The 144,179-nt window shown below is 37.4% G+C and overlaps 4 protein-coding genes across 15 annotated transcripts; 1 reads left to right on the top strand and 3 right to left on the bottom strand.

Annotated features, from left to right (window-relative positions):
* Positions 1-47,516: 47,516 nt before the first annotated feature.
* On the bottom strand, positions 47,517-56,455 carry LOC122005813 (general negative regulator of transcription subunit 3-like). Of its 2 annotated transcripts, none has more exons than XM_042561027.1 (15): positions 56,189-56,455; positions 55,976-56,107; positions 55,236-55,373; positions 54,425-54,475; positions 54,145-54,234; positions 53,921-54,067; positions 53,700-53,810; positions 52,096-52,848; positions 50,538-50,702; positions 49,590-49,752; positions 49,390-49,523; positions 48,685-48,963; positions 48,452-48,586; positions 48,179-48,360; positions 47,517-47,755 (listed from the first exon to the last, which is right to left on the bottom strand). In XM_042561027.1, the coding sequence occupies exons 1-15, from the start codon at positions 56,279-56,281 to the stop codon at positions 47,689-47,691; spliced, it is 2,640 nt and encodes an 879-aa protein (XP_042416961.1). In that variant the 5' UTR covers positions 56,282-56,455; the 3' UTR covers positions 47,517-47,688. The 2 variants fall into 2 exon arrangements, with proteins under 2 accessions (XP_042416961.1, XP_042416962.1); XM_042561028.1 differs by having other exon boundaries at positions 55,236-55,352; positions 56,189-56,454.
* Positions 56,456-56,588: 133 nt separating this feature from the next.
* Positions 56,589-61,580, bottom strand: LOC122005814 (probable inactive leucine-rich repeat receptor-like protein kinase At3g03770). Of its 2 annotated transcripts, none has more exons than XM_042561029.1 (9): positions 61,116-61,580; positions 59,588-61,024; positions 59,196-59,329; positions 58,620-58,860; positions 58,320-58,522; positions 58,184-58,230; positions 57,543-57,654; positions 57,071-57,367; positions 56,589-56,892 (listed from the first exon to the last, which is right to left on the bottom strand). In XM_042561029.1, exons 2-8 carry the CDS (start codon positions 60,954-60,956, stop codon positions 57,107-57,109), a joined length of 2,367 nt encoding a protein of 788 aa, XP_042416963.1. In that variant the 5' UTR covers positions 60,957-61,024; positions 61,116-61,580; the 3' UTR covers positions 56,589-56,892; positions 57,071-57,106. The 2 variants fall into 2 exon arrangements, with proteins under 2 accessions (XP_042416963.1, XP_042416964.1); XM_042561030.1 differs by having other exon boundaries at positions 59,621-61,024.
* A 35,633-nt stretch (positions 61,581-97,213) lies between these two features.
* Positions 97,214-114,533, top strand: LOC122005812 (ubiquitin C-terminal hydrolase 12-like). Of its 10 annotated transcripts, none has more exons than XM_042561025.1 (32): positions 97,214-97,367; positions 97,658-97,721; positions 97,894-98,041; positions 98,151-98,308; positions 99,610-99,875; positions 99,945-100,163; positions 100,240-100,348; positions 100,428-100,543; positions 101,315-101,413; positions 102,830-102,939; positions 104,419-104,493; positions 105,804-105,882; positions 105,970-106,116; positions 106,188-106,268; positions 106,351-106,470; positions 106,997-107,119; positions 108,813-108,890; positions 109,060-109,148; positions 109,408-109,516; positions 109,783-109,851; positions 109,929-110,039; positions 110,652-110,707; positions 110,796-110,973; positions 111,061-111,162; positions 111,242-111,313; positions 111,454-111,519; positions 111,618-111,683; positions 111,829-111,915; positions 112,713-112,829; positions 113,311-113,385; positions 113,451-113,537; positions 114,059-114,533. In XM_042561025.1, exons 1-32 carry the CDS (start codon positions 97,338-97,340, stop codon positions 114,098-114,100), a joined length of 3,348 nt encoding a protein of 1,115 aa, XP_042416959.1. In that variant the 5' UTR covers positions 97,214-97,337; the 3' UTR covers positions 114,101-114,533. The 10 variants fall into 10 exon arrangements, with proteins under 10 accessions (XP_042416959.1, XP_042416958.1, XP_042416957.1 ...); XM_042561024.1 differs by having other exon boundaries at positions 97,655-97,721; XM_042561023.1 differs by having other exon boundaries at positions 97,655-97,721; positions 106,997-107,128.
* Positions 114,534-115,146: 613 nt separating this feature from the next.
* Positions 115,147-117,735, bottom strand: LOC122005811 (glutamyl-tRNA(Gln) amidotransferase subunit C, chloroplastic/mitochondrial-like). Its single transcript, XM_042561016.1, has 5 exons — positions 117,524-117,735; positions 117,400-117,440; positions 116,667-116,722; positions 115,527-115,581; positions 115,147-115,447 (listed from the first exon to the last, which is right to left on the bottom strand). The coding sequence occupies exons 1-5, from the start codon at positions 117,710-117,712 to the stop codon at positions 115,372-115,374; spliced, it is 417 nt and encodes a 138-aa protein (XP_042416950.1). The 5' UTR covers positions 117,713-117,735; the 3' UTR covers positions 115,147-115,371.
* Positions 117,736-144,179: the final 26,444 nt, after the last annotated feature.

Below are 144,179 nucleotides of genomic sequence, written 5' to 3'. Positions count from 1 at the left end.
GCTAGTTGAGAATTTCTCAAGCATTTTCTTGAGTTTCTCAACCTCACCCTTTAACGCCTTGTTCTCATCCTCAAGGACTTCTAGATGTAGGTCATCGACCTCATCTTCCCTAAGGGTCCTTAAGGTTTTTACTTCTTCTTTTAACAATTTATTTTCTATTTTTGACTTTTTAAGCAATGTAGATAAGTGAGTGATAGTCTTATAACACTTTTCTAAATAAGAAGAGGTTACCTCTTCATCATCCAACGATGATGAAGCCGCGGTTGAAGCGTCGCTCGAATCTCCCTCACTTCCGGAGTCCGAAACTTCCCTTGCCATAAGTGCTAATTGTCGTGTGCTCTTTTCCATCTTCTCTTCTTCCTCCGATGAGCTTGATGAGGACTCATCCCAAGTGGCCTTGAGAGCCTTCTTCTTCTTGGCTCTTTCCTCCTTCTTTTTGGCTCGTTCCTCCTTCTTCTTAAGTTTTGGACACTCACTTCGATAGTGTCCCTTTTTGCTGCACTCATAACACGTAACATTAGTTTTGTCAATATTTTGTTCACTAGGTTTACCTTTTCCTTTGTATCTCCTGCTCCTTCTCATGATTCTTCTTACGAAATTCGCCATCTCACTTGATGATGATCCACTTTCATCATCGGATTCTGAGGAAGAGGTGGATGAGGAAATCTCCTTTTCTTTCTTCTTTTCCTTCTTCCTTCTTCCATCCTTGCTCTTTGGTCCTGCAAACAAAGCAATACCCTTCTCTTTTTGACCTTTGTTAGCAAGCTCATGAAGTTCCATCTCACAGAAAAATTCATCTAATTTAACAATAGAAAGATCCTTGGATACCTTGTAGGCATCTACCATAGATGACCACAAGGCATTCCTAGGAAAAGCTTTTAGAGCATACCTTACAAGATCGCAATTCTCCACTCGTTCGTCCACAGAGTGTAGACCGTTGATGATCTCCTTGAATCTCCCATGAAGCTCACTTACCGTTTCATTGTCCTTCATAGTTAGATTTTGGAGTTGATTCAAGAATAGGTCCCTCTTGGCAATCCGAGAATCTCGAGTTCCCTCTTGGAGCTCGATGAGTTTGTTCCATAGGTCTCTTGCACTCGAGAACGGACCTACCTTGACGAGTTGGTCCTTGGCGATTCCACATTGCAAGGTGACCATAGCCTTGGCATCGGCTTGTGCTTTGCGGAGTTGTTCGGTAGACCATCTTGACGAATCGAGTTCCTTACCTTCTTCATCCTATGGTGGTGTGAAACCTTCCTTGACTGAGAACCACATGGCAATGTCGGTCTTGAGGTAATACTCCATGCGGCCCTTCCAATATTGAAAATCTGCTCCTTCGAAGTAGGGTGGTCGATTTGTGCTAAAGCCTTCCTTCATAGCCATCCTTGTTTAGCTCTTTGGGTTGTTAAGCCGAAATGAAGAGCACCAGGCTCTGATACCACTTGTTGGGATCTTAGATGGCTAGAGGGGGGTGAATAGCCTCTTTAAAAACTTAAGCAGAGAGTTCTACACAGAAACTAGTTAGCGCAGCGGAATAAGCAAACTAAAACAAAACGAAAACCAACACACAAACACTGATACACAGATTTACGAGGTTCGGGGATAACTTGCCCCTACTCCTCGGCGTGTCCGTAAGGTGGACGACTCCTTGATCTTCGGTAGATCGTACCCCGGAAGAATTCCGGCTAAAGATCCTCCTTCTAGGTGGAGTAACCTTCCCACAAAGTCTCAAGAAATATCTAAGTTAAAGCACGAGACTTACAGAAACTCGGTGGCAAAGGAGAATAGAAATGCTTACAACCACGCGAGGATCAGAAGCAGAAAACAGAGATCGCAGTTCACCCGAGAGCTCAAGAACTTCGCACAACAGCACAGACTTTTCTTTCAAGCTTTCTTGTTCTGTTCTTGTTCCCCTCTCGCTGTTTTTACTGCTTCTCAAAACCTGATCTCTGCTGTCACAGATCTGGTCCAACTGTGCAAATCAGCGCCCTTTTCCTCCTTCTCTGATTCTCTGAACTCACACCAATGATATCACAGTCAACACTGGCGTCTTCTAAGCTCGAACCAATCCCCAAGAGTCAAGCAGATCGCAGCCAGATCACAGCAGTATCCGTTGATGCCTGAAATGCACCATGCGCCGCTGAAACCAACAGAAAGATCATTTGTCCGCATTCCTCTTACGAACTTAATTTGAAATTAGGCTTGGAATGATACCTGTTAACCTGCAAACTCAAAAGCTAACAGCACAGAGGATTACATCACATAAATGAATGAGATATATCAAAAGCAGTGAAGGAATCGTTGATAAGGCGAACAAATCAGAATGTGTGGATCGGTCACCAGACCGATCACAGTGCCTTGGACCGATCAGGCAACAGCCTGATCGGTCTGAGGCCATTCTGATCGGTCGTAGTGACCGATCAGATTGAGTGTGGATCGGTCCACAGACCGATCCCTCTCTGCGGGCTTTTCTCGATCAGTGTGCTACTGAGTGTTTTCTGATCGGTCTGCAGACCGATCAGATTTCACTCAGTGTGCTACTGAGTGTCATCTGATCGGTCATCAGACCGATCCGTGGAACTTAGTTTCACTGGATCGGTCTGCCGACCAATCCACTAATTCTTGTGTCACTGGATCGGTCTACCGACCGATCCAATGTGCCATTGAAAGTCCACTTAAGTCTCTCTCTGACTTAATCCGGAGAACGAGCTACCGAGCCCTCTCCGACTTCATCCGGTCCAGAGAACGAGCTACCGAGCCCTCTCTGACCTAGTCCGGAGAACGAGCTACCGAGCCCTCTCCGACTTCGTCCGGTCCAGAGAACGAGCTACCGAGCCCTCTCTGACCATTCCGTGCCAAGTTGTCATACTTGGACTTTTCCCGTGCCAAGCTCCCTGCTTGGACTTTTCACCAGATGTCTTGACCCATCTGGATTTCTCTTGCCTGGTTTCACTCACCAGGACTTTCCCTCCCAACTGATCAACCTCGATCAGTAGTCATTCTGAGTTTAAACACTATCTTATACAAACTCAAATCAGTGTCAACATCAAAACAATAGCCAGGTCAGACTGTATCAACACACTTGTCATATATTGTGAGGGGTCACAATTAGTAGTCACAAGGTGATGTTGGATCTCAACATTCTTGTAACTTGGGTAGTAATGATGTGTTGCTAGATACCGCTCATTACTTATGCTTCTAAATAGGTTTAGGAGCATTGCCAATGTTACAAGAACCTATAGGGTCACACACAAAGGGCAATTAGATGGAGATTAGGTTCATTTGATGTACCTAGAGGATTAGGTTCATATGATGAACCAAATTGAATTAGGAGTAATCCAAAGTAAACTAATTGAGTTGGACTCAATTTGGTTCATGTGTTAAATGAGTCTAATTTGGACTTAGACTCATTGAACCAATTTAATTAAATGAATAGAGATTCATTAAATTAAAATTTACTTGAACCAATGGTTAGATTTGACAACCATGGGAGAGAAGTAGTCAAGTTTGACTTGACTTGAGAGGAAGATGAAGGGGCAAGATTGACTTGACCATTTGCCACCTCATTGGTAAGTTGGCATTAAGTGGACTAATGATAATGCTCCACATCATCATTTTTGCTTAAGTGGGATGCCACCTCATGGGAGTTACCAAGAGTTGTGACTCTTCATATCCCATGGAGTTAAAACTCCTCCATGAAGTGGCCGGCCACATTCATTCTTGTGTGGGAGTTTTCATTTTGTGGAGTAACTCTCATCTTCTTCCTCCTCTCATCTTCTTCTCCCTCTCTTCCTCCTTGCCATGACCATCAAAGGTGCTAGCACACCTTTTTGTTTGGTTTCTCCACTCTTGCTTGTGTGGATACACATAGAGAAGTATCTACTTTGATACTTTCGAGATCCGGGGAACCTTGGACGAGTGGGATTACGCAAAGGGCTTCACATCAAGGGTAACATCTTAATCTTGTAGATCTAAAGTAGATCTAGGCATAGAAAACTCGTACGTGAAAGTTTTACGTAATTTTATTTCTTCGCATGGATCCGTGGCATGGGGGTTTCGGGGTTTCCGCAACGCAAAAAGTGATTTTTGCGGCCCGAAAAACCCAACAATGCACACTTTAAAAGAATTTAACTTAAACCTTACAAATGTAAAAGTATTAATTGACAATATTAGCTCAATTAATTTAACAAAAAATCCTGTGCATCATTCCAAAACCAAATACATTAAAATTAGGCACCACTTTATCAGGGATCATGTCACTAAAGGAGACATTGAACTCAAGTATATTGAGTCCAAATCTAATTTAGCCGACATATTTACCAAACCCCTCCCTGAAAGTGAATTTAGCAATCTACGTCGAAAATTAGAGATGTGTTTAATAGACTAGGATACTAAAATTGCAAAAACTGTTTTCAAAAATAATATTTTCAAATTCTAGGATAAAATCTTTATTTTTTTTAAATCTTCCATTTCTAGAATTTTAAATCAATTTTAGCCTTAGACTAGAATAATTCCTTAGAAAGCATGTTCCCCTAGGGCTAGTACTTGAGCATCTCACCAACACCCTAGGATTCTCTTGTTTGTGATTGTCGAACATAGAAAGGGGTGAGATGCATAGGCAAATTATCTAGACTTAAGATGCTTATTTCAATGCATCGACATAAGTCTGGGCGTTAAATACCAAACAGACATTAATCAGGTTAAGTCATTCAGTTTAGTCAAACACTCACTGATTACAATTAGACTTAACTTGACTAACCAAGTGAAAGCTGCTAACCTCTAATAGTCAGTAAGTAGCTAATTGGTTAGACAGATTTTGTGATGTCAGGTTCAGGGGGAGGATTAATTGTCTTTATATCTATTTTAAAATTAATTTTGAAAAATATCTCTTTTTAAATTAGTTTAACACTAACTAAGTGTTTTAAATTTCTTTTGGATTTTTCAAACTTAGTTTTGAAAGTTAAACTTACTTAATTTACTTGTTTAAAATTAGGTTTGAAAATTAGTTTTATTTTTCAAACTTTAAACTTAGTTTTGAAATTTAAGCCCTTCCAAACTTAGTTTTAAAAAGTTGGTTTTGAAAAATAAACTTTATTCAGGTTTGTAAATCGAACTCCTCATTTTGAAAATTATATTCTACTTGGATTTAAAAACATATCTTTGGAGATTTATTTTAAAATTGGAAGTTACAAATTTAGGTTTGAAAAAAAAAATCACTTAATTAGAATTACTTTTGATTTGAAAATTGGACTTAGCTCTATTATCTCTTTATAAAAATACTGTATTTGAAAAAAAATTTCAATTTTTTTGAAAAATTAAAATAACAAATTTTAAAGTTAACTATTTTCAAGTCCTATTTTAAAGTTAACTATTTTTGAAAAACACATCTTTCTATAAACTCCCCCGAAATAATCCGACTTACATTTCTAGTCTTTTTTAAATTTTCGTGCATTTTTAATTATAATTTATTCTATGTTAATTTTTTGATGAATGTCAAAGGGGGAGGGTTAGGTGGTTTAAGTTAGTTAAACAATCAGCAAAAATAACAAAATTTAAAATCTAACTTAACAACCTTATGCTTGTTTTTACTTGCATATTTTTTACTAACTTAACCAGGTTGTCATTGCATCAAAAAGGAGAAGATTGTTGGTGCGGTTAGCACTAACGGTCTAACTCAAGTTTTGATGAATGCCAAAATAGGTTAAGTTATTTTGTTATTATCTAACACTTTGACCGAGTGTGCAGGAGAAGCCCAGCTAGGTCGACGGGCCGACCGGATAGCTGGCACGAAGTCCAAATGGGTCGATGGGCTGACCAGACGTTTGGCACAAAGTCCAGCTAGGTCGACAGGCTGACCGGATAGCTGGCACAAAGTCTAGACGGGTCAAAGAGCTGACCAGATGTCTAGCAGGTAAGTGAAGGTAACTCACTGGAGGGGACTGACTATGAGGACGCGTTCCCGGGAAGGGAACATTAGGCGTCGATCCGACAGATCCATTTCGGATATCTAAGTTGAGATCGTGACTAGATTCCGGTCTCGAGAAAATGGAATCTAATTAATATTTTATTTGATGATAAACTGGTCTAACACTCTATTTTATAGGATATATATTTGCCTCGGACTAACGTTTTCTTGCAGGAAGGAAACCGTTGGAAAACACCCTTGCGTGCGGGCCTTGGAGTAGGAGTCGACACAGGCTCCGAACCAAGTAAAAACTACTTGTATCATTCTTTCTGTTTTCAATTTTTTCGCTGCGTACTCTAGATGATAATTTTTTTTAATCACTATTCACCCCCCCCCCTCTAGTGAAACTCTTCGATCCAACATATTCTTTATTGATATAGCATGGTACTTGTGTTTAGCCTTGTGGTTGTTTCATTGTGTTTAGTGTTGTATTTGTGTTTTAAGCCATGCTGACACGCGTTGTATTTATTTGATTTGTGTGGGCTTTCCTTTCATATTTCTTTGTATTTTTAGTATAGTCGTGTGGGCTATTTAATATATATATAACTGTGTGGTTATGATTATTTTGTTTCAGCCGAGTGGGTTGTGTATATAACTGCGTGGTTGTGTATATTCCAGTCGTGTGAGCTGATGTATTTTGTTTGTGGATATATATATGATTCAGATTGTCATCAGTATAGGAGAAATGCTGCCAAATTTTCCTCTGGCAGGGACTCCTCTAGGGTGTGACACCGGGCGCCCGGATCCCTTCCGGACACCCATACTCCCTTTTTTAAGCAGTTTCTTCCCTGCAAAAAAAGGTTAGTCCAAGCAACAAAAAAATATGTTTATCCTGGAAAATAAAGTTAGCACAATACAACAGGATAGTAGTAGTAATAAGATCCTATCTCCCCGAGACCAGGATCTAGTCAAGGTCTCAGTTTATGTTTCCCAAATGGACCTAAGCTGGGCTGACACTTATATTTCCCTCAACTGGGAACACGTCCTCGCCGAATCTCTCCTCTAGTTGCTTATCTTTTACTTACCAACTGCAGTCGCTTGACTTACCTTTGACACACCATATTTTCCTGCTAGTTATCAGGTCCGCAGACCCAACTGAATTTCGACCGATTATCAGGTCTCGCAGACCCAATCGGACTTCCCACTCGATATCGGGTCCAGTAGACATATCTAGACTTTGCACCAGCTATCGGATTCCGCGGACCTAGTTGGATTTCAGTCTGGTGTCAGATCCTTCAGATTCGTCAACTCCCACACACTTGGTAAAGCAGTTAGACCATAAACATTCTAACTTTAATTCACTTGTCATTCATCAAAACTTGAGTTAGATCATTAGTGTAAATTGTACCAATAATCTCTCTATTTTTGATGCAATGATAACCTGCGTTAAAGTTAGAAAAAAATATTGAAAGACAATATCAAAAATGCAAACAAATGATCTAAGTTGGTTTTGAATTTGATTTACATGATCAAATTTGTTTGTTCTTTTTCTAATTAACCCTTACCCTCCCCTAGGGTTGTAATCGAGTCGAGCCGAGCTGAACTTTTGAATATTTGAGTTTGACTCGTTTATAATCGAGCCGAGCTCTAACTTTATTTAATGAATATATTCATGGCTCATAAGTTTATTCGAGCTTTTATCGAGCCTAAATGAGCTTAATAAATATAAATTATAAATTTAAATATTCATTAAAAACTAAATTATATATTTAGAGAAAATTATAATATTCTTATTAAAATTTATAATTCTATTCTAATAAATAAATTTAATATATTTGTCTATATATTTCATAAGTAGAGTGTAAAATATATAAATTCAATATCAAAACTATTATTTTTCATTTAAAATTTGATTCATGAGCTTAACGAACATGTTCATGAGCTAACAAGCTGAATATTGTGAAGCTTGAGCTTGGTTTGTTTATATTAACGAGCCTCATTAAACGAGCTCAAACAAACTTTTATCGAATCGAGATTCGAATAGCTTATGAGCGGCTTGGTTCATTTACACCCCCTTTGGCATTCATCACAGAAATACTAGGGTAAAAGAAAGTTAGGCATAAAGTATGATCAAGTAAAATCAGTCATTCATGCAGAAATATAACTAAAAGTAAACACTTTATATATCTTAGATTGAGGGAGAGGTTTGAAAATTTTGCAAATATTTTTAAAGGCATTTTCTAAGTCAAAATTATATTCCAAGTAAGGCTTTGTAAAAATCTTTTTAAGTAAACTTTTTCAAAAAAATTTAAGTAAACTTTTCCAAAACATTTTAAGTAAACTTTTTCAAAAAGTTCTATGTGAACTTTTTAAAAAATTTCTAAGTAATTTTTAAAAAAAAATTCTTAAGTAAATATTTACAAAGTAATTTCAAAGAAAATTTTTCTAATCAAAATTTTTAAACTAATTTTAAAGAAATAATTTTCTAAGAAAACATTTCAAAGTAAGAAAATTTTCAAAAGTAATTTTAAAGAAATAATTTTCTAAAAAATATTTTCAATAAATGCGTCAAAAAAATTTAGTTAATATTTTCAAGTAAGAAACATTTTCTAAGTTAAGATTTTAAAAAAAAATCCTCAAGAAAGATACTTTCAAAAAATAATTTAGGGAAACTTTTCAAAAAAAATTTAGTATATGTTTTCAACAATTTTCAGGTAAGAAATATTTTCCAAGTTTTACAAAGGATTTGATTTTTCAAAAACTTTCAAAATTATGTATTTGTCAAAGAAATTTTTGAAATATTTTTAAGTTGTCCAAGAAAATCCTCCCCCTTAGCCTGATATCTTTATTAAAAAATAATCATTCAATTACCAATATCCTTAATACATGTTTAACCATTAGTTACTAACTATCTACCAGAAGATAGTAGCGTTCACTTAGTTAGTCAAGTAAAATTTGATCCAGCTTATTATTTATTAAGAAGGATTGTTTAACTTGATCACTATATTTTGATATTTTTCATCCAGACTTTGTTGATGCATAAGCATTTGAAGTCCAGGCAATATGTCTATGCATCTCACGCTATTCTATATTTTTGAATACACAATCAAGATAGACCTAGTATGTTTGTGAGATGCTCGTTCCCTAGATTTATAGGATAATACTTTTTATGGGTTCGATCTAGACTAAGGCCAAAATAATTTTGCAACACCATAGGAATGGAATTTTTTTTGAAAACATAAGTAAATAATTTTCCTAGAATTTACAAATCACTTAAAAATTTATTTGATAACAAGAGTCCTAGTCTATTATGCAAATTCTCAGTCATCTTCATAAATTACTAAATTCAGATTTTGGTAGTGATTTAATGAAAATATATCTAAATTTAACTTCGACTCAACATAGTTAAGTTCAATATCTCCTTTGGCGACGTGATCTCTAATAAAGTGATGTTTGATTTCAATATGTTTGGTTCTTGAATGATGCACTAGATTTGTAGTTAAGTTGATTAAACTGATATTATCAATATGAATTTTTATATATTTGTATTCTAAATTAAAGTCTTTTAATATGTGCATCATATACACTCACCCATTGCTATGTATTTGGCTTCAGTAGTAGATAAAGTAATATAGTGTTATTTTATACTAAATTAGCTTGCAAGTGATGGTTCAAGTAATTGACATCCACCACTTATACTTATATGATCTAATTTACAATCGACATAATCTGAATCAGAGTAACCTATTAGTTCAAAATTAGGTGCTCTAGGGTACAAAATTCCTACATTTGATGTGCCTTTCAAATATCTGAAAATTATTTTTACATTAGTTAAGTGAGATTCCTTAGCACAGGTTTGGTATCTAGCACATATACTAACTGCAAATAAAATATCATGTCGACTTATAGTTAAGTATAAAAGGCTATCTATGACACTCCTATAATATTTTAGATCTACAGGGTTTCCATTTGGATTACTATCTAAGGTTGTGTTTATCGTCATTGGTATTTTTATTTCTTTGGTATTTTTCATTCCAAATTTTTTAAGTAATTCTTTTATATATTTTTATTGGTAAACATAATTTCTTTCATTTGTTTGTTTAATTTGTAATCCTAAAAAAATAGATTAGTTTACCTACTAGGCCCATTTCAAATTTTTGTTCCATTAAGGTTATAAATTTTTATAAAAATTCTGAGTTAGTTGAACAAAAAATTATGTCATCTGCATATACTTAGGCTATGAAGATATCTTGTTTGAGTGATTTTACAAATAGAGTTGGATCAATTTAACCTTGGTTGAACCCTTTGGAAATTAGATAGGAGGTCAACCTTTCATACCAGGCCCTAGGTGTTTGTTAAGACCATACAAGACTTTCTTTAGTTTAAAGACATGATCAGGATGATCTTGTAACGACCCAATTTTCCCTATTTTGAGTTCTAAATATCCTTAAAAATATTTGGAAATACTTTTAAAATATTCTAGAGATTTTTAGAAATTTTTAGAGTATTTTTATGCAATTTTTGGAGTCCATTTAGTATTTTTACCGAGAGGAGAAAGTAAAAAAAAAGTTGTAGAAGCTAAGTTTCGAACCCAGCTCCTCGGACCCAAGCAAAACCGGTCCAACCAGCTGAGCTACACAGTTTTGTTAACCTTATATGGTGAGAATTAAGTTTATAGTATAGTTAATGATTAGGGAATAAATTGGGAAAAAGTGCGCGGCTGAGGGATTGAAGCCGAGACCCCTTGCGTCGGTTAAAAGCCGATTGACCAGCTGTGCCGGCGAGTTTTTGTTAATTAAGAAAAGAACGGATTATATTTAAGGTATAGCTCGGTTTAAACCCTAGTATAAGAAAAGGAATTTAGGTTTCTTTTCGGAAAATCAAAAACTTCTCTCAAAAATCTCCTTCTCTTCTCACGCGGCGACGCCGTTCTTCTCTCGGGCGAAAACATGAAGGAGCTAGGGTTTTCACCCTCCGGCGCCGGCGAAGCTGTCTTCCAGCCAACCTCATCCGTGGTGGTCATCTCGACAGAGAGGAGCACGTGTGAGCACAAGAGGAAGCCGAGAACTTCATCTTTCCGAAGCCCTAGAGTTCGTCCCGATCGGTTGTAAGTCAAGGAAAGCCTAAGGTGAGTTGCTTCTCACCTGCAGTAGGAGTTGCTCCGAGCTTCGATTTGCTTTCCTTGCTTTCGAATTTTACTGTGCCGAATAAGAGTTTATGCTGGAGCCTTTCTTTCTTGCTTTCTCTGCTTTCGGGTCATTGTGTGCAGCCGGTTGGTTGTGCTTGCTGCCGTGAATCAAAGAAGGAAGAGGGGGGTTTTGATCGGATAGGGTTTCATTGGGTTTGGCAAATAGTTAGGTTTCAATTCGGCAAGCTTGGATTACTAGGTTTCAACTCAGCAGCTTAGTTTATTATGCTTCAGTTTAGCAAACTTGATTTCTTATGATTTCTCCTTGCTAATTACCATACATGAACATCCCCTTATTCTGAATAGATAGTTTAAGAAGTTTGCTAGTTTAACAAGCGTGAATATATTCTTATTATGTTAGTATGATTAGCATTGTAGTTAGATGTTCCTTCGCAATTAACTAGCAGTAACAACCCTCTAATTCAGGTATGTAGTGTTAGTTTCCTTGCCATTCAATTAGCATGAGTAGCTGTGTATTTAACATTGCTACTCAATTCCTCTCTTTGCTGTTCAATTAGCATGAATAGCTTTTCAGATTGGACAGGTTTATTTTTTCGGACAGGAATAACCTATATAAGTAGAAGAAGTATGGCAGGTTTAGTTTAGCTTATGTGGCTTGCATTAGCTAGGATTAATGTAGCTGGAAGTTGCATTTTTTTCCCTTATTTTACAGCATGTATAGGAAACTCAAAGTTAGCTTTCTTTTGCTCTATTTTACAGCATGTTTAGAAAGTCCAAGTTAGCTTTCTTTTGCTCTATTTTACAGCATGTTTAGAAAGTCTAAGTTGCTTTCTTTTGCTCTATTTTATAGCATGATTAGTAAGTTCAAAGTTGCTTTCTTTTGCTCTATTTTATAGCATGATTAGTAAGCTCAAAGTTGTTTTCATTTGCTATTTTAATAAGCATGAACAGCCATGTATTCTAGTGGAAAAATAAGAATCCTAGTAAATACTTTTAGAAGTATTAACAAGTAAAAGAAAGGAAAAGAAAAGGAAAGAGAAAGGCCAAGGCCTTAAGTAAATTCCAAAGTCAAGACTTTAGGGATTTTGGCACACAAGGTGTCTATTAAAATGCCAAGGTATTTAAATAAGAAGTAATTAAGATAAAAAGTATTTTACTTTTAAAGGGCATGTACCGGACACAAGGTCCAAGGGATGGGCTCCAAGTTGCCCCTAGGCACAAGGCCTAGAAGTATCTTAGTAGTTTCGGGATTAACTACCTCGATTCTTATTAAGAATGCGCGCAAAGTGGTACAATGCCGGGCCCAAGAAGAAGTTGATTATTATTTTGAAGTATTAAAGTATAAATTTTAAACAAGTGAAATAAAAGAATAAATTTAGAGTAAATGAAGTAAGTTTCACTTTGTTTTAAAGATCAACAAGTTTAGCTTTCTTTTATACTAGCAGCTTTTACATGTTTAGTTTCTTACATGTTATTTATTTGCTAGTTGATGAGCATGTTTAGCTTTATATGTTAGCATTTCAGTTAGTTTGCTTTCTTTATTAGTTTATGAGCATGATTAGCTATACATGTTTAGTAGATCAGTTAGTATGATTTCTTTGCTATTTATGAGCATGAGTAGCTTTACATGTTAGCATTCAGTTTTAGCATGTTTTTATTTGTATACATGCATATCGAGTTTTTGTGAGTAGATAGCGCTCACTAAGCTTTATGCTTATAGACTGCATTTCCTCCTACTGCAGATAAAGGAAAAGCTAAGGTATGAAAGGAAGGCGACAAGGTGGTGGTGATGAAGGTGTGTGATGGCTGGACTATGGAGAGATCAAGAGTTTGCTATGGAGTTGTTAAAACTTACCTGATTAGAGTTTCTTTTTCTTTTCTCCTTAATGCTATGATGAAGTTGAGATTGTAATTGAGTCTATTCCGCACTTTGTTATGTTTTATTGTTGGAGTATTATCTGTTTACTATTGCTAGAGTAGTTTCATTCTTCTTATTGAGTTATTATACTGCGTGGTTGAGTGATTATATGTTCCAGCCCCCTGTGGCTGAGTATACACTGTTTGTATTGTTGATTTGGTCACCGGTACAGGGGAGATTCTGTCGAAATTTTTCGGTAGGGTTTTCCTAGAGATTTTTAATAAACCGGTTAAGTAGAGTTAGTAGACAAGTAACGGTCACTCTTAGAGAGTAGTAGTAGTAGTAAGAAGGGTGGTCGTTACAGATCTAGACTTTCAAACCTAGGTGGTTGACCTATATCATCTTCTTCTTTTATTAGCCCATTTAAGAAGACGGATTTTACATCCATTTGATAAAGCTTAAATCCTTTATGGGATGCATAGCTTAGTAGCATTCTAATAGATTCAAGTCTGGCTATTGGAGCATATGTTTCATCATAGTTAAGTTCCTCTACTTGACTAAACCCTTCAGCAACTAGTCTAGTTTTATTTCTAACAATTTCCTCATTTTCACTTAATTTATTTCGAAACACTCATTTTGTTCCTATTACCTTTTTATTATTAAGTAATGGTACTAAATCCTAGACTTTATTTCTTTCAAATTGGGCCAGTTCTTCCTATATGACTATTATCCAATCTAGGTCAAGTAGAGATTCTTCTACTATTTTTGATTTGATTTTAGAAATTAAAGATATTTGACTTAGGTTTATGAATGATGATCTAGTTTGGACTCATAGGTTTGAGTCACCTATAATTTATTCAATTGGGTGGCTTGTGCTAACTCTTATTGTTCTAGACTCAGTTTGTGTTTGTTCATTTTCTTGTGATTGATTTTATTCATCTTCGTGTTCGTTTATTGGGTTTTCATTTTCTCCCCTAGATCAGTATTAGCTCTAATGAAATCAATTGGTTGGTATTGAGGTTGAGTTGAGTTAGATTCTTTAGTAATTTTGTCAAATTTTATATTGGTTGTTTCCTCAATTCTTAGAGTGGTTTTATTATAAACTCTATATTCTCTACTATTTAGGGAATGCCCTATAAAGATTCTATTTTCTATTTTTGAAGTAAATTTTCCTAAGTATTCTCTTGGATTTAATATGTAAATATAACACCTAAATACCTTAAAGTATTTAATACTAGGTAATTTATTATAGTAAATTTCAAATGGGATTTTATTATATTTTTTATTTATTATTATTGTTCAATTTTGTTAATATTATGACACCCAAATACCTTAAAGTATTTAATACTAGGTAATTTATTATAATAAATTTCAAATGGGGTTTTATTATATTTTTTATTTATTATTGTTTAATTTTGTGCATAGCGGACTGTACTAACAGCTTCTGCCCAGAAATTTTTTGATAATTGGTATTCATTAAGCATTGTTCTAACGGCTTCTTGGAGAGTTCTATTTTTTATTTTCACTATTTTATTTTGTTGAGGTGTATTAGGGCACGAGAATACTTGATAGTACCCATTTTCACTCCTAATTCTTTTAATTTTTGAGTCTTTTTTATTTTCAATTTGTTTACAAAAATTACTAAATATTTCAAATGTTTCCTCTTTATTTTTTAAGAATTGTACCCAAGTGAATCTTGAGTAATCATCAATTATTACTAGACAGTATAAGTTTCTATTGATAGATTTAATCCCATGTGAGTCAAATAAATCTAAGTGTAATAATTCAAGTGTTGCATTGGTTTGAATTTGATTAGTTGGTTTGTGGGTTGATTTGGTCTGTTTTCCTTGTTGACAAACATTACAAATTGTTGAGTCTAAGTTAGGTAGTTTTTGGTAGTCCTCTAATTAAGGCATTTAGTTTGGTGAGGTTTCTAAAGTGAGTGTGGAACATTCTCCTATGCCACAACTAGGTTTTCTCTTTTTGTGTCAAGTGACACTTAAGTGAGGAGCTGTCTAGGTTAATTGTATAAATATTATTATTTCTAAGTCTTTTTAATTTTATTGTAGGGTCTTCCATATGTTTAATTAAGCATTTAGTGGATGTAAACTTAACCTTATATTCTGAATCACACAATTGACTAATACTAAGTAAGTTAAATTTGAAATTTTCAATAAGGAGTACTTTATTAATAATGAAATTAGATTCTAGTTCAATGTTACCTATTCCAATTACCTTAATTTTATCGTTGTTTCCAAAGGCAACTATTCCTAGTCTTTTGAAGGTTAATTTTGTGAACATTATTTACAAAATTAGGAGAAACCACTATCTAATATCCCCGGTTATGTGTCGGGAGCAACCACTATCTAATATCCATTTAGATTCCTAAAAAATTAGGAGAAACAAACTTTTAGCTAAGTGTGAGCATGATTTTAATACAATTTAATTTAATTTTTTCATTTAATTTAATTTGATTTATTTTGAATTAATTTAACAAAGGGATCCTATGATTTTGTGAGATGAGTTACGTTGTATTTCAAGGTTTTGGTTTAACTTGTGTTAGATTCAAATTTAGCTTTGGGTTTAATAAACAAACATTCTTTGGATAAACTTCTAAGTTGTGGTAAGTCACCTGGACATCATTAGAGTAACCACGCATTTGAAATTTTCCAAATAGTCCTATCCACTAAACTTAATATAAAACTTTGGTCTAATCAGTTAGGATTAGTAAGGGGTAGCTTTAGTTAGTTCCACTAAGCTAAATGCACCAAGTCAAAGCCATATGTTCCTAGACATGCATAAATAGAGTTTTTTTTTAACCTACTATCATCTAAAACTTCTCTAGTGCTATTTGTCAGGTTAACCTTTTATCCTTATTTAAGTTAGTACTAATTGTTAGAGCAATCCCAATGGTCCATGCACCATGTGTTTTGGTGTTTGGGCAAAGGGTTTATGTTAGGTTCACCCTTGTATTTAATATGTGTATTTGAGTTGTACAGGTTTGCAGGATACACATGTGACTCAGGTGTTGGAATGTATACTAAAAGCTTAGCTTTTTATATAAATATTTATTTAGAAATAAGAATCACATTGGTCAAATGTCTACATTTATGCTAAGTGTAGTTGCTCAATTAATTTATATTGTAGATAATATGGTGTGTGGTGTCACACACAGAAGATCATATTATCAATTCCTTATAAATTATAAACAGTAGCTCACGACTAAGATGGATAGGAACAAACTATTGGAATAATAGTAGTGTAATTTGATATTAGTTTATCTTGACTATAAAATTACACTAGTACACTCTTAGTGTATTGAGTAGGACCATTTAAGGTAAGTTCTTTTTATACTGACTACATAAAAGAACAAGACCTTTGTTATTATGGAAGTGTGTGCTCTTAATCCTGATATAATAACAAGCACATATATTTAGTATTTATTTCTTTAATTTATCAAATGATGCGATTTAGCTCGTTAAATCAATAGGCCCAATAAGTTGGGAAATAATATTATTTATAGTGTGTGTTGTTGATTATAGAAGGAAACTATGTCCTAGAAATCTAGGTTGATGATTCCCCCAAGAGGAGCTCATAAGGATTGTCATGTAAACACTGCAGGTGGACTTAGTCCGACATGATGATGAAGTTGAGTGGTACTACTCTTGGAGCTAGATATTAATTAAGTGAGTTGTCAGTAACTTATCTAATTAGTGGGCATTCTATATCTTAAATACAGGGAGACTAACACACTCATGATAAGAAGGAGCTCATATAGTAATATGGGATTGGTGCCGTAGTTCAATAATAACTCTTTAGTGGAATGAGATATTATTGATGAACTCGAGTTGGGTATTCGGGAGACCAAAACCAATTCCTCCTCTCGGTCCCTGTCATAGCCTCTTATTTATAAAGTCTTATACCCACCTATACCCAACTTCTTACCCACTTTAAGGTGGCCGGCCAAGCCTAGCTTGGAGCCCAAGCTAGGGTCGGCCAAACAAAGGAATGATGGGTCAAGTTGTGGCCGGCCCTAGCTTGAACCCAAGCTTAGGTGTTCGGCCAAAATAAAATAAAAAGGCAGTTTAAAATTTAAATATTTCCTTATGTGGAAGCCATGGTTTTAAAAGAGAGCTTAAAATTTAAATATTTCCTTTTATAGCTTTCTACAAAAGATTAAGAGAAAGGTTTGATATCTTTCCTTATTTGTAGTTAAAAGGAAGATTTTAATTTTTGATAAAACTTTCCTTTTTTTTGTAACCATCCTCATAGTTTTAAAAGAGAGTTTAAAATTTAAATATTTCCTTTAATAGTTTTCTACAAAATATTAAGAGAAAGGTTTGATATCTTTCCTTATTTGTAGTTAAAAGAAATATTTTAATTTTTGATAAAATTTTCCTTTTTTGTAACCATCCTCATGATTTTAAAAGAGAGTTTTAAAATTAAATCTTTCCTTTTATAGTTTTCTACAAAAGATTAAGAGAAAGATTTGATATCTTTCCTTATTTGTAGTTAAAAGGAATATTTTAATTTTAGAGAAAACTTTCCTTTTTGTAAATCATCCACATGTTTTAATAGAGAGATTTTAATTTATAAAAGTTTCCTTTTATAACCAACCATGAAGGGATTTTTAAAAGAGAAATTTTTATTTTAAAATTTTCTGGAAACAAATTAGGAAATTTTAATTTTTGTTTAAAACTTTCCTTGTTTGGAGGACAATGAGGTGGCCGACCACATTGATAGAGAAAAGGAAAAAAATTTTAATCAATTAAATTTTCCTTTCTATGGAAAAGAAAATAAGGAAGTTTTTATTAAAACTTTCCTTATTTTCCAAGACCAAGGAATATAAAAGAAATGGTAGAGGTGCCTCACCTCATAAGAACATGCATCTAGTATTCATCTCTTCTCTTCCTTGTGGTGGCCGACCCTCCCTCTCTTCTTCCTCTTCCCCTTTTCTTCTTCCTTGGCCGGCGGCATCAATTCTCTAGGAGATCCTTGGTGGCCGGATTTTGCTTGGAGAAGAAGTAGAGAAAGGAGGCTTTGTTTCTTTGCATCCCTTGGAGCTTAGTTGGTGGCCGAAGTTCTTCAACTCAAGGAGTTTGTTGTTGGTCGAAACTTGCTTGGAGAAGAAGGAGGCTTGGGTGGATTCTCGTCTCGGTAGATCGTCGCCCACACGACGTCCGAGATAAGAAGAGGAATACGATAGAAGATCGTGAGGTCTATAAGCTATAAAAGGTATAACTAGTTATTAGTTTCCGCATCATAACTAGTTCATCCTTTTATTTAGATCTTGAAATACTAAATACAAGAGTCTAATGAATCTAGGTAATCGAATTTATGATTTTCGATTTTGTGTTTCTTTTGTTTTTCAAACTTGTGATTCGATTGTTCTTTTTGGTTAAACCTAGGGTTACTATAAGGAAATTAAATATTAAATTTCATTGAAAGGATTTGTCTAGGAAGTGGTGGATGCTCCCATACCCAAGAAGGCCTAGTGCCTCGTCATGTTTAACCTGGAAGTCAATCTCTTAAATAATATTTAATTGAATTTGTAACATAGGTGGATTTGGATTAATAATGTTAAGCATCGTTTGCGATCCAAGTCTAAACCACTAAGAACAGATAAGTTAAATTTGGAATCAATAATGTTAAGTTCTGTTTGTGATTCCAAATTTAATTTCTAAAGAACACAATAGGTTGTTAGGAATAGTTCAGGACTTGTACAAAATTTTTATACGGGGGAACCGGTACGATATTCCCAGTAGCAACCAACATCAGGTTGATGGCTTCAGGTCCAGTGAAGGATGGAACATCCAAGGGACCGTGGACAAGGCAGCGAGGACAAGGGTCGAGGGAAGCGACTTCAAGGCATACGCGAAGGATGACATTGGGGATGAGCCGTGGGGTTGAATGTATCCGAGGGACGAGAGACAAAGGAAGTAGGCTTGAAGGCAAGAGGTCAAGGCTGCAAAGAAACGTCAAGTAAGTCATAAGGGTGAGGGTTCGAGTGCTGAGAGATTGTATTCGGGTACCAGTCGACTGGTGGTTTCATCAATCAACTGGTGTAGTCAATTGGGAGCGAACTGTAACAACCCAAAATTCCTAATTTCGAGTCCTGATAGTACGTAAAAATATTTAGAAATGCTTTAGAAAAATTCTAGAGATTTTAGAAATTTTTAGAGTATTTTTATGCAATTTTTGGAGTTCGTTTGATATTTTTACTAAACGAAAGAAGTTTCAACAAAAAAATGTCCAAGCCGAGATTCGAACCCGAGACCTTCGGCCGAACCAAGCTTTAAGCGAGTCCGGCTGACCAAGTGTGCAAGCAGTCGTTGCAGCCGAGATTTGAACCCACGAGCCAAACCTTAAGCAAGGCGCGGCTGACCAAGTGTCCCAGCGAAGGTTGCTAATTAAAAAGGGTAATGAAATTTATTTAAGTAATAGTTAATAGGAAACAGAAAATAAATGGGAATAAAAGGGGCAGTTGAGGAATTGAACCCGCAACCTCTGATTTAGCAAAAGCACAGCTGACCAAGTGTTCCAGCAAGCGATGCTGATTAAAAAAAGGAACGAAATTTATTTAAGCAGTAATTAATAAATAGGAAATAAATAGGAGAAAAAGGGTTCGGCTAAGGAATCGAACCCGTGACCTCTGACCCGGTCAAAGATTTGGCTAACCAAGAATCCAAGCAGCGGTTCTGTTTAGAAAAAAAATAAAAATTTATTTAAGGAGTTAACAAAAATACTAGGTTATAAAAGGGATAAGTTAGGAGAGGGTTTTATTCCCATGACCTAAACCATTCTCTCCTTCTCTTCTGCGTGCGACGGCGGAGCTCGGGCAGAAAACAAAAGGGAGTTAGGGCATCGTCTCCGGCGGCCGGCCAAGGTCCTAGAAGCCCTTCTTGTTCGGTTGTGAGTCCAAGAAGCAAGGTAAGTGCTTCTCACCTGCAATAAGAGTAGTTTCAGACATTTATTCTTCTTGAATTCGAAGCATGAGAAGCGCTTATATTACAGATTTTAATTAAGTTTATAGTGCAGATTTTAATTAAGCTTATAGTGCAGACTTTTAATTAAGTTTATAATGGAGATTTTTATGTAAGCTTATAGTGCAGATTTAAATTAAGCTTATAGTGCAGATTTTAATTAAGCTTATAGTGCAGACTTTTAATTAAACTTATAGTGCAGATTTTAATTAAGCTTATAATACAGATTTTTATGTAAGCTTATAGTGCGTATTTTAATTAAGCTTGTAGTGCATATTTTAATTAAGCTTATTGTGCAGATTTTTTGTGGAATTTATAGTGCAGATTTTAATTAAGCCTATAGTGCAGATTTTAATTAAGCTTATAGTGCAGATTTTTATGTAAGCTTATAGTGCATATTTTAATTAAGCCTATAGTGCAGATTTTAATTAAGCTTATAGTGCAGATTTTTATGTAAGCTTATAGTGCAGATTTTAATTAAGCTTGTAGTGCAGATTTCTTAGAGCTTAAAATACAGATTTCATTAGAGCAAATTTCTTTAGAGCTTGTAGTGCAGATTTCTTAAGAGCTTATGGTGCAGATTTCTTTAAAGTTTATAATGCAGATTTTTTGTGGAACTTGTAGTGCAGATTTTTGGTGGAATTTATAGTGCAGATCTTTTATGGAACTTGTAGTGTAGAATTTTGGTGGAACTTATAGTGTAGTTTTTAAAGAAAAAAATTATAGTGCAGTTTGGTTATGTATTATAGTGCAGAATTTATGTTTGCATAGTATGCAGAAATAGTGTAGCAAAGAATGCAGAATCTTGATTAGTATAGTATGCAGAATTTTGATTAGCATAGTATGCAGATTTTTGTTTATGCATTTCAAAGTTAAAATTTGTTTAAACATTTTAGTTTTTAAAGAAGCATTCTTTTATTAGAGGTATTAACAAGTATAAGAAAGATAAAGAAAAGAAAGAAAAAGGCCAAGGCCTTAAGTAGATCCCAAAGTCAAGACTTTAGGGATTTTGGCACACAAGGTGCTCGTTAAAATGTCAAGGCATTTAAAGGAGAAGTAATTAAGATAAATCGGCTTATAAATCAGTATTTTACTTTTATCAGTGGCACTGTGCTAGACTCTCAGTTGTCCTTGGGTTGGGCTCTCAAAGTCATCCCTAGGTTTAGATAACCTAGTATGCTGGACTCTCAGTTGTCCTTGGGTTGGGCTCCCATAGTCGTCCCTAGGTTTAGATAACCTAGTATGCTGGACTCTCAGTTGTCCTTGGGTTGGGCTCCCATAGTCGTCCTTAGGTTTAGATAACCTAGTAAACCCTACTAGATTCGGGACCAGCTATCTCGGGTATAGTTAGGGATGCGCGCATAGCAAGTACAGTTGGCGAGCCCATCAGCAATTTGATTATTATTTTTATCTATTATGAAAATAGTTTTCAAAACTTCACAAATCAGTTACATGAATACTGTTCAGTTAAACTTATTATTCTGAAGAATTAAAGTATAAGTTTTTAAACCAAAGAAACAAGCTTCACAGAAGTTTAAAATCCAGCAAGTTCAGTTTTCATTTATGCTAGCGTGTTTGTTTAGATTTGCTTTACATGTTTAGCATTCCAGTATGCTTTGTTTCCTTTGTTGTTAGATGAGTATGAGTAGTATTTCTTTCTGAGCATTCAGTTTTAGATTTCTTCCAGTTACATGCATATTCGAATTTTGTGAGTTAGATAGCGCTTACTAAGCAATTTTTCTTATAGTTGCATTTCCTCTTACTGCAGATAAAGGAAAGGAAAAGTTATAACAAAGGAAGGCGACAAGGAGGTGCGGATGGATGTGTGATGCCTGGACTATAGAAGCCTTAGGACCTAGCATAAGAATTTATTAAGATTGTCATTTATTAAGAATGTATTAGATGAGTCATTTAGTCTTTCGCTGCTAGTTAATTATATGTTTTGAGTTCTCCGAGAGTTTCAGGAATTACTATTAACATGTGAACAAGGTTAGTTAAGATAAGTTAGTAGTCCAGTAGCGCTCCGCCCTCACAGACCAGTAGTGAGGAGGGTGGGGTGTTACAAGTTGATATCAGAGCAGTTCCTATTCTCCAGCATCACACATCAGCACCAACCTTGCCGTCTTCAAGTAAAAAAGTATTTAATTTTTTTAGTATGCTTTTCTTCATTTCTTTACAGTAAAGAGAAATCCTTAGAAGTATTAGATTATATGTACAGAATAGGGAGATGTTTAGAAGTGCTTATAAAGTTAAGAATTCTGCTTAGTTTCTTTCTACATAACTAGATGTCAAGAAGAGAACATCCTCGTACCGCTTGTACTGAGGACCGAGTACAAGAGAACAAAAAGGACAAAGAAGTTATGGGTGATAGTGGATAGGAAAGTTAAGAGACTAAGGAACAAAGAAGTACCACTAGTGAAGGTCATCTGGCAGAACCAGAAGCGCGAGGAAGTTACTTGGGAGCTTGAGGACAGTATGAGACGGAAATATCCGGAATTATTCTAAGTTCGAGGATGAACTTTTTATAAGATATGGGGAATTGTAACGACCCAAAATTCCTCATTTCGAGTCCTGATAGTACGTAAAAATATTTAGAAATGCTTTAGAAAAATTCTAGAGATTTTTAGAAATTTTTAGAGTATTTTTATGTAATTTTTGGAGTTCGTTTGATATTTTTACTAAACGAAAGAAGTTTCGACAAAAAAATGTCCAAGCCGAGATTCGAACCCGAGACCTCCGGCCAAACCAAGCTTTAAGCGAGTCCGGCTGACCAAGTGTGCAAGCAGTCGTTGCTAATTAAAAGAAGCATGAAATGTATTTAAGTAGTAGAAGTTGATAACAGGAAATAATAGGAAGAAAAAGGTTGCAGCCGAGATTTGAAAACACGAGCCAAACCTTAATCAACGCGCGGCTGACCAAGTGTCCCAGCGAAGGTTGCTAATTAAAAAGGGTAATGAAATTTATTTAAGTAATAGTTAATAGGAAACGGAAAATAGATGAGAATAAAAGGGGCGGCTGAGGAATAGAACCCGCAACCTCTGATTTAGCAAAAGCACAGCTGACCAAGTGTTCCAGCAAGCAATGCTGACTAAAAGAAGGAACGAAATTTATTTAAGTAGTAATTAATAAATAGGAAATAAATAGGAGAAAAAGGGTTCAACTGAGGAATCGAACCCGTGACCTCTGACCCGGTCAAAGATTTGGCTAACCAAGAATCCAAGCAGCGGTTCTGTTTAGAAAAAAAAATAAAAATTTATTTAAGGAGTTAACAGAAATACTAGGTTATAAAAGGGTTAAGTTAAGAGAGAGTTTTATTCCCGTGACCTAAACCATTCTCTCCTTCTCTTCTGCGTGCGACGGCGGAGCTCGGGCAGAAAACAAAAGGGAGTTAGGGCATCGTCTCTGGCGGCCGGCCAAGGTCCTAGAAGCCCTTCTTGTTCGGTTGTGAGTCCAAGAAGCAAGGTAAGTGCTTCTCACCTAAAGTAGGAGTAGTTTCGGACCTTTGTTCTTCTTGAATTCGAAGCATGAGAAGCGCTTATATTGCAGATTTTAATTAAGTTTATAGTGCAGATTTTAATTAAGCTTATAGTGCAGACTTTTAATTAAGCTTATAATGCAGATTTTTATGTAAGCTTATAGTGCAGATTTTAATTAAGCTTATAGTGCAGATTTTAATTAAGCTTATAGTGCAGACTTTTAATTAAACTTATAGTGCAGATTTTAATTAAGCTTATAATACAGATTTTAATTAAGCTTGTAGTGCGGATTTTAATTAAGCTTGTAGTACAGATTTTAATTAAGCTTATAGTGCAGATTTTTGGCGGAATTTATAGTGCAGATTTTAATTAAGCCTATAGTGCAGATTTTAATTAAGCTTATAGTGCAGATTTTTATGTAAGCTTATAGTGCAGATTTTAATTAAGCCTATAGTGCAGATTTTAATTAAGCTTATAGTGCAGATTTTTATGTAAGCTTATAGTGCAAATTTTAACTAAGCTTATAGTGCAGATTTCTTAGAGCTTAAAATGCAGATTTCATTAGAGCATATTTCTTTAGAGCTTGTAGTGCATATTTCTTAAGAGCTTAGGTGCAGATTTCTTTAAAGTTTATAGTACAGATTTTTGGTGGAACTTGTAGTGCAGATTTTTTGTGGAACTTATAGTGCAGATTTTTTGTGGAACTTATAGTGCAGTTTTTAAAGAAAAAGATTATAGTGCAGTTTGGTTAAGTATTATAGTGCAGAATTTATGTTTGCATAGTATGCAGAAATAGTGTAGCATAGAATGCAGAATCTTGATTAGTATAGTATGCAGAATTTTGATTAGCATAGTATGTAGATTTTTGTTTATGCATTTCAAAGTTAGAATTTGTTTAAACATTTCAGTTTTTAAAGAAGCATTCTTTTATTAGAGGTATTAACAAGTATAAGAAAGATAAAGAAAAGAAAGAAAAAGGCTAAGGCCTTAAGTAGATCCCAAAGTCAAGACTTTAGGGATTTTGACACACAAGGTGCTCGTTAAAATGTCAAGGCATTTAAAGAAGAAGTAATTAAGATAAATCAGCTTATAAATCAGTATTTTACTTTTATCAGTGGCACTGTGCTGGACTTTTAGTTGTCCTTGGGTTGGGCTCCCATAGTCGTCCCTAGGTTTAGATAACCTAGTATGCTGGACTCTCAGTTGTCCTTGGGTTGGGCTCCCATAGTCGTCCCTAGGTTTAGATAACCTAGTAAACCCTACTAGATTCGGGACCAGCTATCTCGGGTCTAGTTAGGGATGCGCGCATAGCAAGTACAGTTGTCGGGCCCATCAGTAGTTTGATTATTATTTTTATATATTATGAAAATAGTTTTCAAAACTTCACAAATCAGTTACGTGAATACTGTTCAGTTAAACTTATTATTCTGAAGAATTAAAGTATAAGTTTTTAAACAAAAGAAATAAGCTTCACATAAATTTAAAATCCAGTAAGTTCAGTTTTCATTTATGCTAGCGCGTTTGTTTAGATTTTCTTTATATGTTTAGCATTCCAGTATGCTTTGTTTCCTTTGTTGTTAGATGAGTATGAGTAGTATTTCTTTCTGAGTATTCAGTTTTCGATTTCTTCCAGTTACATGCATATTCGAGTTTTGTGAGTTAGATAGCGCTTACTAAGCAATTTTTCTTATAGTTGCATTTCCTCTTACTGCAGATAAAGGAAAGGAAAAGTTATAACAAAGGAAGGTGACAAGGAGGTGCAGATGGATGTGTAATGCCTGGACTATAGAAGCCTTGGGACCTAGCATAAGAATTTATTAAGATTGACATTTATTAAGAATGTATTAGATGAGTCATTTAGTCTTCCGCTGCTACTTAATTGTATGTTTTGAGTTCTCCGAGAGTTTTAGGAATTACTATCAACATGTGAACAAGGTTAGTTAAGATAAGTTAGTAGTCCAGTATCGCTCCGCCCTCACAGACCAGTAGTGAGGAGGGTGGGGTGTTACAAGTAAGAAATCCTTGTCGTCTTCAAGGATGCTTCTGTTCGCTCGACTAGTGTGGAGTAGTCGACTGGTACTTTTACGAGTCGACTGGTATCGAACCATTGGGATATAACGGTCGAATCTCCACAGAGGGCAGTCGACTGATGGATTTGGTAGTCGACTGGCAGACGAGTTTTTCCAACCCATGGCCTATATAACCATGGCTTCGAAGCTTGGTTAAGGCTGATGCAATTGGACTTGGTTAAAGTCTAATTAGTAGTCTACCAGTGCTCAAGGTTTCCCTTGTGTCCAAGAGGTCTTGGCGAGTTTGTGGTGAGGTTTCTCCACCCATAAGGAGGTTTGAGTTAGTCAGAGTTTTCGGGGAGTAATACACCGACGGATAGGGATCGTCCACCTTACGAATAGCCGTGGAGTATGAGCTTTATCTTCGAACCACGTAAATCTGCATGTATTGATTTGCATTTCCTTATTGTCTTTAGATTAGCTTTCTATTTGTGTTTGTTTGTATTCTGTTGTGCTAACATCATAGGAAGCAATCAATTTAGGGGCGTCGTCTATCCAACCCCCTTCTAGCCGACCACCGATCCCCTACACTAATTACCCAGTTGGGTAAATTATTATTTTAGAGGTGTCAAATAATTTGGAGCCTCCCCCTGAATTATTGAATTTTAGATTTAGGTTTTAGGTTTTTGTGGATATGCTTTATAGTTATAGTTGTAACACCCCACCCTCCTCACTACTAGTCTGTGAGGGTGGAGCGCTACTGGACTACTAATTTTACTTAACTAATGTTGCTCACATGAAATTATCTATGTTTAAAACTCTCAAAACTCAAGGCATACAATATGTAACAGCGGAAAACATACTACTCAAGTATATGTTCACAACTAAAACTATACATAAATCTGAACATGCTAGAAACTATATATATGAATCTACACAAGCATGCAACAATGATACAACTCAGATAATAAGCCAATGTGCATAGCAATTAAAAGAAAGAGTTCTAACATAAAATATCCAATGCAAATCTATCAACATGAAAGAATGGTTCCAATATTCTGAATACAAAGTCTTAATGAATTATTAAACTAAATCCCAAGGCTTCCATAGTCCAAACATCACACATCCATCCGCACCTCCTTGTCGCCTATTAGCTAGAGCCCTAGAGTCAATCATTTGATGATTGTATATTTGGACTTATTGTATCATATTCTATATAAATAAAGGCATTTGGATTTTGGTTATTATACTTACTTGTTTTGGTGCCAAATAAACTAAGTATAATAATGTCCTTGAGTAGATGGTTCTCACCTATATCAATCGGTTAGTTGAACCGATAGTGAGATGATATAGGGAACACTACTCTTAATCATTCCTAGTCGAGTATTAACATTCAGGGACAATGTTAATGCAATAAGACTAGCATGTAGGTCAACTCGATGACTTGATCTCACAAGTCATGGATATAGAGATATCAAGTTGACACATGGGTATACATTAGAGAATGTATACTGAATGACCCGCCATGAGAAAGTATCATGGATCGTTATATGAGTGTCATATACTTTCTCATGTGGCTATTAGTATGACTACTAGTCCTTAGACCTGAAGTCACCATAGATCCCTACATAAGGAGTTATGTACTTTGGTTTCGTCAAACGTCACCCGTAACTGGGTGGACTATAAAGGCGATTACTGGGTATATATCAAATTATGCAGAGGGATGTGAGTGATGTAGATGGGATCTATCCCTCCTATATGACGGGAGAGACATCGGTATTCTTGATAGAGTGAGACCACGAAGTACATGGCCATGCCCAAATGAGTCAATATAGGATATTGAGCTCATTTGATTTAGTGAGTCTACTTGTAGTTCAAGATTTAGATTGGTCAGAGGATGACACGGTCTATGCCTCACATTGATCAATCTAGATGTCGAGGATAGAAGGACACTTGTCATATTTTGTGAGGAGTCACAATTAGTAGTCACAAGGTGATGTCGGATCTCGACATTCTTGTAACTTGGGTAGTAATGATGTGCTGCTAGATACCGCTCATTACTTATGCTCCTAAATGGGTTTAGGGCATTGCCAACGTTACAAGAACCTATAGGGTCACACACTAAGGACAATTAGATGGAGATTAGGTTCATATGATGAACCAAGAGGATTAGATTCATTTGATGAATCAAATTGGATTAAGAGTAATCCTAATTGGGCTAACTTGAGTTGGACTCAAGTTGATTCATGTGTTCAATGAGTCTAATTTAGATTATGACTCATTGAATCAATTTAATTTAATGAATTAGATTCATTATATATATTAAATTGGCTTGAATCAAATGGTTAGATTAGATCAACCATGGAAGAGATTTGGTCAAGTTTGACTTGACTTGAGAGGAAGATTAAAAGTCTAGTTTGACTTGACTTTATGTCACCTCATCGGTGAGTTGGCATTGATGTGGACTAATGATGTTACTCCACATCATCATGGTTGCCACCTCATGGGAGTTACTAGTGAGTGTCACCTCATGGAGGTTACATTCTCTCCTTGATGACAACTTAATGCATTAATGAGGGGAGTTACACATGAGAAAGGTGGCCGGCGACATTTTGAATGGGGTGTGAATTGATTTTCATTATTCATTCAAGTGTGGAATTTTGCATCTTCTTCCTCTCAAGCTCTCCCTCTCCTCCTTCCTTGGCCGAACCACATAGGTGCTAGCATACCTTGGTTTTTAGTCACCTCCACCTAGTGTGTTCGTGTGGATACGTGTAGAGAGTTGTCTACATTGACAACTCCGAGATCCGGCGTACCGAGGACGAGCGGGATACGCAAAAGGGCACGCAACAAGGGTAAAGATCTTCATCATGTAGATCTAGAAGTTTTGTAACTCGTACTCGTATATTTTCAAATTTTTCTTCGCACGAGATCCGTTGGCTAGGGTGATTCGGGGTTTCTGCGACGCGAAAAAGCGGTTTTCGCGGCCCGAAAAACCCAACATCGCCTTCCTTCGCTATAGCTTTTCCTTTCCTTTATCTGCAGTACGAGGAAATGCAACTATAAGTAAAATTGCTTAGTAAGCGCTATCTAACTCACAAAACTCGAATATGCATGCACATATACTGAAATGCTAAACATGTAGAGTTGCTCATCTAATAGCAAATAACAGCAAGAAAATTCTAAATAACATGCTAGAATAAAAGAAACTAAACTTGCTGAATTTTAAACTTATGTGAAGTTTATTTCACTTGTTTAAAATTTATACTTTTATACTTTAAAATAATAATCAATTCTCTCTTGGGCCCAATCGTAGTACCATTGCGCGCTCCCTAGTAAAACTGAGGTAGTGAGCCACCAGTTCTACAAGGGTAAAGACCTTGGTCTTACCAGGGCCAAGACCTCAGAATTGGTCACCTGGATTTGTTTAACGACAACCTCGGAAGTCGGGTACTAGCCTCTTAAAAATAAACTACTTATTATCAGTTTAGAACTCTTAGAACAAATGCCTCGACATTTCTTCGAGCACTTGGCGTGTTGCTGATCCAAATTCTGAAATTTAGGGATCCTATTAAGACCTTGGTCTTGCTTTACATACAACTACTCATAAGCCTAAAAGAAAACTAATATGCACAATACCACTCCACTGTCTACTCATTTACATGCTTGATTTTATTCATTGCAGCAAGGAAAAAAAATCCAACTGAGATGCTACACAATGAAATTAAACTACATGCTCCAAATCTAAATCATTTCTTGCTCATTACCTAGCAACCAAAACTAAATCTGCAGGGATAAACATAAGTCGATCATGCCCATTAAGGTAACAAGGAAAAACCTAAATCTGTGCTGCTAATCATAAAGTTGTAGAATGAAATGCTATTTATAAGAATTATAGAATGAAATGCTAACTATGAGGACTATTCTTTATGTTCAGTAACAAAACATAACCATTCTGCAGTAAGCTACAAAAACAACCCACATGCTTTAGAAGAAAACTAAACTCTTTCTTATTCCTTGTGCCAGCAACAGGAATCCGAAATCTGTAACCCTTCAATTAACTGATCATGCCTATAAAAAAAAATTCATGAACAGAAAGATTTAATCAACATCTGAATTCCTAGTTTCAAGGCCTAAAAACACAACCTCCTGTTAAGTGCCACGGCAAGAAACCAAAAGGAACCGAAAACTACATATAGTGAACCCAAAACCGCATGTTTAAGGAAACTAATAACAATAGATAACCACATGTCAAACCTTAACAATTCCCCTTTCGTTTCCTTTATGAAACTCACAGCAGCAAACACAAAATCTCCAATCTTTACAGCATGCTTTGGATTCAAGAAGAAAACAAGGTTTGAAAACTACTCCTACTGCAGGTGAGAAGCACTTACCTTGTGTTCATGGACTTACTACCGAGCAAAATGGCTTCTAGGGTTTCGGAGAACTCGAGATTTCAGCCTCTTCTTTGTGCCTATGGACTCCCCTCGATGAGAGGACCGCGAGGATGTGAAGAACTCTCGGATTAGACCCTTGGCCGGCCACCGGAGACGAGCCCTAACTTCCCTTTTGTTTTCCGCCCGAGCTCCGCCGTCGCACGCAGAAGAGGAGAAGGGATTAGGTCACGAGCAAACAACTCAAACTCTCCTCTTAATACCCCATTATTTCTGTTAACCATTTCTACATAAATATATTTCTGACCTCTATTTGATCAGCACGGCCCTGCTGGGTTCTTGGTCATCACGCTTTTCTTAAGACTCGGGTTGGGTCAGAGTTCGAGAGTTCGAACCTCGGCCGAACCTCTTTATTTTTTTTTTAACTTCTTTCTTTTGTTAAAAATACCAAACAAACTCCAAAAATTTTATAAAAATACTCTAAAAATTCCTAAAAATCTTTAGAATATTTCTACAACATTTCTAAATATTTTTAAGCACTATTAAGACTTGTAATGAGAAAATTTGGATTGTTACAATTCCCCATACCTTATAAAAAGTTCGTTCTCGAACTTAGAATAACTCTGGATATTTCTGTCTCATGTTGTCCTCACGCTCCCAAGTAACCTCCTCGTGCTTCTGATTCTGCCAGATGACCTTCACTAGTGGTACTTCTTTGTTCCTTAGTCTCTTAACTTCTCTGTCCACTATCTTTGTAGGTCTGCTCTCATAGCTCAGATCCTCCTGGATCTGCACTGACTGAGGCTGAATCACTTGACTAGGGTCGTGAAGACACTTCTTTAACATGGAGACATTAAATACATTGTGTATTGCTGACATATCCTATGGTAAGTCCAGCTTGTAAGCTACTTTCCCAATCCTCTCTGTGATCGGATAGGGTCCTACTAGCGGGGACTTAACTTGCCCTTTTTGCCAAATCTCATCACTCCCTTCATCGGAGCAACTTTGAGAAAGACTGAATCTCCTACTTGGAATTCAAGTGGCCTACGACGTGTGTCAGCATAACTTTTCTGTCTACTCTGGGCAGTCTCAATTCTCTATCTGATTTTCTGAATAGCCTGTGTGGTTTCTTCTATCATCTCGGTCTGCCTGCCCAATTCTGATTCCATCTCTTTAATTTCTCCAGCCTCTAACCAGCATATAGGTGATCTACACTTTTGGCCATACAGTGCTTCGTACGGTGCCATCTTGATGGTGGCCTGGTAGCTATTGTTGTAGGCGAATTCAGCTAAATACAGATACTTGCACCAACTGCCTTTAAAACCTAATGGACAAGCCCTGAGCATGTCTTCTAAAATCTGATTTACTCATTCTGTCTGTCCATCAGTTTGGGGATGGAAGGCTGTGTTGAACTTGAGTTTGGTGCCTAATGCATTCTGAATGCACTCCCAAAAATAAGAGGTGAAGCGCCCATCCCTATCGGAAACAATCGACTTCGGGACTCCATGAAGTCTGATCACTTCCTTAACATATAGCTGTGTCAATTGCTCTATAGAGTGGGACACCTTGATGGCTAGAAAGTGGCCAGACTTGGTCAATCTGTCCACTATCACCCATATCGCATCATATCCATTAGTTGTTCTTGGAAGACCTGTTATAAAGTCCATGGATATTTCTTCCTACTTCCACTCTGGTATTGGAAGAGGCTGTAGAACTCCTCCTGGTCTCTGGTGCTCCGCTTTGACTCTCTGGCATGTCAGGCAGGTACTGACATATTTAGCAACATCTCTCTTGAGTCCAGACCACCAGAATCTCTGTTTCACATCTTGATACATCTTGGTGGAACCAGGATGCATGGAGTATGGTGTACTATGAGGTTCTTATAAAATCTTCCTTCTCAATTCCTCATCATTGGGAACACAAAGGAGGCTCCCCTGATAAAGAATTCCACTGTCTGATACCCGAAACTCTGAATTTTCTTCTTTTGTATCCCTTGCTTGATCTTCTGGATATCTGGATCTTCACTTTGCTTTCTCTATATATCCTCAAGCAAGGTTGACTCTAAGGTCAATGCAAAGAGTTGCCCATAAACAATTTCAACTCCAAAGTCTGACAATTCCTTCTGCAGTGGCGGTGCTAATGATGACAAGTGCATCAGAGTTGCATTGGACTTTCGACTTAGTGCATCTGCAACTTTGTTAGCTTTACCTGGGTGGTAGAGGATTTCACAGTCATAATCTTTAACCAACTCTAGCCACCTGCGCTGTCTCATGTTTAAATCTTTCTCGGTAAAGAAATACTTCAAGCTCTGATGATCTATGAAGATTCTGCACTGAACTCCATACAAATAATGTCGCCAGAGTTTTAGTGCAAAGACTACAGCTGCCAGCTCAAGATCATGAGTGGGGTAGTTCTTCTCATAATCTTTGAGTTGTCTGGAAGCATAAGCTATAACTTTCCCTTCCTGCATGAGAACAGCTCCGAGGCCCAACTTGGAAGCATCACTGTAGATGTCAAAACTCTTGTCACTCTCTGGAACAATCAGAATAGGAGCACTGGTCAATCTCTTCTTCAATGCTTGGAAACTTTGCTCACATTTGTCTGACCATTCAAACTTCTTGTTCTTCCTAGTGAGGGCTGTTAGTGGAGAGGCTATCCTAGAAAAGTCCTCCACGAATTTCCTGTAGTACCCAGCTAAACCAAGGAAGCTTCTGATCTCCCTGGCGTTCTTGGGTCTACTCCAGTTGTTGACCGCTTCTATTTTGGCAGGATCCACTTGAATACCTTCTTTAGAAATGATGTGACCTAGAAACGCCACCTACTCTAACTAGAACTCGCACTTTGAGAATTTAGCATAAAGCTGCTTTTGCTGAAGGGTCTGCAGTACTATTCTCAAGTGCGTGTCATGTTCCTCTGGGGTTCTTGAATAGATCAGAATGTCGTCGATGAACACGATGACAAACTTGTCAAGATATTCTCTGAACACTCTGTTCATTAAGTCCATGAAGACCGCATGTGCATTAGTCACTCCAAAAGGTATGACTACAAACTCGTAGTGTCCGTATCTGGTCCTGAAAGCTGTTCTAGGTATATCACTTTCTTTCACTTTCAACTGATGGTACACAGAGCGCAGATCTATCTTAGAGAACACTGCTACCCCCTTTAACTGATCAAATAGATCATCTATTCTGGGAAGAGGGTACTTGTTCTTAATTGTCACTTTGTTCAACGCTCTATAATCTATGCACATCCGCATAGATCCGTCTTTCTTCTTAATGAACAACACTGGAGCTCCCCATGGTGAATGACTAGGGCGGATGAAACCTTTGTCAAGTAGCTCCTGGAGTTGTTCTGGTAGCTCTTTCAGCTCTGCTGGAGACATTCGGTACGGATCTTTTGAAATTGGACCGGTACCAGGAACCAACTCAATTTCAAACTCTACCTCTTTGTTGGGAGGTAGTCCAGGTAGCTCTTCTGGGAATACCTCTGGATACTCACAGACTACCCGAACATCTTCCTGCTTGGGTCTTTTTTATTCTTCTGTATTCACAATGTGTGCAAGAAAATCATCACACCCTTTAGCTAACATTTGCTGAGTTGTTAGGGAAGAGAGGAATTTCTGGGTCTTCCTCCTCGGCACTCCCATAAACTCAAAGGATAGTTCACCTTCTGGGCTGAAAATCACTTTCCTTCTGCGGCAGTCCACCGAAGCACAGTACTTGTTGAGAAAATCTATACCCAGAATAACGTCAAAATCCTGCATTGCTAGAACTACTAAATTAACATATAGCTCTCGGTCTGAAATTTTGACTGGTATCGCCCGAAGCCACTGGTTGAACTCCATGACTTCCCCAGAAGGTAGGGTTGTCAAGAACTTGGAGTTCATGCTCTCTGTAGACATCTAAAATTCTTTGGCCAAGGGTACTGATACAAAAGAATGGGTCACCCCAGTATCGAATAATACAGTAGCTACATGCTGAAAAATAACTACTTGACCTGTTACGACCGTGGAGGCACTAGCAGCTTCTTCTTTAGTGAGGGAGAATACTCTGGCACTGGCTGAAACTGGTGGGGCCTCCAACCTTCCTTGACTGAGCTGGGATCCATCCAGAGTTGCAGACATGTAGTGTAGCTGAGGCTTGCCCCCGTACTGCACTGCCTGCTGCTGGGATGCTTTGTACTTGTTAGGGCAGTCATTGAACCTATGTCCTTCTTGCCCACAAGTATAGCATCCTGTGACACCCAAAAGACATGTCTCTGGGTGTGTTCTCCCACATTTAGGACAGGAAGGGTACTTAACTTGCTTGCTCTCTGAACCTCCCTTCTGGCTGCCTCCTGTATTCCATCGTTTCCTTTTGTTATCTTTGCCCTTCTAGTTCTGCTTACTTGCCTGGGGCTTCTGACTCCCTGCTGTCTTGTTCTCTATCTTGACTGGCTTGAGTTGCGTTTGTTGTGCCTTGATGCTGTTCAGATAGTGCTGAGTGACTAATGCCCTGCTGACCAGCTCTTCACCAGTCTATGGCCGGTGAGTTCCACTACTCACATTAAGTGCTATTTCTGGCCTTTCAAAGTAAAACATCTTAATTACTTCTTCTTTAAATGCCTTGGCGTTTTAACAAATACTTTGTGTGCCAAAATCCTTAAAGTCTTGACTTTGGGATCTACTTAAGGCCTCGGCCTTTTTCTTTCTTTTCTTTATCTTTCTTATATTTTTCTTAAACTCAAAATACTGATAGAGTATTTTTTTTTTTTTTCCATATGCATCTATAAGTGAAACTAACTAGGTAACACAAAAGAAATCTGCACATACAATATTTCTACGACGAGAAATCAACGGAAAACACCTCTTACTACAGGTGAGCAGTACTTATAAACATTTCTCTATACTGCACATAAATAATCAAATACTTTTAAAAATTTCTCTTTACTGTAAAGAATAAGAAAAGCATACTAAAAAAAATTTAAATACTCTCTTACTTGAAGACGGCAAGGCTGGTGCTGATGTGTGATACTGGAGAATGGGGACTGCTCTGATACCAACTTGTAACACCCCACCCTCCTCACTACTAGTCTGTGAGGGTGGAACGCTACTGGACTACTAACTTTACTTAACTAATGTTGCTCACATGAAATTATCTATGCTTAAAACTCTCAAAACTCAAGGCATACAATATGTAACAGCGGAAAACATACTACTCAAGCATACGTTCACAACTAAAACTATACATAAATCTGAACATGCTAGAAACTATATATATGAATCTACACAAGCATGCAACAATGATACAACTCGGATAATAAGCCAATGTGCATAGCAATTAAAAGAAAGAGTTCTAACATAAAATATCCAATGCAAATCTATCAACATGAAAGAATGGTTCTAATATTCTGAATACAAAGTCTTAATGAATTATTAAACTAAATCCCAAGGCTTCCATAGTCCAAACATCACACATCCATCTGCACCTCCTTGTCGCCTTCCTTCACTATAGCTTTTCCTTTCCTTTATCTGCAGTAAGAGGAAATACAACTATAAGCAAAATTGCTTAGTAAGCGCTATCTAACTCACAAAACTCGAATATGCATGTGAATATACTGAAATGCTAAACATGTAGAGCTGCTCATCTAATAGCAAATAACGGCAAGAAAATTCTAAATAACATGCTAGCATAAAAGAAACTAAACTTGCTGAATTTTAAACTTATGTGAAGCTTATTTCACTTGTTTAAAATTTATACTTTTATACTTCAAAATAATAATCAATTCTCTCTTGGGCCCAGGCGTAGTACCATTGCGCGCTCCCTAGTAAAACTGAGGTAGCGAGTCACCAGTTCTACAAGGGTAAAGACCTTGGTCTTACCAGGGCCAAGACCTCGGAATTGGTCACTTGGATTTGTTTAACGACAACCTTGGAAGTCGGGTACTAGCCTCTTAAAAATAAAATACTTATTATCTGTTTAGAACTCTTAGAACAAATGCCTCGGCATTTCTTCGAGCACTTGGCGTGCTGCTGATCCAAATTCTGAAATTTAGGGATCCTATTAAGACCTTGGTCTTGCTTTACTTACAACTACTCATAAGCCTAAAAGAAAACTAATAGGCACAATATCACTCCACTGTCTACTCATTTACATGCTTGATTTTATTCATTGTAGCAAGGAAAAAAAAATCCAACTAAGATGCTACACAATGAAATTAAACTACATGCTCCAAATCTAAATCATTTCTTGCTCATTACCTAGCAACCAAAACTAAATCTGCAGGGATAAACATAAGTCGATCATGCCCATTAAGGTAACAAGGAAAAACCTAAATCTGTGCTGCTAATCATAAAGCTGTAGAATGAAATGCTATTTATAATAATTATAGAATGAAATGCTAACTATGAGGACTGTTCTTTATGTTCAATAACAAAGCATAACCATTATGCACTAACCTACAAAAACAACCCACATGCTTTAGAAGAAAACTAAACTCTTTCTTATTCCTTGCCCAGCAGCAGGAATCTGAAATATGTAACCCTTCAATTAACTGATCATGCCCATAAAAAAAAAATCATGAACAGAAAGATTTAATCAACATCTAAATTCCTAGTTTCAAGGCCTAAAAACACAACCTCCTATTCAGTGCCACAGCAAGAAACCAAAAGGAACCAAAAACTACATATAGTGAACCCAAAACCGCATGTTTAAGGAAACTAATAACAATAGATAACCACATGTCAAACCTTAACAATTCCCCTTTCATTTCCTTTATGAAACTCACGGCAGCAAACACAAAATCCCCAATCTTTACAACATGCTTCGGATTCAAGAAGAAAACAAGGTTCGAAAACTACTCCTACTGCAGGTGAGAAGCACTTACCTTGCGTTCTTGGACTTACTACAGAGCAAAACGACTTCTAGGGTTTCAGAGAACTCAAGATTTCAGCCCCTTCTTTGCGCCTACGGACTCCCCTCAACGAGAGGACCGCGAGGAGGTGAAGAACTCTCAGATTGGACCCTTGGTCGGCCGCCAGAGACGAGCCCTAACTTCCCTTTTGTTTTCCGCCCGAGCTCTGTCGTCGCACGCAGAAGAGGAGAAGGGATTAGGTCACGAGCAAACAACTCAAACTCTCCTCTTAATACCCCATTATTTCTGTTAACCATTCCTACATAAACATATTTCCGACCTCTATTTGATCAGCACGGTCTTGCTGGGTTCTTGGTCATCACGCTTCGCTTAAGACTCGGGTTGGGTCGGAGGTCGCGGGTTCGAACCTCGGCCAAACCTCTTTATTTTTTTTTTTTTGAAACTTCTTTCTTTTGGTAAAAATACCAAATAAACTCCAAAAATTACATAAAAATACTCTAAAAATTCTTTAAAATCTCTAAAATATTTCTACAGCATTTCTAAATATTTTTAAGCACTACTAAGACTTGTAATGAGGAAATTTGGGTTGTTACAATAGTAAACTTGATTGTAACTTGAATTTAAATTAACTTTATAGTTATTTAATTTAAATTTAGTTTTTTTATTTGAGTTTGATTTCATGTTGCATTTTAGGTTTGGGTTTGAATTAATAGGTTTAGTTGGATTTAATTTTAGATAATGATTTTTATTTTTATGTACATAAAATTGATTGAGTCCAACTTATTTGGGCAAACAAGCTTTTGAAACCTAAACTTTAGTTTGTTTCTTGTTTTGATATATAAGTGATATAAGGGTTTTGTTAGTCGAGTTAGACTTGTATTCGAGTCTAGACTTATTGTACACAACTCTTTGTGATCTAAGTATCATATCTAGGTACTTGGAACTGGTTGTGAATTTTTCTAACAATTCTTTTAGATTGGTTATTTTAGTCTTCAATTTAAAGTTTTCTTCTTCAAGTCTTTCGACTTGATTTGAGTTAGTATTTTCTATTTGGGAGTTAAATTGTTCCTTAAGGTGTTGATTTTTCTTAAGGAGTGTGTTATTTTGTTTTTCATATTTTATTAATTTTTTATTGGGGCAGATAATTATTTAAAAAAATTTAGCAGTTAAGATAGATGATACATCATTCGAACCTTCGGAAATGAGTATATACTTATGGCTTGATTCGTATTCGGACTCGTCGTCTTGTTCCTTCTTGCTTTCTGATTCCGGTCTGGTTTCCATCAGCGCGAGGTAGTTGTGATGCTTATGATTTTCGATGTCCAATTGTTTATCTCAAGTCGCATTATCTTCTTCCTGTATTTTGATGTTAAGTAATTTATTCAGAGGTGAATCCTTTTCGGTTACCTTTGCATTGTTTGTTTCTTCGTGTAACTCAATGAGTTTATCCCAAAGGTCCTTTGCATTTTCATGAGAGCAGACTTGGTTCAGTTCCTCCTTCGTGAGTCTGCACTGGATCGTATTCAATGCCTTGAAGTTGGTTTGCACATTCTTTTTCATCTCCGGAGTCCAATTTTCAAGGTCCATCGGAATTCCGGTGTTGTTGTCGATAGGAGGCTTATATCCTTTGACGATGTTGAATCATTGGTCGAAGTCTATTTTAAGGTCCACCTCTATACACTTCCTCCAATATGGGATGTCATCCCCATTGAAAAGAGAGGGGGGATGAACAGTGTTGTATCTCTTGTTTTTGGGTCATTTAAGAATGGAACCTTGCACACAAGGAAAAGGAGAAAGAAATCCCAAGACTATGTCTTGGATTAACAGTATGGGAGATAATAAAAGTATTAAACTCGATTATGTTGCACCAATTCAGAGTATTTTCTAACGGAAAAAATTATTCAAAAAAGGTGATTGCACCAATTTAAACTATATCGAAAAGCTCAAACCCGAAATAAAAAATTAAAAAATTAAAAGAAGGTTTTGAAAGTCACCCCCTTGCCTGATTGGTGGTTGCACCAATTCAGAGTCAACCTAGCTCCGATACCACTTATTGGATCATTAAGACGCTAGAGAGGGGGGGTGAAAAGCGTTCATCAAAAATAGTAATTTAAAACAAGTCACGTAGTGGAAAAGAAAGAGAATAAAAGCACATGTAATTTTTTACTTGGTTCGGAGTCTTCGACGACTTCTACTTCAAGGCATGCACTCATTGAGTACTTTCGTTGGGCAATTCACTAATAATTCAAAAAGTTACAATAATGAAGTACAAGAAATATAATGAAAGGTTACCAACATTAGAGAAAATTAAGTAAAACTTGATGTCTGGTTGTTGGTGGAGCGTTACAACATCATAGGAGCTTTTTTGGAGGAGCGTGTAGGAACAAAAGTTGTAGCTGATGTTGTTCTAAAGCTGCTTGTCGAAGACCTTTATATAGGCTCATTCAGGACGCCTGGAATCCCTTCGGGCGCTTGGACCATTGTTGACGTGACAATCTCTTATTGAAACTTGATCTGTCAAGTTTATCCTCCTTCGGGAGCTTGGATCCCCTCTAGGGGCCTAGATCGTTGACGTTGGTTCGACCAGTCGTCGTACTCCAACTCAGCTTCTCGATGATTTTTCTGGTACGGGCGCCTGGACCAACCCAGAGCGCCGGGACCAACCGAGTGCCTGGTCAGGTCGCACTGGTGTGGCTGGTTCGGGCGCTCGGACTCCCTTTTTTTAGCAGCTTCTTCTCTAAAAAAAAGGTTAGTAAAGGCAATAAAAAATATATTTATCCTGTAAAATAAAATTAGTACAATACAGCAGGAAAGTAGTAGTAATTAGATCTTGTCTCCTCGAGATCAAGATCTAGTAAAGGTCTCAGCTTAGGTTTTCCAAATGGGCCTAACTTGGACCGACGCCTACAGTTCCCTCAACCGAGAACACGTTCTCACTGGATCTCTCCTCCAATTGCTTACCTTTTATTTACCAACTATAGTCGGTTGATTGTCTTTGACCCACCAGGTCTTCCCACCAATTGTCAGGTCCGCAGACCCAACTGAATTTCAGCCGGTTGTTAGGTCCCGCGGACCCAACCGGACTTCCTGCCAGATATCGGGTCCCGCAAACTTATCTGGACTTTGCACCAGCTATCGGGTCTGGTGGACCTAGCTAGATTTCAGGCTGGTGTCAGGTCCTCCAGACCCGTCAACTCCTGCACATTTGGTAAAACAGTTAGACCATAAACATTTTAACTTTAATCCACTTGTCATTCATCAAAACCTGAGTTAGCTTATTAGTGTAAATTGCACCAACACCTTCAACCCGAAAGTTTATCCCGACAAAAGCTGCTCTTTATTGTCGATGAAGCCTTTTGCGTTATCTGACTGAAGGCGCCTTCCAAGCTCTCAAAGGCGCCTTCCATGAAAAGTACTCAAGGCGTCTTCCATTGGTCTGAAGGCGCATCGGGTACTATTCACTTGAGGCATTTTGTGTTCCTTTTGCCCTGCAAAATGTGTTAGTCCAACACAAAATATCCAACATATAAACAAAGTTAGCACAATAATAAAATAGCAGTAATAATTAGTTCCTGTCTTTTCAAGATCAGGAACTAGTCAAGGTCTCAGTTTAGGGATCCAAAATGGACCTAAACTGAATTGATGCCTACTGCCCCCTCAAATGGGTTGCGTCCTCACTGAGTCACTCTCCTCTAGTGACTTACCTCTACTTACCAAATGTCAAGTTACCTCCCTGATGTCCAATCTAGCCCACTAAGTCTTCCTGCCGGAATCACACATCCGGACTTCGCCAATCGGGAATCGAACATCCCGACCTCCTGTAAGAATTTCACATCTGAACTTCAACCCGTCGGGAATTCAACATCCCAATCTCCTCCCAAATCTTATATCTGGATTTCCTACCTAATATCTAATCCTCTTGATCTGTCAAATTAGTCAACCCTGCGTACTCGATAATAAGGTTAGATCAGCAACACATCTAATTTTAATTAACCGGTTATTCATCAAAACTCATGTTTGATCATTGATGTCAATTACACTAACATAAACAAGTCAAACTCAAGTTAAATTCAAACTCATAAAAAAAACTAAGCCAAACTTAAATAATCATTTTAACGACTTGTTCACTTTAAACTTACCTTGACTTATTCATTTACTTTATTAAATAAGCTTGAATACCATAAAATTTAGCTCAGTTTAACTTGTTTACAACTCTATATTCAGCTAATGAACCAACCCAGTTCATTATTATTGGGGCGTGCATTTGATCTAGTGATTTATAGAGCCTACATCCCCACCCAAATGTTGGTGCTACTCGAAATTTCGTTCTGTTTCCCTTGTACAAAAATTTGTACAAGCACAGAACTTTTCCTGGCAACCCATGTGCTTTTCAGAAGTTAAACTTGAATTGCAAACGAAACTTAACATTATTAATCCAAGTTCAACCCATGTGTTCATCAGAAGTTAAACCATATTACAGAAGTTGATTAAATATCTATTTCAAGGATTGGCTTCCAGGTCGTTGGCGAGGCACTCGACCTTCTTGGGTATGAGATCATCCACCACTTCCTAGTCAAAGTCTTTCAAAGAAATTGAATATTTAAACTCCTTACAGTAAACCTTAGGTTAAACTATAGAGACCTCAATCAAAGCACAAGATCGCTAGCCTCTTGTATTGGTACTTCAGGATCCATACAAAGGAAAAATAAATTAGTACACAGCGGAAACAATTAACTAGTTATACCTTTCTTTGTATCTTAAAGACCTCTAGATCTTCTGCTGTATTCCTCTCCTCCTCTTGGACGTCGTGTGGGCGACGATCTACCAAGACGCAAAAATCACCCAAGTCCTTCTTTCTTTCAATACTTTCGGTCACCAAGGGATCAAAGCTAGGAACACCACCTCTTGTTCTTCTTTCTTCCTTACAACCCGCCGGCCACAAGATGGTTGAAGTCTCTGGATGCCGCCGGCCTTAGGTGAGAAAGCAAGGGGAGAATAAGAATATGAGGGGGCCGGCCACAAGAAGAATAGAAGAGGAATAGAAATTTTCTAGATGATTATTATTTCTAAGGTATCATATATCCTCTTTTATAATCCTTGGTAATATCTAAAAATGAAAGATTTTAACAACAATTAAAATCTCTCTTTTAAATTTCCAATTGTGGTTGGCTACAAAAAGAAAGTTTTAAAATTAAAAATCCCTCTTTTAAACATTGTAGATGGCTAAAAAAGGAAAGATTTTTAAAATTAAAAGCTCTCTTTTAAATCATGGGTACAAAAAAGGAAAGTTTCAACAAAAATAACATCTCTTTTAAACCATTATAGATGGCTATAAAAGGTAAGATTTTTTAAATTTAAAACTCTCTTTTAAAATCATGTGGATGATTTCAAAAAGGGAAAGTTTTTAAAATTTAAAATCTCTCTTTTAAAACATTGTAGATGACTACAAAAAGAAAGATTTAAAAAATTAAAAACCCACTTTTAAACCCATCTTGGTCGGCCCCTTGCTTGGGCACCGGTACGATATTCCAAATTTAATTTCTAAAGAACACAATAGTTGTTAGGAAAGCTTCAGAACTTGTACAAAATTTTTGTACAGGGGAACCGGTACGATATTCCGAGTAGCAACCAACAAGTTTTTCTGTTATATTCTCTTTCGGTCATAGAATCTATCATAGTTTTCCGAGCAAGGGCTTCCGTGCCGTTCGGCCGGGTTTCTATCATACTAGAGCCACAGGCTCATTGCCGAAGACTCCCGCGTCGATTGACCCGGATTATATTTGCGAAAACTCCCGCGCTGATCAATCGGGATTATATTTGCAAAGACTCCCGCGCCGATCGGCCGAGATTATATTTGCGAAGACTCCTGCGCCGATCGGCCGGGATTATATTTGCGAAGACCCCCGCGCTGATCGGTTGGGATTATATTTGTGAAGACTCCTGCGCCGATCGACCGGGATTATATTTACGAAGACTCCCACGCTGATCGTCCGGGATTATATTTGCGAAGACTCCCATGCCGATCGACCGGTATTATATTTGCAAAGACTCCCGCGTCGATCGGCCGGGATTATATTTGTGAAGACTCCCGCGCCGATCATCCAGGATTATATTTGTGAAGACTCCCGCGCCGATCGGCCGAGTTTGAGTTATATTAGAGCCACAGGCTCTAGAAGTCGAGCGGCGACTATAAACCCCATACTCGAGCGGTAACTATAAACTCCTGTGAAGACCGTCGAGCGATGACGTTAAACCCATGTCTCCACCGACGGTCGAGCGATGACCTTAAACCCGAGTCTTCAGCAAACTGTCGAGCGGCAACGTTAAACTCAGGTCTCCACCGACAGTCAAGCGGCGACATTAAACCTAGGTCTCCACCGGCCGTCGAGCGGCGATCTTAAACCCGTGTCTTCACCGACCATCTTATCAGAGCATCTATCTCCCCCGCTCGGGGTCGAGTGATCTTCACTGGTCTCGGACCAGCTTATCAAAGCATCTATCTCCCCCGTCCGGGGTCGAGTGGTCGTCATTGGTCGCGGACCAGCTTATCGGATATCTTAGTTCCCCCGTTCAAGGTCGAGTGGTCATCACTGGTCGTGAACCAGCTTATCGGATATCTTATCTCCCTTGTTCGGGGTCGAGTGGTCGTCACTGGTCGCGGACCAGTTTATCGGATATCTTAGATCCCTCATTCGGGGTCGAGTGGTCGTCACTGGTCGTAGACCAGCTTATCGGATATCTTATCTCCCCCGTTCGGGGTCAAGTGGTTGTTACTGGTCGCGGACCAGCTTATCGGATATCTTAGTTCCCCCATTCGGGGTTGAGTGGTCGTCATTGGTTGTAGACCAGCATATCGGATATCTTATCTCCCCCGTTCGGGGGTCGAGTGGCCGTCATTGGTCTCGGACCAGCTTAGCGGATATTTCATCTCCCCCGTTCGGGGTCGAGCAGCCTTCACTGGTCGCGGACCAGCATGTCAGATGTTTTATCTCGCCTGTTCGGGGTCGAGCGGTCTTCACTGGTCGAGTTCTCTTATATACCCTATTAAGGGTCGAGCGATTTTCACTGGGCACAGGTCAACATATTAGAATATCCATCTCGTCGTTCGGGATCGGGCTATCTCCGATGGTCGCGGACGAGAGTACCTCCATTGGTCTCAGGCCAAAATATCTCATGGGCTTTGAGCTCGCTCAGCTCACGATTGTCGTTTCCGTGCGCATTCGATTTCACGAGCTATGCTCCCACTCGGTTTTAGGGCTCCACTCTTGTCTAATGCTACTTCATCGCTCGCTCCGTATTCGCCTATGCGCTCACTTGGCGTTCGGCCGAGAGCTTGCCTGACAGCCCGCTTGGCACTATTTTTCATCTCCCAGTAGACACGTTGGTAGCCGCCTGATCCTTTGCCCGATCGTCCACTTAGCCACGTACTTGCTTCACTCGACATCCTGGTGGTCTTCAGGTCGGCATTTTACGGTCACCATGTCGACATTTCGAGATCGCCCGATCACATTTTACAGTCATCCGGCCAACATTTTTCGAGGCTCGATTTCCATCCATCCGATCGCCCGGTCAGCATCTTCGCGGTCGTGCGCTCGACATCGTCCACCCAGCGTCTATCCACTCGATTTCCATCCATCCGATCGCCCGGTCGGTATCTTCGCGATTGCGCGCTCATCATCATCCACCCGACGTCTATCCATGCGATCGACATCCTTTCGACCGCCCGGTCGGCATCTTCGCAGTCGCGCGCTTGGTACAGCCCCACTCTGTACTACTCGATTGTCAGGCCAGCATTTTATGACCGTTTGGTCGATATTCTCTGGGCCGCTTGTGCAGTACTCTGGTAGTCTTCCGACCGATATTGCTCAATCGTCCGTTCGGCCACACACTTGAGATACTTAGTCGAACGCTCGACATTCTCTAGATGGTCTGGTCAGCATTTTACGATCGATTGGCCGACACTTTCTCGGTCGCCCGCTCGGCATCACCCGCTCGTTCGCTCGGTCCACTCAGTATCCTGCATGTCGCTCGGTCTACTATCATTTAACTCGTCGCTCGCTTGGCGTTTTGCCTCCCGTTCGGCATCAGTTTGTTTGTCGGCTTGGTATTATTTCTCGTAGTTCGCTCAACATCTTCGTAGCCACTTGGTCAATATCACTTGACTGTTTGCTCGATCGCCCCCGATCGCTTTGCTCAGCATCGCCAAAGCGTCTGCTTGATATCACTCGGTCTCGATCGGCATTTGACCAATTTCTTGGCATTCGCTCAGCACTATTTTTCGATGCTCAGCCGACACATGATTTTCTCGCCACTCGGCCAAGCACGCGTCGTTTTGTCAGCACTTGCCTCATTCATTGCTTCATCATTCGCTCGGTAGCACCACCATCTCTAGTGCGACACCAGTACGATAGCGGTCGCTCGCGTGCCATTGTACGGGGAGTTCAGTGATTTAACTTTGATAGTGAGAGTGAGTCAGCCTTTGCGATGGATTGTCTAGTCAATCGGACTCGCACCTCCTTCGACTAGACTTGAAGGGGAGACTTGTGATGCAGATCTATCTTAGTGCCCCTACGGGGATTAAAGGAAGAGGGAGGCAAGGGCAAGGAGGTCTTTTCACATGATAAGGGTTTTTTATTTTTAAGGGGAGCACTGTTCATGAAACAAGGGGGTCCGGTTCGCGTTTTTTGTCCGCCGCCAAGAGGACCTTCTTCCTCCCTCCTCGCCGGCGCCGACGCCGACTGCTCCTCTCCTCTACTTCCTTTCCTCCGACCTCTTCACTCCAGCATCGCCACCAGGAGGAAGGGGCTGGTTTGGGTTGTTTCCGTCGCCAGGAGGAAGATCCGTCTTCGTTGCCTCCGACGTCGGCCAAGTCCGACGCTGGCAATCCCTTGTCCTCACGACGTGGTCTCAGGCACGCCGGAGCCGTCTTATACATCAGCGTTGCCTTCTCCGCAGCGCACCCGCGACTGCCACTCATGCTCCCCCTTTTTTCTCTCGCCGGCAGAAACCTCCAGCCACCACCTCCCCTCTTCTTCGAGGTCAACGCCCCCTTCGCTGTCTCCGGCACCGACTCCCCCTTTTGTCGCCTCCGATGCCAGCTAGATCCGAGCTCCGCAGTCCCCTTCCGTTCCTCATGCACGCCGGACAGATCTGAGCCCCTCTCGTCGCTTTTGTCCTGAGTCGGACGCTATCGCATCCATTGGCCGATCCACGACCATCACTGATTTCACAGCTGTGGTCATTCTCCGATCCACACCGACAAGCGCTTTTGGTACTGTGTTGGCCTGCGAGCCACCGTTGTATTTCGGCCTACGCGTCGTTGTAGTGTATTCGACCTACGCGCAGATATTATATCCCGGCCCATGTGTCGACGTCATCTCTCGATCGGCGTGTCACTATTATCTCTCAATCGACCTGTTGTTTGCCGAATCCGAGTCACGCTCGGCTCCAGGCGGGCAAATCCAGCTCCTCAGCTAACACATGCATCTATCCTTCAGGGTCGTGACGACTCGATCAACAGTGCGACCAACTCACAGATCCATCCGAGAGCACCCCCGGAGCCAGGGTACGTCATCATACTCGTCCTACATTTATTTTATTGTTATGCTATTATTTGATTGCTTATATATTCGCGGGATCCGCCTCGAGCATCGGAGTACCAGAGACCGGGACAACCCGGTCGCTGGCTGCAGGTAGCGTTGACCGGAGGTCCTCCGATGACTTGGTCAAATCAGAAGACAGCTCACTATCTAGGTCATGGAAATGCGGTCAACATTCTAGACATGTCGTTCCGGCAAGTCCGTCTTCTCAGATTCCCGACAAGAACAAATAATAAAAAAAATTAAAAAAAAAAGTTTCAATTATCAAGCTCAATAACCAATTAAATAATTAAAAATTTCAAACAATCTTGAATTAAGAGTTCGATAACATCTAAACGAACCAAGATCAAGTCAAGTTTGAATTGAGAGCTCGATAACATCTAAACGAACCAAACTCAAGTTAAACTTCAAACAAACTCAAGCTTATAAAAATAAATAAATAAATCAAACCAAATTTAAACAATTATTTTAAAATTTTGATTCATTTTAAACCTAATTCGACTTACTCTCAATGATCCTATCAAATAAGTTTAAACACCTTAAAATGTGACTCGGCTTAAATCGTTTATAGCCCAGGCTCAGTAAATTTAAACTGAGTCATAATTATGGCCCAGTATATTACTACTTTAATTGATAATATAAACCTCGATCCACGTGAGTTCTACGAATAAAGTTAATCAAGAATAGAAGTGGTGTTAGCTAGATGACACTCAAATAAAATCTTCACGTAAATTTTTCCAAAATTATTAGATTTTTTATGCAATGAAGTTTTACCTCGAAGTTATCCTATTTCATTTCGACACATATCAATTAAACTAGTAAAGTATTATCATTGTTGCAATTATTTATCCCACCATTTAAAATATATCTATTACATTTATAATTTTAATGTCGTGTCTGCCTTTGTTTCTTTCAATTTATCAAATTATTTCCGTGTAAAATTACAAATGCAAATGGCAATTATATGATATTCCCCAAACTTATAAAGTATTTTTTTTCTATTTGATTTTGTTATGCAACCCTAATAAATTGTCGATTTATATTTAATTTCAACTTCAACTTGGAGAAATTCTGAACTATGTAAAACTATATTAGCAAAACAATGGATTATAAGATAATACATGCAACATATTAAAAAAAAATTCCAAAATTCAATCTTAATATAGAAAACATAAAAGCGTTGACGACCTCACGCATGATTTAAAAGTTCAATTAAATCACTCCATGGAAAATGTCATTTTCAACCTAAGCTAAAGCTTTTGCTCGAGAGTTTCGACGAATCATCAGCAAGTGGAATGAAATTCGAAGTGTTGGAATAATTTGGCTTCGATAAATTCAAACTAAGTTTGGCAGAGATGATTATTTTACAATCGTTTTCTTTCCATAATCAACAAAGCAAAGGCAAAATCCATCAACATACAGACCTTGATTTTCCTTTCAGAATCTTTTATCATTCAGAATGTTCATACTGCAAGTTCATCCTCAAGAAAATCGTATTCGAATGTGAAATCAGTTTTAATCCGCTGACACCTGCAAGGCAACGTTCCAGCCATGGTTAGCAAGCAACAACCTAACAATGAAGAGGATAACGAAAGCACAGAATGATGCTATGTAGAAAAAAAATATCTTCAAATTGCTGATTCACTAGTTGATTTCAGTGGGGTTTTGAAAGGAAACTAATATAATTCCTAGTAGTGTCCACAGTAAATCAGAATTGAGGTTCCATAATGATCGCAAACAAGATATCTAAGCAGAGGACGATGAAAAGCAAGGAAGAAACACCATAAACAATAATCTAAAACCCCAATTACTCCTTAAGCAAAATAACTATACAATAATCTCCCTATCCTAAAAGAGAAACAATCATAACATCATAACACCCTGCAAGTATAAAAATTATAACCATAATACAATATAAACTCAAATAGAAGGAACATAGGGAGCACAGCATACCATCCATGCTGAGAACCATCGTTGGCGATATGAAAATCAAAGTAGACATAGTTTCCTCGCTCAAAGTTATCATTAGTTACTTTTGGCTCCTCGTGACGTTGAAACCATGTATTAAATTTCTTATGAAATCTCCATGACTGCCTCTTCAATTCTCGAGCAGCTAAGTATTGCTGAGGAGTGTTCTACACAATATAATATGCAAGATAAGAGCTGCTAAATTGACAATTTTTTGCACGAAAAAAATGGCAGTTCAGACAAGAAACTATTCCATACCTGTTGATAGTAAAATGCAAAAAACAAGGCATCAGTACCCATCGGATCAAGACCTAATCGTTCCCAAAAGGCAGGATTATCAATTATGGGTGCTTGAGTTTGTGGATAGCTTGCAGGTGTAATTGCAGGATGCCTCTAGAAATAAATAAATAAATAAATATTAGATGAAGTCACGAAGATGAAAATACCTAGATCAATCTTTAAAATAAGAAATGGTAAAAAAGATTCCTCACCGGAACATAAGTTTTTGGGCGTTCTGAGTCCCTAGGCTGTGGAAGTTTATAATATGCAGCTTCAAGCATCTGCAGATTATACATCTGATCGTGCATTACACCAGAATTCCCAGCTAAGCTACTGATGTTGTCACCAATTGCACCAAGATCTAATGCACTTCTTCTACCAATAACACCAAGGCCAGCTGAGGATTGACTGGGTTGTAATGGCTGGCCTGGTGACATTTCATTATCTCTAGACAACTGACTTCCTTCTGCTGCCGAAGCAGAACCTGTGCCCTGCAGGCAACCAAAAACATATCACGGAATTAGGTCCCAACTGATCGACTTTTCCTAATTACTTTTGCTATATCTTGTTGCAAGCACAGGTTAACTAAATAAACACTCTTATGAAACAGTTCACAAGAATCCTTATTGATGAAACCCACCTACTATCTAAAGGAAACTATTTTGAGAAAATATATATTACTGGCCTGTTTGTGGATGTGCATATATAATAATCGCAACATTATTACATGGTGTTGGATCATTGATAACAATACTTAGTTAAATCTTGGTTCATTATGTGGCCAAGCCACGAGCATGACACATTTTTAAAATATTTAGGCATTTAAATGTTTTTGAATTTAACAAAAAAATTTTGTAAGAGGTAGGCACTTGCTAACAAATTCATTTATTAGGTCAGCTTGTGATTTGGGGACTTACTGTGAATGATGTTTTCAGATCATCATCACCTATGATCTTGTTGAGACTGGGACTTGAGATAGGGTCCGCGATCAGGTCCTCTGCCATATTATGCTGCAGTTGTTGTTGGTCTTCCACATTTGCATGTGCAGCATCTGCTTTATAACAAAGAAAACCACATTATAAGAAAGTCCAGGAGTATAATTTAAGAAAAGCATTACCTTCATCTTTCGTTCCACTTGATACTGCAGGGTGTTGGGAGGATTGTTGAAGAATAGTTGGTTGTGGTTGTGTTGAAACTGAACCAACAGAACCAAGAGCCGATCCTTGACCTCCAAGCACAAGGCCAACATGAGGTGAAACAGAAGTGTTTTGAGGACTAAACTGCAGGAATAATGTTGTCACCGGTTATTAATGAAGTTATTAAAGGAATGATATTGAAAAATAGCCAAAAAATCATTCTCCACAATATTGGGGAAATGCCGCTTAGGTTTGTGGTAGTTTTACAAGTGAGGAATTTTATATTTGGTAGCCAAAGAACTTCTAATCAGATGCAGCCCCAGTTATTCTATACAAAAGAAATAATCAACCAGATATTGATGCTTTAAGTCATCCAATTATTATGAAAGCTCAAAAATTTCAATGACCAATCACCTATAAAACCATAATAAGCAGCTCAGTATCACTTAAGCAAACTACCACTGCATACAGATGCTGCACAGCATATCATGGCATCCATGATGTTGCATCTATTTTTGCTTCAAATTTGAGACCTCTGACTCCTGCATATTTTGATGAAGATATGATACTAGGCCCTCTAATCCAAGAAGGAACACAAGTGAAATTTAACATTTGATTCCATCTTATATCAATTTTTCTCTTGCAACTTTAATTGTTTGGGAGCACAAATTTAGAGAACAGTAATTGACTAGGAATGCTAACCAATGGAACAAAGCTTTGATACATTAAAATAATGCATATTAAGGTTTTCATATGTTAAAACTCATTTGTGTCATATCATCAGATAATATGCATGAAGGAACTGCTTCTAGTTAGTAAAGCATGAAATTCCAGCAATTAATCATGAAATTTACAACATATGGATCTGAAAGACCTTTTATGAGTAGGGGAGGAAACTACATAGGAACTTATTAAATTAGAAAAAAAACCTGTTGCAAAAGAGAATTCTGTTGTGTAGTAAACTGTTTGTGGTTGGCACCAGAGATATGTGTCACATTGAGAAGGTTGCTGTGGCCTTGTTGCACTTGTTGGAGCCTTTGTAAAAATTTCTCCCGCTGGTCAGGAGCAATCTCAGGTCGCCCTCTAATTTGGCCCTGTACAAAAGAATTCATCAAGCTGCTAAGCTGGGACCTCATTGTCAGAAGGCAAAAATTTGCAACCAAGATATTTAAGCTTGGATGTAAATGACCTACACGTACTGTTGTTACATCAAGTTCCAAAATATTACAACAAAGGACGAACAAGCTTACACAGCTAACTTTGAATAACAACAAAAATGAGATGAAATGAAAAATCAAGGAAAATGCTGACAAACATTGGGTCACAAACACTATCAAATGAGTAAACTATGGCTAGGTCCCAAGTCTAGAAGAATAAAAAAATAAATTGATATAGAATTTCAAGCTTGCTAAGACTAACTGGTGAAAAAAAAATATCATAGAAATCTACCAAACATGCGATATATCATTGATTCATCAAGACTATCTACCTGTCTTTTCTAACATAAAAGTATAGGGCTCACTCAAATACAAAAGAGTTAGCTAAGCAAAACCTTTGCAGTTCAGAAAAGCTTCTTAGTTGTCAAGAACATCGAATATACCAGTCAGTAATTTTCAAATCACTTTCAACAGCCAATTCCTCTAATAACTCTCCATTCAGTCACTAAAGCTTTAATTGGGTAAATATTATTATAAACTGTAATTAACCTTAAAAAATAAAAGATCAAAACCAAACCTCTATTTCTAAAACAAGATGAATCCAAAGCTAATAGAGAAAATAATGTATTCATTTCCTAAATGTGAACAAAAGAAAAGGCAATGGGAGTTCAAGATTAATCCAACTAATGCTCTCTAGATAATAGAGATTATTCCATAAGGCTCCTACAAACTTGAACAATATTGATAAAAAAAAAATTAAGAATAAAAGCTACTATGATATCAATGCTTAATAGTTTGGTGATCAACCCGCTCAATTTGAGATGAGAGAAATATCATGGAGATGATATTCATGAAAATGCGAGCAGGAAATTCTGATTCAAAAGCAAGTGTAATTAGACATTTATAGTAGAGCCAAATTCTACACTGGGAATCTGGGAGTGTTATGTGGCCTGTTAGAAGTAGAAGGCACTCTGGCAGCAAAAATAAAGGTTACAAGAGGCTTTCCAAAGTGACAGACTCAATGGGAAAATAAGCACCTTCATATACTGGAATGGGTACTTTTATCAAAATAAATCAAACAGTAGTGAGGGGATATACGAATGCCACAAAATCCATACACAATCAACCTAAAGAACTTGTAAACCCTGAATGATGATATCTGTAAAAAAACAATAATATGAACAATTGCATTTTAATTCAAGAAGAAATCATTATATGTATGCATATTATGGAAAAATCAGTATGAATCACCAAAGGACAACCAAAGTATAGGATAGGAAGCATCACATGTTTAGCCTAATAATACACAATGTCAGATCAATCAACTTACAGTTTCATTTGCATTCTGAAAAGCTGCACCTTGAGGTCTCCACTGAACCCCAGGGACTATGGAAGGTGAAAAGACTCTTCCTCCTGAAATAGGTGCCTCTCCAACATTATTAGAATCATTTGAACTAGCTCCATCATTTGTTTTTGGCAATGATTGCAATAGGATTCTGTTATTTATAGGAGAAACCAATGGCTGTGCAAGTCCACTACTTCCAATTCTCTCGTCGACATTTAAAGAGTTGCGCTTCGATATATCAGACAAAGCCGGAACAGAACCCAGAGTAACATTTCCAGATATTGCACTGGCAGAACTGAAAGTCATATTAGTACTGATTGATGCAGGATTTGAGATCCCTCTACTAATACCTTTCCCTACAATTTCTGGGATGGCTGGCGAAGGTTTACGCCCAGGGAAGGTCATATCTTCCTCCTTCGCTGTGTTGGATGTGAGAAAAGGTAAAGATACAACAGCAGAGTTCTCACTTTTTGCACTTAGTGGTCCAGAAAGTATAGCTGTAGCTGTTGGTCCAGAAATCAATGGGCGTACAGGAACACTAGCACTCACAGCTGCAGTAGGAACAGCAGATACCCCAGAACTAATAATTGGATGAACTGTTGGTGCCGAAGACCCAGTAGTTCCTCCTTTTGAAGGTGGAGTTTTCGGCGCAACAACATCAGAATTACTTTCCTGAAAAACTGCATCTTCACCTTGGTCTTGAGATGTGAGTAGTGACTCACTCGATGACAAAGAAATCTGTCAATAAATTAATAAAGAAAAAACATGAGTTCACAACTTTAGGGGGGTGGGTAACTTGTAGGACTATTTTTTGCAATAAAGAAAGTAAAGTAGAGCATCTGTAAGTGACATTTCAGACATAACCAATTCATGAGACTTCTTCTCTCCCGGTGCCCTTGCAACGCAGATATATACACTCAGAATGTGTGAACATTCATGACAGAAAATCAAAGATACAAAATAAACATCAAGAAATTACACCAAATACACAAGGTTAAAGTGCAGGTGAAACACCATCTCTAAAAAAAAGATCTTTTTGATAGTACAACAACTTAAACAATGCATGAAACCTAACCATTTGGGTCATCTATATGGATCTTATCCCTTGATTTACCTAATAGGATAAGATTCACTCATTAGATTTTTCACATTACTCTATGTTGATCATCAAAGCCTAAAACAAACTTCAGTTCTTTTTATGTGGCATTAAGAAGGGCATTGACTGCCTTAATTCTTTTTTCCAACAATGATGGGCAAAAACTATTTTTCCAATAGGCATTTTTTTTTTAAAAACAGAAGCTCATTGTTGAAATAAATTACCTCCCCTCTCTTCTGAGAATGGTTCGTTCTCATAAAAAATCAGAAAACGAAATAGAAATTGATAAAATGTACTAAAAGAAATTGAAACAGAAAATGGAAGTGCAAGAAACATGCACAGAATTTGTATGTTTAATTAACATCCAAATTAGAGCTTAATGCTGCAAGACATTTAAAGTGAAAATGATCAAGTAATATTCAAGTGATCATAGTATTCCCCTCAAAAATCAAGATCATATCAAACAAAAGAAACATGAGAAATGACAAGTTACCTTAGTAAGACTGGAAGGACCAAGTGAAACAAGATCTTCCAGTGCTTCTACCTTATCAAGTGGTAGCGAGATGTAAAGTTCATCAACGTCACTAAATTCATCAAAATCCTCCTTCACAAATAATTGAAAATGGACACCATCAAAACCATTTAGAAGTACTGGTTATGTAGACAGTAGGAGAAGAAATAGAAAAGAGAAACCAGTAGCAAAGAAAATTATACCTGATTACGTTCAACATAATCTTCAAGAAAGTCTTTTACATCATTAACCTGATCAGGACTTAACTCATCATTATCCAACAATCTCAAAATCAACTCCAACTTCATTATGTGAGCTTTGTGCCTGGTGATGGATGCCTCCAGATGTGTCTGAAACAAGATCAATGAATCAAATATACTGTATTTGCTAGGAGTAATTCTGTGTGATAGCATGTTATATTAACTACCAAGCGAGGTGGCCTTGTTTTCCCTTTCTTGACAGAAAGCCCTTCAACTTCAGCTTCGAAATTGTCAATTTGACTCTCCAAATCTGCAACCTAAGAATAATCCTCACAGTCACATGATAAAGTTGATCAGATTTAAACAAGATAGATGATATAGCCTTCATCCAAAACATTCATGAAGTGGACAGACATTAAGAAAAGTTACAAAAAATTGGAAAACATGACATATGACAGTATAAAAGAAATGAAGCAACAAAATTGCAGTAGTAGAATGCTCAAGTACCACATTGTTTAGCCAGTCCCTTGTTTCTGATTTCGCCTTCTCTTTTGGATCCTATCCATTGAACAAAGTAATTGTCAGATGAGCCATGTTCCAAATCACTCAAAATGGAGTTGAAGAAATTAGAAAGGCAAGGAAGAATACAAAAAAGACCCATTTGAACTACATGAATCTTATCCCATCATTGAGCTCCATATAGGTAAACTCATTTGCAACACTGAAATCTCTAGATGACTACCTAGCCTTTATGTCTGGCAATGGTGCTAGTTGCTAGGGTCTAACAAAATCCACTATTTTCAACCATACTTGGAACCAATCTCGGCAATATTTAAGACATATATGTCTAAAGTAGTCAAACAGATCTTCTCAAATAAGATTTCCTATGTGGAATAAGAAGAAACAAAGAGGAAAATACAAGTCATCTCATAGGAAGTGCAATGAGAAATTCAGCATTCTATAGATATGCATGTAAAATATTTCTACATTTTGATGAAGCATTATGGGGTCTAAAGAGGTGAAAGCATATAAATTTTACACATGCATATCAATTGCCATAGGTTAGCCCTCTAGTTTATATTTAGGTAGTCCACCAAATGTTCTCATGATTGTCAGTCCTCTTGAGAAAAATATGTCATTTCCCTCTGAGAACAATGTGTAGCTGACCTAAATTAATAAAAAGGAATGAATAAGCCCGTCTTGAGAGTGATGTCAAGCATCTAATAGAACATACAATTTAATTTGAAACTGAATAAAGTGCAGTATTGTACATCAAAGTCAGATATTAGTAAGGAAAATTTGCAAATATCCAACTTACTGTCTTGGGTTGCTGACCCAAACCTTCCTTGGAAAATGCTTTTGTCTTTGTCTCTTTTTCACAAACCTTAAATCTTTCCATTTCTCGTTCAATGAGCTTGCGGGCATCCATGAGAGCCTGCTCATAAGAGGCACTAACCTATGTCAAGGTATGTCACAAAATTGATAATCAATGACAGAACCATGACACCCTATGTTTTAAAGAACAAGACCACTTGACTTACACTGCTCACATCATCAAAACAAGGAATCATGTGTTAACAAACAGGAATAAAAAATATGTAGTTCATACAAGGAAGAAGTGCAATCAAAAATATAATCTGCTTACAACACGGTTGTAAATTGAAGTAACAATTCAACAGATCTACAAACATAACTGGTGAGTTCAAAATCCAAATTCTAAATAAACAACTTATGATATTTCACCTATAAGATTATAATTGATATTTAACCTATGATATTCAATCTCAATAACAGTCTAGTGGGCAAAAAAATCTTTTCCCCCCAAGGAGCTACGTGATGATGCATGAAACGACAACAGATTGTTTCCTTTGTCTGAATACTCTTTTTAAATATTTTTCAAGGAAACTGATTCTTAGGACTTTCCAGGATGCATAAATTCCATACCAGATCAAGCTGCGATACTCTGCCAGTGTACAACAAGCGTTTCCAGAGCAGAGAGCAAAAACGAAGAGCCTAATAAGCACAAGGCAGCTGCACTTAATCCGTTAAAAAACTAACCTTTTTATCTTTTATCTCGCTCGACTGAATCCATGTCTTGATTTGATCACGATACCGCTGCAGCTTCTTGATTTCCTTCTTCAAGTCCGCCTCGAACTTCTCCTTCTGGTTCAGATTCTCCGTGTCGTAAACCTACAATAACATCCCGTTACCAGCAACCAGAAAACAAAACGAGAGAGAAAGCCGCGGAAACCGACATGGCGGCTCGGTTACCTTGTTCCAAATGCTATCGAAGACGTCGACGCCTTCCTGCACCTTCTTCAGGACTCGATCGATCTCGCCCTGCAGCTTCCTGCTCGCGCCCATAGTGAAATCCGAACTGAGAGCAGCGAGCCGCGGAGTTCTCGCATTCAAGGGAAATCGAGGGTTTAGCTCTTCTTCCTCGTCGAGGTTTCGGAAGGGGGGAAACGCCAAGGGGAGATCCAACTTCTCGACTCTGCTAGGGCTAAAGCTCTCTTATCCCAGAGGCGACGATAGCGGAGAAAAGCGAAGAAGATTTCAGCATGTCAAGAGGCCGGGCCGGGACAACCCGGTTTACCTGAGCCCTTCCGGTTACGGCCCAAATTCATCAAGTTGCGATCTCATTCCCGGTCCATCCAGGGCCCAACCGTCACTGTCTAATTTATTTTATATATATATATATATATAAAAGATCATCAAAATAATAATGAAATATGATATATTAAACAAATCATTCACACACCCAAAATGTCTCACACTCGATTAAGGAACTATAAATACTTACAATGAAAAACTGCACATTATCAAAAAATAGGAAAAGAAAACTTAAGGAAATCGATATTTCTAGGAATTAAAGACTATCTGGCGCACACATGTGAAAAGTCTTATGAAGATGAATAAAATTGCAGACTCAACTTCAAATCCTTGGGCTTTCAGTGTCTTTGTTGGCATTGCACCTGCAAAAACCAACCATGAATGACAGTGGTAAGGCCTTGAAGAATGGATAGCTTTGCAGAGCAACATTCAAGGAAACAGGCAAGAGAAATTGGAGCTTGTTTCGACTTTGCTTTAGCATAGTCGGCCTCAAGCCAGTAATCACCAAATTCAAACAAACAGGAACTGAGTTTAACTTACGATGACGTGGTGAACATAGTCATGAACCGAGTTTAACTAGTGGTGGGGGAGGGTGAGAAGGTGTGAGTTTGCACTGCTTTGCGATGATCCTGTTCTCCGGGATTCCTGTACCTGAACGGCAAACTGCAAGTTCCAAAGTACATCCTCAACCGAGGGTCTTTTTGTTGGTTCCTCTGACAAGCATCTTAGGCAGATTTCTGCAACAGTCTTCAGTGATTCGTCGCAGCATTGTCTTCTAATGAGAGGATCTACAATGCTTCTCCTAGCAGTCCCATCAGCTAATATGCTTTCTTCAAACTACAATTGACAGAAGTCGATTAAAAAAAATGAAGAACGATTTACATGTCTATCAGCATGGTATCCATAACACACGTATCAGTTCAACTTTTCGATCTGAGGATCGAATAGGAAAGTTGAAAAGATAAATCCCCATTACATGTAAATGGAAAAAGATGACAGGACTGGTTTGCACCTCTTCTTTCATTATCTCGACTTCACTTGTTAGCGCAATTGGCCTCCCTGACACTACTTCCAGTAAGATAACTCCAAAATCATAGATATCAATCTTATCCAAATGTTTAGGTCTGCAAAGAGAAACAAGTTGCAAAATGCTCATAGCACTCGAGACCACAGACTCTAACTTTTGTTCACTAGCTGTGTAACGATGACTCATGCAAAGTGTATAAGAATTACAGAACCATATGGACAAGACAGAATAAGTTTAAAACAAATGATCTTGGTACTTTGAGTACCATATACTGAATGCTAAACCACCTAAATTACATTTTTCTCAAAGTAATGAAGTGCATCAAAACTAAAGTATTGAAAAATTATCGCTTGAAGTTCAAGGTAGCTTACAAAAATGAGAAGCACATAATGTCATGGAATCTTTTGTAGAGCTGGATGAAGAAGACACAGTATACGGAATGGCATGGAATCCCAATTAACTCTTTTAGATGTTTATATAGCATGATTCATTTTTACATAGGAAAGGTCCCTTGTTCGTATCTTTTGCTGAGTTATCCCATATTTCCAATACTAATGATGCTACATTTTGTTATTCTGATCTGTATAATAACCAAAGGTATAATGCCCGATCGAGTTTCTGCATACCTTTGATTAGGTTCGTTCATTCCACCTGAAAAGCTTCCAGCCAGGCACTGTATTGGATACAAAGGATGCATGTTGATTATAATGTATATACAAAATTAGACAAACAGCCAAAGACATTAAAAAGCTGAAGCCTTACCATGGATTCAGTATTCTCTTTTACCAATGGAAGATTGTAGCTGCTGATTTTTGCAACAAGGTTCTGATCTAAAACTATATCTGTGATTTTGAGATTATTGGAAAATAAACCAGGCATAATGCCGCTATGTAGAAATTGGATGCCCTTTGCCACACCAATAGCAGCTGATATTCTCTGTGTCCATGAAAGCCTCTGGCCTCCCTCTATGAAAAAAAAACAATAACGCATATAAATACATTGAGCTGTCTGGGTTCAAGGAGGATAGAGGTAAAGCATTAAGGGGTTAATCTTCCCACGTACCTGATATATTGCTTCTCAGTGTTCCATTCATCATGTATTCAAAAATGAAAAATAATCTGCTAATGCTTGAATCATCAATGTAATACTCAAAACAGTGACCTAGAGTGCTGACTAAATAACGATGCCTAAGCTTGGAGATTAATTCAATTTGATGATTGAAGTTCAGGGGATTGTGGCCTCTTTTAAGATTTAAGCATCTTATTGCCACCAGGGAACCATCTTGGAGTCTTCCTCTGTACATCTGGGGCCATGTAAGTTCTGTCAAACAAAAGCTCTAACACAACTTGGGACAGTAAGAAAATCCAAGACCAGAATACGATAAATGGACAAATATTTTGACCAACTGATTGAAAGAGAAACCATGACACCTTTATACTGATAAAAAGAAACATTGTAATGCGGTAATCCTTGACCAATACATTTTAATTAGTCAAGAGACAATATGGTATAACATCAACTGATCAAGTATCATGCAGGATGTCATCAGTTGGATTGAGAGGGTGTGTTATATAAGTAAGGCTGGCTGAATTGAACAGAATGTCTAATGTGTTCGTTGAAACAAGGAGAAGCACATACCTGAACATGAGAATCTTCTCCTATGAAGCTTGATGCTTGAAAGTTATTTGTGGCATACTCCAGCTCCTCCACTGAAAATGATCGATAAGATGGAATTCCAAGTGCCCCTAACTTCATTGTTTGAGATATATACCCTTTGAGATCAAAAAAGTAAAATCACTAATGTAAGCATAAAACGGGTGAAACTAAAGAAGCAATACAAGAGAAGCATCAGAAATAAGTGTTCCATGGAATAAAGCAAACTATTTGAAAAAAAAAAAAAAAATTGACAGTTATTCCATCATTCCTTAGGATGCTGATTTACAAAGAGATAAGAATTGACTAAATCCATGTATTCTGACTATTGGATAACAGCGAAGGAACTATGATCAGAGTAACTGTCTTTAAGTTACCAAATAAACATTGCAGTCCAGAAGAGAGAGTACTTGCATCAGGCAGCAATTTTGGAGGATGGATGCTTGAAGCATGCTCCAGTATTGCCTGTTGAGATCCTTTCATTGACCTCTTTGCTCGTGCTCTTCTAATCACCAAAAAGACTGCAAAACCAGCTAACAAAAGGATTCCGAAAGATCCCAGCACCACACCCATCACAATGGTTGCTTTGACACCTAATCTTCTCTTTTCTTTGTTATGCAATATTCCCACAGCTAAAGCCTGAGTCTGGCAAAACGAGGGCAGATGCTGATTGTAGTTCTTGATCTCCAAGCAATTTGATGAGTACAGAACCATCTTGCTCTTAGAGTCTGAAACCAAGCAGGCTGGCAAATTCCCAGACAGTAGATTTGACGACAAATCCACAAACTGTAGATCATCATTGCATGTAGTGTTCTCAAAGAGCATCCCAGTGAATTTGTTTCCAGATATATTCAGATATCGAATAGAAGGAAGAGACAACAATGCTGGAGGAAAAGGGCCAACAAATTTATTGAAAGAGATATCCAACTGTTCAAGCAGAAAAAATGAGCTTAAATCAGATGGCAAGCCACCCCCAAACCCATTCTTCCTTAACAGGACACTTACCACCTTTGTTCCCAAACGTGGAAATTGTGGCCCAAGATAGTTGTTCTCTAGATTAATAACTTGAAGGTTTGTTAAACTGCTAAGATCAGGTAAATTTCCAGACAAACTATTTGAGGACAGGACAAGCACCCTTAGTGACTTCAGACCACTAAATGATTCTGGTATAAGACCAGATAGAGAATTATTCTGCAAGTTCAAAACAACTAAAAGAGAAAGTCCACTCAATGCATCGGGAATTTGGCCACTAAACATGTTATGATTAAGCACAAGAGTTTGAAGGTGTATCAAATTGGAAACTTCATGAGGAATGGTTCCATACAGATAATTTGAGCTCATATTGACAATCTCTAATGAATATAAACGACAGATCTTTGCAGGGAGGTGACCCCATAGGCCCAGCGATGTCAAAGATAAGACCTTCAAGTTTGAGAGCCGAGCAAGTGTAGTGAAAAAAGAGTCGATTGAGAAACTTCGTGGAAGAGATGGAGAACCCTCACTGCCGCTTATGTGCAACTGCGTGATGCTTTCTTCATAGCAAACAACTGTTAGATGTGGAAGTGGATCGGCATTACAGAAGTCAGTGGTGGCATTCCAACTACTCAAAACCGATGGATAATTCAGAAGCCTCTGGATTCTAAGCAGGGACCAATCCTGCGAGGATTGCAGCTGATAAGTGTGTGGTACAAGGACCAAAACCACACACGCGGATAGCAGGCAAGTGACTGAGCTCTCAGAAGCCATTGCTTGGACTAAACTATCAGCAGACGCACTATATCTTTCTTCGGCAGCATCAACAAGATCAATGTTTTCTGCGATAAAAATGAAAGCTAGATGAACAATAGGCAGAATTTCAGTATTTCTCTGGCAACTTTTCTACTTTGATACAATAATGGAGCATACCTTCTCTAGGAACTCAGTCAACCTCTATATTAAGAAGAAGCCAAAGCCTATTGGATCAAGACTACAACTTTCTAGTGTCTCCGTACATTGACAATCGAACCCACAAGAAAAGGCTGACGCTCCCCGTTCATCCAACAGTGATCCCAATTCTCCGCCTCAACAAGACAACAACCCGATCCAAAAATCAACAAGATCGTTGGGAACAGGCCATGGGATCGCGGGACGCCGAGGTAGATTTGAAAGCGGGAAGAAGGCGTGCGGCGACAAAACCCCGCCGTATCCTTTTCCCTTCGCGGGGGAGATACTCCCGTCACCGCTCGAAGCGACCTGGCTCTCCTTTGCGCTCCCACCACCGCCATTAAAGCAAAAGCCATCACCTTTATCCCTCTCCCCCCGTTTCTTCCTTGGCACTCTGACTCTTTAGGTTTTTGATGAAGGAAAAAGATATCAACATGTAGGTTTCGCCATTTCTCTTTGGCAGGTATCCATCTCGTTACTTACGCGCCATCGTCGATGCTAATGACCAAACTACCCCGAAGAATTGTTAAAATAACATGCCGTTGGGTTGGAGTGTAATAGGATTAAAACAAATAATAACGAAAATTTAATCGATTGTAGGTATCTCAAGAGAAGTACCTAAGTCCGGTCAATGGTACATGGTTAGATCTTTTTAATTGTCAATCAGATATGTAAGGTCGAATTTTAACCGTGGTATATAGGAATAGCTGTGGTGTACTATGTAGATTTTTTTTTCTAATTGGATAACGTTGACGGTTTAAATAGGTCTATGTAAATATTTTTTAATTTATCTTGATAGTAAGTAGAATCAAACTTGTCACCTTCCATTAATTAGTTTAAAAAATTAAATAGCTTAATTAAAAAAAAATCCTAACCCTCCTATTGTCAATTGGTATTACATCTTTTCCAAACTAGTTAAGATTTCAAACTTAGAAATTCTTTGGAGCCAAGCTATGAGACTAAATTAGAATGTGTCATGTGAATGAGAATGAATTAAAAGCATATAGAATTGACTCCTGTTTAAGAGGTGAGAAGTCTGATTTTTAAAGCTGCAAAAATAAGTTTATGCAAGTGAAATCTATAAAAAGAAGAAAGGAATACTACCAACTGAATCATTCCAAGTTATTACAGCTGCGGACTCAAATACAATTTGTCTGCCATTGTTGTTTGGTTTTTTGTCTTTCCTCAAACATCTGATGATTCAAATTCTGAAAAAAAAAAAAACAAGAAGTTAATAACTATTTCTGTAGGAGAGAAATCTGTTTTTAGGCCAAATTCTTGCGCTATTTCTGATAAGTATCATTTTGAATTCAAGTTCCAAACATTTCAATGCTAAATGAAACTCTATCTGAAGCTTGAATTTTCATGGTTCAAGCCAAGACTCTCTTGAATTTTAGTTTCTGAAAGTGTAGTCTTTGTTATTCTTGAAGTTGAAATTTCTAAATCTAAATATCCAGTGTTCTTTCCTAAGATCGTCGGAGAATGAGCCATCAGTGAGCTGTCGTTGAAATTGACGGAGACACTAATCATCAAGAAGAGGAGGTGATCGTCAATGCTACTTCCTGGACCTGAGAGGAAGAGGATGTTAGAACCCCAAGGTTATTTTGGTATGATCAACAAGTTAAGTTAAGTCCTGTGTGTTTTTAACCTTGTGTCTAAGTGTGAAGGAGCTTAGGAGCACAGGTAATCGAGCGGAAGACGTAGCTAGCGAGAAGGACGGCACGCGGTGCGTCCGAGGGATGAGGCGCTGTGGAAGAGTACACTGACGGACGAGAAGGAAGCGTGCGGTGGTTCCGAGGGACGAGAAGCCGGAGCCGAAGACTGCTCGAGGAGCAAGAGACGTAGCTAGCGAGAAGGTCGACACGGGGTGAGACCGAGGGACGAAGACTGCGGATGAGTACGCTGGCGGATGAGAAGGAAGCACGCGGTGATTCTGAGGGATGAGAAGCCGGAGCGGAAGCCTGCTCGAGAAGATCGGAAGTTGGGTTCGGGTGAGCCCTATTCCGGATGGCAGAGATCACCCAAACGAGCGAAAGACTCGGTCTGAGGTAAACGGAGCTGGAGCAGAAGACCCGGGCTGGAAAAAGTCAATGGGGTTGACTTTCCCTCCGGGGCGCCCGGAGTTAACTTTTTGACCAGATTGCGTCAAATGCGATCTAAACGTTGGGGGATAAAGTTTTATCCCTCCCCCTCAGGGCGCTCGAAATCCCTTCGGGGCGCCCCGACCAAGGCTATAAATACAGCCTTGGTCCAGAAGCTTTTCAACAACTCAAGCAATTCATTCTTTCTACACTTGTACACTTTCTCTGTAGTTAAGCTTATGTTTTCTGCGCTTCATCATTGTAAGAGGCTTCTCCACCTGAAGGAGTTTTTAGTACGATCATCTTCTTTTGGATTAACAACCTCCCCGGTTGTAACCAAGTCAAATTCGGTGCCTCGTCTTTTCTGATTTACTTTCTGTTTAGCTAATTTATGCAAGTGTTAGTTTAAGAGTTCGAGAAATGTTTTACGTTTTATTTTCAGGATATTCAACCCCCCTTCTAGCCGGTCGTCGCGATCCAACAAGTGGTATCAGAGTCAAGGCGCTTTAGGAGGACTAACCGCCGAACGAAGCAACGAAATAATGGTCGGACCAAGCATCTACCCGCCGATTTTCGAAGGGGAATTCGTTAGCTGGAAAAAGCGAATGTGGGTATTTTTTAAAACCGATTTTGATTTAATGTTAATTATGGAATTCGATTTTACAGCACCGGAAGGTAAGGAGAAATACCACTGGACGAAAAAAGGAGCAGGCCGACTACGTAGCAAACGGCAAAGCAGAGTACCATCTACTAAGCGTTCTCTCGCCACAAGAAGTCAACCGAATCGGCAACTACGACTTCGCAAAGGAACTTTGGGAGAAGTTCCTTGAGCTGCACGAAGGAACGTCCAAAGCCAAGCTCACAAAACGAGATTTACTCCGCAACCAGCTCACCAGCCTGCGACTTGGGGAAGATGAGACAGTTGCGCATCTGCACTCAAGAATAAAGGAAATCATCATCGGACTCTCAAATCTTGGAGAAAAGGTAAGTAACGGAGATTCGCTCAGGTACGCACTAAACTCTTTTCCTAAAAATACAAAATGGGCATCACTAGTAGATGTCTTTTACATTTCGAAAGATTTAGAAACAATTACATTGGAAGAATTATTCTCAATATTTGAAGTGCATGAATCACGATGTGCAGGTACGAAGGAGCTTAAGCACAACGTTATCCTCAAAGCATCGAGAGACGAACCTGAGTCGGAGTCTTCTCTCGACGATGAGGAAATGGTAATGATGGTAAGACGGTTTAAGAATCTTTGTAAATCTAGGAAATCTAACCATCCGCAGGGGAAAAAGAAAAGGATCATCTGCTGCTACCACTGTGACGAAGAAAGGCACGTCAAGGACAACTGCCCCAAGCTAAAGAACAAGGACAAAGATAAAGGCAATAAGTCTGTCCAAAAGCACAAGGCCCTAAAGGCGACGTGGGACGATACGTCGTCCGAATCGGAAGTCGAGGCGTTCTCCGAGCTTGCACTAATGGCGAGTCATCAAGACGACGACTGCGATTCAAGCTCTTCCGAAATGAGCATCGAGAGCATCGATGAAAGGAGAGCTACGTCGGAAGAAAGCAACACTTCAGGGGGAGACACGAACAATGAGATCGACAAGGTAAGTCAAGTACGATCTCTTCCTCCCGATAAACTCTTTAAATTTGTTAAATTATTAACAAAAGATTGCTGCAAATTAGAAAAATAAAATAAAAATTTAAAAGTAATACTAGCTAAATCTTGCCCTCTAGAAGATTTAGATAAATCAAAATTAGAAAATGAAAAATTGAAATCAGAAAATAATAATTTGAAAATGTAAATGGATAGTCTAAAAAATCATGCATGTTCAAATAAAATATATTTTATAAAATAAAACAATTTAAATTGGTATTTTTGATATCATAAGGGACAGATTAGAATTATTTCAAAGAAAAATGTCCCAAAGAAATTCCTAGTTAATCCAGTAGGTCAGAACCGATATTGGGTTCCTAAGTCTTGTTTAACTTAAATCTTTAATCGAATTTAGAGTTTTCAGTGAGAAAATTAGATATTAAAATTTCTTTATGAGGCTTTGTCTAAGGAAGTGGTTGTTACTCTAATAACCAAGAATGCCTAGTGCCTCGCCACGACCTGGAAGCCAAAATATTGAAATAAAATGTTTAATTAAATTTCTGATAAAAGCATTAAGATTAAAATTTAATAATGCTTTGAAAAGTTTTTTAAACATTTTTTTTAGCGTAAAATTTTTTTGAAATTAGAAATTTCTGCTTAAAATATTTACTTAGAAAAATTTTCAAAAAACTTTTGCAAAATTTCTTAAGTAAGAATTTTGTTTACTTAGAATTTTTTTTTGCGTAAAACGTTTACATAAAAGTTAAAAGTCTTTCTGAAATTTCTGCATAAAACCTTTACTTAGAAATTTTTTTTATACTTAGAGTTTTTCCTTAGAAAATTTTCTTACCTAAAGTTTCACTTAGAAATTTTTTAAACTTAGAATATTGTTGCAAATTCTTTAACTTAGAATTTTTGTTTAGAAAGTTAGAAATTTTTTTTACCCTTAGATTTTTTTCAGAATCCCATTTTTTTTGTGATCAAAGGGGGAGAAAGAAAAGTATAAGTCTAGGGGGAAGTAGACCATAATTTAAATTTTCTATCTTTTTGTACTTTATTGCAAAATTAGTTAGTTTATTTTTTTATGTTTATTTATCCTAGCTTAACTTGGGTTGCTCACATCAAAAAGGGGGAGATTGTTGGAACCCTAAGGTTATTTTGGTGTGATCAACAAGTTAAATTATGTCCTGTGTGTTTTTAACCTTGTGTCTAAGTGTGCAAGAGCTTAGGAGCACAGGTAGTCAAGCGGAAGACGCAGCTAGCAAGAAGGACGGCACGCGGTGTGTCCGAGGGACGAGGCGTTGCGGAAGAGTACACCGGTGGACGAGAAAGAAGCGTACAGTGGTTCCGAGGGACGAGAAGCCAGAGCAGAAGACTGCTCGAGGAGTAAGAGACGCAGCTAGCAAGAAGGTCGGCACGGGGTGCGACCGAGGGACGAAGACTACGGATGAGTACGCTGGCGGACGAGAAGGAAGCACGCGGCAATTCTGAGGGACGAGAAGCCGGAGCGGAAGCCTACTCGAGAAGACCGGAGGTTGGGTTCGGGTGAGCCTTATTCCGGATGGCAGAGATCACCCAATCGAGCGGAAGACTCGGTCTGAGGCAAATGGAGCCGGAGTAGAAGGGCTGGAAAAAGTCAACGGGGTTGACTTTTCCTCCGGGGTGCCTGGACCCCTCCAGGGCGCCCGGAACCCTTCCGGGCGCCCAGAGTTGACTTTTTGACCAGATCGCGTCAAACATGATCTGAACGTTAGGGGATAAAGTTTTATTCCCCCTAGGGCGCCCGAAATCCCTTCGGGCGCCCCGACCAAGGCTATAAATACAGCCTTGGTCCAGAAGCTTTTCAACAACTCAAGCAATTCATTCTTTCTACACTTGTACGCTTTCTCTGTAGTTAAGCTTCTATTTTCTGCGCTTCATCATTGTAAGAGGCTTCTCTGCCTGAAGGAGTTTTTAGTACGATCATCTTCCTTAGATTAACAACCTCCCCGGTTATAACCAAGTCAAATCCGGTGCCTCATCTTTTCTGATTTACTTTCTGTTTAGCTAATTTATGCAAGTGTTAGTTTAAGAGTTCGAGAAAGGTTTTGCGTTTTATTTTCAGGATATTCAACCCCCCCCTTCTAGCGGGCCATCGCGATCCAATAGAGGAGACACAAGGAGGGAGGTTAGAATAATGGCAAGGGTGCCCTAGCTCAGCCACTCCGATGCTAAGTCAAGTTTGGGCAATGAGAATGAGGAAGAAGAGTAATTGTATAAGTCTCGTATGCACATGTATGAGAGGTTATTTTTCATCCCTTGGTCCACGAACGTGAGCTCATTTTAAAATATTGTTGGGATTATATTCTCTTTTCATTAATTGAATGTTATATCATAGTAAATGAAATGTCCTATCGACGTATCTCCGTTATATAATAACACCCATACTTCATATCCGGTATAATCATACCACTCTGCATGCTCTGATAGTCCGTATGGAGTTAATCGTCAAGAGAGGGGCCCGTTAAGTCCAAGGGCCTAGTCCATTAAAATAAAAGACGATTGACTCAAGCAATGCACTCTTGAAGTTGAAAAGACCAACTGGGAGTGAGTAGAGTAGAGTTGAGCCCCTAGGAGTCGAGTGGACCGACTGGGAGTGAGCAGAGCACTGGATCGAGGAGCTAAGCCCTTAGAGTTGGGTGGACTGACTCGAAGTGAGCAAAGCACTGGATTGGGGAGCTGAGCCGAATGGGAAGTTCCCCGACCTGGCTAGACTATCGAGTTAGGGCTGCTCAACTTGGGAATCGACAGAGATATGATCCCACTTGGACTTCCACCTTAGCCTCTCATGATTCCCCAATACGTGGGGAAATCCCTGGTTACTCCTCGGATCATCCAGAAAGCAGAGTTAATGTTGGTGTTAAGAAGGTAAAAGGGTGTCTCTTCCCATTCACCTTCCAATCCTTTATCATTCCTCCATTAATGGAGGTAGAGGAAGATGAAGAGTCATCTTCCTCTATAAAATAGGCGTCCAAGGCAATTGGTGAAGAGGGTGAAAAGGAAAAAAAAAATGAGATGAGCACAAGAAAGAAAGAAAGAGGGTACTTGCTATGTACGAGTTTTTGGGCAAAGTAAAAGAGAATGGGTTCATCCCATATGAAAGGTCTCTATGCAAGGTTCGTCCATATGCACAAGATTGAAAGAGGCATGAAGAGCATTCAAGATTGGTTTGTCTAATCTCGAAAGAGGGATTTGGTTTGTGAACCATGAAGAACTTTTCGATTTGTTCGTGATCGCTCTTTTGACAACAAATCCGAAGATTATATTCTGTCATCGATTGCGGATCTACGGGAGATCACTGTAAGTGTTTACAGTTTTCGTATTTCTGTATTTTTCATGCTTAGAACTATCAACAATGGTATTAGAGCGATGCCTAAGCATGAAATAATCTCTTCGTCAAAATGAAAATCTCTCTGCCGCCGTCACTAGGCAAGATCACGACTGGGTTACGATATACTGTAGTTGTCGAGCCCCGAGAAGTTGCTAACTATCGGGTTCCGTGGCCGGAGTGTAACGACCCGGCCCTTTGGCCTCTTGAGCGGCTCTTGTGGCGGCCCTTATATCGTCGGCCCATTTGGCGACCTCTCATGTCGTCGACCGACGACCCTTTGGCCGTGCCGTTACTCACTAGGACTTTCCACCCCTAGCCAGTGGATTTTTTGCCTCCCCTAGGATTCGAACTCTAGACCTCCAAGCTTGTAACGACCCGGCCCTTTGGCCTCTTGGGCGGCCCTTGTGGCGGCCCAACTGGTGGCCCTTATGTCGTTGGCCCATTTGGCGACCTCTCATATCGTCGACCGACGACCCTTGGCCGTGCCGTTACTCACTAGGTCTTCCCACCCCTGGCCAGTGGATTTTTGCCTCCCCCAGGATTCAAACTCTAAACCTCCAGGCTTAAGTACTAGAGTTTATGAATCCTGGTAACCAAGTGAGATCATCTCACTTGGTTACCAGGATTCATAAACTCTAGTACTTAAGCGTGGAGGTTTAGAGTTCGAATCCTGGGGGAGGCAAAAATCCACTGGCTAGGGGTGGGAAGACCTAGTGAGTAACGGCACGGCCAAGGGTCGTCGGTCGACGACATGAGAGTGTAGGATCGAAAAGAATTTAGATATCTCCACAATTACATAATATTGTCCACTTTGGGCCTAAACCCTCATGGTTTTGCTCTTGGGCTCTCCCCAAAAGGCCTCATGCCAATGGAGATATCTTTTCTCTTATAAACCCATGATGTTTCCCATGTGTTTCCAATATGGGACTATGTTTGCAACCTTGCAACCCCAACAATCCCCCCCTCAAACAAAGGACCATAGGCTTCCCACGTCCGATCCTCGACCCACCAGGTCTTCCTGCCCCTCGGTCCACCCGACCTACTAGGACTTCCTTGCCTAGTCGCAACTAGGACTTTCTGCCTAGTGTCTGGTCCTCTTGATCCGAACATAGGAGCCCCCACTTTTTTTGTTCGAGGTCAATATTGTACCCACATGGCTCAATCAGACCATAGCTCTTGTGCACAGTCGGCGGTTAAGCCTTCTGGCAGTCCGGGCTCTGATACCAATTGTAGGATCGAAAAGAATTTAGATATCTCCACAATTACATGATATTGTCCAATTTGGGCCTAAGCCCTCATGATTTTGCTCTTGGGCTCTCCCCAAAAGGCCTCATGCCAATGGAGATATCTTTTCTCTTATAAACCCATGATCTTTCCCATGTGTTTCCAATATGGGACTATGTTTGCAACCTTGCAACCCCAACAGAGAGGTCGCCAAATGGGCCAACGACATAAGGGCCACCAGTTGGGCCGCCACAAGGGCCGCCCAAGAGGCCAAAGGGCCGGGTCGTTACACAGAGAGTGCCGACGACCACGTCGGGAGACTGACAATAGAAGGTATCGACAATCGTGTTCATCACGGCAGAAGAAGAGAGTGCCACGATCACAACAGAGAAGAGAAGAAGCTGTGTAATCGATTAAACTAATGAAGCACAGTGAATCTGTGTAATGAATTAGAGTAATTGATTCAAATAGTTTTTTCTAATCAATTGAGATAATCAATTGAACGAAGATGAACAATATTAATTACTGTTCATCCGTCAACACTATTTGAAAACGATTGTTTTAATCGATTAAGATTTCATGCATGAACAGTATATTATGCTAATCATGCATGAACCGATTGCTCACTATTTAATTAATTGAAATTGATTAATCAAAACTCGATTAATTTAAATTGATTAATCAAAGTTTGATTAATTGAAGATTGAACTATACCAGCTTGATCCTAGATCTGGTTCAAATCATTGGTTGGTTTAACCAGACTAGTTTAATTCAATAATACCTAAATCGAGCTCAAATCATTCGTTGGTTTAACCTGTTTGGTTTATTAGTGAACTAATTGAGATGATTTTGATTACATAAGTTGGTTTAACCAAAATGATTAGATTTGTTCTAATGGGTCAGACTTAATCCAATAAGTATTGGATTGATCAAATGGACCTGAGTTTGATCAATAAGTTTGAGATTGACTTAAATGAGCTTAGATTAATAGAACATAGGTAAGAAATCCCAGTCCAGTTAGATTAGTTCTAATGAGGGCATTGGACAAAGCTCAAGATCTGGATTCCCAATCAACCGATCAAATGGATCAGCCGATTTAGACTCTTGAAATCAGGAAGATTTATTTTTCTTGATTAATAATGTTGGTTCCATGCCTATATAAATTAAATAAAGCCAGTTTTGTACTGGTTAGTTGATTTTATACTAACTTATTTAATTTCAATTTAAAGTTGGCATGGATGATTACCAATCCTGGAAACTCGAATAAGAAGAGTTTATAATCATGGATAATTATAGGATCTAGGCGTTGATTCGTTCACTGCCAGAGAATCCTAAGGTGATAGCACACCAGATATGGAGGCTCTCCGAAGGAAGAACCTTATATGCACAGTTGTGTGTGGAGCTACTTCACCATGAGTTCCTAGAGGAAGATCTTGAAGAATTTGAGAAGGATCCAGAGGAGGATCCTGAAGAATCTAAAGAGAATTCTGAAGAAGTTTCAATGATAGATCAAATTGAAAATCTTGAAATTGGTCTATCTGAGATTGCCTCAAACGAGTCCAGATTGAAGGGGATTATGTTGGCCACTGCACTAGTGTCTATCCTAGTGGGAGTGGTGTCAGCCTATCTCGTTTGTAAGAGTTCTATTATTGTTACTATCATTATGTATGAACAGTATTAGTCAATTTAGTTCATGCCCGTTTGTTATATGTTAACATATGCGACATGTTTATATGAATGATATGTTCATTCATATACTGATTACTCTACATGATACATGAAAAATGATTAGTTTATTTTATTAATAATTAGTTCATTTAATTAAAGAAATCATGATAGAACGATGATTAGTTCATTTGTTGGGATGTATGTAATAGTATTGATCAATGTTGATTTGATTGGACCATACAAATGATGAGTGGAAACATAGTTATCACTTGATTTTGTAAATCAACTCAAATTAATATTGAGGCAATCATAAATTACATGCATATAAATTACACTGAATACTAAATAATATATTTATTTATGTAAGATTATGACAAATAAGAACATCATAACTTATATTAGGATAACTACAAAATCTGGCAACTCAAGATACAATATGTTCTTGAGGAAAAAGAAGTTCTTGAGGCTATAAAGCAGGTTATGGAAGACCTGTAGATCCCACTACACAGAACAGACGAGATCTCAATGCCTATAGGGCATGGAAAAGGAAGGACTCCATTGCTAAGAGAATATTGATTAGTTCAATGATGGATGACCTGATATTTGAGTATGAGCCATTACCAATGACTCATGCTGTCTGGGTAGCCCTTAGAGAAAAATACAGTGGAGGAAGTCTGAGCAAGCTTCGACATCTAACGATTAAGTTTGATAGCTACATTAAGCGTTCGAATCTTTCAATGGTTCAACACCTCAGGGAGATGTCGAACATGATTCAGGAACTTAAAACTGCTGGTCATGAGTTAACCAATGAACAACAGGTTCAAGTAATTATTCGTTCCCTTCCATATTCTTAAGAGACCATGAAGCAAACCCTAACTCACAGTGAGAGTATTAAGACTTTCATTGACATCTCACGTCATGTAGAATTAGAGGCGGAAAGAGTTGAATCTATAAGGATTTTTGACTAGCCTATGTGGCTATTAGTTTTGTTGGATCATCTGGATCCAAGAAAAAAAATTGTTCAAGAAGGGGAAGGGAAAGAATAAAGAAGTTGCTGCTGTGGAACAAGACTCAATCAAGAAGAAAGGAAAGAACACTAGATTGAAACAATGCAAGTGTGTCTTCTTTTCTTGAGCATTTTGTTGCTAGTTCAGTGTTGTTAGCTGATTTTTATCCTTTTTGGATTGTAGATTCAGGAGCAATGAACCAAGTAGCACATGATCGAGCTACATATGTGGAGTATCATCAGATACCAGCTAGCAACAAATGGATATATGTAGGAAATAATGCAAGAATTGAAGTCAAAGGAATTGACACTTGCAAGCTCAACCTATATGGTGGGCGTACCCTGTTTCTACATAATGTCCTGTATGCTCCTGAGATTCGATGGAATCTAGTTTCCGTCATTTATCTTCTTGATTTAGGTTATTGTGTAAATTTTTATAGCCGTTGTGTGGAACTTCGAATTAACTCTGTGTTAATTGGGAATGGTTATATAACAAATGATTTTATGGTTCTTAATGTAAAACCAAATAATAATGATGGTTGTTTTTCAAACATTGCTCTTATCAGTAATGCTGATGTTAATAATGAAATTTGGCATGCTAGACTAGGACATATAAGACAAGAATAAATAAATAGATTAGCTAAGGAGGGCCTTTTTAGACACTCATGCTAAGATAAACTTATCTATATGTGAGCATTGTCTTGATGAAAAGATGATTAGGAAAACCATTTGGTAAGGCTATTAGGTTTGACTCACCATTGCAATTAATTCATTCGGATATTTGTGGTCCAATGAATATGAAGGCTAGAAATGGGAGTTCTTATTTCATTACATTTATTGATGACTTCACACGATTTGGTCATGTGTATTTGATTTCTCACAAATTTGAAGCATTAGATTGCTTTATTCATTACTTGAATGAAGTTAAGAATTAATTGGAAAGTAAGGTTAAAACCTTGCGCACTAACCGTGGAGGTGAATATTTGTCTGATCAGTTCAAGATAATATGTAATGAGAAATGGATTATTAGATAGCTAACTATCCCTGGAACTCCACAACAAAATGGGATTGCTGAAATAAAAAATATGACTCTTCTTGAAATGATTAGGTCTATGATGGCGCAGGCCAATTTGTCAATCTCCTATTGGGGAGATGTATTATTAGTTACGGCCGATATACTTAATAAAGTGCATTCTAAGTAAGTTCCATCTACCTCACATGAACGTTGGACAGGTAGAAAATTGAATTTAAGTAATCTGAGACATTGGGGGGCAGCTGCCTTCGTTCATGATAAGACTCATGAACATGGAAAACTATGACCCAGAGGTAAGAAGTGTATCTTTATAAAGGTATTCTGAGACTTCTAAGGGTTATGTTTTTATTGGTGAGCAACAAGATGGAACAATTTCTGAAATAGAGTCAAGTGATGCTACTTTTCTTGAAACTGAGTTCCTAACACGAGGTGAAGTTGATAAGACAATTCCTCTATATGAGATAGAGGAGGAGGATAATGTTCCTTTATCAACAACTCAGGAGATGTCTAAATCTAGTCAACCTAGTGGGAGTAATTTGCCACTGAATGAGTCAATTTCTCGACAGTCTAACCTACGAAGAAGTAGTCGTCAGATTATTCCTCGGAGAAGGTTTGATATTGAGAATGAGGCATTGATGATTCTCCTAGTTGATGATGAGGAACTTCGAACAGTTGAGGAAGCTTTGAGAAGCTTGGTAAGAGAAAAATGAAAAATTACAATGGATGAGGAAATAGAGTCAATGAGAAAGAATCAAGTTTGGAATTTAGTCGATCTTCCTTCGGGCCGAAGGGTTATTGGAAATAAGTGGATTCTCAAAATAAAGAGGAAAGAAGATGGATCGATTAATCGATACAAAGCTCAATAAGTTGCAAAAGGATACACTCAAATGGAGGGTATTGACTTTGAAGAGATATTCTCCCCATTTGTGAAGTGTGTGTGTCAATACGTTGTTGGTGCAACATCCCTCAGGTCAAGGTTGACCTGGTTAACCAAGCTGAGTCTTGGTTTGGGTTTAGATGTTTGACAATAAGATATTGATCGAAGAAGAGTCAAGTAGGTCAAGGTTGACCGGATACTTGACTGGGAAGTCCTAGTGAGTGAAGCTAGGCAGAAAGAAAGTCCTGGTGAGTGAAGCCAGGTGAAAGTCCTAGTGAGTGAAGCTAGGCAGAAGGAAATCCTAGTGAGTGAAGCTAGGTGAAAGTCCTGGTGAGTGAAGCCAGGTGAAAGTCCTAGTGAGTGAAACTAGGCAGATGGAAAACCCTAGTGAGTGAAGCTAGGTGAAAGTCCTGGTGAGTGAAGCCAGGCAAGGAAGGAAATCCAGATGGATCAAGGATGATCGGACATCTGGTGTTGGGAAGTCCAAGTAGGTCAAAGGATTGACTGGATACTTGGCAAGGAAGGAAATCCAGATGGATCAAGGATGATCGGACATCTGGTGTTGGGAAGTCCAAGTAGGTCAAAGGATTGACTGGATACTTGGCAAGGAAGGAAATCCAGATGGATCAAGGATGATCGGACATCTGGTGTTGGGAAGTCCAAGTAGGTCAATGGAGTGACCGGATACTTGGCACGACGAGTAAAAGTCCAAGTGGGTCAAAGGGATTGACCGGACACTTGGTGGGGAGTCCTAGCAGGTCAAGGGAGTGACCAGATGCGAGGCATGATGTACCAACAGGTCAAGGTTGACCGGATGTTGGTTAGGGAGGTTTGGGACTTGGTTTTGGGCAAAAACCAAGTGCTGGATCGATCCGTGGATCGATCCAGGCTGTGGATCGATCAGTGGATCGATCCAGATTCTTCCCAGCGAACAGAAAGCTTCTGGATCGATCCGTGGATCGATCCAGAGGTCCCGATCGATCAGCCGATCGATCGGGACGATGCTGCTTCGCGCGATAAGCGCTGGATCGATCCGTGGATCGATCCAGGCGCGTTTCCAGAGCACAGAGGCGCTCTGGATCGATCCGTGGATCGATCCAAAGCCTCCCCGATCGATTCGGAACATTTGAATCGATCGGGATCCGACCGTTGGCGTCGTTTATAGCTGCAGGCGTGCGATGGCTGCGAGTATCTCTTCACCGATTCATTCCAGCTCTTCACCAGCTTCTCCACAGCTCTCTACAAGCACGTGATCGCCAGTTCTTGAAGGTTCTTGGAGGCTTTCCAAGTCAAGAGGCGGATCCATTGCAAGAGGAAGAAGTTAGGGTTAGGGTTTTCACTGCATTTCTTGTAAGCTTGTACTTAATCTTTACTACCCTTTCTTCTTCTTGTACTGAGAGTCTTGTAGGGCTTCTCCGCCCTCGGTAGTTACCGAAAAGGAGTGTTTCATAGTGGAGGGTGCGTGCGTGGTGTGGATCCTTGGACTAGTCACCTCCTTTGGAGGTGGATACCAAGTAAAATCCTAGTGTTAGCGTGGTTGTATTTGTTTCTTTATTTTCCGCTGCACATCCAAGAAGAAACAAGCAACGCCAAGCAACGAAGCGCACCAAGCGAACGCGACGAGCTATTCACCCCCCCTCTAGCTACTTTTGGTCCTAACATACGTGTCATCCTAGCTATAGTAGCACAATTTGACATGGAATTACATCAGATGGATATAAAAATGACTTTCCTTAATAGTAATCTTGACAAAAAAAATCTATATAGTATAACCAGAAGGTTATGTTGCTGAAGGCCAAGAGAAAAGAGTATGTAGACTTGAGAAGTCTATATATGGGCTAAAGCAAGCGTCAAGACAATGGAACATAAGATTTAATGAAGTCATTTTATCTTATAGTTTCAAAATAATCAATGAGGATCATTGTGTTTACCTAAGAAAGGAAAAAAAAGGAAAGTTTGTCATTTTTTCATTATATGTTGATGATATGCTAATAGCTGGAAATGATATAAAGTGTGTGATAGAAGTCAAATCTTGGCTTTCATCGCAATTTGACATAATAGATATGGGAGAAGCAGAGTATATCTTAGGAGTGAAGATCATTAGAGATCGATAAAAAGGTTTTTAGGTTTGTCTCAAGAAGCTTATATCACTAAGATGCTACAACACTTCAATATGTTAGATTGCAATATCGAACAGATGCTTATAGCGAGAGGTACTATTTTGAGAAAAAGTATGTATCCCAAGACTCCTGAGGAAATAGCTGAAATGAAGAAAAAATCATATGCCAGTTCTATTAGTAGTTTGATGTACACTATGTTGTGTACTTATCTTGATATAATCTATGGTGTTGGCTTAGTTAGTCATTTCCAGTTAAATGCAGGATCGAGACACTGGAAAGCGATGAAGAGGATAATTAAATACCTCAAAAGGATAACAGATTATGTATCTATTTTTCAAGGATCTAAGATGAGCCAGAGTATCGACACAAATGCAGATTGGGAAGGAGACCTTAATAACAGAAAATCCACATCAGTCTATACCTTCTTGCTAAATGGTGGCGCCATCTCATGGAATAGCAAGAAGTAGGCTTGTGTAGCTGATCCTGTCCGAGAGTCGAGTCGGCAGACATTGGGTAGATGACGCTCACGTTGACTGGGTGTAGACTGAAGGTGACATGGGCCTCCGACGAGCTAAGCCTGCAACCACAAGTAGTTAGTGCCGAGCCGGGGAGGGGTTCCCCGACGATGGCCCTCCGACACTCAAGTCAGTCATCGGCGGCAAGCAAATGAAGTGGAGAAGAGAAAAGAGCAGCAACGTAACTATATCTACAGTAGGAGTGAACCTACCTCCGTCAAAGTATGTGGGTCCTTATATAAGGCTCCCGAGAGGCGCATGCATACTTCCCAAGGCATACACGCTTCTCAAAGCATACCTAGAAAGGATGTGTCAGAAAAGCGTGTCTGACGCTATACCTTAACAACCCGAGCATATCCTTGCTGTGACAGTAGAAGCTTCCACTATACGATTCTCTGTCTGACCATGCCGCCAACCATGCCACTTGTCGGCGGCACTGGTCCCTAGAAAGATATTCCCAACTGCTCCTTTTGTTCTTCATGGGCCCAAGTGGGAGAGCCACTCGGCCAATCTGTCGTCCGGGCGATATTGTGGTCGGGCCGAGCATCCGCTCGACCAATGGTCTGCTGTCCGGCTTCATCCTGTCGAGCGAGGGAGCCCTGCTTGCTTGGTCGGGGTTGCGTCCACTATTTAACCGAGCAAGACGACCACTCGACCCTCGTCCTTCCATGCTTGAGCTTTTTGAGCGTCAGAAGCTCGGTATTTAGCTGAGCTGTCGAAGTGTCAGCTCGGTTACTCTTCATGCCGACCGAGAAGGTGGTTCGCTCGATCGGATGAGTGCCCAGGACGTTGACCACTTTGACTATGACCCTCCACGTGGCGATGACCTTCTACAAGGCGGGCCCCACCCTTACCACCGGATCACGTGCCTCCCTCTCAAGTCTAGTCGAAGGAGGCTGTGAGTCTGACTGACTGGACAAGTAGTCTGGTGACCGGTTGGCCGATCGACTGAGGGCTGGTTACGTCCCGATCGGCCCACATAGGGCTGATCTCCTAGGCCGCTCGGCACCCTGAGGATTTACACTTGGGAAATTTCTACTTCGGCGTCTTCAGATGGGTGCGACCCGCGCGGTCAATGTTGACGTCGCCCAAATCTCCTCGGAATTCGTATAAATCCTGCCATTAAGATCCGAGCATGCACCCACACCTAATAATGGCGCTCATTAAATGCCTCGCCGTAAGCGAGCGCCACGTGGCGCTGCCGCCGCCATCGCACGATTGAAGCGTCAGAGCTGATGTGACATTCGACGATCGAATTTGTGCTTTGGTTCCTGTGCCTTGGATCGGACGGCTCTAGTCGGCGGAGCCCACTCCTTATAAAGTCGCAGTGTCGACTTCTATTCCATCGCTATTCTTCTTCGTGCGCTCCGACGATTCTGCTCATCCAGTGCTCCGGCGATTCTGTTCGTTTAGTGCTCCAGTGATCCCTAGTGTTTTCAGCACTCTTTCTTTGTAAGCTTTTCGATCTTTCGCCACCCTTGTAACTGCTCAGTTCTTTTCATTCGCGTTTTTCTGCTTCTGTTTTAGTGCTTTTCCATCCTTTTTGCCACCCATTTCCTTACTGTCTTATTTTCCGGCGATGGCTAGTTCTTCGCAGTCATCCGACCCCACTCTCGATCTCTAATACAACACCATGGAGACTCGGTTCTACGTGAGTGACGCTGCGAGCCTCATCAATGTTAGAGTGTATACTAAAAGTCTAGCTTTTTGTAAACATTTATTTTGAAATAAAGAATCACATTGGTCAAATGTCTACATTTATATGCTAAGTGTAGTTGTTCAATTAATTTATATTGTAGATAACATGGTGTGTGGTGTCACACACAAAAGATCATGTTATCAATTCCTTATAAATTATAAACAGTAGCTCACGACTAAAATGGAAAGGAACCGACCATTGGAATAGTCATAATGTAATTTGATATTAGTTTATCTTAACTATAAAATTACACTAGTACACTCTGAGTATATTGAGCAGGACCATTTAAGGTAAGTTCTTTTTATGCTGACTTAATAAAAGAACAAGACCTTAGTTATTATGGAAGTGTGTGCTCTTAATCCTAATATAATAACAAGCACATATATTTAGTATTTATTTCTTTGACTTATCATAGGGTGAGATTTAGCTTGATGAATCAATAAGCCTGATAAGTTGGGAAATGATATTACTTATATTGTGTGTTGTTGATTATAGAAGGAAACTGTGTCCTAGTAATCTAGGTTGATAATGTCCCCAAGAGGAGCTCATAAGGATTGTTATGTTAAACCCTGTAGGTGGACTTAGTTCGACATGACGATAAGGTTGAGTGGTACTACTTTTGGACTAAGATATTAATTAAAGAGAGTTGTCAGTAACTCATTTAATTAGTGTACATTCGACATCTTAAACACAAGAAGATTAACACACTCATGATAAGAAGGAGCCCATATAGTAATATGAGATTGATGCGGTAGTTCAATAATAACTCTTTAGTAGTATGAGTTATTATTGATAGACTCGAGTTGGGTGTTCGGGGCGAACACGGGAAGCTCAAGTTCATCGGGAGGCCAAAACCAATTCCTCCTCTTGGTCCCTGTCATAGCCTCTTATTTATAAAGTATTATATCCACCTATACCCACATTCTTACCCATCCTTAGGTGGATGGCTAAGCCAAGCTTGGAGCCCAAGCAAAGGTCAGCCAAGATAAGGCTTGGATGGGTTGAAGTGTGGCCGACCTAGCTTGAACCCAAGCTTAGGTGGCCGGCCACAATAAAATTAAAAGGATTTTATTTTTTTAAAATCTTTCCTAATGTGGAAGACATGATTTTAAAAGAGAGTTTTAAAATTAAATCTTTCCTTTTATAGTTTCTACAAAAGATTAAGAGAAAGGTTTGATATCTTTCCTTATTTGTAGATTGAAAGGAAGATTTTAATTTTGGAGAAAACTTTCCTTATTGTAATCATCCACAAGTTTTAATAGAGAGATTTTAATTTATAAAAGTTTCCTTTTATAACCAACCATGAAGGAAATTTTTAAAGAGAAATTTTTATTTTAAAAATTTCCGAAAACAAATTATGAAGTTTTAATTTTGTGTTTAAAACTTTCCTTTTTTGGAGGAGTTGTAGGGGCCGACCACATTAATAGAATAAAAGGAATTTTTAATTAAATCTTCCTTTCATTGGTAAGGAAATTAAGGAAGTTTTAATTAAAACTTTTCTTATTTGCTAAGACCAAGGAATATAAAAGAGAGGGTAGAGGTGCCTCACCTCATAACAATATATCTTCTATTATTCCTCTCTTCCTTGGTGGTGGCCGGCCCTCTCTTCCTCTTCCTCTCCTATTCTTCTTCCTTGTGTCGTCGGCGGCATCTTCATCTCAAGGAGCTTGGTGGTGGCTGGATCTTGTTAGAGGAAGAAGGAGAGATAGGAGGCTTTGTTTCTTAGCATCCCTTGGAACTTGGTTGGTGGCCGAAAGTTCTTCATCTCTTGAAGATTGTTGGTGGCCGAAACTTGCTTGGAGAAGAAGGAAACTTGGGTGGATTCTCGTCTCGGTAGATCGTCGCTCATACGACGTCCGAGATAAGAAGAGGAATACGACAGAAGATCGGGAGGTCTATAAGCTACAAAAGGTATAACTAGTTATTAATTTCCGCATCATAACTAGTTCATACTTTTGTTTAGATCTTGAAATATCAAACACAAGAGGCTAACGTTTCTAGGTTTCGGATTTGTGATTCGAATTTTATGTTTCTTTTGTTTTTCAAACTTGTAATTCGATTGTCTTTATTGGTTAAACTTAGGGTTACTATAAGGAGATTAAATATTGAATTTCGTTGAAAGGTTTTGTCTAGGAAGTAGTGGATGATCCCATACCCAAGAAGGTCTAGTGCCTCGCCATGTTTAACCTGGAAGCCGATCTCTAAAATAAATATTTAATCAAATTTGTAACATGGGTAGATTTGGATTAATAATGTTAAGCATCGTTTGCAATCCAAGTCTAAACCTCTAAGAACAGATAAGTTGAATTTACAATCAATAATGTTAAGTTCTGTTTGTGATTCTAAATTTAATTTCTAAAGAACACAATAGGTTGTTAGGAAAGGTTCAGGGCTTGTACAAAATTTTTGTACAAGGGAACTGGTACGGTATTCCGAGTAGCAACCAACAATCAACACCTTTGACATTCCTCCTGACCACGAAATAATCTTAGCCTCCTCGTCCGATCGGCCAAATGACCCGCCGATCGACACTGTCTATTTTTTCCGAGATCAATTAGTGGTCGGTCTGCACTTCCCGATCCATCCTTTCATAACCGAAGTCTGCAATTATTTTCGTGTCCCTTTGGCGCAGCTCGTCCCTAATTCTTTTCACCTCCTGTGTGGTGTGGTTGTACTGTTCAAGGTGCATGGTATTCCCCTCACACCTCAGGTATTCCATTACTTCTATTACCCCAAGCAATCCGAGCTGGGCACCTATCTCTTCCAGTCTCGGGTCGGCTTGGTCCTCTTCGACAAAATGTCATCTTTCAATAAACATTGGAAAGATTACTTTTTCTATATGAGTCTCCCCAAGTGGCCGAGCTTTCGTACCAAGTGGCAGGTCGGGCTCTCGCCTCAACCGGAGCTGCCGAAGTATAGGAGCCGACCGGACTATCTCCATGCGGCCAACCTGCTGGCCGGCCAGAAATTCACACTACAAGAAAAACCCTCATAGACATTGGTTTTCCATCGCTGTCTATTACAAAATCGACTGATGTCTATGAAGGCGATGTAAAAGGTCTGCCATTTTAGACATCGGGTTATAACCGGTGTAGTATCACTTAACGACATCAGTTATGAACCGGTGTAGTATCACTTAACGACACCATTTCAGCAATGGTGTAAAACCGATATAATATATATTAATAACACCAGTTTTGGCAGCAGTTTACGACCAATGTAATATTAACAACACATATTCCATCAATGATGTAAAACTGATGTAATATCAGTTAATGCCACCGGTTTTGGCAACGGTGGAAAATCGATGTAATATCAGTATTGTTTAACAACACCGATTCGATTTCCGAAACAGTGAAAAACCGATATTATACAACATTTTAATAGTACAAAATTTAGTTAATATTATTATACATGGTGTATCTAAACACACCAAGTCAATATCCATGTAACCAACACATAAATATTATTCTTAAAACATAAAAAGATAATAGATATTGTGCACATCAAGTCCGTATCCATAAATTAAATAAATATTCTTCTTACAACATCAAAAGGTAATAGATATTGTACACATCAAGTCAGTATCCATGAAATACACATAATATTCTTTTTACAACATCAAGGTAGTATCCACAATTTACATTCCATGCAAATGCATGAATCATCCAAAGTTTTCAAAAATCAAATACCTTTCCTACTCAAATGTAATCTGGCATGCATTCAGCCCACTCAAACCACACTTCATCAATTTCAACTTTGGAGTACTTGAGATTTGTAAACTGTAAAAACACAAATAATATATTAGTAAACCAAGACCAAAAATCATAGTTGAAAAAATAGTAAGAGCACCAGGTAACAAGATGACTAATTGGAATGCTTAAAAAGAGAAACGTTCATCAATTATCTCAACCATATCATATAGTGATAGATCTATCATTCTTGGGAACTTAATATAATCCAAACTTGAAATTATTGCAACAAAGTTTTCTCATAGTTGAAATTTAATTAATCAGTACTTATCTACGACTTACAGTGTATACTAGCAGAAAGATACAAACAAAAATAAATTTCACCGAGTCTGAATATCTAAAACACTATAAAAAATGTTATTTGTTGAAATATATGCAATTTATAACCTTAGTATTAAACACCAGTTCTTCACAAGTTGAATACTGAACTGTAAGCCTTTTTTCACTAGAATTATTGTTGATATGGATATTCTTACAAGATTTATAGTTTTAATCATCAGCCAGAGGTGCTATATGTATTTTGTTCGAGTATAAACTCAGTTGTATTCCAAGATAATTAACTATGATGCCTAAATCACATTGGCTGATGACAAATCACCGACAGGGGCTAAATCATTTCTAATGATACAATAACATCAAAACAAGTTTTTATTTCAACGGGAAAATAGCTAAAATGCAAACTAGTCAACACGAATTTCAAACTTTATCCTCTTCGAGCTAGGCTTATGAAATCATTTCTAAGAACAAACTCGACAAATTCAAGACTGTTCTTTCAACCAGACAGAAACTTTGTAAAACTAGAGGAAATCAAATGAAAGATCAAATCATAAACCCCAAGCGCAACAACTGGAGCAACGAATATCTAAAAGGGATCTATCTACTTGTTCATCTCACATAAGAGAAGTTCAAAGACTACATAGAAACACATCAAGCACCAGGGGAAAAGCATAGCAGCAACAAGATCTGATATAATGAGGGGAAAGCTAAGAGAAATTCATAATCAATCAAATCAAATATGAGTTTGTTTTATATCAAATCAATTATGATATTGAAGCAGTGTTGGAAAATGCAACAAATTTTTTTTAGGGCTTATATGCAAAATGGAAGATATTATATTATTACCATTGTTGGAAGTGAATCCTTGTGGTTAACTCCAAAATTTTCAATTATATCTTTCATATATCGCATGATATAAAAACCATATTGCTCTACATCCGATTGTTGAGGATCCTATGTTAGAAAAGAAATATTGGAATAACTCCTTTGAGGATAATGAAACAGTTGCTAATCAAAAGGACATACCTTGACAACTACCCATGTTGGTTGTTTTTTCCCTTTCCTTCCCGCCTCCACATTATACATTTTCAAGGCCCTTCATGCATATAACCCGTGGGAATTGTATTGCCACATCAAAATACATCCATGTTTCAACAAAGGTAAGAAAATAAGCAAAAAAACTTACATGTTGACAGCATATTTCCAATCTTGATCACGAATACGGTGACTAAGAGGATCCAACAAAAAATTAATCTCCTTCTCAACATTGATGATAGTCAAAATCCAATGAAAACTACACAAAGAAATATAATTAGTGTATATATGCATCCTGCAAGTTCTCAAAATATGCAAGTGAGAGTGATATATAATGTTATTCTTACTCACCCAACATTGCATGGCACAACAACCATTTGGCCAGGTGAGGTACCAATTAGCCTACTGCTTAAGTAAGAAGTCCTTTTATTCAACTGTTCTTGGATGAAATTTTTATTCTGATTTCTTGATGGTACATACTCTACAGGAACTAGATCCACCAATCTGAAATCCTGCAACAACATCTTTTCCTGCATCTTTCTATATAGATGCCTATAATTGGAAAATATCCCCAAAAAATGATGAAATATAAATTAATGAAACACATAAATAAAGTCCAATTCGATCGAAAGCTTACCATATATACACAACTATGCAAGTGTCTGTGATTGGCTTCAATTCACAAAAGGGAATTATGTCATTGCAATTAACATGGACTGTGCGCTCCATGCCAAATACATCAGGAACTAATTCCAAAATCATATTTTCTATTTCATCAAGACGCTGAAAATAACTATATAAGATGTGTAAGGGTCTTGGCACATTGGACGATTGTAACTTAGACTTCTCTTTTCTGTTGTCAACTTTTTTCTTCCTAGTCTTCTACATATATAGATGCAACCATATATATTAGATATGTGGCATACTTTAAATGTACACAAAATTTAGACAACACTTTATCACATTTACCTTATCCCATATGCTGATCAAGTGTACAGGCCAAGCCACATGGCCACCTACAGGATCCCCAATACTCTGACATGCAGCTGGGATTGCAACAGGCAGCGGTGTTGATCGATCAATTGCTTTATCAATGGCGATCCTCATGCAATTCACGGGTAATGGAACATCATCAATAAAGTTGCTAGGTCCATTAACAGAGACAATTGTCCCATATGCAATAGTCTTGTCGTTAGGTTGCAATAACAACATCACTGCTTTTCCCTATAAGCCAAACAATTCATGAATCATCAGCATATAGTGCTTTACAAGCCTCATTAGATACTAACGATGGGATAATAATATCAATATGAAATATATATTTAACCTGTAAAGCCGAATCCTTCTCAATAAATTTCACATCATCATCATCATGTTCATCTAGGCCTTCATTTGAGAGGCACCTTTGAAGTTCAACTTCAGGTTTTATATTGAGGAGACATTGCGGTTTGACTGAGCAACTACCCTTCTCCTCACTCTCAAATTCTCGACCAGATAGTTTAAACACCATTGCTTCCAATTTTTCTATTCTTTCACCTTGCTTAGAAACTCTTAAACTCTTTCTGTTGCCTATCATAGGCATCCTTATCAATTTGTACCTTCCCTCTAACAACCTTGAAGAAGGATGATGGAGTGACATTTGCTCCCATGCCTCTCACACGTCCACCATGTTCGTTATAATTCAAGGCCTTCGTGAGAATATCTTCAAATGGTTTGGTAAAGGGCAACTTACCATCCTTCTTTTGGATAATATAATCACCCTGTCATGCATCTAAATACAATAACTTTAAATATATACATATATCATATATGTATAAACAAGAAATTTATGTATACTTTTGCTTACAATCTTATTCCCTGTTTGCTTCAACTCATCGCCAACAAATTCTCCTGCTTTGTTGAGCCGCCCTCTCTTCCAGAGGATGGCTCTGTTTATTACATTGTCATCACATAAAACACTGGACTGTAAGCAAAATGTTGGCTATTACTCGGAATACGGTCCTAATTCCCCTGTACAAAAATTTGTACAAGCATAGAACTATCCTAGCTACCCATGTATTATACTAAAGTTAATTTGGATTGCAAACGATGCTTAACATTATTAATCCAAATTTTCCTTTAGAAGTAAAACTTGGATTGGGAATGAAACTTAACATTCTTACTCCAAGTTCAACCGATGTGATCAACTTTGTTTTTCAAAACAAATAATATTGTCAAAAACTTTTTAAATTTAGCTAAGTCTTTTTCAAATTCTGCTAAATATTTTCAAAAGTCTGCTAAATATTTTAAAGCTTTTCAATATTTTTTTCCAAAGACTTTTCAAAATTAAGCTAAGTATTTTTTCAACTTTAGTTACAGTTTCTAATAATGTTTTCAAAACTATTTCAACTTTTGCTAAAGCTTTTCTATCAGATTTTCAAAATTTATCTAAGTATTTTAAAAGCTTTTCAAATTTTGCTAAGTGTTTTCACAAAAGCTTTTTAAAATCAACCTAAGTTTTTTTTTACCAAAAAGCTTTTCAAGTTTAGCTAAAATTTTAAAGTTTAACTAAGTGTTCTAATATCACAAAATTAGCTAAGTTACTTTTCCAAGTCAAAATAATTTTATCTTAGCTAGTTTTAAAAGAAAAATTTATGTTTTCAAAATTTATGACTTCACTTAGCTAAAAAATGTTACAAGCATATTCCAAAAGCTAAGTGTTTACTTAACCCTCTATTTTTCTAAAATTTTATAAAAACTATTTCTGAAAAGGTAAGTTTTTCACAAAACAAACTAAGGCCTGTACAAACTACTCTCTTGTTTATTTTGATATACGGCAAAGGGGGAGAGTGTAAAAAAAATTCAAAGAATTTTAAAAAAAATCAAAAATTATAATTCTTTTAATTTTAAAAGGTGAGCTTCTATTTAGGGAGAGCTTTATATGTGCTTATTTATGTGTATGTTGAATTTATTCTTATACTTTATATGTTTATGCTAAATTCATACGTGCTATCACTGTCTTTTCTTTTTTACTATCATTGTCTTTTCTTTTTACTTAACTTTGAATTTCAGTTGTCATAATCAAAAAGGGGGAGATTGTTGGTGCGGGAAGCATCCGACGATCAAACCCAAGTTTTGATAATGGCAAAGGGATTCAAAGTTAAGATTATTTGTTATCTAATGTGCTTGATTGAGCTTGCAGGAAAATCCTAAGTGTTCTTAGACAAAAGTCCTAGCTGCGGTTAGGCAAGAGGAAAACCCTAGGGGGTAGTAACCCTAGGTCCTAGGGGGTGGTAACCCTAGGTGGAGGAAAATCCTAAGAGGCGGCAACCTTAGGTCCTAGGAGGTGGTAACCCTAGGTGGAGGAAAATCCTAGGGGGCGGTAACCCTAGGTCCTAGGGGGCGGTAAGCCTAGGCAGAAAAGTCTAGTTGGTCTGGAGGATCGTTCTGGCATCAGGTAATCTCTCTTAAGAGGAGTAGGTGAGGACGCGTTCCCCGAAAGAGGGAATAGTAGGTGTAGGTTCGACCTAGGGTTTTCGGTAGGAAATTCGAAGTCAGAACCGGACAGTCTGGAGACTGTCGAACACTTTATTTAATATATTTATCTGTGCTAACTTTGTTTTTGCAGGATATGTTTGTGTTTTGGGACTAACATGTCTTGCAGGTACAAAAGAATAAGGTTTTCCCTCGGATGAACAGTGTCCGAGGCCCCTCCATGGAGCTTGAAGGTGCCTCGGGTGCAAAGGGGTTAGCTGGCTGCGAAGTGAGGCTTGAGGTGCCTCAAATGGAGTCTGAGGCGCCTTGGACAGCTTTGAGGCACCTCAAAGGATTGACGGAGGCACCTCCGGGCAGGGATAACGAGCAAGCAGCAGGGCTTTTCGCAGCACACGACTCGGGGATAAAACTTCACATTTGAGGCGCCTTGGAGGAGATTTAAGGTGCCTCCAATAACCTATTTAAGGCAGTCTCGAGGCAGCAGCAATACAATCAGTAAAAACGCGAAGTTTCCGATGTGTTGTTGCAAAATACACCCAACAACCTATTTATCACATTCGAGGTAGCTCTAAAATACGCCCAGAAGTGTTGTTGCAAGTCCCCGATGACCCGAAGCTCCGAGATTCCGATTATTGTCGTCGGTATAAAGTTTTATTATTGCACTTATTGTAATATATATTTGTAAACATTTTGCGCGATATAGTTGTTGCCCACAATAAGCGATCAACGATCGCGGGCCTTGGAGTAGGAGTCGCCCTAGGATTCGAACTAAGTAAATTCTTGGGTCGTTCTGTGTGATTGTTCTTCTGTTGTTTTATTTCCGCTGCTTAAACTCTCGAACGATTTCCGAATATGAAACGAGTGAAAGCTACGAGCGCTATTCACCCCCCCCTCTAGCGCTTCTCGATCCAACACAGGGTTTACATGACAATCCTTATGAGCTCCTCAAGGGGACATTATCAATCTAGATTACTAGGACACAATTTCCTTCTATAATCAACAACACACCATATAAATAATATCATTTCCCAATTTATCGGGCCTATTGATTTAACAAACTAAATCTCACCCGCTGATAAATTAAAGAAATAAATACTAATATGTGCTTGTTCTTATATCAGGATTAAGAGTACACACATCCATAATAACAGAGGTTTTGTTCTTTTATGTAGTCAATATAAAAAGAAACAACCTCAAATGGTCCTACTCAATACACACATAGTGTACTAGTGTAATTTTATAGGTAAGATAAACTAATACCAAATTGCACTACAACCATTTCAATAGTTTGTCTCATTCTATCTTAGTTGTGAGCTACTATTTATAATTTATAAAGAATTGATAACATGATCTTCTGTATGACACCACACACCATGTTATCTACAATATAAATTAAATAGACAACTACATTTAACATAAATATAGACATTTGACCAATGTGATTCTTAGTTCATATAAAAAACTAGGCTTTTAGTATACATCCCAACAAAGAAGATCCACTTGATGTGCCACCGGCCCTAAGGAAGAAAACAAGGTGAAGAGACCTTCTTCTTCTTCTTCTTCTTCTCCACCAAACAACCGGCCACCAAGGATGAAGAGAGGTGTCGCCGACCTCAAGAGAGAAAGGAAGAAGAAGGACCGACCACAAGGAATAGAAGAGGAGACTTAGGTTGTGTGTTACCCCATAAGACATTATCTACCTCTCTTTTATAATCCTTGGTCATGGCAAAAAAAGGAAATTTTAATAATAATTAAAATCTCTCTCTTTTAAATTTCCTATTGTGATGGTTACAAAATGAAAGTTTAAAATTAATCTATCTCTTTTAAACATTGTAGATGACTACAAAAAAAAGAAGAAAGATTAAAGTTAAAACTTTTCTTTTAAATCATGGTTACAAAAAAGGAAAATTTTATCAAAATTAAAATATCTCTTTTAAACACTACAAATAAAGAAAGATTAAAATCTCTCTTTTTAATCCTTTGTAGATAGCTATAAAAGGAAAGATTTTAAAATTTAAAACTCTCTTTTAAAACCATATAAATGACTTCAAAAAAGGAAAGATTTTATCAAAATTTAATTTTAAATAAAATCTCCTTTTCTATCATGCTATGATCGACCCCTTGCTTGGGCACCAAGCAAGGCTTGGCCGGCCATATCTTGGACACCAAGATGGGCTTGGTTGGCCCCTTGCTTGGGCACCAAGCAAGGATGTGGCTGACCCCTAGCTTGGGTAAGAAGCTGGGTTTCGGGTGGATAAAAAGGCTTTTAATTAAGAGGCTACAACAGTGACCTAGAGGAGGAATTGGTTTTGGCCTCCTGATAGACTTGAGCTTCCTGTGTTCGACCCGAACACCTAACTCAAGTTCATCAATAATAACTCATACCACTAAAGAGTCATTATTGAACTACCGCGTCAATCCCATATTACATTATGAACTCTTTCTTATCATGAGTACATTTGTCTCCCTGTGTTTAAGATATCGAATATCCATTAATTAAACGAGTTACTGGCAACTCATTTAATTAATATCTAGCTCCAAGAGTAGTACTACTCAACTTCATTATCATGTTAGACTAAGTCCACCTGCAGGGTTTACATGACAATCCTTATGAGCTCCTCAAGGGGACATCATCAACCTAGATAACTAGGACACAATTTTCTTCTATAATCAACAACACACCATATAAATAATATTATTTCCTAACTTATCGGGCCTATTGATTTAACGAATAAATCTCACCCATTGATTAATTACAGAAATAAATACTAAGTATATGTGCTTGTTATTATATCGGGATTAAGAGTACACACATCTATAATAACAGATGTTATGTTCTTTTATGCAATCAGTATAAAAGGAATAAATCTCACCCATTGATTAATTACAGAAATAAATATTAAGTATATGTGCTTGTTATTATATCGGGATTAAGAGTACACACATCTATAATAACAGATGTTATGTTCTTTTATGCAATCAGTATAAAAGGAACAACCTCAAATGGTCCTGCTTAATACACACATAGTGTACTAGTATAATTTTATAGTCAAGATAAACTAGTATCAAATCACACTACAACCATTCCAATGATTTGTCCCAATTCATCTTGGTTGTGAGCTACTATTTATAATTTATAAGGAACCGATAACATGATCTTCTGTGTGACACCACACATTATGTTATCTACAATATAAATTAAATGAACAACTGTATTTAAATAAATGCAGACATTTGACCAATGTAATTCTTATTACAAAATAAATGTTCATTCAATAAATGTTTATACAAAAGTTAGGCTTTTAGTATACATCCTAACACCCTTAACGGAAGAGGACATTTCTTCAAAGAAGACTATCTTAGGCCTTGATTAAAATAGAAAGACACCAGGGTCCGACCTCTTGGGGTAGGAAAACATAAAAAAAATTTTGGGGAGTCGGGGGAATGTCGAAAAGATGAAATATCATGTACAAACCACATAGATAGCGAAATGTGTTAGGGGTAAATTGTTGTAAAGGGATATCGAAGTATCTGCTTATTTCTACCAGAAAAGGGGGGAATGGGAAAGTGTAGGCCAGCTATCAGTTGATCTTTGAAAAAAGTGATATAACCGGTGGGAGGAAGATGAGAGCGAGCGTCAAGAGTAAGAATTACAATAAGATGTTCTTTAGAAACTTCATACTCCAAGTGGATAGAAGCCCAATCAGCCTTGCGGAAGGTGGAGGAAGTTTGGGCATACCAAGCGACGAAAGACTCTTCGGCCATAGAATAACGCAAGAGCACAAGAAAGATAACTTACTGGAGCCTCAGAAGAAATGAACGAAAGGCGGAAGCTAGAAAGGAAGAAAAGGCAGTAGAAGCTAAAAAATGCTAAACAACAACACTAGTGAAGAGCGCAAGGGGGAAGACGAAGAAGGTAAAAGGATAAAGAGTTTAGGGTTTTTCCAATAATATTATAGATAATAAGCGTCGTTGGATATGAAGAACCCTCATAAGAGAAGCCAGTGATTTGCTAAGGGAAGAATGCGATAGAACGTTACTGAAAAAGCATGCAAACTATTACGTCAGGAAGAAGAAATAGGCAACACATGTCAAGAATCCATGAACGAACATTTATGATGGACATAACAGATTTAATCATGCTCGGGTTATTGTCGTAGTACCGTACGCCTCCAATATTCTCTTTCCGTTGAATAACCAATCAACAACAAGGAAATGTGGAAAAAGGTGTTCAATTTTCTAAGCGTAATAAAGAGAAGAATGAGGAGAAAATATTGATAAATTGAGGCGAGGTCTGACTCCAAATATTCTGACCAAGCACAATCTCAACCGATTTTCGTAGATAGAATGAAGTCCAAAAACCTAATTAAGCTCATACTTGCTCGGGATTATACCTAAAATTCTTTGTTTAATCACTCCTAAAGTAGTTGATCACCTGATTTTATACACCTCCCTCAAACATAAATAAAGCTTCTGATATCACTATCAACGATTTTACAATCATAACCTTCGAGTTTCCATAGACAAATGCAAGGAGTTTGATGGAATAACAACCTAAACAAAGTATGAAGCAACAAGCCGACTCATTATCATGTTCTTTAGGACAAAAAATTTTACTCGGTATTATTACCGATACAAAAATTTGTCACCCAACAGAATCTAATGAGAACCACCCAATTTCTCTTCCCATCCTAAGTGGGGGGGGGGGGTGGTAGAGTGACAGCTCGGACAGAGGGAAGAGCTAGGCTTGTCCTGTCCTCTGGCGCATGTGGGGTTCCCCCTCACAAACAAGTGACTGAAAGGTCATCTCTGACCTAATTTGAGCCAACTTGACTTGTAGAAGATCCACCTTAGCCTTCTGCTGATCCAAAGCTCGTTGCTATTGAGATATTAGTAAACCATCTGCATGAGCTTTTTTATTTAGAGTGGCTACCTTTGAGGTATGCTGGGCTTTTAGATTATCCAGCTCTTCAATTTTTTGCTTCAACTCCGAATAAGCTTTATTCCTCAAAGTCACTTTTGACTGGACCTGTGATTGAGATGATAGCAGATGCACCTCTAGTTCCTGTTAGGGTGAATGATGTAGATCCAGGGCTCGCACGACCTCGTTTAAAGATCTTTTCTTCCCGCGCAGCAATTAATCCCAAGGAGGAGGATCTGAAGCCATGACTTCCAATAAGACCTTTAGAAAGAAAGTAGAACAAGAGAAAGCAAAGCTAGATGTTGTAGAAGGAAGGATCGCACACTTATAGCTGGAAGTATCATGGGACTATTGTAGCAGAGGTCACGGGATCATGATATCAGGAGTCACGGGATCATTGTAGCAAGGGTCACGAGATCACTGCCACACTCAAGTCTAGTCAGTCAGACACACCTCCTTCGACTAGACTTGAAGAGGAGACTAGTGATATGGGTTACAAGGAGTGGAGTTCGTGTAATAATGTGAAAGGGGATGTAAGGAGAAGAAAGCAGAAGTAAGGAGGTTCAGTCAAGACAAATGTGCTCGGTAAGCAAATCTCGATCGTCCACTTTGGACAAGCCGAGATAAAAATAACAGAGCACATGATATAAATAGGTATATGAGATCGGACAAACCCAAATGGGTGAGGTACTAGCAAGCGTACCTATGCCTAACGAGGAAGTCTTGATCGAGCAAGAAATATCGACCGAGAATATAGGTATGGTTGAGAGTATAAGCCAGATCGAATTATAACAAACGAAGGATTACCGCGTGTTGATACGCTCGACGGTAGAAGGGCGACCAAGCATAAAATATCGGCCAAGTTAAAATAACAAAGGGTCAATAAACCTAAGAGCACTTAGCAAGCAAAGCTCCGTTGAGTTTAAAGGCGTACACCCGTAAGCAATCTTTGTAGTTGGTTTAGCAAAGACTGATTGCCTGTCATAAGGCCCAACATGACTCAGTAGAAGAACCCCGGACGAGTATACACATAACTCACTCGGTAATAGAATCTCGGACGATCGAGCAGGCATACAAACCTAGGTTGTCAGAAGGGACCCGGCTTAACACGGTCGGTATAATAATCCCGGACAAGCATACACATAACTCGCTCGGTAATATAATCTCGGGTGATCGAGCAGACATACAAACCTAGGTTGTCAGAAGGGACCCGGCTTAACACGGTCGGTAGAAGAAGCCCGGACGAGCATACACATAACTTGCTCGGTAGTGTAATCTCGGGCGATTGAGCATGCATACGAACCAAGGTTGTCCGAAGGGACCTGGCTCGACACGGTCGGTATAATAAGCCTGGATGAGCATACACATAACTCGCTCGATAGCATAATCTCGGGCGATTGAGTAGGCATACGAACCAAGATTGTCCAAAGGGACCCGACCCGATACGGTCGGTGTAATAAGCCCGGATGAGCATACACATAACTCGCTCGGTAGTGTAATCTCGGGCGGGTATACTAACATGCACCTTTATAAGGCTATTAGTATAAAATCGACTTGGCAAATTTTGGCCGGGCATAAAGACACTCATATTTATTAAATCTCGGGAATGTAGCCAGTAAGGAGTACTACAACCAAATATAGGTGGTGTATGAATAATATACAATCATATGGCAACCTGGCGGGAAACAACTTTTAGAAACTTCTGTAAATGTGCTAGACGACAAAAAAGGTACATCTGGGGTACGAAAAAAATTCCTTAAACTATTATTGTAGGTACTTACGTCATCTTATAACAAATTCTAACAAACTGGGGTCCATTTCATGACTACGGAGGTTATATGGAGTGGTATAAAAAGGGAAATCATCTCCGTTGGCCAGGTACGTGCACAACATCACCACTGAAACCCTAAGTTTCATTTGAATTCACTGTACTTCTTCTTTTTCCTCTTCCCACTTGAGAGAGGGGACTGACTTGAGCGTCAGAGGGCCTAGCCAGGGATTCTCATCCCAGTCTTAGGTCACCGACATCTTGTTGATTGGTTACGTGGTATGCAGGAAGCGATATCATCCATCGAAACCGTGAGCTGGGTTTTCTTCGTCACAGTGTTTTAATTCGTAGGAGTCTTTCCTAGATCGACTTTGGGTTTTTCTGATCTAGCTTTGACTTGCTATTCTCGTCGCTGGGAGATATTTTTTGATTAGATTTCTTCGGAATCTGCTTTGGTTTTCTCGGATCCACCGTGATTCTACTTCCTCGGAGTCATCATCTACTTGCTCCCCGAAGTCTTCGCCCATCGTCTCCAGCTCTTCGTCGTGTCGCGTTCTCAGACAGGATCAATAACATTATAGGAGTTCTGATTTCTGAATTCTAGGAGATTATTTTCCATTGACTCAAAAGATTCAAAGTGGAATGGTTGTTGAAACAATTTGTTGCTGAAAATAGTTCATTGCTTTCCAGGGTTGTTGTTGTTGTTAAGGGGAAATAGGAATTTGAAAACAAAAATAGAGAGAAGCTTAATGAGGGGATCGGTTGCTGCAGGACGTAGTTTGATTTTCCATCAATGCAATAAAAAGACATGTCTGAAGTTCAAAAAAAAATAAAAAATCAAACGCTGGGAATGCAGGAACTCAGTTCTGAGTTGACACTGCTGAGTTAAATAAACTTGAGTCGGCTCTGTACTGATGCATTGTGAGACAATTCAAGATGGCAGAAGGGAAGTAAAATCTGAAAAAAAAAAACAAAACAGAAGAAAAAAAAATATATAGAGAGTGCTGAACTGCTTCAGTTTAAAGAAATTTGTAGAACAGAAATTATGTATCAGCTATCATAAATGTGTGCCAGGTTTCTATTACAAGCTTTTTGATCAGTAAGATTTCAAGTGGACCACTTGATCTACTATTACCATTTGCTGTTCCATCTTCTCCATGGAGCCCCTCTTAATTGACTCAAAAGCCTTGGAAAGGGGGTTACTACAAACGCTGAAATTGAAGTATCAAAAAAAAAACTGATAGGGTAAAAAAAATTAAAAAAAATATAATTTATATGCAAAATTGAGCTATTTTAGATGATAATTTCTTCGGTTAAATTTACTAAATGAAAGACATCCAATCTATGAAATCACGAAAAGATAAGGGGTAAGAGACGTAGAAATCCGAACTGTAATCATTTCGACAACTCTTCCATTTACTCTTCGCCAATTCCATCCGTGTTTAAAATTAAATTGTGACCTACCATTCTACTTATTAACTTTTTTTTCTTTAAAAAGAAACTAAGGAATTAGATTTTTGTTTGGATCAATAAAAAAACGTGATGTGAAAAACTAATAAATTCTTCCTTCATTGAATATTTTAAAAACGGACTTTTATTTAACTTTTTAATTGTTTCATATAAACATTATGTAAAATAAAATTCCCTCAGCAGTTGAATCAATGGATTTCTCATATATTTGGAGATCTCTAATTCTTTAAAATGTCTTTTGGAAGATGAATTACTCACATTATTTAACTAAAATTTTATTAAAAATATACCACGTAAGTCTTATCCTATGACCATATAAATCTATAATTTGATTATATTTCTTATTTATATCATTTTTTATATTTAAATAAATTTTATTATTTTTTATTATTACTAATTAATATTTTTATTTTTTATTTATTTTTCATAATTTTATATCACTTAACTAAAACATTTATGTGGAATATGGAGCTAATGGTAAAGCCAGAATGGTAGCTCGTCTCACTAAAAATATCATCCTACTAGATCTATGGACTAAAAGCCTTTTCTTTTCATTTAAAAATTCAAAATATATGATGAATATGTCAAATTAACTCAATCATCAGCTGACCTCCAGGTTATAGTTTGAGTAAAATGTGACTTCGTCATTGTATGGAGTGGGACAAACTCTATAATCAACAAATGTTCAAATCTCATCCAAGACATATTATATCCGAAGAGTTTGAAAAACTTGTGATGTTGAGCCATCCACCAATACTTATCTACTCTTCTAATTTACTCCAACTATCAATAAAAGACTTTTATAAGATTGAACATGCCACCTTCAAAATTTATCGGACAATAACAGTTGATTACCTCAAAAATATAAAAAAAAAAACTCAATTACATAATTTTATCATCTTAAATATATTTTTTTAAAATTTTCCTTTAATAAGGGTAATTATGACTTTTTCTCCTAATATATATTTTTAAATTTTTTATCTTTTACCTTTTATCTATCAATCTTTCTTTTCTTTGTATATCCCGCACATCCATATTTAGATTCTTATCTATGTAAATCTTTTATGCTTACGTGTTCCAGTTATAATGAAATTTTATTTAAAATATATTAATTATTATTTAAGAGGTTGATTTTATACCTTACATATGTTATTAATTTAATTTATAAATTTTTAATTAATAAAGTAAATTACAATCAATTAATATATAATAGCAGTTTCTATCTTTTGTATCATTCTTTAATACTTGAGTGACTAAATATTTTAGTTCCTCGACAGTTTACTTAATAATGTTATCATTAATTTTTTTATATACTGTATTAAGTCACTTTCTATTTAAAATATATATTAAAAAAACCAAGTAAATGAAAAGTGTAAAATTTTACCTTCTCTATTAGGTTAAGCAGAGCACCTATGAGTACGGACCCAGATAAAAAAAAAAAGGGTGTTAAAAAAAGAATTAGAATTTATTGCCTCTTAGACTGTAATATATTGGTAAAATTTATTGGGAATAAAAGAATGCTCAAGTAAACCCCTGCTCCCTTAGATCCGTCACCGCCTATGACAATGAATAAATTGAGAAAATAACAATGGATAAATTATCCATATCGTAAATCATTAAATATATTTATAATCGTAAAATATAATAAATTTATAATCTAGAGGTTTCCAAATGGAAAAAAAATCTTAAAATAGATTAAAATTTTAAAGTTTGGTAATTTTTAAAAATAAAATTTAGTTTTAGGGAGTATATATATCCTAATTAAATTCCAATTTATTTTATTATAAAATTATTATCAATGAAATATTAATTAATATGATAATATTGGTTTACATAAACTATTAGAAATGCTCCACTACGTCGGATCTAACGGTCTGTGTCTGTAGCCATCGAACCCGACCCGATAAAGAACAAGGTCATGTCCCATTCGCGTCTAAAGATTTCGACCCAGAACGTCACTGCGTCACTGAGTGCGCCGGGGTCCTAGAGAGGACAGTGGAATGGGTAAAAAAACTTAGGAGGCTTAAGGTACGGTAGCGGTCCCCTAGCATGACTCACGCAGCAGGCACACACTCGAAATCGTACCCAGATCCACACGGTGATACGTGGCCCCACAGTCCCTTAGTGCATTCCCGCGGTGTATACTACGTGTAAATAAAACCCCTTCGTCGTCTACGCACCCACAGGCCTCGTCGCTTGATCCCGTCGAAGGGCTCGTCCTCTTCCTTTCCTCCCGATCCACGTCTGCCGCCGGCGATTCTCCGCTTCGGATCGGATTCTCCTACGCCATCGCCGCAGCAACCGACCACCCATGACTACGATGACGCCGCCCCCTCCTGACGTACGGTTCTTTCGACAATTCCTACTGTGTTCATTGGTCGCCCTAGTCATCGATTCTCTCGCTCGAGACGGGGCTGTAAACTTGGTTTTGTCTTGTTGATCTCGCTTGCTCCACTGCGATTTGTGTCGGTTCTAGGGAATGCGCGTCTGTGCCTGCTCTCCATCTCGGGATGAATTGCGATGTCTATTGACCCCTATCATGAATCTACTTGGGCGTCTTTTCTCAATCGAGGCATAGTTGTTTTGGGTGGATCTGACACTGATTCGCGTGACTCGGCTTTTTTGCAGCAGCAGGGGGACGAGGAGATGCAGGTGCCGCATCAGGAGTTCGCGGAGGGACCTCAGTCGATGGAAGGTATTTTTTTTTTTTTTTTTTTTTTGGATTTCGTTAAGCCTACTGGTTGTGAGGAGTTCCTTCTTCGGTTGCCGAAAATTTATGATGTTGCGCCTAGGTTACTGTTGGTTTTGGTTTTGATTTTTAATGCGTTATTCTGCTTCACGTTCCTTCTTTTCTTTTTCCTGCTTAGTTATATCGGCCGACGCAGCAACTGCACCGGAGAGCCAACCGATGGAGGATCCTCCTACGTTCAAATATAGGTGGACAATTGATAATTTATCCAGGTCGAACACCAAGAAGCTCTACTCTGATATTTTCTACGTTGGAGTGTACAAGTGGTAAGCTGATGCGTATAATGCCTGTTATGTCTCTATTTCCTAGGTGCATGATTCGTCTCGCTCAGTTCGGGTGATTGAAGGTCATTGAGCATTGATTTGACTGTTACAGGCGGGTGCTAATTTTCCCCAAGGGAAATAATATAGACCACTTGTCTTTATACCTTGATGTTGCTGATTCAGTTAACTTGCCATATGGTTGGAGTAGATTCGCCCATTTCTCACTTGCAGTTGTCAATCAAATTAATGGAAAGTACACAATAATAAAAGGTATATCATCTCTTATAAATTTACTCCTTTCTTTGATTTCATACTGTTGTCTTGTTGCAAAGGGATAGACTCGAAATAATCTGATATATGGGAACCAAGTAAACAACTCAAAGTTCTGGACTTGATGCAGAGAACACATTATTCTGGCATCAATATACTCATGAAATTTGGTTTTATTTGAAGAACTGAGATCCACTCATGTGATTAAACTTTATAATATTGGAATAGTGAAATTTAAGCTTTATAGACATTCAAGTCATGGAATGAGAAACCCCTGAATTGCCTTTCTAGTAATCATGCATGCATGATCTAGGTTGGTTGGTTAATTATGATTTAGAAAGTGTACAATGTTGCACATTTCTGAATGCACAGTTGAACTACTTATGCCATTGGTTCTGAGATCTCCATCTCTTGCCATATCTACTATTTGAACAATTTCTAACCCTTGTTATCACATCAACTGAACTATCTCCGATTTATGACCAACAGAGACATTTTCTTTATATTTTGGAGCAAGTTAGTTGAGTAGTTCTTCATCTATGAAATACCATCGCAAATGATTTTTCAATACTGCCTAAATTATAGTCATAAAGGCCCCTTCAAGAGTGTAATCAGAATAGTGTTGTAGCCTCATCTTTGGGAAACAGTGTAGAAGATTGATACAAGGATAGGCTCTTTGGGAAAAGACTGATGGTATTGGTTGGTGCCATCATATCTTCTTTGCATTTTATGATTCTATTGAGCTCTTTGTATATATAGATAGCTCTATTTATGGCTTTATCACTACTACCAATTGAATCAATTCAGTAATTTTTTATTATGTTAAAGTTTTTTTTTGTCTCCCTTTTCCCATAGCACCTTCCCCTACCATTTCAACTTATTTTTTCTCACTTATATCATCGACAAGCTAGTTGCTTCTGATTAGTAGTATATTTTTTTGTTTGATCCTCTCTAATATTCCCACAGCCATTTTAGTATTTTTTTTTTTTATCTTTGATATATTTTTTTTGTACGTGTTGTTTAAGACATTGAACTAATTACACTTTATTTCAAGTAACCTTTATATTATTTGCTGGCTGTTTTTTCTTTCTTTTTTCATTAAAGTAGGCAGCGTGTTCAACATTCCTGTGGTGGTTTCTAGAATGTTCTCTAGTCTCCAGGTTTCTGAGAAAATGTGTGTTAGCAATTTTGCATAAGGATCTAATTGAGAATTCTTTTCTTTAGTTGTTATAAATATGTTTTTTCCCCTGCAAAGTTGATATTTTTCGGTTTGTCTTTTTCTAAGTATTTTCTAAATGCAGATGCACAACACCAATTTAATGCACGAGAAAGTGATTGGGGCTTCACTTCATTTATGTCTCTGAGTGAATTCTATGATCCAAGTCAAGGATATCTTGTCAATGATACTTGTGTAATTGAAGCTGAAGTCACTGTACGTAAGGTTGTAGATTACTGGAGTTATGATTCAAGAAAGGAAACAGGTTATGTTGGCCTTAAGAACCAGGGGGCTACTTGTTACATGAATTCTCTTCTACAGACTCTATATCATATTCCATACTTCAGAAAGGTAATCGACAGTTCATTTTGTTGTATGATCAAATTGTTCTGAGAATGATCTTACAAATCTCATTTCTAGGCTGTTTATCACATGCCGACAACAGAAAATGATATGCCATCTGGAAGCATTCCCTTGGCTCTTCAGAGTCTGTACTATAAACTTCAGTATAGTGATAACAGTGTTGCTACAAAGGAGTTGACAAAATCTTTTGGTTGGGACACGTATGATTCTTTCATGCAACATGATGTCCAAGAACTTAACAGGGTTCTTTGTGAAAAATTAGAAGACAAGATGAAGGTTTGAAAAATTGTACTGAAAGGGTCTTTGTTTATCTATTTCATTCATTAAATCGTTATATTCAATGTTGACACAGGGAACTGTGGTTGAGGGTACAATTCAGAATTTGTTTGAAGGACATCACATGAACTATATTGAATGCATTAACGTGGACTACAAATCCACCAGAAAAGAATCATTTTATGGTATGTAAATGCTGTGACTCTGCTCTCATTGGATATGTTTCCTTATAAATTAATGCTATCTTGGCTGCATTTTATATAGATTTACAGTTAGATGTAAAGGGTTGTCGAGATGTTTATGCTTCATTTGATAAGTATGTTGCAGTAGAGCGGCTTGAGGGAGATAATAAATATCAAGCAGAAAACCATGGGTTACAGGTATGTTGAACTAAAGTGCTGATCTTCTGGTAGTTCTTATTTCACTTGGTAAATTAAATTAAGTCTAACAAGTCCCAACTACCTAGATTGTATATGATCATTTATAAATAGATTCTTATTACAACAACTAAGTTCATTTGATTTTGATCTGTGTGATTTTCAATTTGATCTTGATCCATCTATCTTTTAAATTCTTTCCCATTTATATTGACCGAAGAAATAGTTATTCTTTCATTTTATTATTTCTCTAAAACTTTGAAATCGAAGTCCATTTTTGGAAAAATTTAGAAACAAATTCAAAATATCTAGCAACATAAATTATTTTTTTTCTGCATTTAGAATTTTAAAGGGGAGCCTTGGCACAATGGTAAAGTTGTTGTGTGATGTCACGGGTTCGAGTTTCGGAAACAACCTCTTCTAAAATAGGGTAAGGTTGCATACAATAGACCCTTCCCTGGGACCCATATTGGTGGGAGCTTCGTGCACAGGGCTGCCCTTTAGCCTTGGCATAATGATAAAGTTGCTGCTGTGTGACTTAGAGGTTATGGGTTCGAGTCTGGAAACAGTCTCTTGTAAAATAGGATAAAGTTGTATACAATAGACCCTTATCTCGTATTGGTGGGAGTTTCATACACCGAACTGCTTTTTTTTTTTTTAGAATTTTGAACCACAACACTTACAATCTTTTTTGACAATTGAAGTACCTTAATATTCTGTTAAGCTATTTTGCATGAGGATTTTCTTTCACCTTTATAATTGTGATTCTGTCAGGATGCTAAGAAAGGTGTTCTATTCATTGACTTCCCGCCAGTTTTGCAACTCCAACTAAAGCGTTTTGAATATGATTTCATGAGAGATACAATGGTGAAGGTCAGTGAAATGCAGATCTAGGCTACACTGTTTTGCTCTATTTTTGTGAATCAAATATGATCATTCATCATTCTCTTTATTGCAAGCTTCCATCTTTTCATTTCAAATTATATTTGTTATCAGGAATATTTGTGTTGATTATATCTCAGCATTTAAAATTTTAAAAATCTTTGCTTGAATAAACACAAGGTCTGATTTTGGAGATTGTTTTTTAATGCAAAATGAATACTTTGTTAATTTCATTCTCATCTCTGACTAGGGTATAGTTGCAATTATGCTCAAGATTTGTTAGAGAATTCACCACCAATGACCTTCCTAGACATTGTTTTATGGACATTGAAATTAGGAGCTATGGTCCCTACTTATCTTAAATTATTTTTTTTTTCCAATTTTTTGTTGTTGTTGTTGTTATATTTTCTCAAAATTGTCAGTTAATACTTAATGAATATGCATTCTCTGTTTAGTTTTTTGTAAACCTTGTTATTAAGGGTTATTTACTTAAATGTTTTTCCATTATTTTTATTTTTGCTTGATATATTTTCCGAAATCTCTCAGTTAATACTTAACAGATATGGATTCACTATTTAATCAGCATCACCTTCAGATGTAAACAAGTATGATATGTTTTTCAAGTTCACTCTATATCTCCGCCAATATATTATAAAGGGCAGCCCGGTGTTATGAAACTCCCGCCAATGCGGAGCCTTACCCTGCATTGCAAGACGTTTCCACAACTTGAACTTGTGGCTACCAGGTGACATGGCAGCAACCTCTGCCAATATATTATGCAGGCTTAAATATAGGGCAGCTGCTGTTTTGAATTTCTGTGCAATGTGTAACCCCTGCCCCTTATTTAATATGTTCCTTTGAGTTGCATAGGAGGGAAATGGACACTTAAAGAACATAGAGGCCATTCAGAATAGGATTCCTTTGCTTGATTTTACTTGTTTATTTGTATGTTATTTCAACATAGAAGCTTAGTTCATATATTCTATAATTCTAGACTTGTAGCTTACTTTTTGGTGCCAGAACCAAAATAGTAAATATATGTAGGCCTGGAATCCTTGAAAAGGAGGTGATTCGATTGCAGTTGCACGTATCAATATGGTTGTCTAACAGATTCATATCATCTATCATCTTTGAGTCCATCCTCTTCAGCTTATATATTACTCTTTGAACCCGAACAACTACACAAATTCATTTTGTCTCTGCATATGGAATAAGTGAATTGATCACACTCATGTGGGATCATGAAGAAAATTCACTAGGGTTCTCCACACTTTGAGCTTGGAACATTATACTAAAATGTGTGTATTGCCAAATTATGCAATCTAATAGCATTAGGATTAGGAGTTAGGATAGTTTTTTCATAACTTCTTATTTCATATTTATGGCCAATTCTTCCTTGGTATGCAGATAAATGATCGCTATGAGTTTCCACTTCAGTTAGACCTTGATAGGGATAATGGTAAATATCTCTCTCCCGATGCAGATAGGAGGATTCACAACCTGTATACTCTTCACAGGTAATATCTCTTTTCAAATTAAGAAAATTAGAAAACGTGGACATTGAGGTAATGGGGGCAAAAATTATTGGCATCACCCATCCTGCAACATTGAATTTTGATCAAAACTTCAAAAATATCATTAAAAAGTTTTCATATAGAAATAATTATAATAAATTTTCCCTCAATGATTCTATATCGATTGAAACCTTTGAATGTTCAACTATTTATCAATACTACTGGATACATCTTTATCTTTTCTCCACATAAATAAATAATCATTTAATTAACAATCCATTACTCTGTTCCACAATGTAATTATCAGATATCCATTTCTAAAAATGTGGCATGTGGTAGCATCTATTGAAATGCTAACTTCACAAACAAATAACTACTATTAAGCACATCTTTATATTACTAATCCATATTTCTGCTCCACATTGTATTCTCAGATATTCATTGCTAAAGACTTATCCCTGAAGTGGCATGTAGTAGCAACCACTTAAGTGTTAGCTTTACAAACTACAAACTAGTGAGCAAGTTGATTATTGACAATGCAAGACAAATGAATCTTTTCTTGTTTTGACAATTAAAGATTCTCATGACGTAGGTTTAGCATAAAGAAGCAACTCAGCATGCATTTAAGTGATTAAATTAGACTCTTGAGGGTGTTTGTCTATGCAAAAGAGAATCCTACATGATACCTGCTAAATTAAGAACTGAATTTCATTAATATATGTTTGAAGTTCATGATTTTCATAATGAATTGCAATATTTGACATCCATGCTATTTCCTCAATGAATTGGAAAAATTCATCAGCTAATTAATTATATTAATCATCTAATGTTACAGTTGAGAAGGATACTGCATTTTAAAATCAATTTTTCTCCTTATTGTTACTTTAATCAATTAAGATTACTATTGTTAGAGATTGACTAAAATTTTTGGTATTTTACTCTGCCATAATAAATTATGACTGATGCTAAAGAATTTTTAATGAAGGACGAAACTGAAACTAATAAAAAATGCTAAATAAAATGGGTCATAGGTAATAATGGAATGCATCTTAGCGAGGTCTAATGATATCAAAGCATAAAGTGTGTTGCTGCAAGCTTCATGCTGTGTTAATCCTAAGTGTTTGGGGTTGTTGCTGAAAGCTTGTAAATAAAACATTTTAAGGATTCAATTTAGATTAAAGATTTTAGCTTGTACTGAGATCATTTGACAATTATAATATTGAGGATCAATTTAGTTAAACATTTGAGCATAAATAGAACTGCTTTTGTTAGGACAATTGAATACTAGTATGTTCATGATGCTACCTCTTTGTAGGAAGTTGTGTAAAATATTATCATAATCACTTTGTCAATTATTTTCTGATCATTTGCTTATTGCATCAGTTGTCTTCAATATTATCTCTTATGTATCTAATAATGAAATAACTAGAATGCAACTGATTTCAAATGAACGTATCCTTCATTTATTTTCTTTGGTTTCAGTGTTCTTGTACACAGTGGTGGGGTGCATGGGGGACATTATTATGCTTTCATCCGACCATCTTTATCAGATCAGTGGTATTTATCTTTATACCTGTATCTTCAAGCACATAAGCTTCTATTGTGCTTGTGGCAAAAATTTGATTGGGGATCCTTCACATTAGCCACAGATCAACTAACTATATTACACTGAGTATTGATACATGTCTCAGTTTTAAACAATACCAATTGCTATTTCTTAATGTATACAGGGGGTACTTTAAGCTTAAAGTGTTTATTAAATCTCTTGCATAGAGCAGTTTAAACCATTTGAGAATTGAGATACTAATTTATTACCATTTGTTCTGAAACCCTTCATTGAAGGAAGTTGAGCAGCCTTGTAGTTTGGATTTCAATTTTCCCTTTATAAAGGTGCATTATTGATTGCATAGATTAAAATCTCGAGTTGCTTTGCCCAATACTAGTGAAACATCTCGTTCCGCCCACGGGCTGACACAACGTTGGCACTCCGCAACCTCCACGGCCGCCCAGAGGGGTTGTGTGACCCCCTAGGCCGTGTCGGAGGGGGTGGCGCGGCCACCTCGGCCGCACAAGAGGGATCACGCGACCATCTAGGCTGCGCTGGAGGGGTCGTGCAACCACCTCGGCCAGCTGTGCGGGAGGGGTCGCTCGATCCCTCGGCCTCGTCAGAGGGGTCGCCGGTTGCGTGACCCCACGACCGTGCTGTAGAGGTTGTGTGGTCCTGGCCAAATCGAGGAGGTGGTGGGAGGCTGGTTGCGCGTTAGTGATAAATTTTTTAATTAAATCGTTGCTTAATAATTTCAATTAACTTCTAGCTATAGTAGGATAATCTAAATAGACTTTATTAAACCCTAATACAATTATCACATTATATATATATATATATATATATATATATAATTTATTTGAAAAATATATAATAAGAGTTATTTATTTATTATATGTATTTTTTAATTTTTTAATATTTAAATTAAAATTTTTATTTTTATTAATATATTTTATATTAGAAAAGTACCGAAATTATATTGGCATGACATGGCATGCCACTATACCAAAACATGGACCGAAACTCCGATACGGCTTGAAATTTTAAACCATGATTGATTGTACTAACTACGCTACTATATAAACTTTCTGTTTAATTTAGTTATGAGTGAATATATATATGTAACTGGGGCTCCTTGTCTTTTGAAAATATCCTCTACTGATTGCTCATGGGAACAATGCTTTCACTTCTCCAATTTCTCAAATGACAGATTGTTAAGCAACAGCTTCTAATTTTATGTTTCTTTCTTGGATTTGACTAAACTATGCTAGTTGTCAGCTCTTATATAAACTATATGAAGTTAAACAGAGTTTCATCACAGGTTTAAGTTTGATGATGAGCGAGTAACAAAGGAAGAGGCCAAAAAGGCACTAGAGGAGCAGTATGGCGGTGAGGAGGAGGTTCGAGCAATAACCACTTTGTTTGATACTAATGCCTTATGGAACTCTGTATATGCTAATTTAGCTTTGACTATTTGTACCTTGCAGTTACCTCAACCAAATCCTGGCTTCAACAATACTCCATTTAAATTTACTAAATACTCAAATGCTTATATGCTTGTGTATATTCGTGAAAGTGACACGGAAAAAATTGTGTGTAATGTTGATGAGAAAGATATTGCAGAACACCTCAGAGTAAGTTCATGAGATTCAGTTGCTATATGGTATAGAGTATCTTTGAGATATTCATAATTTGATGCCTACAGATTAGATTAAAAAAAGAACAAGAAGAGAAAGAGCACAAGAAGAAAGAGAAAGCTGATGCTCACCTTTATACTATTTTAAAGGTTTACCTTATGATTAAATTGTAATGGGATAATTCTTATTAATTATCCTGCTCTTCAATGATTTTCCCCTTAACCCATGTAGGTAGCTCGAAATGAGGATTTGGTGGAACAAATTGGCAGAGAAATATTTTTTGATCTTGTGAACCATGACAAAGTTCGGAGTTTTCGTATCCAAAAACAACTGCCATTCCATCATTTTAAGGTAGATCCCTACTGGTATTGAACTAGTTAGACAATTGGAAGCGACTAATAGGATTTCATAAGATGTTGGTGGATGTATAAATTATCTCAAAAATCATGAATGCTAGTGGTGTAAGACATTTATATGAAATTATGGCTCTGTTTGGAAGAACTTGAAAAACACGTGGGAATGTAAATACAAAATGTAGTATTGATTCTACTATATAATAAGCGAAAGAGAAGCAAATCTGAGTTCTGTATCTACAGTATTCAGTGTATCTGAAACTTGGAATTTGTGCTTCAAGGCTTGTGGAATTTTCACTTTCTTGTATAATCAAGTATATGCCAGTTAACTTAGAATATGGAGCTCTTTCTGAAATGAAATGCCCTTTCCGTGAGTATGTTTTAATGAAGTTCTGAGCTACTTTAGATAAGCACCTTATGTCATGCAGAGATTTATCATTCATTATGCTACAACTTATGGCTTCATGGCCCTCATTAAAAAATCTCCTATGTGGAAATCACTACATGAATAATTTCATTGGCAGGAGGAGGTAGCCAAAGAATTTGGTATTCCAGTACAGTTTCTGCGATTTTGGCTGTGGGCCAAGCGGCAAAACCATACATATCGGCCCAATCGACCTTTGACCCCCCAGGAGGAAGCACAGTCTGTCAGTATAGTACTCACTTCTCTTCCTGCTGTTTATTTCAAAAGGCATTTGGCAAAACACAATATTTTGAGAATGAACTGTTTTTCACTGCAATTCTAGTATTTGTCTGTCTTTGTCAATCAAGTTTTTTTTTTCTATATGTAAGGTTATTTTTACACTAATTCAACTTTGAGAACATGAAATAATTTACCACTTTGTTTGCATTTGAGGTAAATGAGACAGTGATGTCTTGTACTGGATGCCAAGCGTAGTGTTTGCTGATCCATGATTGGTCATTTCTTAAATTTAAAATTTGACTATTTCTCAAACATTTAGACAATAATGGAGTAGTACAAAAATTTGAGATAGGCAAATGATTTCCTGAAGTTGTGGGGCCTCAGCCAGACCTGAAGTGTGGGCAAAACATGAATGATTTTTTTCTGGATTAATTATGCTCTTCTAGTTTTGTTTGAAATAAATGGTTTAATTTTTCTCCGTGCAACTTTTCGTCAAGGGAGCCTTGACGCAATAGTAAAGTTGCCTCTGTGTGAGCTAGAGGTCATGAATTTGAGTCTCGGAAACAGCCTATTACAAAGTAAGATAAGGGTGCGTACAATAGATATTTTCCGGGACCCTGCATTGACGGGAGTTTCGTGCACCGGGTTTCACCGGGCTTCCCTTTCTTAACTCTTCATCAAGATATAAACCCAATAGATAAAACAAATATAGGCTTCAAATAAGAAAAGGTGTAGTACTCTTACAATGTAACTTATGTGCATGTTTATTGCGTCATTTTGTATCTCTGTATCATTTGCAAACTTACTGTATACAATACGTCAATGTAATCTAGTCATGGCAGTTTTGTGGTTTAAGTTTCCTCGTTGTATGGAAATTTGTTTGCCAATTAAATTTCTTTGTTCTTTTGTTTTGTTCATTGGTCTGTAACTAGCCCAGGCAGATGCAAATTGATCCAACCACTGGTTGAAATACTTAAGCCTGTTGTAATTCACTCATCTAAGCCCATAAATTATCCACAATTCTCCACCTGCGACTAAAATAGGGTATCAAAATATTGAAACAAAGCCACTTAATGAGAGTTCTAATTCTTTAAATTGATACGTCCAACACTTGGTGCATTATGCTTAAGCCTAAATCAATAGTCGTCATTCATCTACACATGTAAATTATCTTCATAGCTCACAACTCTTAAGGTGGGACATAATCAACATGCCATAATTTTCCCCATTTTAAGACTTTGATGATTTTGCCAAATTCTAAAGTTCAATTCATGATAAAAAAAATCATTTGCACTTGACAATGTGTCAAGTCTCATGGTTTCCCACAATCACATGGATAGATATGCCCTAATACCAATATCAACTATATATCTCAATTCAGATGAAAGAATTAAGTCATCAACTTGTTGGGCACAACTGCTATTTCTTAATCTCATTTTAGTAGTTGTGCCCATTGAAGGTATAGTTGATTAAGACTGCTGTTTCAATCTTAATCACATGTCGAACTGTGGCCTATTGAAGGGAAGTTATAAGACTGCTTTTTCAGTTGTGCCCAACAAGTTGCTTATCTTATAACTTCCCTTCAATAGGCCACAGTTCCACATGTGATATATCCCTATCATATGCATTCACTTCTCTTTTGGGCTTGTTTGGCCGATGAAAATAGTTGCTTATGTTATGTATGTGCACGAATGTAGGTTGGACAGCTAAGGGAGGTTTCAAATAAGGCACACAATGCTGAGCTGAAGCTATTCATGGAAGTTGAGCTTGGGCTGGTAAATCCATATTTCACATCTTTGTGATATCCATATCTTTTCAGGGTTCTCTTATATTTTGCATTGATGATTCATAGTCTATATAAAGGTGACATATTTTGCATTAAAAATCTCCAAGTCCTCATTTCATTTTCTAGTTGAATTTTTCAATTGACAATTGGCAACCTAGGATCTTCTCCCTCTTGCTCTACCATCAAAAACCAAGGAGGACATACTACTTTTCTTCAAGTTCTATGACCCTGATAAAGAAGATCTAAGGTATGCTATATTCTCTTCTCTGTTATTTTGATTATGATTTTGTATGATTTCATTCTGAAAGGAGTTAATTTTCCCACAAAATTCACTCCGTTATAAGATTTGAGGATGTTTTTCTGTTTGCACGGGTAGTTTAGACTTTTCCTATCAAAGAAGTTATTTTCACAACTGAAATCCTCGACATTCAAGTACAAATAATCTTAATTGTGCGGTAAGGCTTGTTCTTATTTTATTATTTTATTTTTTGTTTTTGTGATTATAGATTTGCAGGAAGGCTGTTCGTGAAGGCTCTTGGAAAGCCAACTGAAATACTCTCAAAACTGACTGAGATGGCTGGATTTCCTCCAAATGAAGAAATTGAACTTTATGAGGTTTGTTTTTCATCCATGGCAGTCATTTCTGTTATTTGTTTGTCCCATCAACTGGGATCCTTTATCGTTAGGGATATAAAGAGAATGAATGGAGAGCAGATAGTTACCTAACCATACTCTGAATACTTGGTGAGGCATATTAATCTGGAATCACTGAAATCTTATTTATATTAGTTAGATGGATGGTTAGTAATGTATTTCTTGGTAATTTAGTCGCATACCTCTTATTCATGATAGGGAGCTAATCTCCCTGCTAAAACATATAGGAGATAAAGTTCGAACCAAAAGTTATGTGCGAACACATCGACATGCGGCTTTCTTTTAAATCAAGCCAGGTATTTATATAGGATATACATTTTTAACATTTCTTCTTTGATTCCACTTCTGGGCTTTTATGGATCTTTGAATGTAGCTTGAAGATGGAGATATCATTTGCTATCAAAAAGCTATACCAATAACAGATAGAGACCAGTTTCGTTATCCTGACATTCCTTCTTTTCTGGAGTATGTTCGTAATCGACAGGTCCGTCTTCCTTCTCTTTATTGAATGTTTTTCCTAGTACTTTCTGCATAATGATACCATTGGAGGGTTTTCTATCCATTTCCCAGGAAAGCAATCCGTAAAACCATGAGAAGGAAACAGATTCATGAATAATGTCCAGTTTTTAAAAGTTCAGCAGATGCTGTCTTGAAGGGGAAAATGTTTGTAGAGGAAAATTTTCCACGAAAACAATCAAAGTTTAGAAGTTGAATGCAAATTTATACTATTTTGTTGTACTACATGGGTTGCTAAAATGCAAAACTAAATTAATAGTTGAGACATGACTAATCATCTTTCCTTACTATATTACAACTCGAATGAACCTCCTTTCTCCATGGATATGACTTATGTACAAAATACTCCATTTCTCCAAGAGATCTTATTTGCTTGGAGTGGAAGGAGGGAAGAGATGGACTTTTCCTCCTTAATTGTTCCATCCAAACATTGGAAGAATGACTACTGTTAAGTTGGAATTTGTGACTATTGATTAAAGCTGTGATGTGCTTGCATTATCTTTTAAATTCCGCATTATTTTCTGTCCTATCCTGGTGCTTCTTATTCTTGACTCAGGTGTTGCATAATGTGATGTTATAGGTTGTTCATTTTCGATCCTTGGAGAGGCCAAAGGAGAATGATTTTTCCTTGGAGCTGTAAGTGTTTGAAAATACTGTCCACGTGTAATTATGCTTGGCTAAGTAATCTTGTCTAACCCTTTATTCTAATATAATATCTGTTCAGATCTAAACATTTTTCATATGATGATGTGGTTGAAAGAGTTGCACCGCTACTTCGCGTCGATGATCCATCAAAAATTCGTCTCACAGCTCATAATTGCTATTCTCAGCAGCCTAAACCACAACCAATCAAGTTCCGGGGTGTGGACCACCTTTCAGACATGCTGGTTCACTATAACCAGGTTGTATAGATTATTCAAGTAAATTTGTCCCCATAAAAATTAGTAAAAAATTTTTGCAATAAATTTACAATGGTTTAATTGCTGCAGACTTCAGATATATTGTATTATGAAATATTGGATATTCCTCTGTCCGAATTGCAAGGTTTAAAAACTCTAAAAGTGGCATTCCACCATGCCACAAAGGAGGAGGTTGCCTTTAACCTTCACTTCTATAGTTATAACCTTCTTTTATGAAGTTTTCTTGAAACCTAGATTCATTCAATTTCAGGTGGCAATTCACAGCATCAGGCTTCCCAAGAATAGCACTGTATCTGATGTAATCAACAACCTAAAATCTAAGGTAACTTCATGCCTGTTATGAAAATATTTAGTTTGAGTAGGAAGAGAGAGCATACTCAATGTTGCATTAACTTTATTGTTTTACTGTTTGTTCGTTTTATAACAGCTTACCATTTCTATCATTTTCTTTTCCTTGCTTAGGTTGAACTCTCTCGTCCTGATGCTGAACTTAGGTTACTTGAAGTATTCTATCACAAGATCTACAAGGTACCTATAATTTGGTGCTTCCCAGAACTCAGAAAGCCTCTCTGGCCAGAATCTGTTTAGAGTATTCTGGAGTTCATATTTATGTTATATCTTTGCAGATATTTCCTCCTGGTGAGAAGATCGAGAATATTAATGATCAATATTGGACATTACGTGCTGAAGAGGTTAGTTGCATCTGTTAGGATTATGTGAGACTTTTTTGTTGACATGCTACTAAGCCTGGCTTTTTAAATGCATACTCGGGTAATTTTTTTCATGTATATTAGTGAGTAATGATATCTTATTTCTAGTGGATAATTCATTGTGCAGATTCCAGAAGAAGAGAAAAACCTTGGATCTCATGGTCGATTGATTCATGTTTACCACTTTACTAGAGATCATAATCAGAACCAAATGGTAAATTTATATGTTTGAGTTATAATTTTCTACTTTTTTCACAATACTGAAATAGATATATAATTTTTTGCATTAATTAATATCTGGTTCACTTTACCTTTGCCTACATCATAACCTTTTTTGCTCAAAATTCAAACTTTTCCTGATTTATGTGCATAGAGAATGTAATTTTCAATGTTTTCCTTAGTTAACCTTCTGTTTTTCAAGACGTTAAGGAGCTAAGCTCATTAATCTTCAAGCTTGTTTATTTAATTTATTTTCTATTATTAAACAAATATGAATAAGTTCTTATGGTACAAGTAATGAACTTGCTCATGAACATTCTATTTATTTACGACTTTAGTTAGTGGTCAAAATGGAGAATTGCCTCTTAGGCTACAAGAAAATCTTTATGAGATTATGAATCAGCCAAACATACTTGGTAATTAAAATATCAGAAGATAACTAAAATGGATATGTGATAATAAAAAGAGAATAATATCCAGGAGTAATTTGGTGGTGTTATAATATTTGATGAAGGAGAGCTTGGCGTAACGGTAAAGTTGTTGCAATGTGACCTATGGTCACAATTTTGAGTTGCAGAAATAACTTCTTGCAATGCAAGGTAAGTGTGTGTATAATAGACCCAATGTGGTCTGACCTTTAGCCTGCATTGGTGGGAGCATAGTGCACTGGGCTACCCTTTTTAATATTTGATAATGTGACAGTAAAGATAGCTAATATTCAACCTGAATTAAAATCCATTGATCAGTTTTCTATTTCTATTTCTTATGTGAATATTCTATATTTCTTTGCAGCAAGTTCAGAATTTTGGAGATCCATTTTTCTTTGTTATTAGAGAAGCTGAGACATTAGCAGATATTAAGATACGCATTCAGAAGAAATTGCAAATTCCAGATGAAAAATTCTTAAAGGTACTCTTCCTAGTTCTATGATTCGTTGTTCATTATGTTCTGTTGTCCATCATTTCACACCATGATCCCATCTATTCGTCCATTGAGTTCTAGCAAGATTATATCAATTGCATTTTTCATATTAATTAAAATTGTGTTTTATTACACTGTTTAATAGTTTTTACCAACCTCTTCACTTTGAACATTATGGTTTCTTTTGTTACCTGTGAACGTTAACTTATCAGCATTTAAATTCTCTCAAAAAAACGTGAGCAAGACATCCTGTTCTGGTCTTGGAGAATGGGGGTAATACATCAAAAATAAAATAAAAAATCAATTATACTTATTGTCCTGGGAATAGCTACATGAATTGTTAGCGGCTTCACCAGATATTCCATTGCATTCATATATACACATGCTGTTCAACTAATTTGCATTTCTAGCCCGTCAGTTTACTATCCAGCTTATCATCGAATCTAATACGATTGTTTTGTTCAATCAGTGGAAGTTTGCTTTTATATCACTTGGACGCCCGGAATACCTCCATGATTCAGATGTAGTGTCCAATCGATTTCAGGTATGTTAGTTTGGTTGTTTCTTCTTGCATCGTCAACTCCGGATAACACAATTAAATTGATGCAGAGGAGAGAGATTTATGGAGCCTGGGAGCAGTACCTTGGCTTAGAACATTCTGACACCTCTCCTAAAAGAGCTTACCCAGCTAATCAGGTATAGATTAGATTTTTCATCTGAACGCACTGTCAATCGTCAGTTTTTTCCCCTCAATTTTCGAGCGTCAAAAGTCTAGGTTTGATTCACGTTTGTGGTATGTTTTGAATCCACACTGTTTTGTTCAAATTTCTGTTAATCCTTTGGGTTTATTTATTATTATTATTTTTTATCTCTCTTTCTCCGATTTCACTGCCTTTGGTGCGCTACGCTTCATTTGCCTTTTGTGGCATGCTTTGTTTCATCAAATCCACTTTTCCATTGTGACACGTTTTCAACCCTTCAGTTTTCTTTCTCAATTTGCTAACTTCGATTGTGTAGCTTTCCCTGGTTACTTTTCTCCAATGTGTTGTCAACCCCACATTGCTAATGCCAGTGATGCACATTTTACTGCCATTTCTGATTCTTTGTTAGCCAATCCACCAATCGACCCTTCGCCAGTGTCAGTTGTACAGATTTCACTGGTCTTTGCCCGTTATATAGATTTACTTTTGTTATCGAGTCCACATGTTTTCCTGCAGAATCGACACGCGGTTGACAAGCCTGTGAAAATTTACACTTGAGAAGTGGCTGGATCTCTCCCATGGCATCCTATGCTGCCACCGCACCATGCCATGATAGAAAAAGATGTGTACATTCTAAAAACAAACGCAGGCAAAGTGAGGTGAAAATACGGGAAATTTAATCATCGAAACTTTTGAGTATCGTGTGCCAGTGTCAGACTCAGTTGGGAGGTCCGACGAGAGCATCCTCACTTGATGACTAAATCCTGTGAGATCTTGCCTGCTTTTTTGTAACCTTTCTTCGTCTCTTTTCTGTTTGCTTATCTTTGCTGCAGTGGAGTTGCATAATATTTTGGATTAGAGGGGGGGTATGAATAGGGTTATGGTTTTGTGTCTATTGTTTTTTTCACCTCGTTCTTATCCCCATCACATTCATTATATTCTCATATCTGTTGTAAAATGGCTGTTAATATTCATTCAACTTGGAAGAAAATTGAAACGATTTTAATGCAGATCATTAATGAATTGAATTAGAACAGCACTGTAAAATGAACTTTAAAAACTTAAAAGCAGGACAATATCCGATTATATATATATATATATTTATTGTACTTTCGTTTGGTGCACTCTTGGGTGATTTTCATATGTCCAGCTGCATGTCTGGACGCTCAGATTCCTAAAATTGAATCAGGATGTTGGGGGTGTATTGCTTAGATCTGAGGGTCATTAAGGAACGGGTATCGAATATATATAATGTACAAAAGTGAGATAATTTAAGTAAATGTAAATTAAATATACTAGCATTTTATATGAATTGACTAGTAAATAAATTTAAAATTTTATTAATAATTGTTCCAACTGAAAATTAAACCCGTTGAACATTGCCGTACGTTCCTCGAATCGACTTGTAATTTAACAATATCATTTGCATGGCTATTATTAAGCCAGCCGATTTTATTTCAGCACACATTATATTCATTAGTTTCACATTTTATGTAAATTTTCACAAAAAAAACACATCACCAGGAAAAAAAACCAATCTGAATTTTGAGCCAACCTTAATTAAAAATTGAGGTTTTTTTTTTCTAGAATTCAAATTTTAGATATGTTCAAATTTGAATTTACGAAATTCTAATACGATATTAAATAAGATTTATACAATATTAAATATTATTTAGCATATCAAAAACTAAAGAAAGCTAAAACCTTTCACGTATGGTCTCGTCGAGAGTCCAATTGTTTGGGAGACCAATGTTTCACGTTGAAAGTCCAACAATACACTTTTACCTTGAAACAGGAATAATTGCTTCATATATCTAAGTAGAGAAATCTCATTCCTTGCTCAAGACTTTTGGCACTTTTATATATGGATCATCGTAGCTTGGCGCCACTCTAATAATTGCCTCCCTATATTCATCGCATTAAAGAGAGAAATAAAAATAAATAAATAAAAAAACTAAAGCAAACCAGATCAGATAATCCATACCTATTCTCAAATGTTTCTGGCGTATCCTCTCGTTTATGCATACTAACTTCGGCATCTGAAAAGTCAGAAACAATCAAGAAGATAAAAGAAAGAAATAAAAACAATAAAAATTGTAGATGATAAAATATAAGAGAATTAATACCTTTTCAATCTGTTATTTTAAATTAACGGTCTCAAACAAGAGGCCATTGTTAAGGATGAAGTTAATCTCAATGCAATAGAAATTATTGGCTTCTACCCTCACAGCAACAAATACCTTTGTGAAAGATCATCTTTTCAAATAAAAACTATTTGGCTCAGTGGTAAGCAAGTTACATCGGGAGGGCTTCCTCAGATGTTCAAATTCAAATAATAACACTACTAGGACACCGTGATAAGCGAGCTACATCGGGAGGCTTATATCTGATATGGTCTAGTGGCACATAGTGATTAAGTCAAAAAGATAGCCCGGTACATGAAAATCTCACCAATGCGAGGTCCAGCCTTACCTTGCCTTGCAAGAGGTTATTTCCAAGACTTGAATCCGTGACCTCTTCTAGGTCACACGACAACAACTTTACTGTCACATTGTGGTTAAGACAATCAAAAATAAAAAAAAAATTGATGCTCCATGAAGTCTTTGGATCTTAGAGTTAAGAATCATAAGACTCCCATGATAAATTTAGATGTTAACCCCCATGCATCATTGCGGTGATTAGTAAAGTGAACAAAATTCAATCTGTCACTCACATATAACCAATAAAGAAAAGACATGTTTGATCAATTTGATCAATAGCTAGAGTTTGTTATGGGGACAAGCTGTATCAACCTCGACTCTCACTTTGTATCACTCACCGAGTCACCCTGAGGTGTATAAAAGGGCCAAGGGCAAATTTGACCTAGAAGGCTTTGTGAGATTTTCCTTGGAACAATGAATATCAAATGATCACATGAGCAGTGCTTCTTGTATCTTACAGACATATTATATGCAACATAACTTGTTTTCCAGAACTTGTAACAGAAGAACAAGAGGCGTATGAATTTGAGAATGTTTTAATATGCTTTAATTAGCAAGGTAGGGTTACTGAGTGGTAAATTAAACATAAAAGAACTATGATAACTAAGATTTAAACCGGAACATCATAATAGAAAGAGATCTACCAGCTCGAACTGAAGGTTCAACACTCTCCAAATCTACAGCCTGAAGTTGTCCAAACCTGTTAAGAGATCATTTGACAAATGCACCAATTATATTGGCAGGAATTCGTCATTGAAGGGTAGTTTACTAAATAGTTACCGGAAGTAGCTGTAACTCTGACAAACAAATGAAAATGCATATATCTATATACATGAGAGCAAGAAAACAAGTCAAACTGCTTGGTTACTTGACAAGGCTTGCACTCTCAACAATTATAGGCTAAATGGAAGTGCTCACTTACCAAGTTGGTAAATGCCAAGAAAGCTATTTCTAAGGTTCTTGGTTAAAACTTGGCTTGTTGAAATAAATGGGGCTTGCTCGACATCTATTATCCCAGTTCTTTCAACCCTGAACCCAAGTAGCCAGTTCATCAAGTTCAACCGAGAAGTGGATGGAAATATGGTGCAGTTTACTAAGTTCAGTGGCTGAGAGGGTGCAGTCCTAATAGTAGATCACAATTTCAAATGCTAATTTGCCTCTTTTTCCCTACACAGACGAATCATATTTGCCAATCAGGATTGAAAAGGAGTCTATCATAATTTTCAATATTCAAATGCTTAAAATGGAGCAATTAACTCGCCAAGTATTATCATAAATACGCATCTCTACCAAAAGATCACCAATGCTTAAGATCATCAGAAGTATGAAAAGCAAGTAAGCACATTTCAAGCTGAAGCCAAGGTTGATTGATCGTACCAGTCGATTACTTGCCTAATTTTGGGGCCAAAGTCTTCCACCTTCCACAAATGAGGGTTTTAATTTCCCATCCTTTGAAAGAGTAAAATCACGCGAAATCAAAAAAGAATCGGGAAGATGGAACCTCTCCCGGAGCAAGCGAGATCCGAGCGGAGTCGGCGAGGTGGGATACGTCCGGAGGTTCGAAGGTGGCACCACGCACGATGTACGACGAAAATAAGCGCATCCTCCTGGGACAACCAGATCGCGCCACCAGCAAGGTGGAGAGGCGGCGTAGAAGAGTGGCGTCGCTCATCGTCATCCCCGTCGCCATCGCCTAAGCCCACCCTTGACGGGAACCTCATCTCGTTCCCAACTAATATATATAGTCGAGCCTAATAAGTTTTGGGCCGTTCTGTAAAGGCCCAACATGAAGATCGAACCGAGTTGAGTGAAGCAGAGCATCCATATCAATTAGACAATTACCCTAAACTAAACTTTTACTTTAAATTTTACATTTTACATTAAAAAAACATCCATATCAGATACCCTACTCATTCTCTAAATATACATTTTATGAATAGTAGTTCTTTAAATTTAGGGAATGGAATCCATTCCCTAAACATTAAAATACTATTTCTTTCTCCTCCCTTTAATAATAAAAAATTTCTCTCCCCTTCCTCTAATAATAAAAAATTTCTCTCTCCTTTATCTCTTTTCTCCATCTAATAATAAAAAATATGAAGGAAAGAGAAAAAAAAATAAAAAAATAAATATATGGTAAATTATAGGAAAACTGATGTATCATGTGGTGAAAAATGAATATCTAAATTTAATAAAGTAGTTCTTTTATTCTAAATTTTAGATTTTAGATGAGGATACTGATGTAAATGCTCTAAGGGCATTGCAGGGAGTTAAATACGTGGATGCATGCGTATTCATTTATGAAGTTTATAAATTTTTGATAAACCGATCTTAGAATCTCATGACCGGCTTGTACTTTTCTTTTTTAAAAAAAAGCCATGCAGCAAGGGCCTCTGCCCTATTTAATATATTTTTTACTTTTTCAAATTTTCAATTTTATATTTTTGTTAAATATTTATTTATTTTTATTGAATTATTATTTTTTACATAAATAAATACATAAAATTTAAAATACTAATATAATTATAAATATTAAATTAAAATATTAATTAATATTATATATAATCAATGAAATTATAAATAAAAATAAGTGAAAAATATAAATAAAAATAATTAAATTGACAATGGGATCATAAAAAATTTGTTGGAGAGGTTTATGATAATGAAGAGAAATTTTTAAGAGGAGTGGGACTTTTAATTTTTGATGTGGTAGTGATATGATGGAGAATCTATGTAAAAAATTTACGATCACCAATGCCCTAAGAATATCATTTTTTTTGACACATTTATAATTATGTGTTTACATCCACGAATTCGAGGAGGCTCTTAAAAGTAGGGATAGATCGAGTGAAATAGAGAGCGATGATTCATCCATGAAAAACATATATATAAATAATATGATTTTGATAGCGTGGGCGATGCACATGGACATTTCTTGTTAGTATAGTTGACACTAATAATTGAACTTTAGTTTTGATGAATGATAAATGGTTAAAGTTAGATTTTGTGTGATCTAATACCTTTACTAAATGTGCAGGAATTGATAGGTCTAGAGGACCTGACACTAGGCTTAAGCCCAATTAGGTCTGAGGATCTGATAACTTGCACGAAGTCCAGATAGACCAAGGTGTGATCCGATATCTAGCAAAAAGTCTAGTTGGGTTTGTAGGATCTGACATAGCTAAAGTTCTATTGGGTCTGCGAACCTAACAAGTGACAGGAAGATCTGGTGGATCAAGAGGCAAGTCAAGTGACTGCAAATGGTAATTAAAGGTAAGTCACTGGAGAAGAGTGATCTAGTGAGAATTAGTCCCAGAGGGACTATAGGTGTTGGTCCAGCTTAGAGCCATTTTAGAAGTCTAAGCTGAGACTATGACTAGATCCTGGTTTTGGTAAAATATGATCTAATTAATAATCATTCTATTTTATATTGTGCTAACTCTATCTTACAGGTTATACTTGGTTGTACTAATCTTGTGATGCAGGAAATCAGATGGCTGAAAAAGGGTTTCCAAGAGCTTAGGAGGGATCTAAACGCTTGGAGGTCCGAGTGCTTGGACCAAGTCCAGGTGGCTGGATTGGTCTGAACCCAAGCACCCGAGCAGATAAATTGGTGCATGCTGATGGACCATCACATGTCAGAGTTTAGGTGCCTGAATATGGATAAGTCAGCGAAGTCCCAGGATTGGATAAACCTTGTCAGAGGCGCCCGGGGGGGGGGGGGGGGGGGGGGGGGGGGGGGCCGGGCACCTAGAAAAGGCCTATAAAAAGGACTTCGACTAGAAGCTTCAGTAAACATTCGCTCTGACTTTCGTACTCGCGCATTGCTCCGAGAAGACTTCTGTGACATCGAAAGGCTGCTCTGACAACCAATAACCAACGACCAAGCTTCTACTTCTTTTTGTTGGTGGTATACTTTAATTTCCTGCATTATACTTAAATTTGTGTAATCATTTTGAACTTATAGTGATTGCCCAATAAAAATACTTAACGAATGCAAACCTTGGAGTAGGAGTTGTCAAAGCTCAGAATTAAGCAAAATGAACTTGTGTTAACGCTTGATTTCCTTTTTCTGCACTTAGTTATATTTTTGTCGCGTACTCACTTGTTTTTGAAATTCAAAAGATAAGATTTTTGTCATGCCCACAGAGGAGTCCCTGCCGATGAAAATCTGGCAGCATCTCCCTTATACCGGTGACAATATGAATCCTGAATACATATTCCTCAGGGCCTCTCAATCCTCAGCCAATACAGCCAGAACAATACAATAAAGAAAATACACATTCCACGCAGTTTATAGTAGTACAATGTCCGGTTGACTATACATTAAATCATAATCACGCAGTTTCATAAAGACAGCCTTTGGCTGACAACATAAAATGCAAGGAACGCAATGATATTTAAAACATCGTAGATATATATAATGCCTACTCCACTACAACGAAGAAAAACCAACCCACCTCGAAAACCTTCGTAGTGAAAAACGAGGGTAGCATACCCAAAACTCAATATAAAAATCCACGGGTGTAAGAACTACACATCACCAGTTTGTAGGTCACATAGCAAGGAGACAAAAGATCAAACATAGAAACCATCGCGACATGGAGAGGGGACTAGCAGCTGGAACCTCCCGACGACTTCAACTTGAAACAAGAATAAATCAACAGAGTGAGTTTAATGAACTCAGCGGGTATCGAGCAGACATGCATAGTAAAATATAATTATCAGTAATAGTCATGCAGTACAGTCTCCTGAACATTAATAGGTAATGCAAGACTGGACAACGAAAGAAACTGTACTTACCAGGACCTCCTATCCTGATATAAGGGTGTGAACCATACAAATAGATGTCGGATCGTCAGGCCAAATACATAATGTCTCCTGTATGCATGTCAATCATATGCAGCCAACAAAATGCAACATCTAAAATGCAGTAATCACATACAAATAAATGCAATCCATGCATATGGTGCAAATGACATGGTCACCCCAGATGCAACCAACCACCGTTATCGCGATGATTAGGTCGAGTGGGTAGAGTTATGACAACTATGCACTCTGTCGTCACTACTCCTGAGTGACCGAGTAGACAGGATATTGTCGGAGTACACCTATCCTCTTACCCCAACTAAATGGGGGAGCTGAAGCTCTCATCTCCCTGTGTTATAGTCAAGAGAAGGGATCCTTGCCCGCTATCACATTGCATCACCACTACCCATGAACGGTCGAGCGGAGCCCTGACAGAGCAACTGCACACACCCTACCTGATGTACCACTAACCCATGAGTGGTTGTGTGTGCAGATCATGTAACTGGCGATGTGCTCAACTACAAAGGAGTCGGTAATCTGTCAACATACAATCATGCAAGATGGTGCATGAGACTAAAGTATGTAACACCTGACGATATGCGCCTCCATCTAATATGTACCAACAAGAACAATGAATCCATAACAATAAACTAGGTATCATAATGTCTAGGTATACATGCCAGGTATAACTAGTAGCTAGTCTTGTATCCAGTAATGCATTGTATGCCACTACTTCTATGAACATAAGTACACAGGGCAAGAATCAAGATGATATAGGCCTAAACGCATATCAGATAAAATAAAGTCATATCTCAGGTATCAAGTAGTGACATACCAACACAGATATAAAACATAATAATTATTACTAGTTATAACATACTATGTATATCATAATTATTAGAGTGTATACTAAAAGCCTAGCTTTTTGTAAACATTTATTTTGAAATAAAGAATCACATTGGTCAAATGTCTACATTTGTATGCTAAGTGTAGTTGTTCAATTAATTTATATTGTAGATAACATGGTGTGTAGTGTCACATACAGAAGATCATGTTATCAATTCCTTATAAATTATAAATAGTAGCTCATGACTAAGATGGAAAGGAACAAACCATTGGAATAGTCGTAGTGTAATTTGGTATTAGTTTATCATAACTATAAAATTACACTAGTACACTCTGAGTGTATTGAGCATGACCATTTAAAGTAAGTTCTTTTTATACTGACTGAATAAAAGAACAAGACATTTGTTATTATGGAAGTGTGTGTTCTTAATCCTGATATAATAACAAACACATATATTTAGTATTTATTTCTTTGACTTATCAATGGGTAAGATTTAGTTCGATAAATCAAGAGGCCCGATAAGTTGGGAAATGATATTATTTATAGTGTGTGCTGTTGATTATAGAAGGAAATTGTGTCCTAGTAATCTAGGTTGATAATGTCCCCAAGAGGAGCTCATAAGGATTGTCATGTAAACCCTGCAGGTGGACTTAATCTGACATGACGATAAGGTTGGGTGGTACTACTCTTGGAGCTAGATATTAATTAAGTGAGTCATCAGTAACTCATTTAATTAGTGGACATTTGATATCTTAAACACAGGGAGATTAACACACTCATGATAAAGAGGACCCCATATAGTAATATGGGGTTGATGCGGTAGTTTAATACTAACTCTTTAGTGGAATGAGATATTATTGATGAACTAGAGTTGGGTGTTCGGGGCGAACACGGGAAGCTCAAATTTATCGGGAGACCAAAACCAATTTCTCCTCTCGGTCCCTGTCGTAGCCTCTTATTTATAAAGTCTTATACCCACCCATACCCACCTTCTTACCCACCTTAAGGTGGCCGGCCAAGCCTAGCTTGGAGCCCAAGCTAGGGTCGGCCAAACCAAGGTGAGTTGGTGGTCGACCCTAGCTTGAACCCAAGCTTAATTGGCCGGCCACATTAAAATAAACGGATTTTATTTTTTAAAATCTTTTCTTATGTGGAAGCCATGGTTTTAAAAGAGAGTTTAAAATTTAAATCTTTCCTTTTATAGTTTTCTACAAAAGATTAAGAGAAAGGTTAGATATCTTTCCTTATTTGTAGTTAAAATGAAGATTTTAATTTTTGATAAAACTTTATTTTTTTAACCATCCTCATGATTTTAAAAGAGAGTTTTAAAATTTTAAATCTTTCCTTTTATAATTTCTACAAAAGATTAAGAAAAGATTTGATTTCTTTCCTTATTCGTAGATTGAAAGAAAGATTTTAATTTTAGATAAAACTTTTCTTTTTGTAAATCATCCACATATTTTAATAGAGAGATTTTAATTTATAAAAATTTCCTTTTATGACCAACCATGAAGGAAATTTTTAAAAGAGAAATTTTTATTTTAAAAATTTTCAGAAATAAATTAGGAACTTTTAATTTTGTGTTTAAAACTTTCTTTTTTTGGAGGGATTAAGGTGGCCGGCCATAATAGTTTGAAAGGGAAATTTTATTAAACTTTCCTTTCATTGGCAAAGAGAATAAGGAAGTTTTAATAAAACTTTCCTTATTTACCAAGACCAAGAAATATAAAAGAGAGGGTAGAGGTGCCTCACCTCATCATAAGATATCTTCTTTGGTTCCTCTCTTCCTTGGTTGGTGGTTGACCCATCTCTTCCTCTCCATCTCCTATTCTTCTTCCTTGGTCAGCGGCATCTTCATCTCAAGGAGTTTGGTTGGTGGCCGGATCTTATTAGAGGAAGAAGGAGAGATAGGAGGCTTTGTTTCTAGCATCCCTTGGAGCTTGGTGGTGGTGGCCGAACCTCATCTTCTCTTGAAGTTCTTGTGGTGGCCGAAACTTGCTTGGAGAAGAAGGAAGCTTGGGTGGATTCTCGTCTCGGTAGATCATCGCCCACACAACGTCCGAGATAAGAAGAGGAATACGACAGAAGATCGTGAGGTTTATAAGCTATAAAAGGTATAACTAGTTATTAGTTTCCGTATCATAACTAGTTCATCTTTTTATTTAGATCTTGAAATACCAAACACAAGAGGCTAATGAATCTAGGTAATCGAATTTATGTTTTCAATTTTGTGTTTCTTTTGTTTTTCCAATTTGTGATTCGATTGTTCTTTTTGGTTAAACCTAAGGTTACTATAAGAAAATTAAATATTAAATTTCGTTGAAAAGCTTTGTCTAGGAAGTGGTGGATGCTCCCATACCCAAGAAGGCCTAGTGCTTCGCTATGTTTAACCTGGAAGCCGATCTCTGAAATTAATATTAATTGAATTTGTAACATGGGTGGATTTGGATCAATAATGTTAAGCATCGTTTGCGATCCAAGTCCAAACTACTAAGAACAGATAAGTTGGATTTGGAATCAATAATGTTAAGTTCCGTTTGCGATTCCAAATTTAATTTCTAAAGAACATAATAGGTTGTTAGGAATGGTTCAGGGCTTGTACAAAATTTTTGTACAGGAGAACATGTACGATATTCCCAGTAGCAACCAACAATTGGTATCAGAGCTAGGGTTTGCCTCTGTGTGTTTGATTTTCAGTTTAATTATGCACATGTCATGCATAATTTAGGTAGGATAATAGAAGGATGTGCTAACTCTGTGATTGTAGGCTCCAACTATTATGGCTTATAGATATTGTGTGTGATTGGACCCTTGGATATGTCAAGGGAATTTTATGTGTGTGTATGATTGTATGTATTAAATACAGCAGGAGCTGTATTAGTTTTAGGATTTTATATTTTTGTTTCGATCTAGATTACATGTACATTCCTTTGTGGAATATAGGATCAATATATGTAAAATTCTATTTTTGTCGTGGATCGTATCCTTGTGAGGCATGGTACTATTTGTGGACCAGAGGTGTAGTGAAAAAAGAAGCAAGATAGATGCGGTGACTAGACCCGATTATGATGGCTAAAGATGGCAGCAGCTAGGGTTGACAGCATACGGAGGGCAGTAATGGAAGAAGCCATAATAGTTGGAAAATTAATTTTCATATTTATTACTTTTATTTACTGTGATGTGTGTGATGTGTGCTTACATGGTTAAAATTCCTCACCTCAAATAACTAAGTGGGAGAGAGATTAGTAAATAAATTCCACGGTCTCCATTACTGGTTTGTAAGTGATGCAACAAACTTGCGTGTTGGCTCTGAGTGCCTCCCTCTATAACGGATGAGTTTGTTTGTGGATCACTAGATCAAACTTCCTTTATGGATGGTTATAGGAAATTATTTAGGAGCGTGTGATCTTCTCTAAATGAAGGGGCACAATCCTATTTAATGGACTAAGTATCAAAGTAATGGTATACACTTAGGCACATTTAATAGTATCCTCCCCAACGGAGTTATTGCTATTATTTGTGTGACCAAAGGAATACCAACTATTAATTTTATTTGTCATAAAGTTAGGATGACAAGATAATAAAATTAATGGGTAAGACCCTCCTCTTATTGATTTTGTATACGTCCACACTAACGTGGCATGCAAAATTCACGGTGTTTTGAGGTGTTGGTAAATTTAAATAGTATTGTTTGAGGAATCAATATTATTTTAAATTTAGAGTCTTGACCAAAACTTATTTTGTGATTCTTAGGATGATTTTCAACCCATTGGCTATTATACTGAAAGAGAACAAACTTACTGGTCCCAACTATATAGATTGGAAAAGAAACCTGGACATTGTTCTAACTACTGAAGGCTATAAGTTTGTACTGTTAGAGACCTGCCCTGATGCACCTAATAACAATTCTAGTGAAGAGGAGATTGAGTATCATAAGAAATGGGTAAAAGTAGATGAGATGGCGTGGTGTTACATTTTGGCTTCAATGTCAAATGTGCTACAACATCAGCATCAGGACTTACCAACTGCTTATGATATGATGAACATGTTGGTTGCTACTCGGAAAACCTAGAGGTTCCACTGTACAAAAATTTTGTACAAAGGTCTGAACCTTTTCCTAGCTACCATGTGTTCTTTTAAATTAAATTTTGGATCGCCTGCGGAACTTAACACGTTTGATCCAAAACTTAATCTATTTGTTCTTTTAGGTTTTGACTTGGATCTCCTGCGGAACTTAACACGTTCGACCCAAGTCACCTTAAGTTATTAATTCCATTAAATATTAATTTTCATAATTGGTTCCCAGTACTGACGTGGCGAGGCACATGACCTTCTTGGATATGGGAGCAACCACCACCGACTAGACAAAACCTTTTATAGAAAGCTAATATTTAATTTCCTAAAATAACTTTAGGTTAACCGAAAGGAACAATCAAATCACAAGGAAAAGAAAAAACAAAAGAACACAACATCGAAAAATATATTCGAAATCCTAGAATCGTAAGCCTCTTGTATTTGGTATTATTTCCAAAAATAACTAGTATGATGCGGAAAGAAAAATTACTAGTTATACCTTTTAGAAAGACCTCTTGATCTTCTACCGTATTCCTCTTCTAACCTCGGACGTTGTGTGGGCAACGATCTTCCGAGATGAGAAACCACCAAACACCTTCTTCTCCTCCTAGCTAGGTTCGGCCAAAACAAGAAAGCTTCACCAAGGAAGAAGAAAACCACCAACCAAGCTCCAAGGGATGCAAGCTTTCTCTCCTTCTTCTTCTTCTTCTCCAAGTAGTATCCGGCCACCACAAGAGCTTCAAGGAAGATGAAGAATTCGGCCACCACAAAGAGGAAGAGAGAAAGAGAGGATGGCCGGCCACAACACCAAGGAAAAGAGGAAGAGAACAATAGAAGTTGTCGCCCATGAAGGCACCCCTACTCCTTCTTTTATATTCCTTGGCTTTGGCAAATAAGGAAATTTATTTATAATAAAATTTCCTTAACTTTCCTTGACAACAATTAATTAAGAAAAATAAAATAAAATTTCCTAATTAATTGTATGTGGCCGGCCACCTCATGTAGAGCAAATAGGATAATTTTAATCAATAATTAAAACTTCCTTATTTGTCTTTGGAAATTTTAAAAAATAAAATTTCCTTTTAAAATCCCTTCATGGTTGATAAAAAGAAATTTCTATAATTTTAATTTTCAACATGTGAATAATTTTTCAAAGAGAAAAAATAAAATATCTTTTCAATCTACAAATAAGGAAAGAGATCTAATCTCTTTCTTTTAATCTTTTGTAGATCTTTTAAATAGAGATATTTTAATTTTAATTCTCTGTAATAAATTATATCTTCCACATAATAAAAATTAAAATTAAAATTCTTTTTAATTTAATGGGGGCTGGCCACCTAAGCTTGGGTTCAAGCTAGGGCCGGCCACCCATGAACCAAGGCTTGGCCGACCCTAGCTTGAACCACAAGCTAGCTTGGCCGACCCCCTTCTCATGGGTATGAAGGTGGGTATAGATGGGTATAGTACTCTATAAATAAGAGGCTACGATAGGGACCGAGAGGAGGAATTGGTTTTGGTCTCCCGATAAAATTAAGCATCCCGTGTTCGCCCCGAACACACAACTTAATTTTATCAATAATAATTCATTCCACTAGAGAACTATTATTGAACTACCGCACCAATCCCAAATTACATTTTTGGGCTCCTTCTTATTATGAGTGTGTTAGTCTCCCTGTGTTTAAGATGTCGAATGTCCACTAATTAAGTGAGTTACTGACAACTCATTTAATCAATATCTTAATCCAAGAATAGTACCACTCAACCTTATCGTCATGTCGGACTAAGTCCACCTGCAGGGTTTACCATGACAATCTTTATGAGCTCATCTTGGGGACATTATCAACCTAGATTACTAGGACACAGTTTTCTTCTATAATCAACAACACACACTATAAGTAATATCATTTCCCAACTTATCGAGCTTATTGATTCATCGAACTAAATCTCACCCATTGATAAATTAAAGAAATAAATATCAAATATATGTGCTTGTTATTATATTAGGATTAAGAGCACACACTTCCATAATAACTGAGGTATTTGTTCCTTTATAAAGTCAGTATAAAAGAAACGACCTCAAATGGTCCTACTCAATACACTCTAAGTGTACTAGTGTAATTATATAGTCAAGATATTCTAATTCCTAATTACACTATGACCTTCCAATGGTTTGTTCCTTTCCATTTTGGTCATGAGCTACTGTTTATAATTTATAAGGTATTGATAACATCATCTTCTGTATGTGACACCACATACTATGTTATCTACAATATAAATTAATTGAATAACTACAACAAATGTAGATGATTTGACCAAATGTGATTCTTTATTCGAAATAAATGTTTACAAAAGCTTAGGCTTTCAGTATACACTCTAACAGAACAATCTCAAAGAACTCTTCGGACACCAGAATTGGGCTACTAGGCAAGAGGCAATGAGAAAATTAATTACAGCCACCATGTCAGAGGGGACACCCGTAAGGGATCATATCCTAAAGATGATGGCTTATTTAAATGAAATACAGATCCTTGGAGCTGAAATCGATGGGGAAACTCAAATCAATATTATTCTCCAAACGCTACCCAGAAGTTTTGAGCAGTTCCGCCTGAACTATAACATGAACAAAAGGGCTTATACGTTGGCGGAACTTCTGACAGAACTTCAGGCAGCAGAGGATATATTTCGTCATAGTTCTCAGATTCACTTTGCTGAAAATGTTTCTACTTCTAAGTTGAAAGGCAAGAAGAAGAAGAAACAGGCTGACTCAGCAAAGAAGGTGAAAAGATCTCTAGGTACTGGACCTAAAGCTGGAGTGAAGAAGCCAAAGGGCAAGTGCTTCATCTGCAAGCAGTCGGGGCATTGGAAGGCGGACTGTCCTTATAGAAATTAGAACAATAGAGGTATATCTTATTCTCTTGTAGTTGAAACATGTTTAGCGGTGTTATTTACCAGTACCTGGTGTGTAGATACAGGAGCCACTGATCATGTCTGTAATACATTGCAAGGGTTCCAGGAAACCGGACGACTATATGAGGGAGAGATAATGGTCTACATGGGCAATGCTACGAAAGTGGCAGCTGTTGCAGTGGGAGACGTCTACTTATCATTCGATAGGAATAGAAGTTTGGTTTTGAAAAATTATCTTTATGTACCAACTTTTAAAAAGAATTTAATTTCAGTTTATAAATTATTTATGGATAAATATTCTGTTTCTTTTGATGACAAAGTAGTTATCAAGAAGAATAGGGTTATTATCTGTTCTAGTACATTAGTAGGCAATTTGTATACTTTAAATCCAATTTCTCCCACAAAGCAATAAATGGAAATTAATAACACATCTTCTAATTCTAATAAGAGAAAGGAACCTTCGGAAATGAACCAAACATATCTTTGGCATCTAAGGCTTGGTCATATTAACTTGAGTAGGATTCAAAGGCTTATAGCCGATGGACTCTTGGGTTCATTAGTGTTGGAAAACTTTCCAACTTGTGAATCTTGCTTGGAAGGTAAAATGACCAAGAGACCTTTTAAGGCTAAGGGGTATAGAGCCAAAGATGTGTTAGAACTGGTTCATTTTAATTTGTGTGGTCCTATGTCTATCCAGGCAAGAGGTAGTTTCGAATATTTTGTATCTTTTATAGATGACTATTCGAGATATAGTTACATTTACTTGATGCGCCGCAAGTCTGAATGCTTTGATAAGTTCAAAGAGTATAAGGCTGATGTGGAGAAACATCATGGTAAAAGTATCAAGACACTATGGTCTGATCATGGTGGCGAATACCTCTCTAGAGAGTTTAGGAATTACTTATCAGAGGCTGGGATTCAATCCCAATTGTTTGCACCTGGTACACCCCAACAGAATGGTGTGGCAGAATGAAGGAATATGACTCTTATGGAAATGGTTAGATCTATGATGAGTTATTCAGAATTACCAAATTCATTTTGGGGATATGCTCTGGATGTTGGAATGTATACTAAAAGCCTAGTTTTTTTATAAACATTTACTTAGAAATAAGAATCACATTGGTCAAATGTCTACATGATTAGTGTAGTTGTTCGATTAATTTATATTGTAGATAACATGGTGTGTGGTGTCACACACAGAAGATCATTTTATCAGTTCTTTATAAATTATAAACATTTGCTCACGACTAAGATGGAAAGGAACAAACCATTGGAATAGTCGTAGTGTAATTTGGAATTAGTTTATCTTAACTATAAAATTACACTAGTACACTCTAAGTGTATTGAGTAGGACCATTTAAGGTAAGTTCTTTTTATACTAACTTAATAAAAGAACAAGACCTTAGTTATTATGGAAGTGTGTGCTCTTAATCCTAATATAATAACAAGCACATATATTTAGTATTTATTTCTTTGACTTATCAAAAGGTGAGATTTAGCTCGATAAATCAAATGCCCGATAAGTTGGGAAATGATATTACTTATAGTGTGTGTTGTTGATTATAGAAGGAAACTGTGTCCTAGTAATCTAGGTTGATAATGTCCCCAAGAGGAGCTCATAAGAATTGTCATGTTAAACCCTGCAGGTGGACTTAGTTCGACATGACGATAAGGTTGAGTGGTACTACTCTGGGACTAAGACATTAATTAAAATGAGTTGTCAGTAACTCAATTAATTAGTGGACATCCGACATCTTAAACACAGGGAGACTAACACACTCATAATAAGAAGGAGCCCAAAATGTAATTTGGGATTGGTGCGGTAGTTCAGTAATAATTCTTTAGTGGAATGAATTATTATTGATGAAATTAAGTTGGGTGTTCGGGGCGAACATGGGAAGCTTAATTTCATCGGAAGACCAAAACCAATTCCTCCTCTCGGTCCCTATTGTAGCCTCTTATTTATAAAGTATTATACCCACCTATACCCACCTTTATACCCATCTTAAGGTGGTCGGCCAAGCCTTGCTTGGAGCCCAAGCAAGGGGCCAACCAAGTTAATCCTTGGATGAACCAAGTGGTGGCCGGCCCTAGCTTGAGTCCAAGCTTAGGTGGCCGGCCACAATAAAATTAAAAGGATTTTATTTTTTTTTAAAATTTTCCTTATGTGAATTCCATGGTTTTAAAAGAGAGTTTAAAATTTAAATCTTTCCTTTTATAGCTTTCTACAAAAGATTAAGAAAAGATTTGATATCTTTCCTTATTTGTAGATTGAAAGGAAGATTTTAATTTTGATAAAACTTTCCTTTTTTGTAACCATGTTCATGATTTAAAAAGAGAGTTTAAAATTAAATATTTCCTTTTATAAGTTTCTACAAAAAATTAAGAAAGATTTGATATCTTTCCTTATTTGTAGATTGTAAGGAGATTTTAATTTTAAAGATAACTTTCTTTTTTGGAAATCATCCACATGTTTTAATAGAGAAATTTTAATTTATATATTTCCTTTTATAACCAACCATGAAGGGATAAATTATTAGAGAAATTTTTATTTTAAAATTTCCGGAAACAAATTAGGAAGTTTTAATTCTTGTTAAAACTTTCCTTGATTGGGATTGTAAGGTGGCCGGCCATATGATTTAAGAAAAGGAATTTGATTTTAATTAATTAAATTTTCCTTTTCATGGCAAAGAAATTAAGGAAGGTTTTATTTAAATTTTCCTAATTTGCCAAGACCAAGGATTATAAAAGAGAGGGTAGTGGTGCCTTCATGGCTAACAACTCTATTCTATTTTTCCTCCCTCTCTTCCTTGGTGGTGTGGCTGACCCTTCTATGTTTTCCCTTCTCCTTTTTCTTTCTTCTCCTTAGCCGAAACTCTTCATCCTTTGGAGCTTGGAAGGTGGCCGGATATTGCTTGGAGAAGGAGAGAAAGGAGGCTTTGTTTCTAGCATCCCTTAGAGCTTGGTGGTGATGGCCAAACCTCACATCTCTTGGAGTTTTTTGTGGTGGCCGAAACTAGCTTGGAGAAGAAGGAGCTTGGGTGGTTCTCATGTCGGTAGATCGTTGCCCACACAATGTCCGAGATAAGAAGAGGAATACGGTAGAAGATCAAAAGGTCATTGTATACAAAGAAAGGTATAATTAGTAATTATTTTCCGCATTATGCTAGTTCTTCTTTGTATGAATTCCAAACACAAGAGGCATATGATTCTAGAGTTTCGGATTTGTTTCGAAGTTGTGTTTCTTTTGTTTTGTTTTTCGGATTTGTGATTTGATTGTTCTTTTCAGTTAAACCTAATGTTATTTTAGGAAATTAAATATTGAATTTCTATTAAAGGCTTTGTCGAGGTAGTGGTGGATGATCCCATACCCAAGAAGGCCTAGTGCCTCCCCATGTTTAACCTGGGCGTCGATTTTAGAAATAAATATTTAATCAACTTTATAACATAGGTGGATTTGGATCAATAGTATTAAGTTCTGCTTGCGATCCAAATCTAAATCATTAAGAACATATAAGTTAAATTTGGAATCAATAATGTTAAGTTCCGTTTGCGATTCCTAATTTAATTTCTAAAGAACATAATAGGTTGTTTAGGAAAGGTTCGACACTTGTACAAAATTTTTGTACAGTGGATCCGGTACGATCTTCCTAGGACTAACCAACACTGGAAACAACAGTGTACATTCTGAATATAGTACCTTCTAAATCAGTGCCCTTTACTCCCATGAAATTGTGGAATGGGCGTAAGCCTAGTCCGAGTCATATTCGGATATAGGGTAGTCCAGCACATGTGTTGAAGGGAGATACTAACAAGTTGGAATCACGTACAGAAGTTTGTCTATTTGTAGGATATCCTAAGGGAATGAAAGGTGATTTATTTTATAATCATAAAAATCAGAAGATCATTGTTAGCACTAATGCTCGATTTTTAGAGAAAGATTATGTAATGAACTATAAGCCCATGAGTGAAATTGTTCTAGAAGAAATGCGAGAGGACACGTCTACTTTAGTACCAACAGTGCAAGATGAAATATCACAAGAAACTGCAACACGTATCACAAATGATACACAACAACAAACAGTGCCTCGTCGTAATGGGAGGGTTGTTAGACAACCTGAAAGATTCATATTTTTGGGAGAGTCATCGGACTTGGTCCCAGATAAACATGAACCTGATCCCAGAACATATGACGAAGCACTCCAAGATATAGATGCAACATCTTGGCAAAGAGCGATGAATTCTGAAATAGAATCTATGTATTCTAATAAGGTCTGGGAGCTTGTAGAACCACCAAATGGTGTAAAAGTCATTGGATGTAAGTGGATCTACAAAAGGAAAAGACGGATAGATGGGAAGGTGGAAACCTTCAAAGCAAGGCTTGTTGCGAAAGGGTACACTCAGAAAGAGGGAATCGATTATGAGGAAACTTTTGTTGGAGTGTATACTAAAAGCCTAACTTTTGTAAACATTTATTTTTGAAATAAAAGAATCACATTGGTCAATATCTGCATTTATTTGTTAAATGTAATTGTTCAATTAATTTATATGGTAGATAACATGGAGTGTGGTGTCACACTCAGAAGATCATGTTGTCGGTTCTCTATAAATTATAAACAGTTGCTCACGACTAAGATGGAAAGGAACAAATCATCAGAATAGTCGTCGTAGTGTAATTAAGTATTAGTTTATCTTGACTAATAAATTACACTGATACACTTTAAGTGTATTGAGTAGGACCATTTAGGTAAGTTCTTTTTGTACTGACTTAGTAAAAGAACTAGACCTTAGTTATTATGGAAGTGTGCGCTCTTAATCCTAATATAATAAGAAGCACATATATTTAATATTTATTTCTTTGACTTATCAAAGGGTGAGGTTTAGCTCGATAAATCAATATGCCCGATAAGTTGGGAAATGATATTACTTATAGTGTGCGTTGTTGATTATAGAAGGAATCTGTGTCCTAGTTATCTAGGTTGAGAATGTCCCCAATAGGAGCTCATAAGGATTGCCATGTTAAACCCTGCATGTGGACTTAGTCCGACATGACAATGAAGTTGAGTGGTACTACTCTTGGAGCTAGATATTAATTAAGTAAATTATCAGTAACTTACTTAATTAGTGGATATTCGTAATCTTAAACACAGGGAGACTAACACACTCATGATAAGAAGGAGCCCATAATGTAATTTGGGATTGATGCGGTAGTGTGATAATAACTCTCTAGTGGAATGAGTTATTATCGATGAACTTGAGTTGTGTGTTCCGGGCGAACACGTGATACTCAAGCTCATTAGAAGGCCAAAACTAATTTCTCCTCTAGGTCCCTGTCATAGTCTCATTATAGCCTTAAGTCCATCCAAATGTAAGGCTCTTCTTGGTGTCCAAGAAGTGGGTCGGTCCAATGTTTGGTGACTAAGCAAGGGCCGGCCACATCCTCTTCTATAGGGGCCGACCCTTTGCTTGGTGACCAAGCATGAAGGGGGCGGGCACAATATTCAAACAAGGAGGGTTGTTTTTGAATTTTTAAAAATCTTCTCTTTGTAGAAAACTATAAGTTTTAAAAGAGAGATTTTAATTTTAAAAACTTTCCTTATTTGAATTTGGCCACTTGTTTTAATAGAGAGTTTTAAAAGTTTTAAAACTTTCCTTTTTTTTAACCATCCTCATGGTTTAAAAAAAAAGGAAGATAAGTTTTAAAATTAAAATTTTCTATCATCATGTTAAAAAAGGAAATTTTATAAGAGAAGTTTTAAATTTTAAAACATGGTTTTAATTTTTAGAACTTTTCTTTTTTAACTCCTACTTTAGGAAAGAGAGCTTGTAAATTTTATAAGAAGATTTATTGTTGTAAAATTTTTAAAAAATATATTTTCTTTTCTCTTGATGAGGTGGTCGGCCACCTTGCTTGGTGCCCAAGCAAGGGGCCGACCATAATTAAATAAAAAAATCATCAAAAAAATTAATGTTAGTGATTGATTCAATCAAGGGGAAAGAAAAGGAAAAATTAAAAGGGAAAAGAAAAATTAGAGGAAGATTTTAATTTTTGTAAAAATTCTTCCTTTATTTGCCTTGGGCAACTAATATAAAAGAAGGGGTGAGGGGGCTTCATGAGACACAACTCTTATTCTTTTGCTTGGAGATCTCAAGTGGCTGGCCCTTTTCTCCCTTCTCTTTTCCCTTTTGCTCTCTTCTCCTTGGTGGTGTTGGTGGCCGTATTTTAGAAGAAGAGGAAGAAGCTTTTGGGTAGTGTTCATCTTGGAGGATCATCGCCCACACGACGTCCAAGGCGAAGCGAGGAATATGGCAGAAGATCTTGAGGTCGTTAGCTTACAAAGAGAAGGTATAACTAGTAGTTTTCTTCCACATCATACTAGTTATTTTCTTTGTAAGAATTCTAAATACAAGAGGCAATTAAATCGAGTTTTTCGAATAAGTTTTTCGAGTTTGTGTTTTCTTCTTTTTCGAATTTGTGATTCGATTGTTCTTTTTGGTTAACCTAGAGTTATTTAAGGAAATTAAATATTAGTTTTTCTTAAAAGGCTTTGCCTAGACGGTGGTGGTTGCTCCCATATCCAAGAAGGCCATGTGCCTCGCCATCAGTCCTGGAAGCCAATTTTAGAAATTAATATTTAATGTAATTAATATCTTAGGTAGATTTGAATCAATAGTGTTAAGTTCTGCTTGCGATTCAAATCTAAACCATTAAGAACAGATAAGTTAAATTTGGAATCAATGATGTTAAGTTCCGTCTGTGATTCCTAATTTAACTTCTAAAGAACACAATAGGTTATTTAAGGAAAGGTTCGACACTTGTACAAAATTTTTTGTACAGTGGAACCGGTACGTTTTCCTAGGACTAACCAACAATTGGTATCAGAGCTAGGGTTTGCCTCTGTGTGTTTAGAATTCAAATAGGTTATGCACATGTCATACATAATTTAGGCAGGATAATAGTAGGACGTGCTAACTCTTTGGTTGCAGACTCCAACTATTATGGCTTATTGATATTGTGTGTGATTGGACCCTTGGACATGTCAAGGGCAATATTTTGTGTGTGCATGATTGTATGTATCAAATACAGCAGGAGCTGTATTATTTTTAGAATTTTATTTTTGTTCGATCTAGAATACATATACATTCCTTTATGGAATATAGGATCGATATTTGTAAAATTCTATATTTGTCGCAGATCGTATCTTTGCGAGGCGTTGTGCTATTGGAGGACCAGAGGCGCAGCGGAATAAGAAGCAAGATAAATGTGACAACTCGACCCGATGGCGGTGGCTAAAGATGGCAGCAGCTAGGGTTGGAGCATACTGAAGACAGTGAAGGAAAGGCCATAATAGTTGGAAAATTAATTTCCAAATTTATTGCTTTTATTTACTGTGATGTTTATGTGCATGTGATGTATGCTAGCATAGGTTAAAATCCTCATTTTTAAATAACTAAGTGGGAGAGGGATTTTAATAAATCCCATGGTCTCCATTACTGGTTTGTAAGTGATGCAACAAGCTTGCGTGTTGGCTCTGAGTGTCTCCCTCCACAACGGATGAGTTTGTTGCGGATCACTAGATCAAACTTCCTTTTATGGATGGTTATAGGAAATTATTTAGGAGCGTGTGATCTTCTCCAACTGAAGGGCACAATCCTATTTAATGGACTTAGTATCAAGTAATGGTATACACTTAGACGCATTCAATAGTATCCTTCCCAATGGAGTCACTACTATTTTTTTGTGTGACCAAAGTGAAACCAACTATTAATTTTTTTGTCATAAAGTTAGGATGACAAGATAATAAAATTAATGGGTAAGACCCTCGCCTTACAAATGTTGAATTTGTATACGTCCACACTAACATGGCATACAATATTCATGGTGATTTGAAGTGTTGGTTAATTTAAAATAGTATTATTTGAGGAATCAAATTATTCTAAATTTAGAGTCTTGACCAAAGTTTATTTTTGTGATTTTTAGGATGACTTTCAACCCACTGACAATTATACTGAAAGAGAACAAACTTACTGGTCCCAACTATATTGATTGGAAAAGAAACCTGGACATTGTTCTTACTGTTGAAAGCTATAAGTTTGTACTGATTGAGGCTTGCCTGATGCACCTGACGGTGACTCTACCCCAGAGGAGATTGAGTATCATAAGAAATGGGTAAAAGCTGATGAGATGACCCAGTGTTACATTTTGGCTTCAATGTTAAATGTATTGCAACATCAGCATCAAGATTTACCAACAGCTTATGATATAATGAATAATCTTATAGAACTCTTTGGGCACCAGAGTCGGACTGTTAGGCAAGAGGCAATGAGAAAGCTAATGACAACCACCATGTCTGAGGGGGCACCCGTAAGGGATCATATCCTCAAAATGATGGTCTATCTAAACGAAATACAAGTTCTTGGAGGAGAAATCGATGGGGAAACCCAGGTTGATATAATTCTCCAAACGCTACCCAGAAGTTTTGAGCAGTTCCGCCTGAACTATAACATGAACAAAAGAGAGTATACTGTTGGTTAATCCTAGGAAAACGTACCGATTCTACTGTACAAATTTTTTTTGTACAAGTGTCGAACCTTTCCTTAAATAACCTATTGTGTTCTTTAGAAGTTAGGTTAGGAATCACAGACGGAACTTAACATCATTGATTCCAAATTTAACTTATATGTTCTTAATGGTTTAGATTTGAATCGCAAGCGAAGCTTAACACTATTGATTCAAATCTACCTAAGTTATTAATTCCATAAATATTAATTTCCAAAATTGGCTTCCAGGACTGCATGGCGAGGCACATGACCTTCTTGGATATGGGAGCAACCACCACCGCCTAGGCAAAGCCTTTTAAGGAAAGCTAATATTTATTTCCTTAAATAACTCTAGGTTAACCAAAAAGAACAATCGAATCACAAATTCGAAAAAGAAGAAAACACAAAATCGAAAAATAAATTTGATAAACTAGATCTAATTGCCTCTTGTATTTAGAATTCTTACAAAGAAAATAACTAGTATTATGCGGAAGAAAATTACTAGTTATACCTTCCCTTTGTAAGCTAATGACCTCGAGATCTTCTGCCGTATTCCTCGCCTCGCCTTGGACGTCGTGTGGGCGACGATCCTCCAAGATGAACACCACCCAAAAGAGTCCTTCCTCTTCCACTAAGATTCGGCCACCATCACCACTATGGAGAAGAGAGCAAAGGGAAAGGAAGAAGGGAGAGGGCCGGCCACCAAAAGACCTCCAAGCAATAGAATAAGAGTTGTATCTCATGAAGCCCCCTCACCCTTTCTTTTATATTACTTGCCCAAGGCAAATAAGAAAAAGCTTTTTACAAAAAATAAAATCATCCAAGAGTTTTTCCTTTTCCCTTTTCTTTCCTCTTGATTGAATCAATCACCAATTTTAATTTGTGATGATTTTAATTAATTTTATGATGGCCGGCCACTTGCTTGGGCACCAAGCAAGGTGACCGGCCACCTCATCAAGAGAATAAAGGAAATATATTTTTATAGAATTTTACAAGAAAAACTCTTATAAAATTTTACAAGCTCTCTTTCCTAAAGTAGGAGTTAAAAAAGGAAAGTTTTTAAAAATTAAAACCATGTTTTAAGATTTAAAAACTCTCTTATAAAATTTCCTTTTTTAACATGATGATAGAAAATTTTAATTTTAAAACTTATCTCCCTTTTTTTCTTAAACCATGAGGATGGTTAAAAAAGAAAAGTTTTAAAACTTTTAAAACTCTCTATTAAAACATGTGACCAAATTTAAATAAGGAAAGTTTATAAAATTAAAATCTCTTTTTTAAAACTTATAGTTTTTTACAAAGAGAAGATTTTAAAAATTCAAAAACAACCCTCCTTGTTTGAATATTGTGGCCGGCCCCTTCATGCTTGGTCACCAAGCAAAGGGCCGGCCCCTATAGGAGAGGATGTGGTCGGCCCTTGCTTGGTCACCAAGCATTGGACCAGCTCACTTCTTGGACACCAAGAAAAGCCTTACATTTGGATGGACTTGAGGCTATAATGAGGCTATGACAGGGACCTAGAGGAGAAATTGGTTTTGGCCTTCCGATGAGCTTGAGTATCCCGTGTTCGCCCCGAACACAAAACTCAAGTTCATCAATAATAACTCATTCCACTAGAGAGTTATTACCACACTACCGCACCAATCCCAAATTACATTATGGGCTCCTTCTTATCATGAGTGTGTTAGTCTCCCTGTGTTTAAGATTACGAATGCCCACTAATTTAGTAAGTTACTGACAACTCACTTAATTGATATCTAGCTCCAAGAGTAGTACCACTCAACTTTATTGTCATGTCGGACTAGGTCCACCTGTAGGGTTTAACATGACAATCCTTATGAGCTCCTCTTGGGGACATTCTCAACCTAGATAACTAGGACACAGATTCTTTCTATAATTAACAACACACACTATAAGTAATATCATTTCCCAACCTATCGGGCATATTGATTTATCGAGCTAAACCTCACCCTTTGATAAGTCAAAGAAATAAATATTAAATATATGTGCTTGTTATTATATTAGGATTAAGAGCACACACTTCCATAATAACTAAGGTCTAGTTCTTTTAATAAGTCAGTACAAAAAAAACTTACCTAAATGATCCTACTCAATACACTTAAAGTGTATCAGTGTAATTTATTAGTCAAGATAAACTAATACTTAATTACACTATGACTATTCTGATGGTTTGTTCTTTTTCATCTTAGTCGCGAGCAACTGTTTATAATTTATAGAGAACCGACAACATGATCTTCTGAGTGTGACACCACACTCCATGTTGTCTACTATATAAATTAATTGAACAATTACATTTAATAAATAAATGCAGATATTGACCAATGTGATTCTTTTATTTTAACAAATAAATGTTTACAAAAGCTAGGCTTTTAGTATACACTCTAACAATCTCCCACTTATACTAAAAGACTAAGCTGCCATATCTGTTGCCTTACATCTGATTCCCATCCCCTCCACATGCTGTTCAAAAGCATTCGGCGGAAGGGCTTTTGTGAAAGGATCTGCTAGGTTATTTTCTGATGCAATCTTGGCGATGACAACTTCTCCTCGCTTCACGATGTCTTGTATCAGGTGGTACTTGCGCTCTATATGTTTACTTGCCTTATGAGCTCATGGTTCCTTCGAGTTTACAACTGCACCGCTATTATCACAATAAATTGTGATGATCTTGGGCAAACCAGGAATCACATCTAAGTCCATTAAAAAGTTCTGAGCCATACAACTTCTTTGGCTGCCTCAGAGGCTGCCACATACTCAGCTCCATGGTTGAGTCCGAGACGCATTTCTGCTTAACACTCCTCCATGCGATGGCTCCACCTCCAAGAGTAAACACATAGCCTGACGTAGACTTACTATTGTCCCTATCAGATTGGAAATCCGAATCCGTGTAACCCACAGGGAGCAAATCGTCTGCTTGGTAGACTTGCATATAATCTCTAGTCCTTCTCAGGTACTTTAAAATATGCTTGACAGCAGTCCAATGTTCTTGTCCAGGGTTACTTTGATATCTGCTAACCATGCCCACGGTAAAACAGATATCAGGTCTCGTACACAACATTGCATACATAAGGCTTCCTACAGCCGAAGCATAAGGAACTGCCTTCATGTCCTCAATCTCCTTTGATGTCTTCGGGGACATCTCTTTAGATAAGGCTACTCCATGCCTAAAAGGTAAGAAACCTTTCTTGGAGTTTTGCATGCTAAAATGAGCAAGGATTGTATCTATATATAAGGCTTGGGATAGACACAACATTCTTTTCTTGCGATCCCTTATAACTTTGATCCCAAGAATGTGTGCACATTCTCCTAAGTCCTTCATATCAAATTTTTTGGACAACCATACCCTTACGTCCGATAATACCTTGACATTGTTGCCAATTAACAAAATATCATCTACGTATAGTACAAGAAATACCACCACGTTTCCGTTACACTTCTTGTATACACAAGACTCATCCGGACACTGAATAAATCCATATGACTGGATTACTTCATTAAATCGGGTGTTCCAAGATCTTGAAGCTTGCTTCAGTCCATAAATGGACCGATTGAGCTTACACACTAGATGCTCTTTGCCCTTTTCAATGAACTCTTCTGGTTGCTTCATATGGATGTTTTCTTCAAGACTTCCGTTAAGGAAAGTTGTCTTGACATCCATTTGCCAAATCTCATAATCCATATGAGCAGCAATGGATAAGAGTATCCGGATAGACTTAAGCATAGCTACCGGCGAAAAGGTCTCCTCATAATCGATTCCCTCTTTCTGAGTGTACCCTTTTGCAACAAGCCTTGCTTTGAAGGTTTCTACCTTCCCGTCTGTCCCTCTTTTCCTTTTATAGATCCACTTGCATCCAATGGCTTTTACACCATCAGGTGGTTCTACAAGCTCCCAGACCTTATTAGAATACATAGATTCTATTTCAGAATTCATTGCCTTTTGCCAAGCTACTGCATCTATATCTTGGAGTGCTTCGTCATATGTCTGGGGATCAGGTTCATGTTTACCCGGGATCAAGTCCGAAGACTCTCCCAAAAACATGAATCTCTCAAGCTGCCTTACAACCCTCCCACTACGACGAGGTACCGTCTGTGGTTGTGTATCATGTGTGACACGTGTTGCAGTTTCTTGTGGTTTTTCATCTTGTACTGTTGGTACTGAAGTAGACGTGTCCTCTCTAAGTTCTTCTAGAACAATTTTGCTACTGGGCTTGTGATCCATTATATAGTCTTCTTCTAAAAACTGGGTATTGGTGCTAACAATGACCTTCTGGTCTTTAGGACTATAAAATAAACCACCTTTCGTTCCTTTGGGATAACCTACAAACACACGAACTTCTGTACGAGATTCTAACTTATCAGCATATGGTTTTAGCACATGTGCTGGACTACCCCAAATCCGATTATGTCTTAGACTAGGCTTTCGCCCATTCCACAATTCTGTGGGAGTAGAAGATACTGATTTAGAAGGTACTAAGTTCAGAATGTGCGCTACCGTTTCCAGAGCGTATCCCCAAAACGAATTTGGTAATTCTGAATAACTCATCATCGATCTAACCATCTCTATAAGAGTCCTATTCCTTCATTCTGCCACACCATTTTGTTGGAGTGTACCAGGTGCGGACAATTGGGATTGAATCCCGGCCTCTGATAAGTAATTCCTAAACTCTCCTAAGAGGTATTCGCCACCACGATTAGACCGTAGTGTCTTGATACTTTTACCTAGACGTTTCTCCACATTAGCCTTGCATTCTTTGAACTTATCAAAGCACTCAAACTTACGGCGGATTAGGTAAATGTATCCATATCTTGAATAATTGTCTATAAAAGAGATAAAATATTCAAAATCACCTCTAGCCTGGATAGACATAGGACCACACAAATCAGAATGAACCAATTCTAACGCTTCTTTGGCTCTATACCCCTTGGCCTTAAAAGGTCTCTTGGTCATTTTACCTTCCAAGTAGGATTCACATGTTGGAAAGTTTTCCAACTCTAATGGACCTAAGAGTCCATCGGCTACAAGCCTTTGAATCCTACTTAAGTTAATATGACCAAGCCTTAGATGTCAAAGATGCGTTTGGTTCATTTCCGAAGGTTCTTTTCTCTTATTAGAGTTAGAAGATGTGTTATTAATTTCCATATTTTACTTTGTGGGAGAAATTAGATTTAAAGTATATAAATTGTCAACCAATGCACCAGAACAGATAATCACCTTATTTCTCTTTATAACCACATTGTTACTAAAAGAAATTGAATATCCATCGAAATACAGTTTAGAAACTGAAATTAAATTCTTTCTAAAACTGGGTACATAAAGACAATTTCTTAAAACCAAATTTCTATTCCTATTAAAAGATAAGTAGATGTCTCCCACTGCAACAGCCGCCACCTTAGTAGCATTGCCCATGTAGACGGTAATCTCTCCTTCAATTAGTCGTCGGGTTTCCTGGAACCCCTGCAAGGAATTACAGACATGATCAGTGGCTCCCGTATCTACACACCAGGTGCTGGTAGATAACACCGCTAAACATGTTTCAACAACTAGAGTATGAGATATACCTTTATTGTTCTAATTCCTACGAAGACAGTCCGCCTTCCAATGCCCTGTCTGCTTGCAAATGAAGCACTTGCCTTTCGACTTCTTCATTCCAACTTTTTATCCCTGAGGTTTATTCACTCTCTTCGCTGAAAAGACCTGTTTCTTCTTCTTCTTGCCTTTCGACTTAGAAGTAGAACCATTTTTAGCATAGTGAATATGAGAACTTTGACAAAATATACCTTCTGCTGCCTGTAGTTCTGTCAAAAGTTCCGCTAACGTATACTCTCTTTTGTTCATGTTATAGTTCAGGCGGAACTGCTCAAAACTTCTGGGTAGCGTTTGGAGAATTATATCGACCTGGGTTTCCCCATCGATTTCTCCTCCAAGGACTTGAATTTCATTCAGATAAGCCATCATTTTAAGGATATGATCCCTTACGGGTGTCCCCTCAGACATGGTGGCTGTCATTAGCTTTCTCATTGCCTCTTGCCTAGCAGTCCGACTCTGGTGCCCAAAGAGTCTTTGAGATTGTTCATTATATCATAAGCTATTGGTAAATCTTGATGCTGATGTTGCAATACATTTGACATAGATGCCAAAATGTAACACCGCGCCATCTCATTAGCTTTTACCCATTTCTTATGATACTCAATCTCCTCTGGGGTAGAGTCACCGTCAGGTGCATCAGGGCAAGCCTCAGTCAATACAAACTTATAGCTTTTTGCAGTAAGGATAATGTCCAGGTTTCTTTTCCAATCAATATAGTTGGGTACAGTAAGTTTGTTCTCTTTCAGTATAATGGCCAGTGTGTTGAAAGTCATCCTAAGAATCACAAAAAAAACTTTGGTCAGGACTCTAAATTTAGAATAATATTGATTCCTCAAACAATACTATTTTAAATTAACCAACACCTCAAAACACCGTGAATTTTATATGCCACGATAGTGTGGACGTATACAAATTCAACATTTGTAAAAGGAGGGTGTAACCCATTAATTTTATTATTTTGTCAACCTAACTTTTTGACAAATAAAATTAATAGTTGGTTTCCTTCGGTCACACAAATAATAGCAGTGACTCCGACGGGGAGGATACTATTAGACGTGCCTAAGTGTATACCATTACTTGACACTAAGTCCATTAATAAGATTGTGCCCCTTCCGATGGGGAAGATCACACGCTCTTAATTAATTTCCTATAGTCATCCTAAATGGAAGTTTGATCTAGTGATCCGCAAACAAACTCATCCGATATGGAGGAAGGCACTCAGAGCCAACGCGCAAGTTTGCTTGCATCACTTACAAATCAGTAATGGAGACCGTGGAATTTATTAAAATAAATCTCTCTCCCACTTAGTTATTTAAAATGAGGAATTTTAAACTATTGTAGCATACATCACATGCATATAAACATCATAGT

This window comes from Zingiber officinale, chromosome 7B (assembly GCF_018446385.1).
Source record: "Zingiber officinale cultivar Zhangliang chromosome 7B, Zo_v1.1, whole genome shotgun sequence".
In the NCBI taxonomy this organism is placed as follows: domain Eukaryota; kingdom Viridiplantae; phylum Streptophyta; class Magnoliopsida; order Zingiberales; family Zingiberaceae; genus Zingiber; species Zingiber officinale.
This window is presented reverse-complemented; position numbering and strand designations above follow the sequence as displayed.

Bases quoted from the DNA above. Each gene is read 5' to 3' on its own strand.
- LOC122005814 (XM_042561029.1), bottom strand. From the start codon at position 60,956: ATGGCTTCTGAGAGCTCAGTCACTTGCCTGCTATCCGCGTGTGTGGTT. The intron at 58,523-58,619 runs GTACGTGGGAAG...TTTTTTTCATAG, and splicing joins ACTGAGAAGCAATATATCAG to AGGGAGGCCAGAGGCTTTCA. The intron at 57,655-58,183 runs GTATGCAGAAAC...TTCTCTTTGCAG, and splicing joins ATGAACGAACCTAATCAAAG to ACCTAAACATTTGGATAAGA.
- LOC122005813 (XM_042561027.1), bottom strand. From the start codon at position 56,281: ATGGGCGCGAGCAGGAAGCTGCAGGGCGAGATCGATCGAGTCCTGAAG. The intron at 55,374-55,975 runs GTTAGTTTTTTA...ACCTTGACATAG, and splicing joins GCGAGATAAAAGATAAAAAG to GTTAGTGCCTCTTATGAGCA. The intron at 54,476-55,235 runs GTAAGTTGGATA...TTCAATGGATAG, and splicing joins TGGGTCAGCAACCCAAGACA to GATCCAAAAGAGAAGGCGAA.
- LOC122005811 (XM_042561016.1), bottom strand. From the start codon at position 117,712: ATGGCGACGGGGATGACGATGAGCGACGCCACTCTTCTACGCCGCCTC. The intron at 117,441-117,523 runs GTTCCATCTTCC...CATTTGTGGAAG, and splicing joins TCTCGCTTGCTCCGGGAGAG to GTGGAAGACTTTGGCCCCAA. The intron at 115,582-116,666 runs GTAGATCTCTTT...CTGACTTTTCAG, and splicing joins TGAACCTTCAGTTCGAGCTG to ATGCCGAAGTTAGTATGCAT.
- LOC122005812 (XM_042561017.1), top strand. From the start codon at position 97,547: ATGTCTATTGACCCCTATCATGAATCTACTTGGGCGTCTTTTCTCAAT. The intron at 98,309-99,609 runs GTATATCATCTC...TTCTAAATGCAG, and splicing joins AAAGTACACAATAATAAAAG to ATGCACAACACCAATTTAAT. The intron at 100,349-100,427 runs GTATGTAAATGC...CATTTTATATAG, and splicing joins CAGAAAAGAATCATTTTATG to ATTTACAGTTAGATGTAAAG.